A 144,179-nucleotide genomic window follows, 5' to 3' on the forward strand; every position below is an offset into this window, starting at 1 on the left:
TTCTATTTTACGTTATCTTCTCTCTTTCTATTTTTCCTACCTTCCCTCCTTACTCCCACCCTCCCCCCTCCCTCCTTTCTTTCTTTCTTTTTCTTTCTTTCTTTTTCTTTCCTTCTTCCCTCCCTCCCTCCCTCACTTCTTTCTTTCTTTTTCTTTCTTTCTTTTTCTTTCCTTCTTCCCTCCCTCCCTCCCTCACTTCTTTCTTTCTTTCTCTTTCCTTCCTCCCTCCCTCCGTTCTTTCTTTCTTTCTTTCTTTCTTTCTTTCATTCTTTCTTTCTACTTTTTCTCCCTTTTATTCTGAGCCAAATGGATGAAAGGGTCTTGGTGCTGCAGCCAGGAGTCAGTGCTGTGCCTCTGAGGTAGGAGAGCCAACTTCAGGACACTGGTCCACAAGAGACCTCCCAGCTCCACATAATATCAAACGGCGAAAATCTCCCAGAGATCTCCATCTCAACACCAGCACCCAGCTTCACTCAACGACCAGCAAGCTACAGTGCTGGACACCCTATGCCAAGCAACTAGCACGACAGGAACACAACCCCACCCATTAGCAGAGAGGCTGCCTGAAAACATAATAAGGCCACAGATACCCCAAAACACACCACCAGACATGGACCTGCCCACCAGAAAGACAAGATCCAGCCTCATCCACCAGAACACAGGCGCTAGTCCCCTCCACCAGGAAGCCTACACAATCCACTGAAACAACCTTAGCCACTGGGGACAGACACCAAAAACAACGGGAACTACGAACCTGCAGCCTGCAAAAAGGTGACCCCAAACACAGTAAGATAAGCAAAATGAGAAGACAGAAAAACACACAGCAGGTGAAGGAGCAAGATAAAAACCCACCAGACCTAACAAATGAAGAGGAAATAGGCAGTCTACCGGAAAAAGAATTCAGAATATTGATAGTAAAGATGATCCAAAATCTTGGAAATAGAATAGACAAAATGCAAGAAACAGTTAACAAGGACCTAGAAGAACTAGAGATGAGTCAAGCAACGATTAAAAACACAATAAATGGGGCTTCCCTGGTGGCGCAGTGGTTATGAATCCGCCTGTCAATGCAGGGGACATGGGTTCGAGCCCTGGTCCGGGAAGATCCCACATGCAGCGGAGCAGCTAAGCCCGTGAGCCACAACTACTGAGCCCGCATGCCTAGAGCCCGTGCTCTGCAACAAGAGAAGCCACCACAACGAGAAGCCCGCACACCGCAACGAAGAGTAGCCCCTGCTCGCCACAACTAGAGAAAAGCCTGCTCACAGCAACAAAGACCCAACTCAGCCAAAAATAAATAAAAATAAAATAATAAAATAAATTTAAAAAAAAAACACAATAAATGAAATGAAAAATACTCTAGATGGGATCAATAGCAGAATAACTGAGGCAGAAGAATGGATAAGTGATGTGGAAGATAAAATAGTGGAAATAACTGCTGCAGAGCAGAATAAAGAAAAAAGAATGAAAAGAACTGAGGACAGTCTCAGAGACCTGTGGGACAACATTAAAGGCACCAACATTCGAATTATAGGGGTTCCAGAAAAAGAAGAGAAAAAGAAAGGGACTGAGAAAATATTTCAAGAGATTATAGTTGAAAACTTCCCTAATATGGGAAAGGAACTAGTTAGTCAAGTCCAGGAGGCACAGAGAGTCCCATAGAGGATAAATCCAAGGAGAAATACGCCAAGACACATATTAATCAAACTGCCAAAAATTAAACACAACGGAAACATATTAAAAGCAGCAAGGGAAAAACAACAAATAACACACAAGGGAATCCCCATCAGGTTAACAGCTGATCGCAACAGAAACTCTACAAGCCAGAAGGGAGTGGCAGGACATATTTAAAGTGATGAAGGAGAAAAACCTGCAACCAAGATTACTCAACCCAGCAAGGATCTCATTCAGATTTGATGGAGAAATTAAAACCTTTACAGAGAAGCAAAAGCTGAGAGAGTTCAGCACCACCAAACCAGCTTTACAACAAATACTAAAGGAACTTCTCTAGGCAAGAAACACAACAGAAGGAAAATACCTACAATGACGAACCCAAAACAACTAAGGAAATGGGAATAGGAACATACATATCGATAATTACCTTAAATGTAAATGGACTAAATGCTCCCACCAAAAGACACAGACTGGCTGAATGGATACAAAAACAAGACCCATATATATGCCGTCTACAAGAGACCCACTTCAGACCTAGAGACACATACAGATTGAAAGTAAGGGGATGGAAAAAGGTATTCCATGCAAGTGGAAATCAAAAGAAAGCTGGAGTAGCAATTCTTATATCAGACAAAATTGACTTTAAAATAAAGACTATTAGAAGAGACAAAGAAGGACACTACAGAATGATCAAGGGATCGATCCAAGAAGAAGATATAACAATTGTAAATATTTATGCACCCAACACAGGAGCACCTCAATACATAAGGCAAATACTAACAGCCATAAAAGGGGAAATCGACAGTAACACACTAATAATAGGGGACTTCAACACCCCACTTTCACCAATGGACAGATCATCCAAAATGAAAATGAATAAGAAAACACAAGCTTTAAATGATACATTAAACAAGATGGACTTAATTGATATTTATAGGACATTCCATCCAAAACCAACAGAATACACATTTTTCTCAAGTGCTCATGGAACATCCTCCAGGATAGATCATATCTTGGGTCACAAATCAAGCCTTGGTAAATTTAAGAAAATTGAAATTGTATCAAGTGTCTTTTCCGACCACAATGCTATGAGACTAGACATTAATTACAGGAAAAGATGTGTAAAAAATACAAACACATGGAGGCTAAACAATACACTACTCAATAACAAAGTGATCACTGAAGAAATCAAAGAGGAAATTAAAAAATACCTAGAAACAAATGACAATGGAGACACGACGACCCAAAACCTATGGGGCACAGCAAAAGCAGTTCTAAGGGGGAAGTTTATAGCAATACAATCCCACCTTAAGAAACAGGAAACATCTCGAGTAAACAACCTGACCCTGCACCTAAAGCAATTAGAGAAAGAAGAACAAAAACCCCCCAAAGTTAGCAGAAGGAAAGAAATCATAAAGATCAGATCAGAAATAAATGAAAAAGAAATGAAGGAAACGATAGCAAAGATCAATAAAACTAAAAGCTGGTTCTTTGAGAAGATAAACAAAATTGACAAACCATTAGCCAGACTCATCAAGAAAAACAGGGAGAAGACTCAAATCAATAGAATTAGAAATGAAACAGGAGAAGTAATAACTGACACTGCAGAAATACAAAAGATCATGAGAGATTACTACAAGCAACTCTATGCCAATAAAATGGACAACCTGGAAGAAATGGACAAATTCTTAGAAATGCACAACCTGCCAAGACTGAATCAGGAAGAAATAGAAAATATGAATAGACCAATCACAAGCACTGAAATTGAAACTGTGATTAAAAATCTTCCAACAAACAAAAGCCCAGGACCAGATGGCTTCACAGGCGAATTCTATCAAACATTTAGAGAAGACCTAACACCTATCCTTCTCAAACTCTTCCAAAATATAGCAGAGGGAGGAACACTCCCAAACTCATTCTACGAGGCCACCATCACCTTGATACCAAAACCAGACAAGGATGTCACAAAGAAAGGAAACTACAGGCCAATATCACTGATGAACATAGATGCAAAAATCCTCAACAACATACTAGCAAACAGAATCCAACAGCACATTAAAAGGATCATACACCATGATCAAGTGGGGTTTATTCCAGGAATGCAAGGATTCTTCAATATATGCAAATCAATCAACGTGATACACCATATTAACACATTGAAGGAGAAAAACCATATGATCATCTCAACAGATGCAGAGAAAGCTTTCGACAAAATTCAACACCCATTTATGATAAAAACCCTGCAGAAAGTAGGCATAGAGGGAACTTTCCTCAACATAATAAAGGCCATATATGACAAACCCACAGCCAACATCGTCCTCAATGGTGAAAAACTGAAACCATTTCCACTAAGATCAGGAACAAGACAAGGCTGCCCACTCTCACCACTCTTATTCAACTTAGTTTTGCAAGTTTTAGCCACAGCAATCAGAGAAGAAAAGGAAATAAAAGGAATCCAAATCGGAAAAGAAGAGGTAAAGCTGTCACTGTTTGCAGATGACACGATACTATACACAGAGAATCCTAAAGATGCTACCAGAAAACTACTAGAGCTAATCAATGAATTTGGTAAAGTAGCAGGATACAAAATTAATGCACAGAAATCTCTGGCATTCCTGTACACTAATGATGAAAAATCTGAAAGTGAAATCAAGAAAACACTCCCAGTTACCATTGCAACAAAAAGAATAAAATATCTAGGAATAAACCTACCTAAGGAGACAAAAGACCTGTATGCAGAAAATTATAAGACACTGATGAAAGAAATTAAAGATGATACAAATAGATGGAGAGATATACCATGCTCCTGGATTGGAAGAATCAATATTGTGAAAAGGACTCTACTACCCAAAGCAATCTACAGATTCAATGCAATCCCTATCAAACTACCACTGGCATTTTTCACAGAACTAGAACAAAAAATTTCAAAATTTGTTTGGAAAAACAAAAGACCCCGAATAGCCAAAGCAATCTTGAGAACGAAAAACAGAGCTGGAGGAATCAGGCTCCCTGACTTCAGATTATACTACAAAGCTACAGTAATCAAGACAGTGTGGTACTGGCACAAAAACAGAAAGATAGATCAATGGAACAGGATAGAAAGCCCAGAGATAAACCCACGCACATATGGTCACCTTATCTTTGATAAAGGAGGCAGGAATGTACAGTGGAGAAAGGACAGCCTCTTCAATAAGTGGTGCTGGGAAAACTGGACAGGGACATGTAAAAGTATGAGATTAGATCACTCCCTAACACCATACAGAAAAATAAGCTCAAAATGGATTAAAGACCTCAATGTAAGGCCAGAAACTATCAAACTCTTAGAGGAAAACATAGGCAGAACACTCTATGACATAAATCACAGCAAGATCCTTTTGGACCCACCTCCTAGAGAAATGGAAATAAAAACAAAGATAAACAAATGGGACCTAATGAAACTTCAAAGCTTTTGCACAGCAAAGGAAACCATAAAGAAGACCAAAAGACAACCCTCAGAATGGGAGAAAATATTTGCAAATGAAGCAACTGACAAAGGATTAATCTCCAAAATTTATAAGCAGCTCATGCAGCTCAATAGCAAAAAATCAAACAACCCAATCCAAAAATGGGCAGAAGACCTCAATAGACATTTCTCCAAAGAAGATATACAGATTGCCAACAAACACATGAAAGAATGCTCAACATCATTAATCATTAGAGAAATGCAAATCAAAACTACGAGATATCATCTCACACCAGTCAGAATGGCCATCATCAAAAAATCTAGAAACAATAAATGCTGGAGGGGGTGTGGAGAAAAGGGAATACTCTTGCACTGCTGGTGGCAATGTGAATTGGTACAGCCTCTATGGAGAACAGTATGGAGGTTCCTTAAAAAACTACAAATAGAACTACCATATGACCCAGCAATCCCACTACTAGGCATATACCCTGAGAAAAACATAATTCAAAAAGAGACATGTACCAAAATGTTCATTGCAGCTCTATTCACAATAGCCCGGAGATGGAAACAACCTAAGTGTCCATCATCGGATGAATGGATAAAGAAGAAGTGGCACATATATACAATGGAATATTACTCAGCCATAAAAAGAAACGAAACTGAGCTATTTGTAATGAGGTGGATAGACCTAGAGTCTGTCATACAGAGTGAAGTAAGTCAGAAAGAGAAAGACAAATACTGTATGCTAACACATATATATGGAATTTAAGAAAAAAAAATGTCATGAAGAACCTAGGGGTAAAACAGGAATAAAGACACAGACCTACTTGAGAATGGACTTGAGGATATGGGGAGGGGGAAGGGTAAGCTGTGACAAAGCGAGAGAGAGGCATGGACATATATACACTACCAAACGTAAGGTAGATAGATAGTGGGAAGCAGCCGCATAGCACAGGGAGATCAGTTCGGTGCTTTGTGACCGCCTGGAGGGGTGGGATAGGGAGGGTGGGAGGGAGGGAGACGCAAGAGGGAAGGGATATGGGAACAGATGTTTATGTATGACTGATTCACTTTGTTATAAAGCAGAAACTAATAAAAAAATTTAAAAAATAAAAAAAGATATAATGGTCTCTCCTTGCTTTAATATTGTACAGGTACAATTTTTCATAATTGTTATCAATGTACCCATATTATTTTAAGGTTTTATTTTCAATACTTAACATCACAGAATCTAGATTTTTTTCATGTCCGTACCTCATTTACATATTTTTTTAAAGTAATGTGATATTCAGTTTGTTAACATATCAGATTATCTAAACAAATCACAGTTTGATCATTCACACTGTCTTCACTGAAAGAGGAAAGTGTTTTTTTCTTAGGGATCTGTGTAAGTAATATTTATTCCTTGGAAAATGTTTTCCATGATTCAATTAATGGGTTAAACAGTAAATGAGAAAAGTCCTAATGGGAATATTATAGTTATCTCCCAATATTTTGCTCATACATTCATTCACAGAGCAAGATGGAGCAGAAAGATGGAAGGATCTTGAATCCTTGGCAGCATCTTATTGCTGCCATACTTGCTCTGAACTGCCTATCACATAAATCCCTACTTACATAACCACAGTAGTCAAGTTTCTGCTTCTTGCAACTAAAAGCAATCCTAACTGATAAACCACTGAAACATTTCTTTACGTCTGCACCTCCCTGCCTCCTTTGCTCCTATCTCTCTGGGAGAAGTATCCCTCCTGCTTTCTGAACTAGCCCTCCACGTGAATTCTTGATCCCATCCCCTCCCCTGACTCCTCTTAGACCCTGTTCATAATGTCCTTTCTTATTTGCATCCTCTATCTCTCCCCCGCATTCTGGCTCTTTATATCTACTAATGAACCTGTTAGGAGCTCCCTTTCCTCTACCCAGCTCACCCCTAGGTTACCTCTCTCTTCTTCTCCTTCCCTTCACCACCAAACTTCTTGACAGACTTGTCTACACCTACTCACTCCTCAATCTCTTTCAAGCTGACTTTCACCCCCCAGCTGTGGAACCAGCAGTAAGTTCACCCACCAGCAACTTCCTAGTTAGCACACATCACACAGCCTTTTCTCTGTCTCCATCCTCCTCCAGCTTTCTGCCTATGACACTTCTGACCATGTTTTCCTCCTTCTTTTAAACTTTTTTTTAAAGTACAAATATATTAAATAAGTTTTAGAGAAAATTAGTTCAGCTGATTGATAAGATGAACATAGAACTATACCATCTATTTTCTTTCCTTCCTTAGATGCCACTAAAATATAATAAGGATTTTTTTTCAAACACAGCCACCCTACTCCCCCCGCAAAAAGGAATCATCCAAAGGATAAAGGGAATGAGAGAAGAAATAATTGGTGGCAGCCATGAGACTGCTCAGGCCTCCATCTACTGGAGTGTAATTGACTAAGGGCCCCCTGCTGCTGTGCTCTGAAACTCACCTTTAATCCATGGCTGAGTTTGGGCCCAAGACATGCTTCCCAGGGGGCTTCCCTGGTGGCGCAGTGGTTGAGAGTCCGCCTGCCGATGCAGGGGACACGGGTTCGTGCCCTGGTCCGGGAAGATCCCACATGCCATGCAGCGGCTGGGCCCATGAGCCATGGCCGCTGAGCCTGCGCTTCCGGAGCCTGTGCTCCGCAACGGAAGAGGCCACAACAGTGAGAGGCCCACGTACCACAAAAAAAAAAAAAAAGACATGCTTCCCTGAGATTGCTCCCTACCAGTGACTGAGCATGGCAAGGAACTAAGGCAAGCCCATTCCCAGGAGACTCAAGACTCTTCCAACAGCCAACTTTGGCTCAAGGACTCCTACCAGCCTTGCTGAACAGCCTTACACTGCACTGTGGTCTGGGATGCTCCACCCAGCCTTCTTCCCTCCTCTCCTTCATTCTCATCTCAGTCTCATGCTCTCTCAGCCTTTTCTGGCTCCCTCCCCATATTTTCTCACAAAGGCGGTTCTCTAATAAAATCTTTGCACATTTAATATTATCTTGAAATCTGCCTCTTGGAGGACCCAGACTAATGCATAACTGCAGGTGAAAGATTTCAACAAATATTTGGAAGAAAACAAGCAGACAGAGGAGCAGTAGCTACTGTAAGCCGTGTGACCCAAAACTCAGTGGAACGGAAAGCTGATAGGCATTGGGCCAATTCCACCAGCAGATCCAGAAAGACTCAGGACTCGGAGTTGCAGCTTATTGCAGAAGGTGAAGGGGGTAAAATGTGGGGCTAAAAACAGCTCTATCCAGGGGCTTCCCTGGTGGCGCAGTGGTTGAGAATCTGCCTGCTAATGCAGGGGACACAAGTTCGAGCCCTGGTCTAGGAGGATCCCACATGCCGTGGAGCAACTAGGCCCGTGAGCCACAACTACTGAGCCTGCGCGTCTGGAGCCTGTGCTCTGCAACAAGAGAGGCCGTGATAGTGAGAGGCCCGCGCGCCGCAATGAAGAGTGGCCCCCACTTGCCACAACTAGAGAAAGCCCCCGCACAGAAACAAAGACACAACACAGCAAAAATAAATAATAAATTTAAAAAAAATTTTAAACCCCAGCTCTATCCATTGAACATCTGTATCCAGAGAAATTAGGCCAGCATCTCCTCTCCTGGACCCTGCCCACTCTCTACAAACTAAGCCGTGCCCAAACTCCTGACCCACAGCAACTGTGCCATACATAACAAATATGTGTCGTTTTAGGCTGCTTAGTTTGTGGTAATTTGTTACACAATAGACGATTAAATCACACAGCAAAAATAAATAAAATAAAATACACGGCAGTTATTTAGAAAGGAAGAAAATGCCAGGGCTGTGGATGGGGGAGGAATATGAGAAAGTATTGTATGTTTCCGTATTAGCTGTTTAAAGCCATTTGGATAGTTTTAGCAAGAACATTACTTTGATGTAATTTTTGTAAAGTAAAAACTTAAACACATTAAAGGACTGTTGAAATGGGTGTTAGTACCTGAGGTGGTCTGACACTGGGACAGCCAGTCACAGCAGGGTCTGAAGGGAAGATGAAAGTCAGGAGTGGAGGAAGCCAGATGGTAATATAAAGTGAGAAGGGTCAGACGTGGCATCCTAAGCTTGATAAAGAGGCAAGAGTTGGAAGGAAGAGTTGGAAACCAAACCAATAATGAAGCTAGCGAGAGGGGAAGGGTAGGATGTTTGCAGAGCTATCTTGGCCATGTGAGAAACATATAACACCAACTGGTATCTGTGTTTTGGTTTGTGGATTACCAGGTATACAGTACATGATGTATTGAGCTGACTTGGAGGTGTAGGATTAGGACAGAAAATAACTCTCTGTTGCTTTTCTCCTCAAAGGAACATGTTTACCTTATTGGATTTACAGTGTAAATATTACTTTGTATTCTGACTTTTTTAACACATTCAACTTTCCTATGTCTCTCAAATTATTTTAAGTTACTGCATACTACATTGATGAAATGAATCACAATTCTTTTAAATCACTGTAATATTGCTGAATATTCAGTTTATTTCAAATGTTTCATGTGGAATTGACCATAATGAGCATCTTCATTCTCATGGCATTTTTAGTCTGTTCGATTATTTTCTTTGGAAAACCCTCAGTTCTAGGGTCACTGGATCGAGGAGCATACACTTATGCCTAGATCTAGATGGGAATTACCATATTGCTTTCCAAAAGGCTTAAACCATTTTCAGCACATGAGTGTATTTGTTTTACAGTTATTTCTCTACCATTTGGTGTTTCCTTTAACTGACCTTTCTCTTGGCTAGTTAGTAGAAGTAAAGTCATACACAGGATTTTCTTTAATTTTTGTATCTTTAAATTCAAGGAAGAAGAAAATTTCCTTTGTGTTTGTCTATCATTTGTCTCGTTTCCTGCATGGATAGTCTATTTTCTGCTGCACAGCCGGCTCTGATAGCTCCTTTTTTTTTTTTTTTCCCCGGTACGCGGGCCTCTCACTGTTGTGGCCTCTCCAGGTGCGGAGCACAGGCTCCGGACGTGCAGGCTCAGCGGCCATGGCTCACAGGCCCAGCCGCTCCGCAGCATGTGGGATCTTCCCGGACCAGGACACGAACCCGTGTCCCCTGCATCGGCAGGCGGACTCTCAACCACTGCACCACCAGGGAAGCCCCTGATAGCTCCTTTGATTCCTCCTCCTTCCTGGTAGGTATCCTGCCATGCCGTCCTGAGCCCACGGCTTTTCTCTTCCAGCAATCTCTCCCAGGGTTTCATTAATCACTCCGGAGCAGCATTTCTCAGAGGGTAGAATGGGGTCCCTTCTCCAAAAAAAGTCACTTGAGATACTTTTAAAACGCACATTTCCTATCCTGATGCCAAATGTACAGAAGCAGAATCTCCCTGAATCTGCCTCTTAAGCAACTTCCCAGAAGTGATTCTAAGAATTTGACACCCACTGATGTAGGATAACCAAATTTGTCTCTCCCATTTCACTGTTTCCCTTGCTCTGCACCAGTGAGGTTCAGCCACCTCCTGGGTCTCTCCAGCCTGATGTCACCTCAAACTCCACACATCCTAATAGCACTCCTCATCTTCCAGCTTGTGATGAAAACAGGACCACCATTCTTCCAGTCCATGGGCCCCACGTGCACCGTTCAGTACTGACGGCTATTTCCAAACTATCTTTGAAGGAGATTCGCCTTTTGATAAAGGCCTTGCAGACCCTAGGGTAATGACTGGCCTTTCTGTTTGTCTGCATGCCACATCATGTCCGGAAAGCATAACTCAATGCGACAGATATGATCAGCGGCAGGCAGACAGATGGTACGGCTCTCCGTGCATCTCTAACAGAGCCGCACCCCAGCAAGTAGCTCCCTCAGCAGGCCTGACAGCCCGTCACCATGCCCGCCCAGCACAGGATGAGAGCAGTAGGGTGAGGGGAGAGGGCCGCTGCCTCCATGCAAAGCAGCCAGGAGGAAAACAGCGGTTTTCTTCACTCTCCAGGCCCTGATCTCTGTGTTTTAAATGCATCTGAAGGCAGAACACAGACCGTGGTCCTGACACAGCTCTCACGGGAGGAAGCTTTCTGCGAGCTCTTCCCTCTGTGCTGGCAAAGTGGCGTCTACCTCCTAAACTCGACATACACATGGACTTCAAAAAGTATTCTAAAAATTAATAATTCAGGTGAAGATACAATCAAATCAATGTGCTCTCACCCTGTGCTGTATTTTCATTTTTAAAAGGGACCTGGGAAAGCAATGCTTAACCTAAAATAACATATGGATAACATTGGGATTTCTAGATCTTGAGTATCTAAAAATACGCAGAGGATGGAGGGAGAAGAGGGATCCAGGCAACCTTGCCTTTCACCACCAAAGCCACACATTAGTGGGCTATATCCATGCTAAGGTCAGCTCTGGCTTCTAGTTCAGTGAAAGAGTTCTTTGCCATAAAAGTCAAGTGCCTGAACATTTGTGAATAACTCAGTTTTCTCAACCTGTTTTCCCAAATCCGTATTCTCAAAACATGTCCCAAAGCCACAGGGCCATATGCTATGGCCCTCTTGGCGATTCAGAATGCATGTTAAAAGTTCTGAGAAATCGTCTAGTAAAGAACCTTATTTAACATTTTTAACCCAATTTTTCCCACATTTCTTGAACTTTGACACATTTTCCCTAAATATTGCCAATGAGCATGGCAGGCAACCAGTATCCTGTGGTACACACTTTGGTTAATGCTATATCTGCTTTTAAAAAATCAAATCCTGCAAGAGGGAGGAGATATAGGGATATATGTATATGTATAGCTGATTCACTTTGTTATAAAGCAGAAACTAACACACCATTGTAAAGCAATTATACTCCAATAAAGATGTTTAAAAAAAAATCAAATCCTGTTTCCTTGTGGATTTATTTCACCATTTCAGAAAGTTTTCTCTCTTTCCTTGTATTGGCTCTAGCTAATATTTTAGCTTGAGATTTTATTTCTAAACCAAGGTCTCACTTTGCTAGGAGGCCTTGCCTCAAATGCAAAGAATGTTTTGTGAATTCTTTAGCAAAATGCAGCTTCTCTAGAAAGAATAATATGGTTCTATGTCACTACCTCTTTGTTCACTCATTTATCATTCATTCATTTGTTCATTCACTCACTCCACTCCTTTATTCCGAGAAACACTGTGATAAACGCTGCCAGTGCAAAGGGGAAAAATTCACTGTGTTTGTGATGAGTCCTATGACAGATATAAGAATAGAAAAGTCCTGTTTCTTTCCCAGCTGAGAAGGGGTGAAGGAAGTAGACAGAATAAAGGTCACAGCAAGGCTGATAGTGGAGATTAGGAATTGTGGTTGCAAATGAGTGAGACTCAATTTCAATTTGCTTTTAAGCAAAAGAGGTAATGTATTGGCTCATTACACTGGCAAGTCCAAGGGAGGTGCTGGCCTCTGGTCTGTCTCCCCATGCGTCTCTCATCTCTGTTTTTCTCTCAGTAGCTTTAGTCACTGCCAGAACAGACAGGCTTTTTCCAGGAGACAAGGAGGACAGCAGCCCCCAATTCATTCACAGCCTTCCGGCAACATAACCAGCTCTCTCTGTCAGCGCTGCAGAAGGAATCTCATGCCCCAGACCAGCCTTCACCCTCCATTTCCAGACCCACTCCTAGGACCAGGGCCCAGATGCCCATCAGCTTGTAGCATTGAGTTCCTCTCAAGGCCCACAGGAACCCCAGGGCCACATTGGAGGTGGCACACAGCTGACCACATCTCTGTTTCCACACCATGGATGAAATTTCCAAGCAAGCAACAGAGAAGTTGCATGAAATATCAGAATGTAACTTTCAGGGATCATCTTTTTTTATTTTCTTTGTTTTGTTTTTTGTTCCAAGTGGCAAAAGTGGACAACTGACAGGCATAACTCTAATTTTTTTTTCTTTTCTTACACATTTTTTTCTTCCTCTGCACTTACATTCACATTTCTTCTGAGGAAAAGGTAAAACCACTGCTTTTAAGAGGAAGATGTATCAGTTATGGTACTAATAGGGTGTGTGTTCAGAATCACAGAATCTTGCCTATTGTACTTGAGGGTATTTTTTTATTACTTTGTTGACTTCTTCCAACTCCAGTGTCTTAGTGTGACATCAAGTGCTGTTGAGTTTTGATCTAGTAAGACATGAAGAAAAATAGAACCCATGATCTTGTAAAATTGCTCACTCCCACCAAAAAAAAGAAAAAACTTAAAATAAGTAAACTGATTGCTACTTAAAAGGAAAAGCTTCAGCATTACAACCAATTGAGCAATTTTGTACATATACTCACACACACACACAATGCTATTTGTATGCATGTGCTTGTATACACCAGGTTTCTTTGACAGTGCATCACAACCTTAGGCTTCACTCAGAGTCCTTCGTAAAGATTCTTGAACTTTGTCTTTCCAAGGAAAAATTAATTCTAGAATTTCCATTTTAGTGTTTTGCCAACTGTGCTCTGGCAACCCCATGCATCAAAATTCCATGGGGTGCTTGTTAAAATGCAGACTCCTGGACCCCACTCCATACCAATTAATTCAGAATCTCTTTAGAGAGAGTGTCCCAGGAATCTTTGTTTTTAAAGCTTCCCAAATGATACTTCTGTACCCTACAATATGAGAAGCTCTGTTCTAGAATTCTGGAGAGCTTTACTAGGATTTCTGAGTTGTGGTGTCAGATATTTTTATATCTCTAAGGTAGACTAAACTTCTTATGAATTCCGTGAACTTTAGTTTGTCAGCAAAATATAATTAGCAATCCTTGTGGGTCATGCTCTTTTGCAGTTCTGTGACAAAAGCAACTATGAGCATATTTATATGACTCAGAAGTCCTTCAGATTTAAAAATATTCACTCTAAATAGGTCACATATTAATGAGTAGGATAGGTAAATTCCATTGTAACAAACTTTTGTGATTATAGCAAACAATTCCATGTGATTTTGTTATAATAGGTACATTGCAAGAACTGACGTGATGATTAAGATCCAACTGAAATTAATCATAGATAGAAAATTTTTATGAAAACTCATTACAGTTGTGAGATTTCTTCCAAATAAACAACTTCACCTCTTCATAAACAGGATTTGATTTCCAATCCAAGACAAGCAATAAGAAATCCATGTACACAATCCAACTCCTTCTACTTCCAATACAATAAGTGCTGGCCACAAAGTCCTTGCATTTTAGAGCTAGAAGAGCCTTAGGGATTGTGGACTCCAACCCCTCCTCCTACAGATGAGGAAACTGAAGACCAAGTCACACTATTCATGATGGTCAAGATATCCTGACTGCCCAAAACTTCTCCTACTGGAGTGTAAGTAGCCCCCAAGGATATCCAAGCACAGAATCAAATGGTTTTTCAGGGATGAGTGAGAACAATGGTTCATTTTATATAACAGAAATGCTATGAAGTAAAAAGAAAAAGCCACATAAAACATAAGACTTGGAATAAATGCCACTCGGCCACCTTGAGTTATTCATTCCTTCCCTCCTGCACTTCATGCTACATGGTGGAAACGTTTGAAAAGCCAGTGCTATCCCAACTCCCTTACCAAAATCTGACAAATTAAAAGGGGAAAGAAAATGTGACCTCAAAGTAGTCATGAGTAATTACTTGATACTTATCCAGATAGATCCATAGTGGTTGAGAATTAATCAAGCAAGTCTGTTAAGCTCCTCTCAGATGATTTACCAAGCATCTATATATAGATCTGTGCTTGAGTTTCATTTATTCATCTTGTTATTCAACAGTTATATACTGAGCACCTATTAGGAGCTAGAAACATGTCCTAGCAATACTAAGACGAATAGTCAGGGGGAAGCAAAACTAAAGCAATAATTACAGAGTGTTATATTACAGGCCATAAAACCAAGTGCTATGGGCACAATTACTCAGCTAGGTTGGGTCCAGGAAGGCATTACAGTGGAAATGACTTTGGGCTGAGTTTTGAAGGACAAACAGGAGTTTACCTAATGGAATATGGGAAAGGAAGAGAAAATCATTCCAGGTGAGTGAATAGCATATACAGTGGTATGAAAGGGTGAGGAGATCAGGTAAACAGTAGGAGAGGGATCCAGAGAAGAAAGACAATATTATAGACAAAAGCTTTGTTTTTTGTTTAATGCCATCTAGCACAATGTGGCCAAAGCCAAATGATTCTTTTTTTTTTTTTAACTAAAAGAAAAAAAAATCTGGGCTTCCCTGGTGGCGCAATGGTTGAGAGTCCACCTGCCGATGCAGGGGACACGGGTTCGTGCCCCGGCCTGGGAAGATCCCACATGCCGCGGAGCGGCTGGGCCCATGAGCCATGGCCGCTGAGCCTGCACGTCTGGAGCCTGTGCTCCGCAACGGGAGAGGCCACAACAATGAGAGGCCTGCGTGTCGAAAAAAAAAAAAAAAAAAATCTACCTTCCTCAGGCAAGAGACTCACAAGACACTACAGACTGGTAACTTAGCTGGTCTGACCTTGAGAGTTAGCTTCAAAACAGAAAGAAGGAACTCTGTTCTTTTATTTCCTGTCTGTAGAGTCTTAGACACCTTCCCAGCTCTCAAAGTCCACCTCTTTCCAGAATCCAAACAGAGTCCTTGGAAGGAGGAAAGGAAAAGTGTTTTAATGATGAAATTAAATAGGGGAAATTTTGCATCCCCATGGTTAAGCATAAAATTTGTCTCCTTTTCAAGTCCCTGGTATGCAAATCATACATTAATTTTTTTCATAGGTAAGACAAAGTGAGTGAGAGACATGAGTTCAAACAGGTTTCCACTAGTGACTTAAGAGCTCTGTGATTTCGCAGAAGTCACGTAACCTCTCAGGACATCATTTTTCTCGTTGCAAACACCCTTCTAGTTTATGGTGAAACTTAGACATGATGTGAGGGAGAGAACCTGTCACAGGGTCTAGCCTATCCTGGGCCTCCCATTGCAGCAGCCGCTGTACATTATTATAGCAGTTTCATTCATTCAACACATCTTTATTGAGGACTTACCGTGTAGAAGCCAGAAATATAAAAATAAATCTGAACTGGACTTTGCTTTCTAGGACCTCACAGTCTATACTGAAGGTAGAGAACACGTTCAAATCACTACTGTTAGGAGGAAAGTGGTTACTACCAAGAGAAAAATTACCGGGGATGTTGGGAAGACAGAGATTACCCATAGGCTGAAGGAGTTGCTGGGAGAGAATGGGAAAGGATTTGGGGGCTGAGAATGAGAGAGGAGGAGGAGCGTCTGAGCTGGGCACTTTCACCCCTTCTGAAGCGGCCAGGGCTGGTATCGAGTATCATCAGTCCGTCCCTCTCACAGATGAAATAAGAGAGATTCGGGAAAGGAACACAACTCGCTCAACTTCACACTCATAGTTACAGCAGAGCCAGGACGAGAATTCAGAACTCCCCACCTCTTCCCGTATCCAAAGCATTCACCACTTCCACACGCTACCTCCTGTAACTAGGGCCATTTGGAGATGCAGAGGCCAGGCTGGGGAACGCAGCAGAGAGGAGGTGATGGGGTCCCTCAGGCCACTGTCCTGGGTCGAGGCAGAGCGGAGACTCAGCAGCGGGGGCGCCGTCGGGGATGGGGGGGCGGGGGACGGGGGGCAGGGGCGGGCCGGCGCGGGAGGAGCCGGGGGGCAGGCCAGTGGGCGGGGACAAGGGCGCGGGCCGCACTCCCTGGCTGTCCGGGGCACAGGCCCAGCCGCAGGAGCCCGCGCTCAGGCTCCCGGCCATGGGGCGGCGGTCCCCCGCGCTGCGGCCGCTGCTGCTGCTCCTGCTGCTGCCGCCGCCGCCGCCGCTGCCCCGGGCGCTGCGCGGGGAGCCCTGCCCCGAGCCCTGCAGCTGCCCGCCCGACGGCGCCCTGCGCTGCCCCGGCCCGCGGGCCGGCCTCAGCCGACTGTGAGTACGCGGCGCCCCTGCCCCGGCACCCTCGCTCGCTCCGGCCGCCTTGCCTCCCTGCTCTTTGGTCCCCTGGATGCTAGGAGAAAGACGCTTCGCCCTGCCGAACTGCACCACCTCTCAGGGTGATAAGCCCAAGCTTGGCGTCTTTGCCACGCCCCGCCACACCTGGGGTCGGGGTCCCGCGCACCCTCCAGCCGCAGATGGCCCCAGGCCCGCTCTTTCACCCTGGTTGGGGCCACGGCCAGGGTCGTGGAACTGCCCAGAAGCCACACGGGATGGCCTCGCTCCCTGCAGCTGCTGGAAGCGGACGGGGTGTCATGCTCCTCAGTCAGCAGCTATCTCTGCCCGGAGAAGTCTTGCGTGTCCTTTGAGCCTTGGGCCAGCCAGGATGGTGAAGGTTACTGTGCGCTCTGGTACCCTATGTTCCTCTAGGAATGGGGTGCTCGGGCCCAGTGTCCAGGCGTGACCTGGTCACTCAATGGGGACTGCTGGCCGGCGCACCCCCCAACCAGTGCTCACCTACACCTTAGTGAGCATACAAGTCATCGCTCCACCCCAGCCCCAGATGTACTTGCATTTCAGCCTGCTTGTCTGATCAGATGTACTTGCACTTCAATCTGGTTGCCAAATCGATGTGAGGCCTTGAGTTCCAGCTCTGGCACACCACCCCCCCTTAGGGAGCTGTATACATTGGCAGGCAGGTGGAGGAAGCTGGCTGCTGTAGTGATGGGGTGAAGAGGAGAGGGGGGCCTTCGATACTAGCGTATCAGAGTGTCACCAGACACTTTTTTGGAAAAAGTTACCACATATTATATGGTTCTATTTATATGAAATAAAGGTACCACATATTATATGGTTCTATTTATATGAAATGTCCAGATAGACAGAAAGGAGATTAGTAGCCATCAGGTTGGAGTGAAGGCCCAGTGACTGCTAATGGCTGTTGCTTTCTGTGGTGATGAAAATTGTCTAAAATTAGATGGTGGTAATGGTTGCACAACTCCATGAACATACTAAAAACCATCGCAATGTACAATTAAAATGGGTGAATTTTATGGTATATAAATTACATCTTGATAAAGTTGTTAAAAGAGAAAAGGAAAGAAAAAAAAGAAGACTATAAAAGTATCCAAAAGGCACCAGGCTGGCAGAGGTGTTGGTTATGTTCTAACAGTTAGAGGTGATGGAATTCCATGCTGGGGGAGGAAAGAGATCCCCCCGCCCCATGTCCTTGGGCTCCCAGCAGTCTGTCAGGAGCTTGCTTCATGGAGGGAATTCCTCCACCCTCCTGAAGGGCTGAGATTCTCCTCTGGGAGAGTTAGTGGTCTTTGGGGAATATTTGTGGCTGAGAGATACAGTTTAAAGGTTGAGGGGCTTATATTAATTGGTTTGCATTAATTATCTTGTCAGCTCAATTCCCTGAAGGTGAGGACCATGCTAATAGAATTTGTTTCGATCAATAAGTAAATCCATAGAAGCTGCCTTCCAAGTCCCAGCCCTTGTCCCTCCCTGACAAGCCTCCCATCTTGCTCTTATGGATGATTGTGCCACTAACACTGTGCCTTTCTCACTCACCTGGTACTTATCATACAGATTATAAGAACCTGAGATCCAAAGAGTTGGAAAAATCTGCCCAAGGTCCCACAGCTATTGAGTCGCAAAGACAGGACTTCACCTGCTATCTTTCTATATTTGCTAGTTTTTGTAAGAAAATTACCCCTTCCTTAAAAAAAAGAAAAAAAGAAAAAAAAATTCTCAGCTTCTCCAAATTGGCACTGAGTTAGAAAACCTCCTGGTTTCTACCAGGAGACAGGCATGGGTGAGGCAGGCATGGGTGAGGCAGGCACGGGTGAGGCAGGCATGGGTGAGGCAAGTCCCAGCTGCTTTCAGGTTCAGCTTTTCACTGAGGTCTCTCAACAGTTCCTGCTGCCACACCCACACTGGCCTCAGGAGAGTAGTACCTCTTCCCTGGAGTAGGCTGAAGTGAAAAGACTAAAACTAAACAAATTCTCTCACTGCCCCACAGCACAGTTTAAAGAAGCCTCGAACACCTCAGAAAGATTTTATAGGGTTGACTAGGTTTGGGGATGGAAGTGGGAAACAGGTACAATATAAGTACTGCTGGCATGCTGAGGCTGGCTAGTCCCGCTCCCTAAAAGGAGCCAGTTGTCCAGGCTCTGAAGACTCCTGTGGGATTCTAGAGAATCCTAGACTCCCTCCCTTCACATGCATTTTCTTGGCATGCACACCAGCAGCATCTCCTCCTAGACATTTAAACCCCTCAGGTCAGCACGCACTCTGACCCGCACAAAGTCAGGCTTCCCAAGGATCAGATAATTGAGAGATGACCTCATCCTTCAAGGGAGAGCCCTATGGAGGTGGAGCCTATAAAAGCCAAAAGGGGATACGTTTTTTCAGCATGATAAGGTGACTTCAACATCCATATGACAAGAGGATGCATAGAATGAATAGGAGGGTAGTTTCTTTAAGGCCATGTTCCTCATACCAGCAGCATAAGTGCCACCTGGGAAATGTCAGAAATGCATACTCTCAGGCCCCAGTTTCTGCATCAGAAACTCTGAAGGTGTAGTCCAGCAATCTGTATTTTAACAAGCTCCCCAGGTGATTCTGATGCATGTTACAGTTTGAGAATCAAGGTATTCCTCCATGGAGGATATAATCTTCTGGAAAGCAGGAAGCATGTTTTAAACTTCTTTGTGCCATACACTTCTCTTCTCCATCCCCTCCAACGCCCCTGACACACACACACACACACACACACACACACACACACACACATAGATAGTACCTATTTATTGCAAAAGGCAGCTGTGATCAGATTAAAACTTCAAAGTCTGAGATATGGAAAAATAAACAAGATTAAGAAAAAATGTTTTGTTTTGTTTGTTTTGTTTTGTCTTCAAAAAGGACTAGAGGAAGGAATCCATGGAGAAGGACAGACTGAAGACACAGGGATGATGGTATAAGATGCCCACGGGAGTGGGAGGAAGGCATCAGTGTCAGATCAGAGGGGAAGGGTTAATCTTAAAAGAGAGGGATACTTCTGAGCTCTGGCAGAGGAAGACAGATGGATGAAGGTCTAACTTAACACTGAGGCAAAGGAAAGAAAAAGTGAATGGGTTCTGCTTAAATCCTCTTTTCCTGACGATGAATGAATGAAGTGGTAAACAGTAATTACAAGATAGAAAATGCCATGAATAACAAGTTATTGGGAGTTCATAAAAAGAAGAGAGCTGAAATTATGAGATAAGGGATAAGAGGGATGTGGTCTTGCACTGTTATCCACAGGGTCTGATTCTGCAGAGAGAAGGGTAGCTTTCTCAATTCTGGGGGTTGGAGGAGGTGAGTACCACAGAGCACCTTAAAATTCATCACTGGCCCCTCAGTAGATGCTAGTTCATGTTTTAATCATTTCAGGCCTTGGTAGTCCTGCCTTGTAAGATTTCCATCTAAAGTCCACTATTTGGTTAAAAAAAAAGAAAAAAGGAAAATGGATCATAATTGCTTATCATTGATAAGCCACTGCTTGCAAATTTTGAAAATGGCATTGTTCAATTGTTCAGATCTTTCCAGCCCAATAATATTTTATTAAAAACTTAGGTATTTAAAATCTAAAATGTGATACAACAAAAGAAAAAAAAAGCCTCCCATGTATTCACTCATTTTAATTGGAGGAAAAAAAAGTAAAAGAAAAGAATTAATTTTTAAAATGTCCTTTTCCTTTTGTTATTAGTTCCAGACAAGTCGAAGGAGGGAGAGAGAAAAAAGAATCTCACCTTGCCCATGGTTATATAAAGATCTTTGTCTCTATGACAACAGAAAGGTTGATCTGCTTGATATGGAAACAGCTTCTGAAAAATCTGTTAGTAAGAAAATGCTAATAATAATAATAGCAATTTATTTTTTGCATGCTGTGCCTACTAAACAGAGATTAAACTTTTAGACTTTATTATAAGACACAATCCAGAGACTTTGGAAGGATAAAATGTGCTGTATCCGTCAGTCCAGTGTCACAGGAAGATGTTAATTTTCTGACATCTTTCCTGAATGTCTTTCTCCTTCTCCTACCTTGAGTATAAATCAGGATCCAGAATGGTGTTCTATGCTGTAGAAGGATGTACCAATGGAGGGCATGGTCCCTGTCCTTGAGGAGCCCACAATCTAGGTGGAAACACACCCACACCCAAGAAACGTGTAGGTAGGAAGAGAGAGGCAATGAGGCTCTAAGGAATTCAGGGAATAGATCAGTCACTATGGACTGAAATCTCCAAGCAAAGGTGTCATGGACCAAGGGTTATGAGGCTAAACCTTGAAGGAGAGAAGGGAAGGAGAGTCCAGGTGGAAGAAAAACACAGGTGAGAGTAGGCTAGACATTTCCCTACTGAGAAGCAAAGAATAAGGTTGAATGGATCCTTCCCTTTTTATACCTCTTCCTGGTTTTTTGGGGAAATTTTTTGGTAAGGGAAGATATAAAGTCATCAGAAATATTTGATTAAATTACCCAGAGAGTTGTACAAAAAGAAAAAAAATTCCTAATATGTAGGAACTAATAAACTAATCTTAACTAATAAACTAATCTTAACTAATAAACTTTCAAAGTCATTCTTGGACAGTTGATTACAAAGGCATTAAGTAAAAATCATGATTTGGAGTCACTTCCAACAAGCTTTCCCCAATGTCCCCTCTCTCCCACACACACATACTTGCTTTGATATCTTGTACTTACATCTACTTTTGCATACACCCCACATAACATAACTATTTACTCCATGTGTACCTCCTCTGCAACAGCAGGGTTTCTCAGCCTCAACACAATTGTCATTTGGGGCCAGATAATCATTTGCTGTTGGGGGCTGTTTCATATACTGTAGGATGTTTAGCAGCATCCCTGGCCTCCACCCACTATATGCCAGTAGCACTGCCCTCCCAAATGATGACAACCAAAAATGTCTTTAGACATTTGCCAAATGCCCCTGGCGTGCGTCTGTGTTGGGGCAAGGGGTGGGGGAGTCCCCACCTCACCCCACCATGGTTTTTAATCATTGTGCCAAAGTGAGAAGCACTTGAAGAGGTCTTATTCAACTCAGGATTCCCAAAATTTCACAGGTAGTATGATTAAAGTGTCTATTGAACTACATGATGATCAAACTGAGTAGAGAGCTGAATAGGAACAATGAACCAATGCAAAAAGGAAGTATGTATGTTAGTTAGCATGTACCACACCTAAATGTCACTTAAAAATCTCCATCCTAGAAAATGGGGAGGAGATGAGGTGCTATGAGTAGCAGAGGGAGTCAGCATCCAGGTCCCAGATTTGCAGACCTCCCAATCTCTCCTTTGAAAGGGCCATCCAGAGAAGCAAGACTAGAAGCTTACCTACATTAGTAAAGCCCAACAATTCCACAGATTGTTCTACTGTTTGTGGTTAATTTATTTTAACTTACTTATTAGAGAAAAATCATTCCTCAGCCCAGGGTCCATTAAAACAAAACAAAACATCCACCAAGGCAGCCTGAATTGAGATCTATTGGTTCCCGTCCAGGACACCAGGTAAGAGTCCACAGGATAGAGGGAAGCCTACCAAACTCTTACAAGTAGGACAGCTTGGCCCTACCTACAGCTTCCCTGCAGCTGAACCAGACAAAACAAAAACAAAAAAAAACCTTGGAATTCTGAAAGCTCATGTCCCACCTTCCTACCCTACTCCCACAAAAACAAACCAAAAATAACCAACAACAACAAAAAACAAACAAACAAAAAAAACAAAGACCCAAGGTAGAGGTTGATCTTGAACCTCAGTTCTGACTCAGCTCTCCCAGCTATTACCTTCAAGACAATTCTTAAACCTAGCTATGCCTATAAACAGACTCCCTGGGGGAAGCTTTGCAAGGGCCAGATTTTATTAGTTTAAAAATCATCCTTTTGGGGAAAGTGAATGATGACCCCTAGCAGAACACTAAAAAGCAAGCAACAGAGTTCCCAAAATCTCAGTGGAAGTGTAGAGCCACAAATCTTCACACACGGATCCCTTTGACATTGGACCCAGCTCTCCCTTTGGAGAGCAATAATTCCTTGGATTTTTTCTACATTATTCTATTTTTTATTATTTCAAAAGCAGTATGTCAGGGACTTCCCTGGTGGTGCAATGGTTAAGAATCCACCTGCCAGTGCAGGGGACACGGGTTCGAGCCCTGGTCCGGGAAGATCCCATATGCCACGGAGCAGCTAAGCCCATGCACCACAACTACTGAGCCTGTGCTCTAGAGGCCACGAGCCACAACTTCTGGGCCCATGCACCACAACTGCTGAAGCCTGCATGTCTACAGCCTGTGCTCCGCAACAAGAGAGGCCACCACAATGAGAAACACATACACCGCAATGAAGAGTAGCCCCTGCTCGCCGCAACTAGAGAAAGTCCACACGCAGCAATGAAGACCCAATACAGCAAAAAAAAAAAAAAAAAAAAAAGGCAGTATGTCAAGATTAATTCAGGGCTCCGGTTCTGCTCCTTTACCCACCTCTATCTTCTTCCCAAGATCCTCAATGTGGCTTCTTTTCATATCTTGAAATGAGGCAGAAAAGTTTTCTTTCCAAAATACAATCTCCCAGGTTGGCTGCACCAGACGGTGTCTTGGCCTTGTGTAATTTTGATCTTACACATGGAATTTTAAAGCCAGTTGAGTCATGGTGGTGGAGAGAGGCCCTGCTGCTCACTCCCAGACCCAAGAGGGCTGGCTCCACGGGAGCATATGTGTTCTGTTCTGGCAGCTCCCCTTGGTGTGTGAAAAATCACATTTAATGCAGATTTTAGCAAATTTTGCACCAGCTCTTTTTTTAAGAAGGCAATTAAAATAATCCCACCCACCAGTCAGGTGGGCTTCCTAACTCAGTGGGCAGCTTCTAGCAGCTTCTCCACATGGTCCTCATTTACTCTCAGCTTCTGCCTCCCAGGGAGATGCCACCCCGTCCCAGCCAGCAAACCACTCACAGCTGCTCTCTGTGTGGCCCTGAACCACAGCTCTTTAATGCCACCTGAGCCAAATTCAGAAAAGTCCAATTTACAAGTAAAACTCAACTTTCAGAATGAAGGCTTTATCCTTTGCTGCTGTTAAATTTGTCCTTGATGCTGATAAAATGAGGTGACTCCTAGGTTCATAATTCTACCTCACAAGCATCAGCGGACAGCATTTCTGAGCCCACAGGGGTGGAGATGCCCTGGTACGACAGGGCAGGGTCCAACACAGTCCCCAGATTATCTGAATTGATCAACAGGACAAAGACCAGCAGACGTGAGTTCTAGCACCAGGTCCCTCTTTCCCTAATTTGCACTGTGGGCTCAGTACAGTGTTAAAACCTCTGTGCTGTCTGTAAAAGGGGCGTGATGATTCTTGCCCCTGAGTGGGGCTGACTGTGGTGAAGATAAACAAGACAGCAGGGCCAAAAATACTCGGAAATAAAGGTTTCCCATAACTACAAAGTATTATTGTAACAATCTGATGATGCAGAGAAGACCTGAAAAACCCGCAGCCCATATATGAGGTTGAACAGTAACTATCCATCATCCAAGGGGGAAGCCTGATGGAATAGTTTTGTTCCTGTGGGGTGTTAATTAGAGAAAATGACCCACTAGGTCTTCTCAACCTGGAAGGTGAATAAGTTAGAATCCCGAAATAGCAGAGCTCATTACTGCCTGGAGTCTGATATGCTAGTTTTTTCAGCCCAGGCTGAGCTGCCTCTCAAACATGCCACCTAATACCTGATTATACCCTGTTTTCTATCATTCAATTGGGTCAGTCCTATCTGTCCAGCTAGAGCATCCAAGCCTATTCTGGGTCCTTTCCCCATTCCCCATCCCTAAACCTCCGGCTGGACACACAGAAAACCTTCAGGTCAGACTTGTTGACCACTCAGGGACTACATACTGAAATGTACAGGACAATGTGCAGGATCCATAGACACCACCCGTGCCCTCCAAGAGTTTACAGTCTTCCAGCCATAGGAGAGAGAGGACTAGTTCTCAGATGACTGCAGGGAAATGCAGAAGGTGATAAAAGCCAGATGATGGCTATAAACAAAGGCTGGTGAGAGTTTAGAGGAGGGAGCTATCCCTTCTAGCCAGAGTAACAAAGATACCTTGGTGGAGGTATTATTTGAGCTGTAGTTCTTTAAGCCTCACTCTCTACAGGGGCAACTGGGCTAACACGGTTATCCCATAAGCTCTATCCTGGCCTTTGACACCAGCTTAGAGAGGCCACCAGGGAAGCACTATTCAAAGCCTTCTGCTCTCTCACTGACCACCAGGCACGTGCCCTGTCTGTGTTAAGGATCATCAACGGAAGAGTGGATGACTTCCCCCTGGAAACCTTGGGTGGGTCTCTGATTAAGGCTTTTCTCATTTGCAAGCACCAGAAATCATCTCTGACAAATTTAATCATAAGAGATTAACTTAACGGAAGAATAAAGAGGTAGAAGGGTGTGAGCAAGATCCAGAGAGAATATGGCGTTTTAGCAGCAAGAGGTCGGGGAACTTTTCTGTAGATTCCACCTTTCCAAGGAATCAGCTCCAAAGATTCCTCCTATCTACGACAAGTTTAAATACCTGAGAGAGAGAATCTGATGGCTCCACACCCTACTCCTGAGACAGAAGCCCAGTCAATGAGATGCTTCCACCCTATTGCAACCAGCAGTGAGATGCTTCCAGAGAAGGGGCATTTTTGAACCAGGCACCCACACAAATCAGTGTCTACCAGAGCTAAGGAGTTAGTGAAAAGTGAAGGTACACATGCCAGTAATTTCAGGCAATTCAGACCCATTCCATCAAATTAATTAAAAGTATGTAGTAGGGCTTCCCTGCTGGCACAGTGATTGAGAGTCCGCCTGCCTATGCAGGGAACACGGGTTCGTGCCCCGGTCCGGGAAGATCCCGCATGCCGCGGAGCGTCTGGGCCCGTGAGCCATGGCCGCTGAGCCTGCGCGTCCGGAGCCTGTGCTCCGCAACCGGAGAGGCCACAACAGTGAGAGGCCCGCGTACTGAAAAAAAAAAAAAAAAAAAGTATGTAGTATATCAGTTGCAACCAGCTTTTACAGGCTCACCAAAAAATGTGTCTGCAAACAGAAGCTTGTAATGAAAGAGTTTCCTGGAGCATATCTGCAATATCACTGCCCTGACAACATAGTATTCTCTACTTCTAAAAAATATTTTTGAGAAATCATTACACAAAATGCAGACCTTCCCTGGGGAGAATTCAACACATAGTTTTATTTACCAGAGTTATTTTTGTCATGTTATATTATTGCTAGAAGAATTCTAGTTTCGGGGTACAGATTGGGTTAGTTTGCTTTGTGTCTTTAGAAAACTTTAAATGGGTTTTGAGTAAGTGCTAAGACGTGTTTACCATTCTCCTCTGAGGCTTTATATTTTTAATTTAGTTGTTGCACAAATGACTTGGAAAATCCATCATCCAGGGAATCTTCTTGAAAAATCTTGGTTTACATTATATCAATAATTCGTAAACTCCCCAAGCTTCTTGGAGAAGAGTCATGCAAATTGCACTTTCCAATGGGAGAGTTCCAACTGACTGAACTTTTTTTTTTTTTTTTTTTTTTGTGGTACGCGGGCCTCTCACTGTTGTGGCCTCTCCCGTTGCGGAGCACAGGATCCGGACGCACAGGCTCAGCGGCCATGGCTCACGGGCCCAGCCGCTCCGCGGCATGTGGGATCTTCCCAGACCGGGACACGAACCCGTGTCCCCTGCATCGGCAGGCGGACTCTCAACCACTGCGCCACCAGGGAAGCCCTGACTGAACTTTTTAAAATCAATGAGCAAATGAGAATTCTGCAGAGTGGCTCCCTAGAGTTGAAATATTTAATGGAAGGTTGTTCTTTATCGCTTCCTTATCATTTCTTTAAAAGGCTATCAGACAAGGTCTATAAGAGATACTTGAGCCCAACAGAAAGGTACCAAGGGGGAATGTCTACCCTCTCTCTCAGTTGTCCTGTGTATAATCAGCAGACAATAAAGAGCTTGAGACAAGCCACAGGCATTTTGTAGACGTAAGGGTGTGACAAATAGAAGAGTCCAAAGTGCTGAATCCACCCCATCCCCAGCAAGGAAGCAGAGCTGTCATCAGGCATAGCTGGGGTAGCTTGACTCCTTCATAGTAAGCAGCTGTGAATTTAAAGTACTAATTGAGCTCTAACCTTGTACTAGATGCTGTATGAATATTACATAAACATTTTCTTATTTAATCTAAAAAATTTCTGCAGTAGTCAGTATCATCATCACTTCATACATGTGAAATGAACCCAGGTAACCTGGCTCCAGAGTCTCTACTCTTCACTAGCCCACGATGCTGCTTCCAGAGAGAAAGCACATGCAATTGGTGATGAAGACACATTCCATAAATTATATAGCACCTGAGACAGACCTTTAACCAAGGGTAGAATAGAATCTGACCGGCAGAGAAGGGTGGATGTGCCAGATGGTAGAAACAGTGTGAATGAAGGCAGGAAAATGTGAGGTAAATTCAGGAGATACAGTGATTTGTCTAGGGAGGCACTGTCCAGGAGAAATATAATGTTAGTCACAAGTTTAATTTTAATTTTTAATAGCCACATTTTAAAAGGTTTTAAAAGGTGAAATTAAGTTTAATAAAATATTTTAAGTAATCCAAATGTACAAACTATTATCATTTTGTTGGAAGACAGAAATATTGAATAACATCCTCCAAACTTGAGACCGAAAAACAAAGCAGGCAACTCCATGAAGTGCAATTATGAAGCTTATTGAGGGTAACTTACATACAGGTGGGATCAGGCTGACGCGACATTCCACATTCGAAGTTGTACTCCATACCACAGGGTATGGAAAAGGGGATAGGGGGCTTTAAAGGGGCCAGAGCTAAAAATAAAACCTGACTGCTAGAGAGAAGCACACCCACACTGGATGGAAACCAGGAGTTTTTCCTTCCTCTGGGGGTCTCATGACCATTAACCATCTGCATCAGCAAAAGGCATTCTTCCAGTTTTCATTTCAGATGAAGACAAGGGTAAAAGTTGATAGGGAACTCATCTGGTTTGGGTGCATTCCCCATGAGTAGGCTAAAGCTCAGTCATGCAGAAAGGGGAGGGAGTAGGACTGTGGGCCTAAGAGAGAGCTGAAAAAAATAGTCAGTGTGGTTTAGCCACACCCATCTCAACACGTAATCAATATAATAATTGTTAATGAGATCATTTACATTATTTTTTCTTGCCAAGTCTTTGACATCTGGAATGTATTTTAAACTTACAGTGCATTTCAATTTGGACTGGACATACTCCAAGTGCTCAGTGGCCATATGTGGCTAGTGGCTGCCTTTTTTGGACAGTGCAAGTTTAGTGTATTGGTTATAGGAGGGGAAGAGTGGGTGATAGGACTGTCAAATAAAGTTCAAGCCTTTATTTCAGGGGCCTTGAATGCAAAGCTGAGACATTTGTAGATAAGTAGACTGGCCAAGGGGTGGCACAGAAGAATCTGCCTGTAAGAGTGACATGGTGGGAGTTATCAGGAAGACTAATCTAGACTGGGCAGAGGAGACCCGGGATGGAGTACAGGGAAACCAGTTTGGGGACTATAGAGCAGTCGAGGTGAAGAAAAGAATGACCAAGGAGAGTGGCAGTGGAAAAGGAATAAAGGGGCTAGAAGCAAGAGACAGTCTGAAGGCAGAATCTACCATAGTCTGGGAGTTCAATGGTGGAACAGAGGAAACATTCATACAAGGCACCTGATAAATTCTCAAAAAATAGTGCAGGAAAAAGAAGAAAAAAACTGGGTAGTCATTAGTGCTGAGGAGGACAGGAGAGGAAGAAAAACACTCTGGTAGGCTCTGAAGCTTCATGGAAGAACAGGAATTTGAGCTGCACCTTTGAAGTTAAAGACCGTGAGCACATGCCCTAAGAAGCTGGTGGCTCTATCAGAAGGTGAGGTTTTCGCAGAAGAACCAGAGGATTGCATAGTGGGGTGTATCAACAAACCCCCAAAGGAACAGTACTGATGTGATTTGACTAATGTAGGACACAGCACTGGACCAGGAATGAAGTGACCTATGTTCAAGTCCAGATCTGCTGCTGAATTGCCATGTGGTTTCAGGGAAGTCATTTTACTTTTCCTCACTTAAGATTCTTCATCGAAAGTGAGGGGTTGGACCAAACCACTTGCAAGCAGCCTTTTTAGTCTGATTGCCTGAGTCTAATACAGTAAATGCTTAAAGGAGTGTTCTAAAATTTTCTGATGTAAAACTTAACATCTTGGATGTCCATCTATACTGACTTCATATTTCAGTTAACATTGACGTCTGAGCTCCCTCTAGGTAAATGCTGAAGACAAGAGGCCAATAAATGAAGACATACCCAATAATGAAGTTACCAAATAGATCAATGCATTTGAAAGCACAAAGATTTAAAATCATTTGTAAAGGGGAAAGCCATTTGTATTTCACTCCAAGATGAAAGCAAGTTTATTATAATTACTGAGTGACTTTGAAAAGAACACAGGAATTCTTAAGCCCCTGTTCAATGTAGAACAAGGTCTCATGTAATAAATACAAAAACATTAACATTCTTTTGAACTTAAATAAGGTAATGTTTCCCTCCCCCCATTTCTATGAGTTCATTAGGCAAAAAATCTTTGACCATCCCTGGTTTCTGTCTTTTTGTCTCCCCCTGATTTTGTAGTGTTTTAAAATTCAGGGTGTGTAGCTCTAGCAATAAACTAATCATCTGTGAAAGATGGATGGATGTTTGTAGCTTTCTTAAATCGATAATATAGATGGCTTTTCTAAACCATTAGAGGGAAGTGAAAAAAATAATTCATTTCTGCCATTCTGGGCAGAAGAGGTAAAGGCTCCTGCAAGGCGAGCAAAGACCCCACCCAGGCTTTGAGGACTCCAGATTAGTGCTCGGAGTTCTTCCCTGGCTGTTGTCTTCCTCTGCCCCTGCTCAGCCTGTGGGCTTCAGAAGGTGGTCCTGCCCTGGAAATCCAAGCTCTTAAGAACCAAAGTGAGGTGGGGGAACCTACAGTTGTAATTGGCTTTAGGCAACACCCATGTTTAAAAGTGTCAATTGAACCATATTTTCCATTTACCTAAGGAGTTTGCTATTTAAGGAACCTTTCATCAATCCTCCTGTAGAGCAAAGAACTCTTTGATAATGCAAATATCTCCCAGTGGATAGGTTTTTAAAAGCAAGGATTTCTAAATCTTGGGTTCCCTTGAAGGGGGACAAAGAAACTCCTGACCCTGAAACTCTCCAGCTAACATTATTTTGAGGGTTCATGAACAAGCCAGTGAACTGGACAAACTGGCTTTGTCCAAGGTCATCTGTGTTATTAAACTTAGAAGAAAAAAAATAAGAGAGGCCCAAGCCCCACCCTTGAGTACTCAAGAGACCTGATAATGGGGCATCATCTTCTTCAAGGAGATTAGGTTTATCTGAACGCTATTTGTTTATCTGTTGCTGGGCTCTGACGGAAGGTGAGCTGGTGCCTTGACAGCTGGGGCTGGCTAGGAAGGGGACTGAGTCAGGGCCCAGGAGAAAGAGTCGATGGGAAAGAGCTCTGAAAGTGGGATGGCCCTCCTGAGCAGTCCCACCATGAGGCAAAACAAAAGGGCTGGGCCTTTATTCTATGCATTGACCAGTCACTGGATGCGGGCTGCAGAGGAGAGAAGACCTGATATTGGGTGAGGTGGCAATCTTAGGCTGAAGGTAATTCCAGGAGAGCAACTCCGCTGAGCGCTTCAGTTGCCCACTCTCCCAATAGCTGGCGGAATGAGTACCTCAGTCCTAAATGGTGATTTTGGCAGCCCACCAGCATCCACTGGAGGAACTAACCCAGCTGCACTGGGTAGCCCCAGCACAGGGTCCCCATCCGTTCCAGGGGGCCCAGTTTGAAAGTCAAAACCAAGTAGTGAGAGATATTACATTGATCCTAACCAGATAGCAACTAGGAACTGTTCTGGGTCAGCAGTGTCTTCTAAGAGGGGAGAATACAGGGATCAGCATCTGGTGATTGACAAGAAGAGAAGGCAAAGGCTCCACTCCTGGATGGGCTCTGGGGAGACCAAGCAGGCTACAGGATAAGCAATCAAGGCCAAAACAAGTACCAATATGGGGCGGGGGCCGTGTAATTCAAGGTACTGCAGGCACACTCCTGCCCTCCAAATAGCGTTGGGTTTAGTGTAGACAAGGCAGAAAGACACAGGACTTCACCAGGGTCATGACCAATCACAAGATCCCAGAACTAGGGTGAGTCCTTACTTCCAATCCTAAGGAGCAGAGACTGCTTCTACGTCAACTTTAACACATAACTGGAAGGTGTGGGAGACTTGCATGTGGGATTCATGAGTCGATGGACTTTCCAGAACTGATGAAACTAAGGCAGCCTTTGTCATCCAATCTAAGTATTTGCTTCAACATCTCTGGTAAAGGCTCTTGAGCAAGGTAGAATTTGGCCATAATTCAGGTATCACCTGTGTTATATCATCAATTAATTTAAAATTCAAAGTTTAAAACTATAAAAAGGACTATGAACTATAATAAATATAAGTAACTGCATGATTCCACACCATATACTTCCACAGCCGTCTCACTCACTATTCAAGAGGCAGAGAGAACTCGCCACTCTGCAAGTTCAACTTCACATTTGCCCAGTAACCTTGGTTCTCTACCACCCATCTGAGATGCATAGTTTGGGAGTGTCGATCTCTTACGTTTCTTTGCTCCGTTCATAGCTTTCATTCCCTTTGTTGACACTGGACAACAGAGCTGCTGGACTGTCCTTGCTTTTGGCCCCTTTTTCCTCAGTTCTCCTTGGCTTCTGCTCTTTATCAAATGATATTAACTAGACCTTTCCATAATAGTTCCTGAAGTTCACAAATTCTTAGAATACATGTAGACCTAACTTTCAAAAAAAAAAAAAAGAAAGGAAGAAGGAAAGAGGAAGGGAAGAGAAGGAGGGGGGAACTCAATACATCAAAATGAAAATTTTATCTTCTCCATTTGTCTCTCAGGTACAGAGGGTTAAGTTAACCATACTTTTTCCTTCAAATAACATAATCAGTGGGTCATTCAAAGTCCCCTCATTTTAGTTATTCATTTTATACCCTCCTCCCACTTTCTCTCAACTCACCATAGGCAACCATGCTGATGTATGTTTATATGTTTTCTAATGGCTAATGCTTGGTGTGTCTGTATTTTAATTCTGCAAGTAGTGTCGTGTATACATATCATTAATTTCTTAGTTGTTTCTCTTAACACCATGATTCTAAGATCCACACATGCTGCTCTGTGCCCCTTTACACTCTTGCTCCTAACTGGCAACCCATTCATAGGTGTACATTTAAGCCCCCCTCCCTCAGCAGTGGACACTCAGGTTGCCTTCAATACCCCTTGATGCCACAAGGCTGTGAAGAAAATCCTTGTGCAAGTTTCCATGAGTATCAGTGTGCAGATTTCTCTGGGATATATATAGGAGTAGAACTGCAGGGTTATTGAGACAATTGTTCACATTGCTAAGAGCTTCTGGCTTCATGGAAAGAATCACAGAAGCATCCATCAGAGGAGGGATCACCTTCAAAGGGAGTACATTCAAATGGTTATTAACAAATCATGGGCCACATGAACATTTAAATACAGGAGACAGCGACTTGAATGCTTAGTAACTGCTGCCCACTGTGATGAATCAGAAAGGAATACACAATATCTCTAAAATAAAAATATAAGTCTGTGGGGAAAACAGTTTGGGATTCACAGAAGCACGTTCTCCACATCACTTCATGAGAACACTTCTGTTGTGAAAAGCTTGGTGCACCTGTCTCACCCCACCTCGCTCCCCATTCTCTGACCCCCAGGCCTCTTTCTTGTCCCAGCCACACTCATAAAGCTACCTCCTGTTCGCTCAGTGCCTCTTTTATGGTAGGAACTCTATTTTCACTCTCATCACTGCTGCCTTTCCTGCTCTGAAGCATCAACAACAACTCTACAAAATTTCTTCTTGCACCAGGGCTGATCTGTAGTCACCAGGAACAGCCAGTGCATGATCTACAGCTTCTCTCCCTTCTGTCCAACCTTTGCTCCTCATCCCTCATCCCCACATCGATCAAAAACTCAGGCACCCTCCCTGGTCAAATCTGAGCCACACTGTTCTCCGGGGAGCCACACAGTGTTCCTTTTTTGGAGGAGGAGGGTGCCTGCTGAGAGGCTCCAGCTTCTGGGCTCCATTTACATGAATAAACAGCTCTGAAAGGTTCAGTTGAAGCTTTTATGTAAACACTCTCCAAAATATGTTCTGCACTGCATTATCCCCAGCAATAAAGATTCTGGAATCAGAATTTGGCTGCCAGTTTTATTGATGTTGCATGGGGTACAGTAGAATACAGCTTTCTCTTCTGGAAATTTATTGACTTGGCAGTGCAGACAGCAATAAAACTGTGTTTTTAATCAGTAAGCCAAGCAGACATGATTGCAGAAGAAATATAAGAAGGAAACATGCCATCATAAGAAGATTTCTCCCCCTACAGTCCCTGTTCTTCTCGGATGCCCTGTTAAATAAGTTTGGGTATTGAAGGATGTACTTGGTGGGACTGTCTTCAGGAATAAAATCAGAGGAGCAAGTTTGGATTACTTGTTCTAGGTTGTAGCATCTCTAAGAGACAGTTGAGTGAAAGCATTTTTCTGCAATGAAATTTCTTTGCATTAGCCCTAGAGAGGAACTGCTGGTAAGCTGCTTTGCAGGAGGAATAGCAAGAGTGTGACATGCCTCTTCTCAAGAGAAACAAGGTTCCAATTCATGTCCCTTCACCTTGCTCACTGAGAGAGAGTGAGTGACCTGGTATATATCCGAAGGAAACGAAAGCAGTATCTCTAAGAAACATCTCCATCCCATGTTCATTGCAGCATTACTCATAATAGCCAAGATAAGGAAACAACCTAAAGTCACTTGACAGATGAATGGATGGAGAAAATTTGGTATATATATATATATATATATACACACACACACATGACAGAATATTTTTCAGACATAAAAAGAAGAAAATTTGCCATTTGCAATAACCTGGATGAAAGTGGAGGGCATTATGCTAAGTGAAATAAGCCAGAGAAAGACAAATACTATATGGTATCATTTCTCTGTGGAACCTCGAAAAAAAGCCAATTTCACAGAAATAGAGAATAGAATGGTGGTTGCCAGTGGCTGGGGGTAAGGGAAAATGGGGAGATACAGGTCAAAGGGTGCAAACCTTCACTTATAAGAAGAATAGGTTCTGAGGATCTAATGTACAGCATGGTGGCATAGTTAAGAATATGTCATTGTATATTTGAAAGTTGCTGAGTAGATCTTGAGCATCCTTACCACAAAAAAAAAGTTAACTACTTGAGGTGACAGATGTGTCAATTATCTTGATATTGACAATCATTCCACAATGTAGGTATACACCTAATCATCACATTGTACACTTTAAATATATACAATTATATTTGTCAATTATCCCTCAATAAAGTTGGGAAAAAAATTTAAAAGGAGACAGAGTGGGTTAGGAATCATATACTTCAGGCCAGTATTGCACAGTAAAGAACATTTGGAGACTCTCTGCTTGGTCATGTTACCTTGTCCAGACTACTTAATGTCTTGTGATCAAGTTTCTTCTGCTATCGAAGGGAAATACCCGCCTCACACCATTGTTGAGTGGATAAAATAAGGTTACAGGTGGGAGTGCATAGTTCACACAGCATGTTACAAGCACGTTACAAGTCTCTTCTGGGACTGTAAGACATCTCACTGATTTGAATATGCTCATCACGGTGGAGGTGCAGCAGCTAAGCCAGTCTTTGCTACATAGACACACGAAAAACAAGGCAGCATCTCCCACTTCTATTCTCCATATTCTTGATATTCACGTCCCTCCTGAAATGTCCTGGTCCACTCCCCTCTTCTCTTCCAGTCCTTGAGCCAAATCCTTGAATCACTGTACATGCTTGATAAATACCGGTTGAACATTCATCTACGCCTTGCAGATGCTTTCTCCTGAGTTATCTTGACCCCAGTTTCCTTTATCATCCTATTCTGGTTTTGCTCTTGCTGAGAAGTCACTCTTTGCTCAACTTTTATGTAACGCATAACTTTTATCTCAGTTCAAGAACGCTCAGATTGTTCTTCTGGATATAAGTAAGTGCCTGAAGGAATCTCTATAGATACTCCGCACAAACGGCATGAGGTGCCCGTTCGATTTAACCATAGGAGCAAAGTGGTCTGGTTGGGATAATATTAAAATAGGCTGCCTGGGGAAAGTGGTAAAGATCAAAATAGGAACATGTTCTTAGTGAATCTTCCCTTCTCTTGCCTGCCTGGTTTTCAATTGTATTTTCCCCATCTATTTCTCCACTCTACCCAAGATAGCTTCTTTTCCATCCTCCCGACAAGCCTATAAGTCCACTCTAAAACTGTGTGTGAACCATTTACTTGGTGCCAAGCCCTCTCCTTCATACACGTTATCTTGATTAATCATCATAACAACCCTGTGAAATAGAAATTATTATTTCAATTTTATAGATGAAGAAATTGAAACAGAGGACTTAAATAATATGCTCAGGGTCCTACAGCCAGGTAGTAGGAGAGTGGGGACTTGAACCTGGGTGGGTCTGATCCCAAAGTTCACTATCTTAAAAACAAAATTACACACTTTTGATAAACACCAAGAATGAGTCATGGCACCTCTCTTTATTGATATGTTAGAACTTTCAACCTGAATCTAGCCATTTGGAACTCTGTAGTCACACACACACATTTTATGCATGAATTTAAAAGGCACCCAATCTTAAATCTTAAGCTCTTGGCTCTCCTTTTTTCTTTTCTAGATCACTCACCTATCTCCCTATCAAAGTAATCCCATCTCAAGCTTTCAGAGGACTTAATGAAGTCATAAAAATGTAAGTAAGATACTGCATATCAAAAGACATTTATAATTGGAATAAATTTTTCCCTCAGAGAACACATAGTTGAAAGGGGATAATTTTTCTAGGAGAGAAATTGTGTTTAGGAAACCCTACTATTTTTATCTTTAAAGTACAAATAATGCCCAGGGACCTTTGAAGAAAAGGTATGATTTTCAAGAGTTATTAAAATCCAGATAACTAACCTTGCTTCAGTGAACTGAATGTCTTTTGATAAGTGATGATAAATTACTCAAGTAGAAAAGAAGATAGATTTCAGTCATAAAAACTCTCCCCCTGCTACAGCAGCTATTCCCTCATGTCACATTTTTAGATAACACCTACATAGAAGAAAGTGTGTTGAAAGTTTATTGTGCATCAGAAGATTATCTTTGTATCTAAAATATAAGTGTATCACAAAAACACAGTATCTATAGCCATACTGATAAAAGGCATTTATCAAAATTGTAAAGCAGCCTGATAATTCAATGTGATCACATATTTGTGTTACATGTGAATTTCAATCCTATATCCCTGTGTCAGCTTCTAGGACACAAGATCCCATATATGGAAAGAGAACTTTCAAAGGAGTCCAGTATTCCAGCATCCTCCTTAATGTCAGTCTGAGTCAAAGGACCTCAGAGGCCATTTAGTTCCCAGGGAGCATTTTAACAATCCTCTAGGCTTTGGAAGCAGATTTGCATCTCTAAAGAAGATGCTGCATCATCAGTCCTAGTTCCTTGGGGAACCTCTGATTGCTCTTTAGGGTATAAGCAAGGAATGAGGGTATTAAAAATAATTCATTAAGAATTAGTGCATATTATAGGAAATAACACTGCAGGTTACATAAAGGTCAGTTTGCTTGAGGCTAACCTTTACTCTTCTGCTCTCAAGTTTAAATGTTGAGTTTTGATAGCTTTTAATATATTAAGACCTCCTAGTGAGAAAAGCAGCCACAGTTAAATAAGTGAACCATTAGGTAGGAATAAGATGAATCAGCCTAGGAACTATCCATCACTGTGTTGTTCATAAAAGACCTTAACTGCCTTAGGCTCAGCCTTCCTGTGGGCTAAAGCTCTCATCGAGTCTGAAGCCTTCAGTGAATGTAAACATTAGATTGTGCGACTTCTTTCTCAGCTGGCTGCAAATGGTAGCTTATGCTGGGATTTTAGGGTAACACTGACGTTACCTACATGCTTGGCGGTGGTAAATATATGGCAAAGTTTGTTCCTTTACTTTTGTGTCTTTTTTTTTTAAAAAAAAATCAGTTCATTCACTTATCTATTCATTCATTTATACCCTATGTGCCAGGCTACATGAAGCCACCAGGGATTTAGAAGTGAATAGGACATACTCCTTGTCCTCAATTTGCTAATGAAGTGAAGGAAATGGTCAAATAAACAGACGGTTACAACACAAGAAGGACACTTCGTGTAGGAGTTGACCACTTTGCAATTGCATCAGAACAGGATTTGGGGAAAGGGGTAAAGAGTTAAGAAACAATGAATCCTGGGCTTCCCTGGTGGCGCAGTGGTTGAGAGTCCGCCTGCCGATGCAGGGGACACGGGTTCGTGCCCCGGTCCAGGAAGATCCCACGTGCCGCGGAGCGGCTGGGCCCGTGAGCCACGGCCGCTGAGCCTGCGCGTCCGGAGCCTGTGCTCCGCAACGGGAGAGGCCACAGCAGTGAGAGGCCCACATACCACAAAAACAAAAACAAAAACAAAAACAAACAAACAAAAAAAGAAACAATGAATCCTAACCCAAATTAAAACCTCACTAGAGTGATGGAGTTGAGAACCCAGACATTCTGATCCTGGCCCTGAATCTTCCCATGAGCATTATTTGCCTCTCCTCTCAGAGCTTTAATTCCAAAAGCTGTAAAACAAGGGAAGCTGACTGGATTTTCCCAAAGGACGTGTCCACTTCTAACAATCTGTGACTCTGAGTCATAGATAAATAAGAAAAAGAACCTGTCACACCAACAGGGAATACTGAAACTTGCATTTCAGCTGCATCTGGGTTGCAGATGCCAATTAGTGTTCCTAAAGGTGGGGGGTGGGGGGTGGGAGGGCGGGGGGATGCATGTGTTAGCACTTTATGATGTGAGGACAACTTAAGGCTTCCCTGTTCTTTTTTATTATTTTTATTTTTTATTATTATTTTTTTTTGCGTTACATGGGCCTCTCACTGTTGTGGCCTCTCCCGTTGCGGAGCACAGGCTCCGGACGCACAGGCTCAACAGCCATGGCTCACGGGCCCAGCTGCTCCGCGGCATGTGGGATCTTCCCAGACCGGGGCACGAACCCGTGTCCCCTGCATCGGCAGGCGGACTCTCACTGGAGCCCCCAGTTGTTGGGTTGTACACACAGCTTAGTATTATGCAGACACAGTCATTTCTTTCATGTTTCTTCTTCGTTTTTTTTTTTTCTCTCTCCCCTAGTGAAATCTCTCAGAGTGATTCCCTGGAAAAGATAGAAGCTAATGCCTTTGACAACCTCCTCAATTTGTCTGAAATGTAAGCATCAGCTAACAGATAGTTTATTGCTGTACACTATTACCCTCGCTTGCTGGAGCCCACTCAGTATTTGTATTCAAGCATCCACTGCTAGGAATCCAAGAGGAAAAGACCACAGCAATTACTAGGTCTGGGCAGGCACTAATTTCTCTCACTGCAGCGGCCTGAAGGTTGCCATGGTGACAACTGCTTCTCCCTGGGAGCTGTATAAACTCTGAAACATCACAACACAAAGGTGGAAATTAAAATTGACATTGTGGAGTCCTGCCAAGTAGCTCTTACATTATGGAAGGGAGGGTATGGAGTTCTTGGGGTGGTGGGAAAATTTGGAAAGGAGCTTAGAGATCATGAATTAGTTCCCTGGGGACTGTTTGGGCATATTCGTTTGTTTAGTAAATGGTTCTTGGAAACCTACCATGTAAAAGTGTTTGGCATGTGTATGTTGGATTTGTTGTTATTATTGTGATGTTTTTGAACTGAGTCTTAAAAACAATCCTTTCCAAATTATCGTTTTCCTCCAATTTACAAAAAAGAGGGGATGGGAGAAGACTGGCTCTATTCAGTTTTCAGATGATAAACCTGTGGCCCAAAGAGGTTAACTGACTTGCCTGATGTCACACAGCAAGTTAGTGCCAGAGTTGGGACTAGAAATCAGGTCTTGTGACTCCTAAACCAGACTTCTTACTTCTGCCTTATTTGGCCCAAACCTGACCTTCTACAAACTGCATCTGCAGAAGAGTTTCAAAAGTTAAGGAAGTGAGAAAGATGTTAGCAACAAACATATTTTGAGCACTTGTGCTTGGCCTTTATTTCCTCTAGGTTGTGTCATTTAATTCTCACAGCTGCCCTGCAAAGTGGGGTAATTATCTCTTTTGTTCATGGGAAGGAATGGGGGCTCAGGATGGTCAGTAACTTGACCAATGTGGTACCTTAGACAATGGCAGGGCTGGAATTCAACCCCAGCCTATCTTCAAAGCTTGTGTATTCTCCACTATACCACAAGGCCTCCCTATGAATGGTCCAAATAGCAAGTATCTAAAGAGACTCATTAATTAATAAGTATGTGGGTACACATGTCCAACCAAAGGTCAAATGCTACTGGAATACAGAGGAGGTAAAGTATAAATCTCCCCCAGGAAATGATGGTGTAACCAGAGAGGTAAGACTAACTCACCAAACAGTTATGGGGAAATCCGAAATAATGGGTGTTTAAGTGCAAAAGGTATAGTCTGGACTTCGCTGTGAGGTAGAATTTCAAGAGGGGAGTGGGGAGGGGGGAAGGTCATTTCCATTACAGGTGACAGTCCGTCCTATCCCAGACCTGGAAACCTGAAATTCTGCAGTTTTAACAGACTTCCCAAGCAATGTTGAAGCAGAGCAGCTTGAGATAAATAAAGCTGTTTGTGATGCACAGCGACATTTATTAATAGATAAAGTATCAATTTATAAATACAGAAAGAAAAACAAAGTGCTCTAAGGGAAAGTTTATGGACTTTTCCCAAAGAAGGCCCTAAGACTAGGATGTTAGCTCCCCACAAGCCCTCTTTGTCTTGTTCACAGCTGTATCTCCAGCACTTAGAACAATGCCTGGCACATGTAAGTGCTCAATAAATGTTTGTTGACTGAATGCATGTATGGATGAGTGGTCAGACCCCAAAAGAGTCTTCAGAAATAAAAGTGCTTTCCATCCTACCCACATAATGTCTTATGTGGCCCATGATTGCTTGACTCAGTTGTTGTAAAAATAATTACAACAAAACGTCACTCACCTCTTAAGAATCAAAGGGACAGAAAGGACAGAAATAGGCACCGATAGTGGGTAACTTTAGAAGGTAGAATGCACACTAGACTCAGAGTCAGAAAAACTGACTTCACCTCCAAGTGCTGCTACTTCTCAGCTCTGTGACTAGAGACAAATCATTCAACTTCCTGATTTCATCAACTAGAATAGTCATTGTTAACACTGGTGGAGGCCTTACTGCGATCGCGACACACACATTTACTGCTCAGAAACCACACTATGAGGAAACCAAGCTTTAAGTGATGTATCCAAGGCCATACAGTTAGTAAAACCAGCATGTAAAACCAAGCTGACTCCAGAGTCCGTCCACCTAACCAATACACTAGATTTTCTCTACAGAACAAGAGTAATTATCATTTCCTTAGGTGGTTGCTGCATGGGTTAAAAAAAGCCAAATGCATGTACTACCTTTTATTGAATCCAAAGTAGACAGAACCCAGTAAATGTGGCTGCTTCCCAAAGTCACTGGGGAACTAGGGAGAAGAGCAATAACGCCACTGTGGTATTATGGCTGTACGTTTATATTTTGCAAAGCCCTGCCTTGTACATTATCTCTACCTATTATGTTACTCACTACCTGCCAACCTGTGAGGTAGGAAGAGTGCTATTATTATTCTAATTTTACAGAAGGGAGCATTAGCTCCGGGAAGTTAGGAGGCTTGGCATCATCACACAACCAATTATCTATAGAATGGACAAAAAAAAAAAACCCAATCCAAGGCCCCGGCCTCTGCCCTGGGCTTTTACAAAGACTGAGTGCCCATCTGGATAACTGGTCAGTGTGACTGCCAGCACACTACAAAGACGACCAGTTTGCCTACAAGGACAAGTAGCCAATTTGTTCATTTCTCCTGGGAATGGAATCTCCCATCACCCCCGTGTGCTGGCTCCATGGTGGGGCACGACCTAGCTGGCCAGGAGCCCTGGATGTTGGTGCTTCCTCAGGGGGTGCAAGGGAGAATGGAACAGACTGCCAGCTATGATGCTTACACCTATCTCAGCAAGAGGTTGAAAGCAGAGCTTCCTGGCAATAGCCAACTAGCTCTCACCATTCCGTTTCTATCCCCAGGGTCCCTGGAGCTCCCCTCAAGCACAGGAAAGTCACTTGATTTTGTTGATGCCACTTTCAGCCAGCATCCTCTGGTGACCATGACCTTGTGCATTCCAAACGAAACACATCTATTAAACTGCTGCCTGTTTTTCCATTTCTCTTTACAGACTGATCCAGAACACTAAAAATCTGGTGTACATTGAGCCTGGAGCATTTACAAATCTCCCCCGGTTAAAATACCTGTGAGGAATTTTCCTTTTTAAGCAACTGGGGAGGGGAACATGGGCATCTGATGAAAACCTAAACAATTAAAAGGTTGGAGAGAATTTTTAAACCACATACTTAGCATTATCTGCATGTCTGTCTTCAGCCCTCTGATTAAAATTTAATCAGCATTTCTTATCAGCTACCATGCTGGGTGCTTTCAAATACACGTAAGTGGTTCCCAACATTTTCTCCGTCCCAAACATCCAAGAAGAATATCACCCCTTTGCAATGATTTTCAAAGTGACGGTGGGCGTGGAACAGGGAGGTCAGGACACTTTAAAAAGGGTAAATCGGAATCTCTAAGGTGAGGTGGTGAGGCAGAGAGAGCATAGGTGAAAGTGGAAGAGGCAATTCTGATTTGATCCCCATCCCTGGTTGAAAATTATTGATCTCCTTTCTCTCATGTGTTCATTCATTCGTTAAGTGAAAAGTTTTAAAGCATTACTTTGAGGTAGGTACTGTGCCATATAAGAGAAATCATTATTTTCTATTTCCCATTAAAACTTATTAAGTCCACTAGTTAGAACTATAAGTTAAGTACCACTGTAGCCCAGCAGATTCATTACCTTGCCAGCAAAACCAGAATTCCTGAAACTTGATACAAACCTATAAATTAATCACCATGGATCTTCTCATATATCAAGTAATCACTTATTCACACAGAAAAAAATGAACATTTAACCCTCTAACACAGATGTCCATTCTCTCTTCTTCCTGATGAATTAAATTTCATAAAATCTCTAGAGGATGCAAAGTCCAAAACCCCTACCAGCTGAAAAAAAAAAAAAAGAGGAGGAGGGGCAGACACCTCTCTAGTGTTCCACAACATCCAAGCAGTCCTGTCCTGGGGGATGGGCACGAGTGTAGCTCCTTCGGCAGCTCTAACACTGGATGATGATTCCTAACCCAAGTGTTCGGCTTTTCCAGACCTCCAAGGGGTCTATGGGACCCATAAGTATCCGCAGCATCAACTACTTTGGAAAAACATAAGAAAATCCCAGAACCAAATTTGACCACTGCAGCCCCTTGTTATCGAAGAATCATTGTCTTTATTAAATAGCATTTCACCCCTAAAAAGCAATATTCCCCCAACCCCGGTACACACTGCAGTTCAAGCCCACACTGCCTTCACCAGCCACAGACAGGGCAAGGATTCTGTGTGATCTGGGGTAACAGGTAAGGAAGAGAACCAGAGTGATCCAAAAGAGAAAGATGGCTTCCTTTCATTGTCACCAGAGTGCCGGGCAGTTCACTTCAGTTGTCCAGTGTCCATGACTGGTGAATTTAAAACGCGACTGGGGGGAGATCCAGATGCCTGGACTCCAGTCCCATTCTGTGTAATAAAATATCCTTCAATTTAACCTATCACTGAAGCCTCTCTCCTCTTTGAAGGCTTAATAAAAGGTGGGAGGAAAAGAAGAGGAGTCCTGAGTAGCTCCAATAACCCAAAGAATGTTTAATGATCTCAGTGAGATACAAGGAAGAACTCCATGAATCGCAAGGTAGCTAAATAAAGGGAGATTTTTAATAATGAAGAAATGGATTTCTCACATGGAGATTAATCCTCCTGAAGTGTTTGAGTTAAAACCTGTTCTAAAGTAGTGAGATGCTTTCTGGAACCATCAAGAGCACGGAATAAACTAGTTAGCAAAAGGAAATGGAATGCAATACAGTACGAAAATGCAATTGATGCAATAGTAAAAAGACAGGCTGGAAATCTTTACAGACGTAAATGAAAAAGACTTAGAAGTTTAGTCCCATCCCCTAGATCTCTAAATAGGAGTCATTAGAGTAACTACGCCCACAGTGTTCGGGGCTGTTAAATTCTGATGATCTTCAGCAGCTAGAAGCGTTACTGATAAAGCCAAACTCCATATGTTTAAATTTAATGTGAAAACAGTATTACAAAGTGCCTTCCTACCGTTTTTATCTTTATTCCTTAATAACAATCACTCTTACTCACTCTGCCCACATTCCCACCCTGCCCCAAACCACAGGAGCATCTGTAACACAGGCATCCGAAAGCTTCCAGATGTTACGAAGATCTTCTCCTCTGAATTTAATTTCATTCTGTAAGTACCAGGCTGATTGCTATGCATAACAGTTTCCTATTTGCATCCGAAATTTGGAAAGTAAATATTTCTCATTTCATTCCTCAGGGAAATTTGTGATAACTTACACATAACCACCGTACCAGGAAACGCTTTTCAAGGGATGAATAACGAATCCATAACACTGTGAGTAAACTCGCAGATTCACGCTCTGCCATACAGTTCCTGCCATCCCCACTTCTAGCTTGAGGTGGGCTCTTTCTCATCTTTTACCATGTTCCTAACTCTCTGGTGACATTCTTTTTGACCTAAAGTGCCAAGGGTGAGAGGAGTTGTGTGGGGTGGCAGCTAGGTCACATGTTCACATGACAATCAACCAACCCGTTAAGTTCAAAATTAATCAAATGGGCCCTGAGGATTTACAGTGACCAAATTTCCAACTGATGAAATTGTTCACTGCATCAGTGGACTGCTTTGAAGCTAAGAAGAGACAGCCTGGAGGGGAGTCGCTGCCCTGGTTAAAAGAGAGCACAGAAATTTCAAGTTTCAACTGAGAAGAGTTTGAAAGGATATTCTCCAAGTAGGTAGAGTAGTTGATCAATAGACCCTGCTCGCTCTCTCTCTCTCTCTCTCTCTCTCTCATTTTTCACCCTCCCCTTAGAACCTGCTCACTTTGCTTCTGAAGGGACACCATCGATGCCCATTCCCTAAATCCTTGAATACCTGAAAATAGTGTCTTTTTATCTGGCAGTCACTTATCAGGTTATCAGGCTCACAGGCCTATCCCTTTCATGCTCTTTCCTAAGGCCTTGCTACTAAAGGTATGGTCCATGGACAAGCATCTACAGCATCTTCTGAGAGCTGGTTAGAAATGCAGACTCTCAGGCCCATCCCAGACCTACTGACTCAGAATCTGCATTTTCATAAGATTCCAAGTGATTCACATGCACGTTAAAGTTCAAGGGGCATCATACTAAGATAACCCAACTCATTCTCTTCACTGTACACCTGCCTGGCTTCCTTCCCCTGGGATCCCTGCCATCTTTACATGGGGCACCTTCCTTTGCCCCACCATTCAGAGGCAGTATCCTGGGTACCACACCTCATTTATGTCCAAAGCCCAGTGACAAGTGTTCAACCCTGCTCCCCACATCCACATCCTCTCACTCATTCTGCTTTGGTTACAGTCCATGGCAGGATCTGTGATGAGGCCATAAATGAGCTTAAATGTCCTTAAAGAAAGAGAGAGCGTGCATTGGGTGACCCTGAGATGAGGAGGTAGTTGCGAAACAAGAGAAGTGACCATCTCAGAGGACTCTCTTCTATACAGTGGATTCTAGAAATTGGTATCAACGGTACACTGCATTTGAATAGTACTTTTACTTTGTGTAGGTGTAGTTCAACACACGCAAGTGTCATGTTACAAAGCTGTGGCCAATACAGCATTGACTCAGAGTGTTGCAATCAAAAGAATACAGAGCAGCAACCAAAAATCGTTTCAAAATAACTCAAATTCTTAACTTAAAACTCTTGAACACCAGAAACGAGACTAGACCCTAGAAAAACTTCTCTACAGTCTTTCTACTCCTCCATTTCCCTCATGTACTGTAGCTCTTCCAGCTGTTTAGAAAGTGTTTCTGACTCACCATTGTATACGGATCTGGAACTACTCATTCATCATATCCCCTGTCAGAAACAGGGCATTTACAGAGCAAACACTGAGTGGGGAGGTACCTCACGCTTTAGGATTTGGGGTCTTTCCACGTCTTTATTGAGGACACAAAAGACAAATAAGATCCATGTCTTTGAGAAGCTCATAATCTCAATGGGGGAACACATGAAAGAAGGAAAGAATAATACAAGCCACTAGACATTCACTGTGAGTGTCTGGTACACAGAAATGAGAAGTATTGGAGAAGTCCTCTTGGGCTGGAGAATCAGAGAGGCTGCAGACTTGTGTTAGACCTTGTAGAATCAGTAACATTTGTATGAGTAAAAGTGATAAAAGCAGCTAATATTTATATAGCACTGACACTGTTTTAAAGTACTTTTTTAAACTCATTTTAGTCTCGCAGCCACCCTATGAGGTAGGAACTATCAGCCCCACTTTTAGATGAGGAAACCAAGGCACTGAGAATTTAACTAATTTGGCCAAGGTCAAGCTTTAGACTCAGACAGTCTTGGCTCCAGAGTCATGGCCTTACCCATTTTGTGATACCACATACCAAGAAAAGGGGAATGAATATTCCAAGTGGACATGAGCAAAAGCATGGCTGTGGGAAGGAGGAAAATGGGATGAGGCATACTTATTGGGAGTAAACATCCTGCTTAAGAAATGGAAAATACATTTAGATGAATGGCAGGGGTGGAGGAGTCACTGGATTGCAAAGGGTTTTAAATGCAGTGATAAGGGGCTAAAGGCTTAGAAATAACCCTGAAAAAAGTATTAAGAAGAAACCGCTCAGTAGAGTAGACTTTAATTCAAAGATCACAAATATCCAATACTCCCTTTGATTTTCACCTAAATCTAAAAATAAGCAGGAACCAATAGGTACTCCTCCCAGATACATGCACAGCAATGGGGGTGGAGTGGAATAAGAATGAAAGAGCAGAAGATGTGGAAGAAGACCAATAAGAAAATGAATGTTGAGATAACCCATAGGGGTCTATAACTCACAAGATGGGGCCACCCCACCGAAGCCAAGGGACAACTAAAGATTTCTTCTCACACATCACATTTCAGCACTGGTACACAAGAGCTGCACAGTGGTTTTATTAGGGGCCATTAACTTATTTCCATTATGAGTTTAAGAAGAACAGTGCCTACCAGCAGGGCATAACTGCCCCACCTCTGAAGTTAATGAGGACTGCAGCTCCATCCCTCCCAGAGAGCGTGCATTGGGAGCGCGCATTGGCATTGTGCTTCCACCCCCTCCTCACTCTCGGCCCTTCATCTGGAAGGAAGTGATTAGTCATTTGCTTGGCACTTGTTCTCAGCTGAATGGGCCCTTCCGTAAGTGAAGGACCATGTGCAAGCACCCCGTTGGAAAAGGGTATTACGTTCAAAGAGGAAAGCCTTATTTCCTCAGCTATAAAGTTCAACTCTCTAATTAGAAAATAATGAAAGCAAGCCTTCTCTTTTCATTATTAGTAGTATTTGAGATTTTGGTTTTCATGGAACTTTTCCTGTCCTCCCCCCACCCAGATCTTTACCAAGTGTGAGCTCATTTAATGAAAACAAAACACTTCACTTGATGCTCAAGAAGCTCAGTGGGGCTAATGCTAAAGTTATGCATTATGCTTTTATGTCCCTTCATAGCCAATTTGGCTTTTCATTAAATCGCCTCAGGAGGCTACCTTGAAATGTTCCCCCCTGAATGAGCAGGGTTTGGCTGCACCACCTTTCAAATATTCTAGATGACTTATCACACCAGTCTCAAAAAGGAGTCAACCTTGATTCATGTCTGAACTCTACACAGAGAAGGAAAGATCACAGCAATTAATTCTCTAAGACCCTTCGGAGAAGGGTGACCTGGCAAAGGATGACAAGACTCCAAGCTACACCTGTGACAAGCTGCAGTGGAGGGACTATTGGGCACTAAAGTAGAAAGCCTGGCTTCCAGTCCTGGCTCTGAGTCTAACCAGCCTTAGTCAAGTCACACCACGGCAACATGCCTCTGACTCTGTCTCTCCAGTGGGATTATTAATACCTCCTTGTGCAAATTCGATTACATTGTGTCAACTACACTGTACCACCACTTAAAAGCTCATATTCAGCAAGCCAGTTATTTCAGACCATCATGAAAACATCGTGTGTCATCATCTCTTTTTAAACATTTTTTATTTTGGAAATTTTAACTGACAAATGGAATCCATTCGTCTTTCCACTGACAAGTGGAAAAAACTGCACTATGAGTAGCCCTGTACACCTTACCTAGTTTCACGTACTATTAACAGCTTACCACACCCACTCCATCTCTAGATAGCTAAGTTTATACAACACATTTCCCTCTTGCCAAACCATCCAAAAGAAGTCTATAGGCATCATGACACTTCCTACCTAAATTCTTCAGCATGTATCTCCTTAAACAGAAACGTTCTACATTACAACACCGTTACACCTAAGAAAATCAGCATGGATTTAATGACATCATCCAACCTACAGTCTATATTCAAATGCAAATGTCTTTTATAGATTTTTTTAAAGTCAGAATTCAAAGTTCATACATTGCATTTTTACTGTTATGCCCCTTTGTCCTCCCAACCTTACCTCCCATTCCCCCCCCTCCTGAGAACTGCCCCCCTGCCTTCCTCTGTTCTATATGACACTAATTCCTTTGAGGGCCCAGGCCAGTTGTCAGGACTCATCTGACTGCATTGTCCTGATTAGATTCCGGTCAACATTTCTGCAAGAATACTGCAAAGGGGAGGTTATACGTCTCCCACTGCATCAAACCAGGAGGCCCATTGTGTCATGTTGTGCCACTCCTTGGCCATCTGGTTAAGGTGGTGATTGCCAGACCTCTTCACTGTAAGGGCACATTTTTCCCTTTGTCATAAATAAGTAAACCATTGTGGGATACTCTGAGTTCATGTGACTATCGAGTTGGCCAACAACCTTTCACCCAGTGGTTTCAGCATCTGTTCATTATTCAGTTATTATATAGAGAGCTACAAAATGATAGATTTAAAGTTATCACTCCTCTACATTTATCAGCCAGCCCTCTTCTGTATAAAAGGTTTCCTTCTTTTTCCTTTTCCTCTCTTTCCCTCTTTCTCTCTCTCTTTTTTTTTAACATCTTTATTGGAGTATAATTGCTTTACAATGGTGTGTTAGTTTCTGCTTTATAACAAAGTGAATCAGCTATACATATACATATATCCCCATATCTATTCCCTCTTGCTTCTCCCTCCCACCCTTCCTATCCCACCCCTCTAGGTGGTCACAAAGCACTGAGCTGATCTCCCTGTGTTATGTGGCTGCTTCCCACTAGCTATCTATTTAATATTTGGTAGTATATATAAGCCCATGCCACTCTCTCACTTCGTCCCAGCTTACCCTTCCCCCTCCCCGTGTCCTCAAATCCATTCTCTACATCTGTGTCTTTATTCCTGTCTTGCCCCTAGGTTCTTCATAACTTTTTTTTTTTTTAGCCTCCATATATATATGTGTTAGCATATGGTATTTGTTTTTCTCTTTCTGGCTTACTTCACTCTGTATGACAGACTCTAGGTCCATCCACCTCACTGCAAATAAATCAACTTCTTTTCTTTTTATGGCTGAGTAATATTCCATTGTATATATGTGCCACATCTTCTTTATCCATTCATCTGTCTATGGACACTTAGGTTGCTTCCATGTCTTGGCTATTGTAAATACTGATGCAATGAACATTGTGGTACATGACTCTTTTTGAATTATGGTTTTCTCAGGGTATATGCCCAGTAGTGGGATTGCTGGGTCATATGGTAGTTCTATTTTTAGTTTTTTAAGGAACCTCCATACTGTTCTCCATAGTGACTTGCTCTCTTTTTAAGCATCACTATGAAACATGGATTTTTCTAAAATTTTATTCAATATATTATACTGCATTGCTGTCATCATTATTTTAGATACCTGTCACCTTTTTATTGTTGCATGTTGTAAGTTGACATGAACTTGGCTGTGGTGGAGGGAAACATAAAAACTCAGTACTGCTGAAAAGCAAGAGGCATGCTCATATCAGAGAGAGGAATCCCTTACTATAGAGACTGTGAGCTCCACAGAAATGGGGAAATTCTGATAACATCCAAAAGTAGGGTCATGGCAGCATATAGTAGTGACCAGAGACAGTTATCCATACAATGACTGCCAGGGTATCCACTAAAGAAGTGTCTTCATACATGAGGAATCATTCAGATATAAAAGGACTTCAGCAAGTACTGCATGAAGAAAGTGGTGATGGATAGGATAGGATCCCTCTTCTTTAGGATGGTGTTTATATAGTCATTTGATAAAAATTTGCTTATAGATATACTACCACAAGGCATATTTTCTAAAATAGTATGCTTTCCCCTTCAGTAACAAATATTCCTAATTCTGCAAGGTCTGACTCAAGTCTCAGCTCCACCATGCAGCCTCTCTGACTTCCCCAACCCAAGAGGACTTCTCATTTCTGTGTACCACACATGCTCACAAGGAATGTCTACTGGCTTGTATTATTCTTTCATTACTTCATGTTTTCACCCATTGAGATTATAAGCCTCTCAAGGACATGGATCTTATATGTCTTCTGTGTCCTCAGTAAAGACATGGGAAGACCCCAGATCCTAAGGTGTGAGGTACCTCCCCATTCAATGGGGTCACTTTTTGAGACCCCAAGGATCTGTAAACCTATATTAGGCTTTCTTCTTTGAAATCATCCAAAAACTAAGTGGCTACATGATCAAGTGGGAACTATGGCAGAATGTCTAAGACTGCTAATATAACCCCAGAAATGCCTTTAAAGCCCCAGGAATATTTGGAGTTTGCTATAAGGCAGTATTCAGAATTAGAGTGTCATCTGTGATTAAGTTCTAAAGCCCAAATCTTATTTTGAATAAAAAGGTGCCATTCTCTCTGTTTGAGTCAAAATTTCTGACATTTGAATAGAGAATGTAGACAATGCTTTAAAGTAAGGTGCAGCTATTATAATAGAGGAGAGAGAAAAATTCATTTCTATGCCCGTGACAGCATCCTCAAAGCAAAGGAAGCCGCCTCATTTAATTCTGACACCACGATGTTTTAGAAAAAAGCTATGTGAAGTGACTCTCCAGATGTTTTAAAGGGCATTTAAAGCATTGTGCAGCCCTGATAGCATGAGGTTTCCCACTCACATCTGTAATTTCTCCAAAGTAAGGAAGCCACTCTTTCAATCAAAACAAGGCAGCACATTCTATTGTCTGCAAACGTTAAGAACAGAGCCGAAGAGCAGTAGCTGAAAAGGAAATGGTGAGCCATTTTCTTTGGAAAGTTGAAAGAAGCAGAACCCAGGCTATAAAAAAAAATTTTTTTAAGACATAAAAAATGTCCAAATACAAAAATGTCAATGGTGCCAGCATAGACCAAAGGTAGCTGAGGGCCCCCGGAGAATGAGTACATTCGGGGCAGCCCAGGCCACTGAACTGACCTGCTCTACCCAGGAGAAGAAAGGCCCCTACCTCAATAGAGGAGAATGACAGTTCAATTAAACAGGTCACTGCATTTCATGACATGCTGTCCAGAGCATGGAAAGGGAGATCTTTCTCTCTGTTCTGGCCAGACAGCTGGAAGCCACTGTTAAGTATAAGAAGAAGAAGAATCATAGGAGCAACACATTAAGCATTTACTTTGTTCCAGAACCTATTTCTAAGTACTCAATGTATGTTTACTGTTTTAATCCTTACAACAGCCTTTTGAGGTCAAGACTATTATTATCATCTCTGTTTTCAGATTACCAAATTGAGACACAGATAGGTTAAGTAAATTGCCCAAAGTAACTCAGTTCATAGGTAGTAGAGCTGGGATCCAAGCCCAGGTAGTTGGGTTCAGGGCTTGCAGACTTAACTGCGAGGCTGCACTTAGAGCAATGGCATTGTAAGCCCCACCAAAAGAGCCAAGTATAAAAAAAAAAAAAGCTAAGTATAAAATCCTAATATGTATCAAAAGTAGGATCATGGTATCACATACCAGTGATGAGGAATGGGCATCCAGACAAGTGCTGGCAGCTTTGCTTTGCTAAAAGCACGGTAGGGGCTACTTTTTCTACACATGTAGTTCCACAACTAAGAAGGTAGAGAAAGCAGTAAGGGGACCAATTCTGTCCAGCAGACCATCTGATTTGCACTATGGAAATAATGAGAGCTGCACCATCCTATGTTATACCCTAGGGCAAGGTCCCAAAGTGGCATGCCCAAAGCTTAGTGGGAGAGCTTGTTATAAAAGTGCATTTTCCTGGATACCACGGCCAGGTTCTGATTCTGTAGGTCTGCAGTGCACCTGGTCAGTAGGTCTGCATCTGCATTTGTGGCCAGCAGCTCCAGATGATTCCTATTCAGTGGATGGAGGAGAATGATTTGACAAACACTGGCCTAGACTCTAAGAAATCCAGTTTCAAAGAAGTCCAGAGAAAAGACAGGTATGATTTCTTCATCTAAAAGAGATTACTGTAAAGGAATTCAATCCCCAAAATGACAAGAGACTGCCAAAGAACAATATTCTAAGTGTAAAATAAAAAGAGAATTCTAGTGGGATTGTGTGAAAGTTGTGTGTAATTCCACAAGGCAACAGAGATAAACCAAATACCAATCCCCTCGGATTCTACAATATAAATGGGGACAGAAAACTATTGAAAAATGGCATCCAATAATCCATTACAGAATATAGTTAAGAGCTCATGTGTGAAGCTGTAAACTCAGAAGAATTCCAGAAGGAAGCCCATGAGAGCAGGGGAAGCCAGACAAGGCTCTTCCTCCCGTGGAAGGGCAAGGCCACTGCTCCACCCAGCCTGTTGACTGAACTCATGTTAGGTAGCAAGCATTATGAGAGATCTGGGGGTTTAACAAAATGAATTAAATAGGCTCCCCTGCTCTCTTTGAACTCCATTATTTTGTAATCTCTATATTTTCTGAATTTCAGTGTTCAAGTATCAGGCTTCAACACTGAGTCCCAACTATACTTATTTATATGCTGGTTTGTCTCAGGTGTGTTGATGGAAAGAGACGCCCCCCAAACACACACACACACAAACACACACTATATACATACATATTACACACATCCACACTACACACATACACATACAATGAAATTAAATCCCACGCTTGTTTTATTTAACAAAGGCTAGAGAAACCCTGTGGACAGCAGCCACCTGGAGGAGTAGGTGGAGACTGTGTCTAAACTGTTTCTCATGTCACCCTCAATCTGTCCCTGACATGGGCGTGCAGCTGCCAGCAACCCTGTAAAGGGAAGCTAGCACCTGGCCAGATGCGGCGGCTTAATTTTATATCACACCACAGCCCTTTCTCACTTGAGTCTCACAGCATTGTTCATAAAGAACTTACACAAATATTTCTATTTGAGACTGTGGCTTTCAAACTTGCTTGACCATGATTTACAGTGAGAAATTCATCTTATATATAACCATTTGTTCATCCAATTCATTTAACATATATTTACTTTAATCCTCCCAGGCGCCAGGCACTGTTCTACATGCAGGGGATTCTGCAATGAACAGAACAGTTTGAATCCTTGCTCTCATAAAGGTTACATTCTGCTGGGGAGGCAGACAGTAATATAATCGTGGGTCAGATGCTAATAAAGCAAATCAGAGAAGGGAGACAGAGAATGCTGGAACGCTGGGGGGACAGTTTAAATAGGGTGGCCAGGAAAGCCCACACCGAGAACATGACATCAAACATACCTCTACAGGAGGAGGAAGAGGGGCCGTGTGGCTATCTCAGAGAAGAAGAGTCAAATCACCCAGCAAAACTGCTGTGCTGGAAGTAGCCCCAGGCACAGTGTGTTCTGGTCTCATTTCCACCTACTGTGAACTTTAGACAAATCACTTTCTTCTCTGAGCTTCTTTCCTTCTCTGTCAAATGAAGGGTTGCCGCTCGCTCCTCTCCAAGCTCTTTTCTGCCTCTAACGTTTCCCAGCATCTGTGTTCTAAGGAGTCTCCTATGTCTTGTTCTGGGCAGATTTATATGTATATATGCATACATATACTTATATGTACATAACATTCAAAAATGGTGGAACAAAACTTCAGAAAGAGTACTACCCCGATTACATGCAACATACTCTAACATTTTCCATTTTGTTCCATTCTGTTCTATTTCATTTTTTTTAAGACTGATTGTACCCAACTAAATTGATTTCACTATCCACTAATGAGTCTTAAAGAACTGTTTACAGACATTGAAATCTTGGTTGTGGAACAAAATGTGGCATCAGCAAAACCACAGACTCATCCAAGAAAAAGAAACACTCAGTACTGGAGCCTTCTCCTGCCCTCAGCTTTCGGCGACCCAGAAAGCCCATATGCCCAGATAGGCCTGTAGAACCAGACTCGAGACTTGAGTGTTAGGCAGCTCTAGCCTCACATTCCAGTTCTGCCACTGTTTTCTCTGACCGTAAGCAAGCTACACAACAACATGAAGGCTTAGGTTTCTGACCAGAGCAATGGAAGTGACGATGAGGATTATATCATAAATATGTAGAATGGTTGATCAATATCTGGCACTTAATAAACACTTAACAAATTGGTGGTGGTGCTGGCGGTAGAGGTGGAAGCCAACTAGAGCGAGAAAACAGTTTCATCTCAGCAGGCCCCGAGGATCTAAAATGTTAGAGAAACAGAGCTAGATATTGTAAATGCCAGTTATTATCTTAGTAATAAATGTCACAGAAGGAAGAATGTGTGATTCCAAACTGTGTTTCTTTCGCTCCTAAAACCTCTCTCCTCCCTCCTTAGAAAACTATATGGAAATGGATTTGAAGAAATACAAAGTCATGCATTCAATGGGACAACGCTGATTTCCCTGTAAGTATGTGCTTATTTCCCCAGCTCATGAATAACAATGAGATATTACTCTGGCTACCAGATCACATTCAATCTTCAGCAACTAACTCAGGACAAAAATAAACTTTCAAGTGGCTGGTCCTCAGTGTGGCACGCATGTTACTAGGCAACTGGCTGGCTGGAAACCACAGAGCACCCTGATATCGAAGATGGATGCAGCCTGCATACATTGAAGTTGACAGTTTGCTGAAATATTCAACACCCTACTTTAGGCTCCCCCACCTCACAGCCTCCCTCTCTAGTCCCCTCGCTCGGGTCAATGGTGTGTTAGAGGCAGTGTGATTTCAGTGAAGAAATTCTTCCTCCCGGCCCCACTGCAGAGAAATCGGATAATGCCATTTACCAGCCGATTCAGCCACAACAGGCCCACACAGAAGCTCATCTCCTTACTGCTGCGGGCTGGGGGGCGGGGGGATACAGGGGGGAGTAAGGAGCTCATGTTCCACAAGGTGAGGGAGCCCTGTGTTTTCACCACATCCTACCCCAGTCCCCAGTGTTAACAGCCTTCAACTTTAGAGAAGCATCTCTACTGCTCCCTTCACTGTTCTCAACCTGTCTTTCTTTCTATGGCTCCTTTTCTAAAAAAGGGGCTCATTCACAAAGCTCGCAGGGCCAGGGCAGAGGCTGCTTGAACCATGACAGCTACCGGGTAAGGTGACAATCACCATACACCTGTGTACAGTAAAACCTAATAGCACATGAAAGGCTCAACTAAAGCCAGAGTTAAGGAAAACAAACAAATGAAAAGGCTTTTAATAATAAACAAGCCATATGTATAAACCATGGTCTACACCAGTGCTTCTCAAACTTTAACACACATAGGAACCACATGGAGACTGCTAAAACACAGGTTCCTGAGCCCCACCCCCAGACATTTTAATTCAGTGGGTCTAGGGTAGGGCCCGAGAATTTGAAATTTTAACAAACTCCCAGGAGATGCTGATGCTGCCAGTCTGAAGTAGCATAAGTCTACACAATATAGTATTTATTTTAACTACAAATATTAACCAAAGACCCTATTATATGGATACCATGTTATATAGCTTGGTGGAGAAGAGAATGGATCTAACAGTCAGTAACTGGGACTCAAACTCCAATCCCATTATTTATCACCTTGACCTTGAGCAAGTTACTCAACCAATCTAAACCATGGTGTTTTCATCCATAAAATGGAGCTGCTAATAGGCTTCTTTTGAGGATACCACCACCAAAATGAAAAGGTCTGTTTTGCATCCTCAGTACTTAGCACAGTGCCTGGCATAGAGTACGTGCTCATTTATTATTTGTTACATTATATAGTTAATTATGAATGAATGATAATTCAATAAGATTGTATTTTTATGCAGTTAGCACAGGTCTGGCATATACTAAGTGCTCCAGGAATGGTAGCTTTTTAAACAGTTGTCCTTCCTACCATGGAGTGGATTTTCCCTCATTTTCTTGTTGACTTGAATTCAACGCAGGGTTCACTCTGGCCAATCGAATCTGTTTCTGCCAAATTAAATTCAGAGGCTTATCCTCTCCTGGCACAGTACTCTCAGATGCCTCATTCTGTTATTCACTCAACAAGTGTTTGCCAAGCATCAGCTGTGTTTGAAGGAACATGCTATACTTTGAGGGGAAATGAAGATGAAGAAGCCCTGGTGTTTGCCCTGCAGGAGCTTACAGCCTAGGAAGAAACATCTCCAAATGGTATATAAACTGTACACTAAGTAGTTACTAAAACAGAAGGCAAAATATGGTGCCTGGCCTGAGAGAGGTAAAGTCCTCTGAGATTTCAAAGGCAGAAGAGAAGGAAATTAGAGAAAGCCTCATGAGAGACGTAGATTTTGAGCTGAGCCTAACTTGGACAGGCAAAGATGGAAGGAAAATGCGCTCCGGTCAGAGGACAAGAAGAACAGCCCAGAGGAGGATGCATGGGATGTGCTCAAAGACCAGAAAACAGTACCTTTTAGAAAGTCCTAGATGTGGGTTAGAGACAAAGCAGGAAGGGCCTTAGATGCTAGAGTAAACAATTTGGACTCTCTTCTGTAGAAAATAAGCCGTTGAAAGTCCTGGGATAGGAAGTGTGAGAGGGGTGCTTAAAGAAGGTTGGCTCATGGGTTAGCAGGGAGGCCAGAGGGCTGGAAGGGGCAGGCCAGGGCTAGGGACACAGAAGTCAGAATTACCTGAGGAGAGGGGACGGGTGAAGTCCTTTGTGGCTGAGGTCACCTGCACAAGGAGGAAAAATAAGAGGACTGAATACAAAGTTGGGGGGAAACAAGAGATAAGGAAAAGAAGCCAGAGCAAAAGCAGAGGTGAGAGGCTAATCAGCAGAGTACATCTTTGGGAGGTCAGGGAAAGCAGAGCGTAAGGTGGGAGGTCCTTGGTCAGCAGTGTCTCAACTGCTTTAGAGACGCCAGAATGGGTGTGGACTTAGAAAAGTCCCAAAGTCCCATTAGTATGTATTCCCCATACCACACTGTCGCCAGAAAGAGGAAGCCGAGAACACAAATCAGTTTGCCAAGAACACAAGTCAATTCCATTCATTTATTCATTCAACACACACTTATTAAGCATCACCAATATATTAGGCACTATGTTAAGTGCTGTGTCTACAATGGAACAGTGGAAACAGTCCCTGCCCTAATGAAGTTTCTGTACTAGCAGAAGAGACAGGAAAAAGGCAAGTAAATAAATGAAATTATTGCAGGTAGTGATACATACTGTGAAGGAAATAACCTATCCCTGAGAGCTGAGAGAGTACCAGGGGCAGACTGACTCTAGGTTAGGTGCTCAGGGACAGCCTCACCAAGGGTATGATATTTAGGCTGAGCCTAAAGGATGACAAGGAGTCCACACTAGCAATCATCAGACGAAGCGCATTACAGAAGGAGGGAGCAGCATGTGCAAAGGTCCTGAGGTGGGCAAGAAAAGAAGTTGATAAACTCCAAGAATTGAGAGGAGGCCAATGCGACTTAAGGGTCATCAGCAAAGGGAACACTGGATGAGATTAAGCTGGAGATGGAGCAGGAGCAAGTCATCAGGACTGAGGGGCCATGAGAAGGAGTCTGAATTCTCTTCCAAGAGCAAGCAGACTCATCGAAGGGTTGAGCAGGGCAGAGGGAGTAGTTTTCAAAACCGTCAAGCAAAAGTTTCCAACTATGGGCGTGTCCAGCCCCATTTCTGACACCTTCCTCATATAAAGGCCTGTCCAAAGTTGTTCAGAACAATGACACCATAGCCCTACAAAGTTCTCAAATACGTTACTTACTAAGACAGACAGGGTGGAGACGAGCAGCTTCAGAAGGTTACCCTCAGACACCTCCAGGGATCCGAGAGCCCAGCCCTACCACTCCCAGAGCACCCCCATCAGGGAAGCCTTGGCTGGAGCTGGGGAGTTCTCCCACTGTACTTCAAAAGGCCATCCTTCCTAACCTTCTCACACCTAGAAGGCCATGCCACTCGGGAGAGTTCCCAAAAGCGACCCCCAGGAAACTGTGGTAGATAACTTTTGGATTTATTTTTGACCAGCTTACATAATACAGAGTTATCATTATACAAAAAGATCTTGAGTTTTAATAAAACATGAGAAATGCTGTCCTAAAATTTGAACAATTAATTTGACCTGGCTGACATGATGATTATTTGCTCACAGAGCCCGGTTTCAATGATTTATGACCATAACTGAACATAATTAAAACAAATCAAATCAGGAAGAAGAGCCATGGAGGTTTGGGAAGGATTTTTCTTTTGATTTAGATTTTAAACAGCAATTGACTCTGACAACCTCATCACTTTGAAAGTGGAAATACACCCAGGGGATGGGACAATGTGAGACTGACGGGTGCACTGTGATGAAAGGGCCGAGGCTTTCCGAGGAAAACGCTTAGTGGAAGCATGTGGAAGACAGCCACCGAGGGAGTGAGATGCAGGGGCTTTTATGGTTTTTAAATGGCAGGGGTGATGTGGAGACTTGCAGAAAGACGAGGAAGAAGATGTAAAGCTATGAGATGAACCAGGTAATTACTGAGGATCCTGCAAGGGAGGGGGCAGTGGGTGTTGGTGTATTTGTTTTGCCACTGTAACAGTGGTGCAGAAGAATCATGTCCTATGCTCAAAATCATCACACCAGCAATGGATGTACACTGTGCCCACTGTCCAGCGTTTTCCAGAATGCTCTTTGAGACGCCACCCTTCTCTTGTAGGAAGAAAGCAATCAAAAGTAAGCTGACAAGTCTGAGCCCAGGGACTCCTCTCCCGGCTTCCTTGTCCACCCAGAGAGGGGCCTGTCCTTGGAGACACCAGCGTCAGGGCCCAGACGGGAGCTGCTCAGCGGGGCTAGGCTCAGCTGGTCCTGAGCAGTTCACCCTGAGCGGTCTTGAGCTTAGGGAACAGAAGCCCTCAGGTAGTTACTCCCATTGCAGCTTTTGGCTTCCTGAAGAGCGGTGGCCTTCAACCCTTTTGTTTCTACAATACACACACCTGGCAACGATCAGGCACAGGGCACAGACCCGCGGGGCACCCGGGGTAGGGGGAATTTTCTATACAGGCTGTCCTTCCTCCGCTTTCTAACCCACTGAGCAATGCACAGCTGAAAGAAAAAGAGTTAACATGATGAAAGGGGGTAGCTTTGAATGGACCCTACTTCTCTTTTAAGTAAACAATTTGCAAACCTCAGTATATTACTATGAACAAACCTTGAGCCCTCCAAGGTCATGACGGCCTGATGCAGAGTGGGCTGCACTTCCACCCTTCGGCCTTGAACACTGGAGCAGTATTTTCTTCCCTGCCCAGCTGCCTGGTAGTAAATGTGCACAACTCCAGGACAGAAGTAGGGAGTACTTTAAGTTGCAGGACAAAGGGTTCCACTGAGCGAGGGGGAAATCGCAGAGGAAAGGCGGAGCCAAGCACACCAGCGATTTCACAGTTTCTCCCCGGACAAGAACGTCTTTTTCTCATTTTACCTACAGCCCCGCCTTGTCCCCTCGACCCCTGAGCACCATGCCCACAGGCTGCTCTCACTGCGCATGCGCACAGCTATGACTGTTCACACATGAGCTGCAAACTCCACTGAGGACACTGTCCTTCCCCACAGGGAGCTAAAGGAAAACGTGCACCTGGAGAAGATACACAATGGCGCCTTCCGGGGGGCCACCGGGCCTAGCATCTTGTGAGTACAGCGCTGCTGCCCTCCCTCCCCGCCCGCTGCAGCCCAGCAGGCCTGCTCAGGGTGTCCAGCCACATGGTTCCCAGCCTGCTTTGTGGGGAACCAGTCTCTGCACTGCGCGTGCAAGGGTTACCGCAACAAAGCACCACCAGCTGGGGGGTTGAAACAATAGAAATGTCTTGTCTTGCAGTTCTAGAGGCTAGAAGTCTGAAATGAGGGTATCGGCAAGGCTGGCTCCTCCTGAGGGCTGCGAGGGCAGGACCTGTTCCAGGCCTCTCTCCTTGTTCCTGTAGTTCCTTCTGGTGGTGGCAGCATAAGTCCAGTCTTCACAGGGTGCTCTGTGTGTCTGTCTGTCTGTCTGTCTCCAAATTTCCACCTTTTTGCAAGGATACCAGTCATACTGGATTAGGGTCCATCCTAATGATCTCATTTGAACTTGATCACCTCTGTAAAGACCCTATTTCCAATTAAGGTCATATTCTGCAGTACTGGGGGTTAGGACTTCAACATATGAATTTGGTGGAGACATGGTTCAATCAACATCAAATACGGAGGGCCTCCTAATGTGCTGGCAGGGGGGCGTGGTGATCCCTGGCATCCCCTCGTGGGAATTAAGGCTGTGTGAGCTTCTATGCGTCAGGCTCCCTGAGGATGCACGGAGCAGAGGCAAGTGCCCTCAGTTAGTGGGAGCTGAGCATAAGGACACATGGGAAAATTAAGAGGAGCAGGAAATTGAACCTTTAGTCTCCTGACAATGCCTTAGGAAGCCGGAAACATCCTGTAGGAAACAAATGCAGCTGCGGTCAGGCTTCAGGGAGCGACGCAACAGGGCTCCAGAAACTCTGCAGCAATAACAGCAGTGGCCTCGTCACCTTCGCCACAGAGATGCCGGCCCTTTAGTCCCTACCCTGGCACGCTATCACTAATGCCTTCAACAAGCGTGGGTTGGACACGTCCTGTGTACCAGGCACCAAGCTGCAGGGACAGTGGCGAGCTCTGGGCCCTGCTCATAAAGAGATTACAGCCATGGAGGGGAAAGAACAATAAACAGGCAAAGTGATAAACAGGCACGTGACTTTAAAATGAGGACAGTCCTAGAAAGACAGTGAGCAGCGTAACCCAGTTCATTTGTTTGTTTATTCATTCATTCATTGATTTATCCAATAACTGTAAGTCCATACTATGTGCCAGGCACCGGATTAGACAACAGGGAAACAGCAGAGAATAAGAAAAGGCAAATGTCTCTGCCTTCATAGAGTGGGGAAGACAGACAAGGATCAAATGAGTAAAGAAAATATGGAGTATTCCAGATGGCTGTGGAGGAGAAAAATTCAGGTGGCTGGGCAAAAGGAGCTCTAGAGAGGGAGCTAGCATTTTAAGGAGGATGGTCAGGTAAGACGGTCCTGAACAAGTGACATTTAAGCAAATACCTGAAAGAAGTGAGGGAGCAAGTTGTGTGGGTATCGGTAGGAAGAGCACTCCAGGTGCAGGGAACTAGGCAGGAGGCCAGTGTGGCAGAGTAAGCCAAGAGGAGGGGCCTAGAACAGAAGGACCGAGAGGTGGCGAAAGCCAGGTTATGAGGCTTGTGGCTTTTATAAGGACTTTGCCTGTTCTCTGAGTGAGGTGAGGGGGCTTTAGGGTTTTGATCAGGGGGAGGAATGAACTGACCCAGGTATTCTTTATACCCTAGCTCCTGCCAGTATCCAGTCATGATTCTATCTACTTTCTATAGCCCACCATTATAAACCCCCAACTCTACTCAGCCCCCGCCACTCTCATCTCCTGAGCATCTACTTCCTACCTCCTATCAACTCCCGACTCTGTCTGCTGCCTACTTCTGCCTCTATCAACTCCTGACTTCATCTAGCTCCGAGCTCTTGCCACCATCAACTCCTGTCACTACCCATTCTGACTCTGTCTACTTATTTCCTGCAGCTGTCAACCCCTGATTCTCTCTACATCCTAATTCCCACCAGTAAAACTCCTGACCTTCTCCACTTCCTGACTTCTGCCATCATCAATCCTAATTCTTCTCTCTTCTCCACGCAACGTCATGATTTCTCCTTACTCATGGCTTCCACCCCCTCGTGCTTCCTGCCCACTGTTTTTTCTGCTCTCAGCTTCTGCCATCCTACCCTAGGGGTCCCTGTCTGTTGTGTCTCATATTCAAAGTACACCAGACTCAGAATCTTACACATTGCTTGAATACTCTCCAGCCTAGCACACCCTAGAGGCAGAGTTCTTACAGCAAACTGGTCACCTACTTGGGCACTGAAAAGCTAAGGAGAGTTGCCTTTGGTCAGGCACAAGAATGAGTGAGTATGATCATAAGACACCCTGCATGACAGTTTTTGCTTGAAAACCTGCTTGGTCTGCCTGCTTAGAAATGACTGTGAGCCCAGTAGGCATCCACACTGACTTTTCCAGAACAGTGGGACCAGACCTAGGTCTCTCACTCTCCAAATAACTATTCTCATTATACCCTCAGGGTTTAAGTGATATCTAGAAGTGGGCCTTCCTTCCACACCCCCAAAATATTCCTCCCATGAGTCTCTCACTGAAACTGAAAATCAATCATCAGGGATTCACTCCTCTGTAATGAGACCTTGCCATTTCTAGAATCTTAATTTAAAATATTTTACCCCCACCAAAAAAAAAAAAAAATCACCAGGCCTGCAAAGAATCATGTGGTCAATCCCTAATACATCTAAAATAATAACTCTGTAAAGCAGAATGAGAACACTGGTTACCTAAATCAATAAGGACACAAAAGCAATGAGTCTGCAGCCCCCGAGGCAAATTCTGCCACCTTGATTATTCCACCAAGGGCCTACACTAGTCATCATGCCACGTTGTCAAGTTAATCTGTCCATCAATCCCCTACTGAGTCCCTCCCATGAGATGGGCACTAAGTATTGGGTCAGTTTGCTGCAGGGGGCTACGCTCCTGGAAAACTTTCATGGGGTATCAGCAGCAGCCACTTAGAAGATGGGCAGAATTTTTAAATTCCCACTGACTCTTCCTCCTCACATTTAATTCGTTTGGAGTTTTCTTGGGCATTGCCTCAAGTCTAGAAAAGCTGAGGCATTCGGGACCTTGTGTGAAAAACCTGAGCTTTCCACACAGTTTTGCTTGCATGGCCGAGCATTTGCTTGCTTTGGACTGATGAATCCAGCTTGCCTTTAGAGAAGTTAGAGGGTGGCTAATGACACACAGTGGCTCTGAATAGCGTAACTAGCCTGTGCCTCATGAAAACCTACCCTGCAGAGCTTGATCAATCAAAGACCGAGGCATCTGAAGCCCTAAATATTTCCCCCTGGAGTTGAGCACAAAAGCTGATGTCACTGCACGTGCCTGTTCTCTCTTAAAGCAAGTAGTTATTTCACTTCTGCTAAGTGGAGAGAGGTAGAGGGAGGGAGAGAGAGGGAGAAAGGAAGCAGAGGGGGGAGAGAGAATGCTAATGAATGTGTGACAGGTACAAGGAGTCATGCTCAGCCTTGGAAAGAATAATGGGGTACACATCAGAAGAAAGACCACATAGCTTTTTTGAATTCAGATCTTAATGAGACTAACTGAAATGGAGAATTAGGGAGAAAGAGAGATGGAGAAAAGATTCCTCAGAACCTAGAAGGATACTATTGTTGAGAGGAAGTTTCATTCTATGAATCATACATGTTAAGTAAATAAATAAACAAACCTTTCTCCCTTTTACTTTTCAGGGATATTTCTTCCACTAAACTGCAGGCCCTGCCTAGCTATGGGCTGGAGTCCATTCAGACACTAATTGCCACATCATCCTATTCTCTGAAAAAACTGCCATCAAGAGAAAAATTTACCAATCTCCTGGATGCCACATTGACTTACCCCAGCCACTGCTGTGCTTTTAGAAACTTGCCAACAAAAGAGTGAGTAAAAAACAAAAGGTAAAGCCTGCCAAGCTGTGGCAGAAACTCAGATTTGAAAATAGTCAACTGGTCGATGGCTCCCCGCCCCTTCACTCCCTGCCTTCTAGACCAGCTCCATAGTCACGGGGTCACTTTCAGATAGACCAGAAGAAAATGAACTGTCCTATTTCCTCCTGAAAACTGACTCTAAATAGTCGATTCACCCTGCAGCTAGAAGACCTTCATAGCTTATTCTTAGCTAGTTCAAAACTATAGCCTTAAATCAGACGATAACTGCAGTTTCAAAATGGAGTACAAAACTGGTATCTCAAAGATCAACTAGCCCTAATCCTTATCAGAGAGCATCATTCTAAAGAAGTGGAGGAAGTAGGCTCAGTAGGGTGAATTTTACCTAATGTCTTAGTCCTTAGTTAAAAAAAAGAAAAGAAAACACTATAGAAGGTTTCCAGTGTTTGGTTTTTTTTTTTTTTCAAGCTATTTCTCTCCCAACAGAAGACTATCTTCTATTACAGAACAGATTCTTAGCCCCCTAAGGATTAGCTTAGTGTGGGGACAGAAAAGGCACAAGCTCCTGGCTGGTTTGCAATCAGTGGGGGACTTCTTACTGATTCAACTAATTCACTTCAATCCAGAATGGAATGGCAGGGTGTGAAGGATTTCATTCTTTCCTTAAAGCACAGTTCTCCAGACTTTTTTTCTTTCTCACTGAAATGCATACTAAGAAATACTTTTTTTACATTGCAACCCAGTAAACACGACACATGTAACTGAAATAAAACAAAGCACTATTTAACTGTCTTACATGTGATACACTGATATTCTCTTGTCTATTTATTTCATGTTTTTTGCTTTTAATGCTAGTCTTGATTTACTTATTGTTTTCATGACCCACACTAATGGGTCACAACTCACAGTTGGAAAAACGTCACCCTAAAAGGATATTATACAGCCTAAGCAGATATTCTCAATCAATTAATTAGATGAGGCACTAAGAGAGTGACACTAGAATGCCACTGTCTTAGAATCAACCTATTTATAATTAATCAACCAGCATGTGTTATCATCACACACCTACTTTGTGCCTTGCACAGGTAGGTGCAGTTCTACCTGAAGCTTTTGAGGTAACCAAGAAGACAGACCACTCACTGTACTCAGAGAGCTATGCACTATTAACTGAACTTCAAAGAATATTAACTGGGCACTCACCGTGTTCCAAACGCTATGCAAAAGTCTGAAGATACAAAGATGAGTAAGAGCTCATCCCAACCATCAGCGTCACAGGCAGCTGTTTGTGGACAACACACATGACAGCCAATATTTAGGTCCAATAAAGCAAATGTTATGATAGAGCTGAGAACAGAACAGAGTACTCTGGGAGAACAGAGGGAGAATTTCTAAATGGCAGCAGGGCTTATGGAAGGCTTCCTGAGGAAGTGACTTCTGCTGAGCCTTGAAGAACAGATAGGAGTTAGCTAGACACGTGTGGGGAAAAGCATACCAAGAAGATGGAATAGCTTGTGTGAAGGCACAAAGGCAAGAGACATGGGATGAAAGTCATTCAGAAAAACGAAAACAAGAAGACTTATGGTTACATGGAGGAGGATGAGTGAGGAGAGGAGACCAGGGAGAAGTGGGCTATGATGGGCTCTGAGTACCAGGCCAAGTTGTTTAGAGGATGGGGAACCACTGAAGAATTCAAAACAGAATTACTCAGATTTGCTTTTGTAAAGTAACACTCTGGCAGCAAGGTGGAGGATGGTCTGGAAGGGAGCAAAGCTGGTGAGAGAACAACTAAAACAGAGGATACAGATGCTGGTTTATCATAAAGCTGATTCTGGACACCTCCACTTTTGTGGCAAAGAGGTCACATCACTTCTGAAATTACTGACACGTTAAAACTTTAGTTCAGGGGTTTTTTATTTCAGTAGATGAAAGAGACTACAACCTCCGGGCTTAAAAAAAAAAAAAAAAAAAACAGCATTACGCAATTGTGGGCCAGTATCAAAGTGAGATGGGAATGCAACCTTACACAGAGGTTGTCCTGATTGGAATTACAAGCTTCAACTGACTCCCTCTCTATCTCTAAAGCTAGAAACCTTGGATGTTAGTGAGGACGGAGAGCCTGAAGCTGGGTCAGTGGACTGTTTGTGCAAACTCTGGGTCACCCCTCTGCCCTGCAGCTGCTGTGTGGATAACGCACACAGCTGCCTAGGCAGATGGCCCCCAAACTCTCCTTGGTATCTATGATTAAAATTTCAAAAAAGATACAGTAGACAGAACCCAGTGCTATTATCTGAAGGCCAAGAACAACCACATTTCCTGTTAACTGTAGACTGGTTCACACAGAGTGTCTCTAAGTATCAGATACAGAGCCAACATCAAACACACACACAGTCTCTCTCTCTCACTCCCTCTCTCTATCTCTCATGCAAAATAACAAGCTGATTAATTTTTGAAAGTGAGTCCAGAAGCTCAGATAGTTCTTATATATTCTCCACCTTCCTGCTTTTACACAAAGTCATTCCTACAAGGAACTGTCTTGTTAATACTGGAGAAGAATAATACATAGAAATATGCATTCTGGATTGCCTCATTTCTCCTTCCTCCTCAGGAAAAGGTTGAGGTTTGCACAGCCTGCTCTCCTTTCCGCTATTTCTTCACCCACTTTTCCTTTGTGCCTCCCTTTGGTTTCATCTTAGGAATAATATAAGTACAGCCTTCTTTTAATTTCTTGACATTTGCCCCTTTCCATAGGCGAAATTTCTTAGAGGGAAACATGAAGGAAGAGGGAGCAACCACATTTTATTTCTGCACATAATCCAAAAGAGCAGAAAATTCACATCATAATGTCACGTCCAGAATCTTCAAATCTTTACAAAAGAGATCCCCAGTTATAATTCAAAGCCATGAATTCTGAATGGTTATTTGTTCATCGAGGCTGGTGTGGTGAGGAGAGCGGTGAGGAGCAAACCTTAATACACCACGAAGATAGCTTTTAATGAGCATTGAAAAATCCATGATTCAATGTGATACATTTAAGTTTTTTTCATCTCTAGAGCCCACACAAAAGACTTAGCATTCAGAAGCATTTTATCTAAGCTGGAAGCACGCTAATGATAATTCAGAACCTTTACTCTCTCCCAGGAAGCGTTTCAGATAGGACAATGGTGCAGAACATGAGGCTGGTGTAACAGGTAGAGAATTTGGATGAACAAAGCATAAATAGACACGATCAGGTGTAGTTTAAAAACCAAAAGCTCAACTGTGGTTGTTTGTTTTTACCTCTTTCAGGCAGAATTTTTCATTTTCCATTTTTAAAAACTTTTCCAAACAATGTGAAAGCACAGCAAGGAGACCAAATAATGAAACACTGTAAGTATTGGCATGCAAAGAAATTCGGGAAGCCATGTCTCATTCTGCGTGCATCTTATTATTATCAGTGCCAACGATTTCTTTTTTATATATAACATCTTTTTTGGAGTATAATTGCTTTACAATGGTGTGTTAGTTTCTGCTGTATAACAAAGTGAATCAGCTATGCGTATACATATATCTCCATAACCTCTCCCTCTTGCATCTCCCTCCCACCCTCCCTATCCCACCCCTCTAGGTGGTCACAAAGCACCGAGCTGATCTCCCTGTGCTATGTGGCTGCTTCCCACTAGCTATCTATTATACATTTGGTAGTGTATATATGTCCCTGACACTCTCTCACTTCGACCCAGCTTACCCTTCCCCCTCCCCGTGTCCTCAAGTCCATTCTCTACCTCTGTGTCTGTATTCCTGTCCTGCCCTTATGTTCTTCAGAACCTTTTTTTTTTTAGATTCCATATATATATGTGTTACCATATGGTATTTGTTTTTCTCTTTCCAACTTACTTCACTCTGTATGACAGTCTCTAGGTCCATCCACCTCACTAGAAATAACTCAATATCGTTTCCTTTTATGGCTGAGTAATATTCCATTGTACATAAGTGCCACATCTTCTTTATCCATTCATCTGTCGATGGACACTTAGGGTGCTTCCATGTCCTGGCTATTGTAAATAGAGCTGCAATGAACATTGTGGTACATGACTCTTATTGAATTATGGTTTTCTCAGGGTATATGCCTAGTAGTGGGATTGCAGAGTCATATGACAGTCCTATTTTTAGTTTGTTAAGGAACCTCCATAACGTTCTGCATAGTGGCTGTATCAATTTACATTCCCACCAACAGTGCAAGAGGGTTCCCTTTTCTCCACACCCTCTTCAGCATTTATTGTTTGTAGATTTTTTGATGATGGCCATGCTGACTGGTGTGAGGTGATATACCTCACTGTAGTTTTGATTTGCATTTCTGTAATGATTAGTGATGTTGAGCATCCTTTCATGTGTTTGTTGGCAATCTGTATATCTTCTTGGGAGAAATGCCTATTTAGGTCTCCTGCTTATTTTTGGATTGGGTAGTTTTTTTTTTTTTTGATATTGAGCTGCATGAGCTGCTTGTATATCTTGGAGATTAATCCTTTGTCAGTTGCTTCGTTTGCAAATATTTTCTCCCATTCTGAGGGTTGTTTTTTCATCTTGCTTATGGTTTCCTTTGCTGTGCAAAAGCTTTGAAGTTTCATTAGGTCCCATTTGTTCATTTTTGTTTTTATTTCCATTTCTCTAGCAGGTGGGTCAAAAAGGATCTTGCTGTGATTTATGGCATAGAGTGCTGTGCCTATGTTTTCCTCTAAGAGTTTTATAATGTCTGGCTGTACATTTAGGTCTTTAATCCATTTTGAGTTTATTTTTGTGTATGGTGTTAGGAAGTGTTCTCATTTCATTCTTTTACATGTAGCTGTCCAGTTTCCCCAGCACCACTTATTGAAGAGGCTGTCTTTTCTCCATTTTACATTCTTGCCTCCTTTATCAAAGATAAGGTGACCATATGCATGTGGGTTTATCTCTGGGCTTTCTATCCTGTTCCACTGATCTATATTTCTGTTTTTGTACCAGCACCATACTGTCTTGATTACTGTAGCTTTGTAGTATAGTCTGAAGTCAGGGAGCCTGATTCCTCCAGCTCCATTTCTCTTTCTCATGATTGCTTTGGCTATTCGGGGTCTTTTGTGTTTCCATACAAATTGTAAAATTTTTTGTTCTAGTTCTGTGAAAAATGCCATTCGTAGTTTGATAGGGATTGCGTTGAATCTGCAGATTGCTTTGGGTAGTATAGTCATTTTCACAATGTTGATTCTTCCAATCCAAGAATGTGGTATATCTTTCCATCTGTTTGTATCATCTTTAATTTCTTTCAACAGTGTTTTCTAGTTTTCTGCATACAGGTCTTTTGTATCCCTAGGTAGGTTTATTCCTAGGTCTTTTATTCCTTTTGTTGCAATGGTAATTGGCAGTGTTTCCTTAATTTCCCTTTCACATTTTTCATCATTAGTGTATAGGAATGCAAGAGATTTCTGTGCATTAATTTTGTATCCTGCTACATTACCAAATTCATTGATTAGCTCTAGTAGTTTTCTGGTAGCATCTTCAGGATTCTCTATGTATAGTATCATGTCATCTGCAATGACAGTTTTACTTCTTCTTTTCCTAACTGGAAAAGTTTTACTTCTTCTTTGCCTATTTGGACAGTTTTACCTCTTATTTTCCTATTTGGATTCCTTTTATTTCATTTTCTTCTCCGATTGTTGTGGCTAAAACTTCCAAAACTATGTTGATACTAGTGGTGAGACTGGGCAACCGTATCGTGTTCCTGATCTTAGTGGAAATAGTTTCAGTTTTTCACCATTGAGAACGATGTTGGCTGTGGGTTTGTCATATATGGCCTTTATTATATTGAGATAAGTTCCCTCTATGCCTACTTTCTGGAGAGTTTTTATCATAAATGGGTGTTGAATTTTGTCAAAAACTTTTTCTGTGTCTATTGAGATGATCATATGGTTTTGCTCCTTCAGTTTGATCATATGCTTTTTCTCCTTCAATTTGTTAATATGGTTTATCACATTGATTGATTTGCATATATTAAAGAATTCCTGCATTCCTGGGATAAACCCCACTTGATCATGGTGTATGATGCTTTTAATGTGCTGTTGGATTCTGTGTGCTAGTATTTTGTTGAGAATTTTTGCATCTATGTTCATCAGTGATATTGGCCTGTAGTTTTCTTTATTTATGACATCTTTGTCTGGTTTTGGTATCAGGGTGATGGTGGCCTAGTACAATGAGTTTGGGAGTGTTCCTCCCTCTGCTGCATTTTGGAAGAGTTTGAGAAGGATAGGTGTTAGCTCTTCTTTAAATGTTTGATATAATTTTCCTGTGAAGCTATCTGGTCCTGGGCTTTTGTTTGTTTGAAAATTATTAATCACAGTATCAATTCTGCTGCTTGTGACTGGTCTGTTTATATTTTCTATTTCTTCTTGGTTCATTCTCGGAAGGTTGTGCTTTCCTAAGAATTTGTCCATTTCTTCCAGGCTGTCCATTTTATTGGCATAGAGTTGCTTGTAGTAATCTCTCATGATCCTTTGTATTTCTGCAGTGTCAGTTGCTACTTCTCCTTTTTCACTTCTAATTCTATTGATCTGAGTCTTCTCCCTTTTTTTCTTGATGAGTCTGGCTAATGGTTTATCAATTTTGTTTATCTTCTCAAGGAACCAGATTTTACTTTTATTGATCTTTGCTATCATTTCCTTCATTTCTTTTTATTTCTGATCTGATCTTTATGATTTCTTTCCTTCTGCTAACTTTGGGGGTGTTTTTGTTCTTCTTTCTCTAATTGCTTTAGGTGTAAAGTTAGGTTGTTTATTTGAGATGTTTCTTCTTTCTTGAGGTAGGATTGTATTGCTATAAACTTCCCTCTTAGAATTGCTTTTGCTGCATCCCATAGACTTTGGGTCATCATGTTTTCATTGTCATTTGTTTCTAGGTATTTTTTTATTTCCTCTTTGATTTCTTCAGTGATCTCTTGGTTATTTAGTAGCATATTGTTTAGCCTCCATGTGTTTGTATTTTTTACAGATTTTTTTCCTGTAATTGATATCTAGTCTCCTAGCATTGTGGTCGGGAAAGATACTTGATATGATTTCAATTTCCTTAAATTTACCAAGGCTTGCTTTGTGACCCAAGATATGATCTATTCTGGAGACTGTTCCATGAGCACTTGAGAAGGTACTCTTTTCTGTTGTTTTTGGATAGAATGTCCTATAAATATCAATGAAGTCCATCTTGTTTAATGTATCATTTAAAGCTTGTGTTTCCTTATTTATTTTCATTTGGATGATCTGTCCATTGGTGAAAGTGGCGTGTTAAAGTCCCCTACTATGATGGTGTTACTGTCGATTTCCGCTTTTATGACTGTTAGCATTTGCCTTATGTATTGAGGTGCTCCTATGTTGGGTGCACAAATATTTACAATTGTTATATCTTCTTTTGGATTGATCCCTTAATTATGATGTAGTGTCCTTCTTTGTCTCTTGTAGTAGTCTTTGTTTTAAAGTCTACTTTGTCTGATAGGAGAATTGCTACTCCAGCTTTCTTTTGATTTCCATTTGCATGGAATATCTTTTTCCATCCCCTCACTTTCAGTCTGTATGTGTCCCTAGGTCTGAAGTGGGTCTCTTGTAGACAGTGTAAATACAGGTCTTGTTTTTGTATCCATTCAGCCAGTCCATGTCGTTTGGTTGGAACATTTAATCCATTTACATTTAAGGTAGTTATCAATATGTATGTTCCTATGACCATTTTCTTAATTGTTTTGGGTTTGTTATTGTAGTTCTTTTCCTTCTCTTGTGTTTCCTGCCTAGAGAAGTTTCTTTAGCATTTGCTGTAAAGCTGGCTTGGTGGTGCTGAATTCTCTTAGCTTTTGCTTGTCTGTAAAGGTTTTAATTTCTCTGTCGAATCTGAATGAGATCCTTGCTGGGTAATCTTGGTTGTAGGTTTTTCCCTTTCATCACTTTAAATATGTCCTGCCACACCCTTCTGGCTTGCAGTGTTTCTGCTGAAAGATCAGCTGTTAACCTTATGGGGATTCCCTTGTATATTATTTGTTGGTTTTCCCTTGCTTTTTTTTTTTTTTTTCAGTACGTGGGCCTCTCACTGTTGTGGCCTCTCCCGTTGCAGAGCACAGGCTCCGGACGTGCAGGCCCAGCAGCCATGGCTCACGGGCCCAGCCGCTCCGCAGCATGTGGGATCCTCCCGGACCGGGGCACGAACCCATGTCCCCTGCATCGGCAGGCAGACTCTCAACCACTGCGCCACCAGGGAAGCCCCCTCCCTTGCTGCTTTTAATATTGTTTCTTTGTATTTAAATTTTGATAGTTTGATTAATATGTGTCTTGGTGTGTTTCTCCTTGGATTTATCCTGCCTGTTACTCTCTGTGCTTCCTGGACTTGATTGACTGTTTCCTTTCCCATATTAGGGAAGTTTTCAACTATAATCCCTTCAAATATTTTCTCTGTCCCTTTCTTTTTCTCTTCTTCTTCTGGGACCCCTATAATACAAATGTTGGTGCATATAATGTTGTCCCAGAGGTCTCTGAGACTGTCCTCAATTCTTTTGTTTCTTTTTTCTTTATTCTGCGCTGTGGTAGTTATTTCCACTATTTTATCTTCCCGGTCACTTATCCGTTTTTCTGCCTCAGTTATTCTGCTATTGATTCCTTCTAGAGAATTTTTAATTTCATTTATTGTATTGTTCACCATTGTTTGTTTGTCTTTAGTTCTTCTAGGTCCTTCTTAAACGTTTCTTGTATTTTCTCCATTCTATTTCCAAAATTTTTCCATCTTTACTATCATTACTTTGAATTCTTTTTCAGGTGGACTGCCTATTTCCTCTTCGTTTGATCTGGTGGGTTTTTACCTTGCTTCTTCATCTGCTGTATATTTCTCTGTCTTCCTATTTTGCTTAACTTACTGTGTTTGGGGTCTCCTTTTCGCAGGCTGCAGGTTTGCAGTTCCCGTTCTTTTTGGTGTCTGCCCCCAGTGGGTTAGTTTGGTTCTGTAGGTTGTGTAGGCTTCCTGGTGGAGGAGACTGGTGCCTGTGTTCTGGTGGATGAGGCTGGATCTTGTCTTTCTGGTGGGCAAGACAGTGTCCGGTGGTGTGTTTTGGGGTGTCTGTGAACTTAGCATGCTTTTAGGCAGCTTCTCTGCTAATGGGTGGTGTTGTGTCCCTGTCTTGCTAGTTGTTTGGCATAGGATGTCCAGCACTGGAGCTTGCTGGTCGTTGAGTGGAGCTGGGTCTTAGCATTGAGACAGAGATCTCTGGGCGTGCTCTCATCGACTGATATTACGTGGGGCTGGGAGGTCTCTGGTGGACCAATGTCCTGAACTCGGCTCTCCCACCTCAGAGGCTCAGGCCTGACACCCAGCCGGAGCCCCAAGACCCTGTCAGCCACACGGCTCAGATAAAAGGGAGGAAAAAGAAAGAAAGAAAGAAAAAGAAAAAATAAATAAAGTTATTAAAATAAAAAATATTATTAAATTAAAAAAAAGAAAAGAAAGAAGTGAGCAACCAAACCAGTAAACAAATCCACCAATGATAACAAGCACTAAAAACTATACTTAAAAAATAGGACAGATGGAACACTAGGACAAATGGTAAAAGCAAACCTATACAGACAAAATCACACAAAGAAGCATACATATAAACACTCAGAAAAAGAGAAAAAGGAGGGAAAAAATATATATATATATACATATACATATAAAAAAATAAAGAGAGCAACCAAATCCATAAACAAATCTATCAATGATAATAAGCTCTAAATACCAGACTGAGATAAACATAAAACCAGAAACAAATTAGATGCAGAAAGCAAACCCCAAGTCTTCAGTTGCTCCCAATGTCCACCGCCTCAATTTTGGGATGATTCGTTGTCTATTCAGGTATTCCAGAGATGCAGGGTACATCAGGTTGATTATGGAGATTTAATCCGAAGCTCCTGAGGCTGCCCAGAGAAATTTCCCTTTCTCTTCTTTGTTCGCACAGCTCCTGGGGTTCAGCTTTGGATTTTGCCCTGCCTCTGCATGTAGGTCACCCTCTGGTGTCTGTTCTTCACCCAGACAGGAGGGGGTTAAAGGAGCGGCTGATTAGGGGGCTCTGGCTCACTCAGGCCAGTGGGAGGGAGGGGTATGGAATGCGGGGTGAGCCTGTGGTGGCAGAGGCCGAGGTGATGTTGCAACAGCCTGAGGTGCACCGTGTGTTCTCCCGGGGAAGTTGTCCCTGGATCACGGGACCCTGGCAGTGGTGGGCTGCACAGGCTACCAGAAGCGGTGGTGTGGATAGTGACCCGTGTTTGCACACAGGCTTCTTGGTGGCTGCAGAGGCAGCCTTAGCGTCTCATGCCCGTCTCTGGTGTCCATGCTGATAGCTGCGGCTCACGCCTGTCTCTGGAGCTCCTTTAGGCGGTACTCTGAATCCACTCTCCTTGCACACTCCAAAATAATGGTCTCTTGCCTCTTAGGCAGTTCCAGGCTTTTTCCTGGACTCCCTCCCGACTAGCTGTGGCACGCTAGTCCCCTTCAGGCTGTGTTCACACAGCCAACCCCAGTCCTCTCCCTGGGATCTGACCTCAGAAGCCCGAGCCTCAGCTCCCAGCCCACACCCGCCCCAGCGGGTGAGCAGACAAGCCTCTCAGGCTGGTGAGTGCTGGTCGGCACCGATCTTCTGTGTGGGAATCTCTCTGCTTTGCCCTCTGTACCCCTGTTGCTATGCATTCCTCCGTGGCTCTGAAGCTTCCCCCCTCCACCACCACCCCTCTCTGCCTGCGAAGGGGCTTCCTAGTGTGTGGAAACCTTTCCTCCTTCACGGCTCCCTCCCAGATGTGCAGGTCCCATCCCTATTCTTTGTCTCTGTTTTTTCTTTTTTCTTTCTCCCTACCCAGGTACGTGGGGAGTTTCTTGCCTTTTGGGAAGCCTGAGGTCTTCTGCCAGCATTCAGTAGGTGTTCTGTAGGAGTTGTTCCACACGTAGATGTATTTCTGATGTATTTGTGGGGAGGAAGGTGATCTCCATGTCTTACTCCTCCGCCATCTTGAAGGTCTCCCCCCAAGGATTTTCTTTTGATAAAAATCTTGGTTGGGGGGCATGTTTGCAAAGCATTTTTTTATAGTTTTAAAATGGGGATTCTTTTGTGTGTGTTTTTGCAAGTGGCACCCAGTTGATGAATTATCTCTTTCAACTGGTTAAAAATAAATACTTTTAAAAAACATACCTACAGGGCTTCCCTGGTGGCGCAGTGGTTGAGAGTCTGCCTGCCGATGCAGGGGATATGGGTTCGTGCCCCGGTCCGGGAAGATCCCACATGCTGCGGAGCAGCTAGGCCCGTGAGCCATGGACACTGAGCCTGCGCGTCCAGAGCCTGTGCTCCACAACGGGAGAGGCCACAACAGTGAGAGGCCCGTGTACCGCACAAAAAACAAAAAAAACATACCTACATATTCATTCTACAGTTACATTAAATTCTCTTCAGGAATTAAAATTTTATTTGCAGGTATTTTGATGTCACTAACAGCTTGTTTAATGATAGCCTCATTTGTAAGGATTTTCACTAGTCATGCGGTCAGCATTCCACAAAGATTAACTGATTGCAGGCACAGCTTCTACAAGTAGCCACTTCCCTTCAAGGAGACTTTGGCCACCTTGACCATTATGCTCTGGAGCTTAAAATTATTCAGACTTAACGCTATCACTGACATACACTAGACAGGAGCTCCATTTCTATTCTGATTTTTTTTAAACATTTTTCAGCTGCTTTGGCACTTCATATACCTTAAAATGTAAAAGAGCATGCCTCAAAAGATAATCCCAGTGTCCCTATGCCACATTTACTGTGATTTAGAAGTTTTATTATTTCCCTTCCACTCCCATCCCCTCCCCTATGTCCTTCAGGCTACAAAACCAGATGCCCTTCTAAGATACCTTGCCAATCTCCATTCCCTCCTCTACATCTTTTTTTTTTTCTTTTCTCTTTTTTCCTATCAATCTGTAAGATATATAGAATCAGCAGGGTAATATGATAGAAGGATCCTGGGCTTTGGAGCTCCTCAGAGTTGGATATGAATTTTTTTTAAGGTTTTTTTTTTTTTTTTGATGTGGACCATTTTTAAAGTCTTTATTGAATTTGTTACAATATTGCTTCCGTTTTATGTTTTGGTTTTTGGCCACGAGGCATGTGGGATCTTAGCTCCTCGACCAGGGATCAACCCCACACCCCCTGCATTGGAAAGCAAAGTCTTAACCATTGGGCCACCAGGGAAGTCCCATGGATATGAATTCTTGGCATTAATGTTCCTATAACACTAGGTATCCCTGGGCAGTACTTATCTTTTTTGAGACTTTTTTCTTTAACTGTAAGGGGCAGCAGAAATATCATTTGGCTTTCAGAACCAAGAGAGTGAAGGGAGTTTTTACAGATTGTGACAGCATTGAGGGTACCTTATATTATAGCCTGTATTCTTCTTTTCTTTTTTCCTTCATTTAGGTCTGACACCAACTATCCTCCACCGTTCCTTTTCCTCACCATTCCCACTCTTCTCTCTCAATACTCTATCATCACCTTCCACATAACTCTTCTGCAACCATATGGCTTTTTTTTTCTCATTAATGGGAAACCACTTCTGGGTAGAGTCAATGGTACCATCAAGGGGTGTTATGGGGGAAGGGGAGACTTACTTCAGTCTCAGTAACCATCAGCCCCTACCACCGCACACCTTTCAAAATGAGCATCGAATCTTGAGTCTACGCTAACACTGTTTTTTAAAACAACTCCTCTTATCTTCAGCATCCCCAAAACTACCTGAAATTAACACATAATCTAAGTAAAAAGAGTGTGTTCCCTGTGAAAGCATCTTGCGTGATAAGTCCCCTTCCTTCCCTTCCCACCAGATTGCTATTCCCAAGTCCCTGGAGTTTAGAAATTCTAGAGCCAGCCACTAAGTCTTATCTGCTCTCCCCAAGATATTATGGTGCCCTTACTGCTATGGTTGGCCCCACTGTCCTCCTAAAATCCCTGTCTTTTCTCCTGCCTGTTGATTGTAACTGGAGCAATGGTGCTACTGCTTCTCCTTCCTCTGACTCAATATTGCTAAGCCCACCCAAGTCCATTCACACTCCCTGCACAGCCTTCAGTACTAAAGACAGCTCCATGCTGGGTTTTGTCAACAGTCATGTTCCTGCCCTGAGGAGCCATCCCAGGACACATGTAAGTAGCAGCAGGTACGTTTTTGGTCTGAAGACAAATCACCAAGGAGAAGAACTGCTAGACATGTGCCCAGTAGGGCAAAAAAAGAAAGAGCAAGGGACCAGGGGAATGGGAAAGGGAACTTTTTTTTTTTAATCTATTTTTGGCTGTGTTGGGTCTTCGTTGCTACACACAGGTTTTCTCTAGTTGCAGCGAGCGGGGGCTACTCTTCATTGCAGTGTGCGGGCTTCTCATTGTGGTGGCTTCTCTTGTCACGGAGCACGGGCTCTAGGCGCGCAGGCGTCAGTAGTTGTGGCATGCGGGCTCAGTAGTTGTGGCTCACAGGCTCTAGAGTGCAGGCTCGGTAGTTGTGGCCCACAGGCTTAGTTGCTCTGAAGCATGTGGGATCTTCCCAGACCGGGGCTCAAACCCGTGTCCCCTGCATTGGCAGGCGGATTCTTAACCACTGCGCCACCAGGGAAATCCAAGGGAACATGTTTGACCTCTCAGTGATATAAGTTTATTCAGAAATCATGGCAGAATTTTTAGTGGCTTTGAACTAGTGCTTCCAATAGCAGCTGAAGTAGTTTTAATAAGGGGAAAGTAGTAAGGGAAACTAAAGCGGCAATAGTTGGAAAGTTTTCATCTGATTAAATAGAGGCTATTATTTTGTAGTAATCATCCAGGGAACTTGCTTAAAATGCAGATTCCCGGGCTCTGTCCCTAGAGAGTTAGATTCAGGGTCTGAAGTAAAGCCAGGAATCTTCACTGTAACAAAGACTCTGGTGATTGTGATGCAAGTGGTCCAAGGACCACACCTTGAAAAATACTGAGAGATGGTGAAGTAGAGAAGAAAGGCCCCTGGACTACGCATATGAAGACCTAGCATTGCCACTAGTCCCTAGTGCTGAGGGACCTGAGGCAAGTCACGTACCTCCTTTAATCTTGCTCTCCTTACCAATAAAATGAAGGGTTCAATGAGCTGGTCTTTAAGGACCTTGCCAATGGTAAGAAAAAACCTATTTTCTCTCATCATCCTTATAACCACCGTATCTCTTTAAAGATTTAAAAATTAGGTAATTATACTGATGTGCATGAGGACAAACAAATGTGCTACTTACATTTAATAACAAAACAAGTGAGGTTCCTATGCAGTCTCCTGTGTGTGGCCGCAGTACTTCTCCAGTCCCAGTGTGGTTTCTGTGGTACGCTAGCACGTTTCTGGAGTCCCCGGTCGTAGATTTCTTTTCCATTTTTTTTTTTTAAATCTGTGTTTCTTCCCTTGGGTAATTGTATTACTCAAATATATCATTTTATCCACTCACTGTATTAGGTACACACTTCTTTCTACAGAAAATGAGAAGCTAAGTTTTAAGACTAGAGAAAAATGCTCTTTTAATGTGTGAGAAACTCTAAGGTGAAATACACATTTGTAATGGCCCTGACAGAAAAATTATGCCCCTTTCTCCACCTCCCAAGATTGTATTAGCTGACTGTGGGCAAAGAGAAAATTTGTTAAGCCTACATGCATCATACTGTATCATTCATTGTCTCTGTATCCTCTCAATTCCTTTCTAAGCCAGCATCACCCTGGCTTATTCATTCCACAAACATTTATCGAATGGATACTCTGAGCTAAAACTATGTGAGGCGCTGAGATTTTAGACATAAATAAGACCTAATCCCCTGACTTCAAGGCTATTAAAGAATAGCCTCACAGACTATGAAAGAAGACATGCATCATCATATAATGGCAATCTAGTCTGAGAACTACAATAGTACTTAAGTGCAGCCATGGCTGAGAGAAGGGATGATAAACTCCTTAGAGGTGCAGAATCAGGAAAGGCTTCATAGAGATGCTTATCTTTAAAGATCAGGAGGAATTCTCCAGAGAAATGAGAAAAGAAAGGGAAGAAGAAACAGCACATTCAAATACAAAGGGATGAAACAGTAGAACTTATTCTGAGAGCCACATGTCATTTCATGTGACCAAAGGGCTGGTTGCACAGGGGATTTGCAAGAGATAATTATGAGAATCTCTAACAGTCACTGAGCACTTAATAGGTGTCAGGCATTATCCTGAACAATCTACATGTGTTAATACATTTAATCCTTAGCACAACCCTAATGAGGGAGGTATGATTATTATCCCTATTTGGCAAATGAAGAATCTGAGGTACAGAGATGTTAAAATAACTCTCCCAGGTTTACACAGCCAGTAAAAGCTGGAACCCAGGCAGTCTTGCTTTAGAGCCCATGTCCTGCACCGTGCAGCACGACTGCTTCTTAGAGATGAGACTGGAGAAGGAGACAGAACGAAGATCAAGGAGAGACTTAGAGGTCATCACAAGGAGTCTGGAGTTTATCCCCTAGCCAATGAGAAACTAGGAAATGTTTGAATTAATATATTTGTGCATAAGAAAGGCCATACAGAAGGAATATACAGATGGACTAGAAGAGGGCTAAAACTAGAGGAAGGATGCCAGGAAGAAAACTAATGTAATTGTCCCTTAAGAGAAAATGAAAATCTGAACTCAAGCAGTAGCAGTGTGGTTGGGAGTAAGGGAGTGGTGGAGGTGGGACGATTTCTTCTCTAGGGACAGAGCCCCTCTTCAATCCACTCTCTGAATTTGACTCATACTGTAAGAAATATCTATTTAAAACTATTTCTTCCTATTGTTCATGACTCTATTCTTCCTCTGCTCCTAAATTTCTATCGAGTAAGCTATCTTTGGTTTCTATTTCTCAGCTGAGCTATCTGATTAGCCAGGGACTCAAGTGCAAGCTGATGATCTTTAACAATGTGAGCCTTCCAATCCCATTCGCGTTCTACTACAGACAGACAGCTTGATAACAGTTTGGTTGACAACTAAAGGAGATAAATAGTTAAGGAAATGTCAAGAAAGGGTTCTTTTACATTGAGCAAGCAAGATTATGTCTCTAAATCTGTTTTCCAAAGAAAATCATCCTTTGTAAACAGCTTCATTAAGTCTTTGCATCGTGTAAAATCTACATATTAAAAAAAAAAAAGCCTAAATGGCTTTTCATTCCCTTCTTAAGGAAATCCTCCATCAATTCAGAGTTCTCAGATAAATAAATCTAAGACTAAGGCTGTTGTGACTTTGTTTCCTTTTTGTTTGTTTTCCTTAAAAAAAACACTACGGATGATTTCTGAATATTTTCAATACCCAGAATCATAAAAATTCTAAGTTTACATTGAGCCAAACTATTCTTCTTACAGTTATTCTGCCATCTTTGCTGAGAGTGAACTGAGTAGCTGGGATTATGACTATGGTTTCTGCTTACCCAAGACACTCCAATGTGCTCCTGAACCAGATGCTTTTAATCCCTGTGAAGATATTATGGGCTATGACTTCCTTAGAGTACTGATTTGGCTGATTAATATTTTCGCCATCACGGGAAATGTGACTGTCCTCTTTGTTCTCCTGACCAGTCGTTATAAACTGACAGTGCCCCGCTTTCTCATGTGCAACCTCTCCTTTGCAGACTTCTGCATGGGGCTCTACCTGCTACTCATTGCCTCAGTTGATGCCCAAACCAAAGGCCAGTATTATAACCATGCCATAGATTGGCAGACAGGGAGTGGATGTAGCGCTGCTGGCTTCTTCACTGTATTTGCAAGTGAACTTTCTGTCTACACCCTCACGGTCATCACACTAGAAAGATGGCACACCATCACCTATGCTATTCAGCTGGACCAAAAGCTGCGATTAAAACATGCCATTCCGATTATGCTTGGAGGATGGCTCTTTTCTACTCTAATCGCCATGTTGCCTCTTGTGGGTGTCAGCAATTACATGAAGGTCAGCATTTGCCTCCCCATGGATGTGGAAACCACTCTCTCACAGGTCTACATATTAACCATCCTGATGCTCAATGTGGTGGCCTTCATCATCATTTGTGCTTGCTACATTAAAATTTATTTTGCAGTTCAAAATCCAGAGCTGATGGCTACTAACAAAGATACAAAGATTGCTAAGAAAATGGCAGTCCTCATCTTCACCGATTTCACCTGCATGGCACCAATCTCTTTCTTTGCCATCTCAGCTGCCTTCAAAGTGCCCCTTATTACAGTAACCAACTCTAAGGTTTTACTGGTTCTTTTTTATCCTGTCAATTCGTGTGCCAATCCGTTTCTGTATGCAATTTTCACAAAGGCATTCCGAAGGGATTTCTTTCTGTTGCTGAGCAAATTTGGCTGCTGTAAATATCGAGCTGAACTTTATAGGAGGAAGGATTTTTCAGCTTATACCTCCAACTGCAAAAATGGCTTCAATGGATCAAATAAGCCTTCCCGGTCTACCTTGAAGGTGACCACGTTCCAATGTCAATATTCAGCTGTCCTGGACAAGACTTGCTGTAAGGAGTGTTAACTGTTATATCAGTAACCACATTACTGAATTATACTTAAATATGTAAAAAAATTATCTGTACCAGTAATTTTAACAAAGAGCTGATTTCAGGAAATTATGTGTTAGACACATTAGGCAAAAAAAGACCTCTTCCTAGCTCAAAGTGTGGTCTATGACCATTGCCAGTCTAAAAACTATGTGTCACTGGCACATGATAATGATACAGAAGTTGAGAGTGTTCAGAAACTTTTACAGCAATTTTGGCAGAGTAATTTTATGTCTGTTGAATCTAATATTTTAAAAATGAGGTGGTATTTTTGCATGTCTTTAATTTTTTCTCATTTTGTCCTTGCAATAATTTTTATTGCATTTTATAAAAACGTTAGTCCATAACATTTGAAGTTTAAAATAACTTGTCCTTTTCATCAGATAGCTTGAGAAATACACTCTAGAGATGCACTGTTCAATCTGGTACCCACCAGACACATGTAGCTAAATTAAAATGAAATTAAAAATGTAGTTTCTCAGTTGCACTAGCCACATGTCAAATGCTCAATAGCCACACATGATCAGTGGTTACCCTATCAGCACATACACAGAACAGTTTCATCATCACAGAAAGTTCTATTGGATAGTGCTGTCCTAAAGACGTTTATCCATCCCATCTAGGTTCTACTATTTAAAGTAAAGTAAGCATCTAAAGGCACATTTTAGCCTGTTGGTTTGGTGTTTAGTCTCTATAAAGAGAAATGAAGCATTAAACAGTATACTGTAAACTCCCTGTAGGTAGGAACCCTGTCTCAATTTTGTTTCCCTGTCTCCTAGCTCAGGACCTCAGCAATAGTATCCAACAAATGTGCTGAATTACACTGAAGTTATGAAATCAATAAAGAAAAATTTTTTTTTCTTTTTCTTTCTAGGGTCCTATCTTTTATGGAAGTAAAAGAAAATATTTAAATATTTTAAAATGCTTAACTTTCATCATTTCTATCTTTGAGGGTATAGAAAAATACATCCAATATTTGCTAGAGGTATTTTTATTTATCAGAATTGACTCTTACAGGGCAATGAAATTATGGTTTTAATTGCAGTGTTTTTTGTAAGTTCCTTTGACACTTTAAAGTAAGTTACTGAAAGTTTATTATATGCCAAACACGTTGATAAGTATTTTATATAATTTAACCCATTTAATCTTCATAAAACTCTATGATGAAGATATTATTCACATTTTATAATAGAGGAACACCTATTACAATTTTCCCAAGTTCTCAAAACTAATAAAAGACTCAACTAATGGGATTCAAACTCAAAGTTCTGATTCAGGACCCTGGCCCCTTAACCACTGTGTTCCACTGCCTCCCATACTGGTAAATCATAGTCATCCAAAGGTTTAATATGTGCTCAAAGTTCTTTCACTTTCCCCCAACATTTTCAAACATATGAAAAGTTGAAATAATTGTGTGTGCACACCCATACACTTACATTCAACATTTTACTATATTGGTTTCATAACATACATATATAATTATCTACCAGTATTTATCCATCCATCATTCCTGATGCATTTTAAGTTGCAGACCTCAGTAATTGTCAGCCCTTACACGCTTCAGCATGCTTATCATTAACCAAGGTTTAGTATTTGTCTACATTTTTAAGGTAAAATTTACATACGGTGAAATGGACAAATCCTAAGCATACCATTTAATGCATTTTGAGAAATGCAGACACTCAAAACCTCCACGAAGATATAGAACACTCACCCCAGAAAGTTTCCTCATGCCTCTCAATAACCCCTCACCCCTACCCTATAGGGGTAATAAAGGTTATGATTTTTTTCCCCATAGATTAATTCTTGTCTGCTCTAGAACTTCATATAAATAGAATCATACAGTTTATACTCTTTTGTGTAAGGCTCTTTGACTCAATACAATGTTTTTGCTATTCATCACTGCTGCTGCTTGGATTAGTAGTTCATTCCTTTTTCATGGATGAATAGTATCCCACTGTATGAATGTAACACTGTTTTCCATTTCCTTACCAATGGATATCTGGCCTATTTCCAGTTTTTAGCTCTTCTTTGGCATTTATGAAATAAACGTGTAGTCATGCTTTCAATCATTATGCCATTTTGCAAAATAATTCAAAATAGATTGTAAAAAAGTATAAACTTTATAAAATATCTCTTCTCTGTAATGTGTTTTTTATATTTCTGACTTTTCTACTCCCCAACTAGTTACTTGTCTTTACTCAGATGCAGTCCTCTCTCTTGTAAGCAAGCGTTCTAGCATTTTTCTCAATGATATGAGAGAATGCTAATTAGTCATGTTGCTGTATACACAAACAATAAACTTTTTGATTCACAATCACAGAACCAAAACAACTAAGCAAGGAAAACAGAACGTAAAACAAAAGAAAAAATAAAATATAACCTTGTGGAGAAACTTTAAATTATGAACTCTTAATTACTGTTTGAGCCTAAGGTACTTGTACCCATACTCTGAAAACAACTTTTACAGCCTTTTCCACAAATACTGATCTTTATTTTCTACATTATAATTTAAGTTTTAACATATAGAGTCATAGTGTACTGTCTTCCTCATTCTCACATCCTTTCATTCACTAATTATTCCTTTCAATTGTCTTCCACATCAGTTCTTTATTTTGCTTCCCTATCACCATGTGCACATCTCAGGCCATTTCCCCTTACCTCTGGAGTATTACTATACCTCCCTCATTTTTATTCACATCCAACCTTTCCCATGTCCACACTCTCATACCCACCACCGATTAATCATCCTAAAGTCCTATCTCATCTTATTACACACCTGCCAAAAATTCTGAGCAGCTCATCATTACCTATAAATTTTAGCTCCCAGCCTAACATTCAAAGAGCTCCAGAATCCACCCTCAAGTTTGCTCACTTTATCTCCTGTTTTTCTACATGAAACAAGTTGTTCCAATTACTTTTCCCTAGCTATGCATCTCCATGCTGGTGCCTGTGCCACTCTTACCATATGGCGCACCTTCTTCCCTACCTGTCCTCCTCCTGCATTCTTTAAGACCCCAGCTATAGGTTTATCTTATCAAATTCTTCTTAATCCACTCCCTCCCTAATCCACTAGTCAAGACACTGCCTTTACTTCAAATAAAGCAGGGCATAAATAATAAATATGTAACCCACAATGGTTTATCTCTTTAGACTTTTTTAGTACCTGTCATCTGTATCACGTATTTTTTGTTCTACACTGCTAGTATTATTAATACTTTACATGTGCATCTCTTATTTCACCTACCTTATAAATTCCTTTAGTGATATACTCATCTCCTACTTCTTCATTTCTCCCACTATATCCATCCTACTCTTGCACATGAGGTGATTAATATTTTTAGCTGATTCATTTTTATAACTGAAATATAAAACAATCCTTGTTAAGAAGCATTTTCCTTATGAGATGGTCTCATAGAAAGTGTGTATGTTCCTAATCTGTATAATCTCATACATAAATCATAAAAACATCAAATGCTCAAGAAATTTATATTTCTATCATGTTTTTTTTTTTTTACCACATTTGATGTTATCACTTGTAGGTTGCAAAATGACTAAAAAGAGTTAATTTGGAATAGCTCATCTAAACTTACAAAATATTTTTAAAAGCCATTTTGTCCAAATGTTATAACATTTGCTATAAAGGGCCTCAAAAATGTATTAAGCCCACGTGTAAATTAAGAATCTTTGTGTCACTAAGATTTCAATAAATGTGTTCACAATTGGAAAGAATCTTTTCTTCAAAATGTGCAATATTTTTATTAATATGAAGTCACTTCCTAAGAGTTATTACCATGAGCTACCTATTTATAATTTAGCTTTCTAGTTACAAATAGTAAAATTTCCACCTAGCTCAGAGTATATTTACATGAAAAACAGCACAGCATTAACCTACTTACAAGAGTCAAAAGAAATTCCCCCACTAAATTTCCCTGCTCACCACCCAATGAACCTTTGCTATTCATTCTAAAGTTATTAGTTTTGCTACACAACTTAAATGACTTGAACTGAGTGCCTCAGGCAGAACTGGAGTCTCATTGTCCTATGAAGTCTGAGCTGTAACAGATGATTTTTTACACATATTATAGCACACTGAATAAAACAGGTAAAGAAGGTAATCCAGGCAAGGTCAGTTGGTCAGTCCCTAAGAGACTGTGCAAACTCAAGATCTTCTTAGCCTACAGGGAGAGGTGGAAAGTATGTTAAAAAAGCACTGCAGGATGCACGCATGAGAAAAAGTTCGCGTTAGGAATCACTATACACGATACTTACATAAATTTCACTTAACACAACAAACTGTAACTTCTTTCACAGAGACATTCACCACCTATAATAGGGTGTAGGATGACATTTGCCAAGTTATTGTATTTATAAGAACATGTAACTTACTTTATGATATTTTGTTAAAATATGCAACAAGAAATGTTAAGCTTGGACATGATAAAGAGGTTCCTGAAAGTAAAAGTAATATCATATTAAAGCCAAGTCTCAGGTAAACTCCACCAACTTGCAGGACTTGAAGTACAATTTACTCTTAAAATGGATTAAGATTTGTCTCACTTTATCTTTGGCACATGGGCTAAAAATATTTTTACCTGTGAGTCATGACCCATCAGTAGTTAGTGAACTTAGTGGGCCAATACCATCAAAAAGTTTTCTGTAATGTAACAGAATAGAATCAAATATAGGAGGGACACACAAATGGGACAGTGACTTTTTTTCTCTGATAAAATGTACCACATAAATAAAGAGGGCAATATAGTAGTATTTGTGATATAATTTTTTTTAAATCACTGAAGCAAAGTGAGAATTTAAAATTCACAGTGGAGAAGAGGAAAGGAATTTTACAACTATTATTGCCTCTCCCAAACACTTAAACCAACACATTAAACCCCAATTTCCAAGTGAATGCACCTTGTTGACAAATTCAGCAGTTAATACAGGGTGACCGGGTGAGCCTGGGAAAAAAAAAAGCAGGAAGAAGAATAGAAAGTGTACCCCCTCCTCAATACTGGAGGGGGTACATTTCAGGAATGACACAAAGAATAAGTGCCCTCTTTTGCCTCCCATGTAGAAAAGATGAACATTTCATGGTAGGCAACATCCATGAAGGGAATCCATAGTTCCTGGAAGTTCTCAAGAGCCAGAAAAGGATTTGGAATAGCAGTGGTGGTGGTGGTGGACAATCACTCTGAGGATGAAGAAAGCATAGCTGGAGAATCTGGAGAGGAGACCAGCTCACTCACTAGTACTAACTGAATCCTCATGCAGTTGCCAACTTTAGGCCAAAGACAGTGTCCCACTCATATTGTCCATGACCCAGATAAGATTCATCCAGATTTTGAGAAGACCTAACAGTAGCTGAGTCCCTTGGGTAGAACAAAACAAGTGTTGGAATAAATTAAACCAAGTGGGGTTGCCTCTGAAAAAGAAATGGGGAATTCACCCTGTGACCAGCCAGATCCAGGTACCTAATCCTCAAGGAGCTTTCACAGACCACAACCCACTCAATCCCAGAACTGCTTTTTGTGAGAGAATTACTACCCTGGCGAACACCATTCAGGGCCAAAACAGGGATCCTAGACTTGGATACCATGTGTACTCCACCCACTAAAAGAAGCAGAATGATGGGGAAAACGTTCCTTTGAGGAATTTGAGTCTACTAAGGAAGAGAATATTACAGAATAGGTTACTGATATATTAATATGCTTTATTTTCATTGGTGTAGGAAAACGGTGCTATTTGCATTTTACATTTTGTTTTCTCTCCCTGGTTTTAAGAGTTATCCAGGTCTTCTCTCTTCAAATGAGATTGTCTCACCAAAGCAGAAGGTTCCTAAACAGAACATCTCTTCTTGACTTTTGTGTTAGAAAATCTAAACTCAATGAGGGAATTCCCTGTTAGGAAAAAAGGAGACAGTAGCTTTGAGGGGTAAAAACTCTGCAAAGCGGTCTTCCACGGTAAGAAAAATAGAAGAAAAAAAAATAGGGAAAGAGGGAAGAGGACAGAAGTATGAAGTAACAAGAATTAGAATGGGAACCTAACCCACTCCCTACAGTTCCCCAGGGAAATAGCAGGTACAAAGAAGAATGGCCTGGCCACATGATAAACCCAGAAAGGCTGATCCTTGGCTCTAGGGATCCTGGCCTCAGCAACGATTTTCATGTTGAGTATAGTATGGGTTCAACTGAGGCATCTGCCTCCGAGGAACCATCTGGGCTTGCACAATCAGCATACTGCTGGTGATAAACGTAGACTGAAGATCCAGAGAAGCCTTCTTAAATATCCTGCTACTTATAAGACTCTCCAGGATCCTTTTTTTTTTCAAATATGATTTTTTTTAAATTGGAGTATAGCTGCTTTACAATATTGTGTTAGTCTCCAGGGTCTTTTGTAACATGGTTTGGTGAGAGGTGGGAAGAACACCAGCCCCAATCTAATAATTGATACTGACTTCACCATGAAGGGGAAGTGGAGTCTGATTTAAATTTTACTTCAAAAGTAAAGAAATATGACATTTTTTCATGCTACATCACACCTGATACATCTATGCTTTGTAATGGTATAGACAATGGGGGTTAAAAAATAAAAACCTATTAAAACAGTTTGAAATGTAAAATGAAAGAAATGTAAACTGTATATTTGTATTTGCATCTGAATTATAATTTTATTAAATTCCATGCAGTGAACAACATGTGATATAGTCCCACTGATCTTAATGATGTACTGAGCTCATCAGTTTTACCACTCTGCATCACCAATGGCTTTTGCAAATACATAGTCTCTCCCTCCAAAACACATAACACCATCTTTCAAATAGAATTTCCATTTGTTCTTGCTTCGATGAATCTGGAGGGAGAAAAATAGCCTAAATTAATTAAATTTAGAAGTTAAAGGATCATTTACATTTCTTTGCATATCCCATGGGATTATTCTGACCCTAAATGGGAGTTCTTTATAAATAAGACCCTCCTCAAGATAGTTTATTCATTCATTCAACAAATATTTGTTGAGTTCCTATGTGTCAGGTATTGTTTTAGGCACTGGAGATCTATTAGCTTTTTAAAAAGGAAAATATAGATATAATTTTTTAGAACAGGAAAAAAACTCCTATCTTTGAAGAGGTTACATTTTAGTAAGGATGGGAGAAACAAACCTAATAAACACGTAAATTATACAGAATATTAAAAGGTGGTAAGTGTTATGAAAAATAGATCTGGAAAAGGAATATCACAAACACAGAGGTGGGGTTACAATTTTAAATCGAAGAGTCAGGGTGGGCCTGACTTGTGAAGTGACATTTGAGCAAAGACTTAGAAAGAAGATATTGACTAGAGAGCATTCCAGACAAAGGGAACAGAAATCCTGAGGAGGGGCATGCCTGGATTGCTCAAGAACAGCAAAAAGTTCACTATGTCTGCAAAGGAATAGACAAGAGAGGATGTAGTTAATATTATCCGGAATGAAAAAATAGTGGTGTTTCATTTCGAAGAAGAAAGTCACAATAGTGCACTGAGCAAGGTCTGAAAATACAACTTACAGTTTATCAGATTCTATTAGCTATTCTTTGGATTCAGTAAGTCAGCCTGATACAAAATTAAAACCAGAAAATCCTGCTACCTTAAGAGGTAAGAAATCATACAATCATTGTTACTTCTGGGTGAACCACAAGTGACTATTTTAAAAATTTAGAAATATATGATCTGAAACCAAGGGTAAAAATTAAACCTAGTTGTTGATTGCAATTAGTTAAATCAAGGAAGAAAAGCCTGTGACTAGTATTTGGATACATTTTGTGAAGCATAAGAAAATACAAAGGATAAACCCTCTATTTGTGTGTGGGGGAAATGGCCCGGCAACGGAAAATTTCTTTTCTGAGTTTGACTTCCAAATTTTCACTTGCACTTATCTTAAGTCTCAGGGAACACAACAGTGACAACAGAATCCTTAACAAAGATGATAAAATCTGGCCAGAATTAGGAAAAGAACAACAGTAGAAGCAGCAGCAACAACTCTTCCCAGTAGCTTTATCTAGTGACTACATTATTCTAGAAATGCAACAATGGTTCAAAATTAGGAATTTACTAGTATAAAAACTATATTACTAGACCTAAGGAGACAAATAATATAATCTTCAATGATGTTGAAAAAGCTTTTGATAAAACTCATGCATTATAGATTTTTTTTTAACTAAAATAAGAAAGACTATGTCCTACAAACATACACACACACACACACCCCTACCTCAACCCAAAAGCCGTGACTTAGTGCTTAGTGCGGAAACCCTAAAAGTACTCCCACTCAAGTCAGGACATAGACAAGAATACCCACTCTTAACCAACTTTTCACTCTAGAGGTACTAGCCAATACAATTAGACAAGAAGAAAGAACTAGAGAGATAAAAATTGGAAGAGATGAAATAAATTTGCAGATGCAATGACTGGATGTCTGAAAACCTAAGATAATCAATTTAAAATGACTAAATAAGAATTCAGTATTGATACAAAATTAATAAACAGAAATTCATTGCCTTCAAATACTGATATATAAGCAACAGTTAGAAGATATAAAAGAAGAGCCCGTTTACCACAGCAACAAAAGAGATAACATAATAAGGAAAAAATTTTTTAAATACTTGATCTACTGACACCATTCAATATATCCTCTTTGAAATATTTTCCTTACTTGGCTTCTAGAACATTCCTGGCTTTCCACATGACTCTTTGGCCATTCCTTTGATTCCTCCTTCTCTCTCTTACCTCTCAATTTTAGAGTGTACCAGGACTCTTCTTTCTGTTTATATTCACTCTCTTGGTGATCTTATCTAATCTCATGGCTTTAAACATCATCTATATGCTAATGACTCTCCAAAATTATATCTCTAGCTCACACCTCTCCCTTAAACTCCAGATTCTCATTCAACTGCTTCAGCACCTCTTCATAAATATCCAATAAACATCTCAAGCAAGTTTAAAACAAGGACACTAATATACTCTCCCCCAAACCTCACAGTCTTCCCCATCTCAGTGATGAATGGCCACTCATTCTTTTCATTCAGGCCGGAAATCTTGGACACAATCCTTACACCTCCTACTCACACCTCATATCCAGATCCATCAGTAAATGTTAGTTCTACCTACAAAGCATATTCCAACCATTTCTACCACCTCCACTACTATTACTCTTGTCTAAGCCACTATCCTCTCTCACCTGGATTAATATGTCTCATGACTAGTTTCCCTATTTTCACCCTTGTCTCCCTGTTAGTCTACTCTAAACATGGTAGCCAGTCTACTTTTACTATGGCCCTACTAAAAACATAAACCAGATATCATTTCTATGCTCAAAACTCTCCAATGACTTCTCATCCAAAAAATAAAGTCCTTAAAATGGACTATAAGATCCCACTTTTCCCCTCACTTACTGCTCTGCTCTCCTCATTGTTCCCTGAACACACAGGTATTCTTCTACCTCAGGACTTATGTATTATTTACTGTTCCCTCTGTCTGAAATGATTACATTCAAATATCCTCATGGTTCATTCTCTTACCTCCTTTTTTAAAAAAGATTTTTTAAATTTATTTATTTGGTTGCACCAGGTCTTAGTTGTGGCAGGCGGGCTCATTAGTTGCAGCTTGGCAGCTCCTTAGTTGTGGCACATGAACTCTTAGTTGCAGCATGCACGTGGGATCTAGTTCCCTGACCAGGGATCAAACCCAGGCCCCCTGCACTGGGAGCATGGAGTCTTAACCACTGCACCACCAAGAAAGTCCCCTCTCTTACCTCCTTTTGATCTTTACCCAATCACGTTCTCAGTAAGGCCTCCCCTGGACAACACATCCAAAACTGCAACCTACTCCTCCTTAACATCACTAAAATACTAAATTCTATTAATTCAATGTTAATTAATTACAAGCTATTTCCCACAATGCAGTACCAGAAAGAATACTATATCCATAAGAGTCTAGAAAATTATTTGTGACTCTATGTAATGCATATATAATCTAGTGTCTATACAGTGCAATACACTGTTTATAGAACACAATACACTGTTTATAAGAATCTAAAAGAACTTTCAAACCAAGACCAGTCCCTTTTCTATTACCTATTCCTTCTTATGCTTATGTTTACCAGCATCTAAATTGCCATTTTCTATCTACACAAAATGTTATAGGAGAGAAAATTATTTTATTTTTAGAGAAAAGAATTCATTTTTTTACAGCAATTCTAAGTATCATCCTCCATCTCCCCTGAGTATATTGAAATTGTTACTGAAAACAAGTCAAAGATATAAATATGCATTAATCATCAGGGAAATGCGAATCAAAACCACGAGATACCACTTCACACCCACTAGGATGGCTAGAATCAAAAAGTCAGATAACAAGTGTTAGTGAGAATGTAAAGCAATCTAAACCACCATACACTGCTGATGGGAATGAAAAATGGTACAGCCACCTTGGAAAACCGTCTGGTAGTGCCTCAAATTATGACCATATGACCCAGGAATTCCACTCCTAGGTATTTACCAAGAGAAATGAAAATATATATTCACAAAAAACTTGTACATGAATATTTATAGCAGAATTCTTCATAATAGCCAAAAGGTGGAAACAACTCAAATATCATTCAACAGATGAATGGATAAACAAAATGTGGTATATCCATTCAACGGACTAGTATTCATCAATAAAAAGGAATGAAGAACTGTTACAAGCTATAATATGGATGAATCTTGAAACACTGTGTGAAATAAATGAAACCAGTCATAAAAGACCGCATATTATATGATTCCTTTCATATGAAACTCCAGAATATGGAAATCTACAATGATGGAAAGTACATTAGTAGTTCCTTACTACTGGGGATGGGAGAAAGGGGGCAATATGGGAGTAAGAACTAAAGGGTATGGGCTTTCTTTCTGAGGTGATAAAAATTTTCTAAAATTGACTGTGTTAATGGTTACACATATCCATAAATATACTAAAACCACTGAGTTGTACACTTTAAATAGGTGAAGTGTATAGTATGTGAATTATATCTCAAAGCTGCTAAAAAATGTGAATATGAATAAGTTAAGAACGCAAAGCTGACCATTCTACTACATAATCACAGTTACAGTGTTTGAAAACAAATTTAAGCTGTATTATATTTTAGTTGCTAAAGTTCAATTGCTACTAACCTAATTTTTAGGCTTGAAACCTGATAGACACCTTTAACTCTCCCTTGTCATTCTTCTCATGAACAACTAATCACCAAGTACCAAAGAAACTTTTTAAATTTTATTGAAGTATAGTTGATTTACAATGTGTTCATTTCTTCTGTACAGCAAAGTGACTCAGTTATACACACACACACACACACACACACACACATATATATTCTTTTTCATATTCTTTTCCATTATGGTTTGTCACAGGATATTGAATATGGTTCCCTGTGCTATACAATAGGATCTTGTTGTATAATATTATTATAATATATATATTACATTATATGCATAACCGCAAACTCCCAATCCTTCCCTCCCCTACTCCCCCTCCCCCTTGTCAACCACAAGTCTGTTCTCTGTAACTGTGAGTCTATTTTCATTTCATAGACATATTGATTTGTGTCATATTTTAGATTCCACATATAAGTGATATCATATGGTATTTCTTTCTCTTTCTGACTTACTTCACTTAGTATGATAATCTCTAGGTCCATCCATGTTGCTGCAAATGGCATTATTTCATTCTTTTTTATGGCCTAGTAATATTCCACTGTATATATATATACCACATCTTCTTTATCCATTCATCTGTTGATGGACATTTAGGTTGTTTCCATGACTGGGCAATGGTAAATAGTGCTGCTATGAACATAGGGGGGTGCATTTATCTTTTTGAATTATGGTTTTGTTTGGGTATATGCCCAGTAGTGGGATTGCTGGATCATATGGCAACTTTATTTGTAGTTTTTTGAGGAACTTCCATACTGTTTTCCATAGTGGCTGCACCCAATTTACATTCCCACCAACAGTGTAGGAGCGTTCCCTTTTCTCCGCACCTTCGCCAGCATTTGTTATTTGTAGACTTTTTAATGATGGCTATTCTGATCGGTGTGAGGTGGTACCTCACTGTAGTTTTGATTTGCATTTCTCTAATAATTAGCAACGTTGAGCATCTTTTCACATGTCTATTGGCCATCTGCATATCTTCTTTGGAGAAGTGTCTATTTAGGTCTTCTGCCCGCTTTTGGATTGGCTTGTTTTTTTGTTGTTGCATTGTATGAACTGTTTGTATATTTTGGAAATTAAGCCCTCATCAGTCACATCATTTGCAAATATCTTCTCCCAGTCTGTAGGTTGTCTTTTCATTTATTTTTTTTTACTTAATTTTATTTTTTTTAATTGAAGTATAGTTGACTTACAATGTTGTGCCAGTCTCTGCTGTACAGCAAAGTGACTCAGTTATACACATATAGACATTCTTTTTCTTTCATTCTTTTCCATTATGGTTTATCACAGGATATTGAATATAGCTCCCTGTGCTATACAGTAGGACCTTTTTGTTTACCTTTTCATTTTATTTATGGTTTCCTTTGCTGTGTGCAAAAGCTTGTAAGTTTGATTAGGTCCCACCTGTTTATTTTTGCTTTTATTTCTATTGCCTTGGGAGACTGACCTAAGAAAACATTGGTAAAATTTATGTCAGAGAATGTTTTGCCTATGTTCTCTTCTAGGAGTTTTATGGTGTCTTGTCTTGTATTTAGGCCTTTGAGCCATTCTGAGTTTATTTTTGTGTATGGTGTGAGGGTGTGTTCTAACTTCACTGACTTACATGTGGCTCTCCAACTTTCCCAATGCCACCTGCTGAAGAGACTGTCTTTTCCTCAGTGTATATTCTACCAAACATACAAAGAAGAACTTATACCAATCCTTCTCAAACTCTTCCAAAAGATTAAAGAGGAAGGAACTCTCCCAAAAACATTTCATGAAGCCACCACCACCCTGATACCAAAACCAGACAAAGACAACTACCAAAAAAGAAAATTACAGGCCAATATCTTTGATGAATATAGATGCAAAAATTCTCAACAAAATATTAGCAAACTGAATCCAACAACACATAAAAAAGGTCATATACCATGACCAAGCTGGATTCATGCCAGGGTCACAAGAATGGTTCAACATTCACAAATCAATCAATGTGATACACCCCATCAACAAAAAAAAGGACAAAAACCACATGATCACCTCAATAGATGCAGAAAAAGCATCTGGTAAAATTCAACACCCATTCATGATAAAAACCCTTAGGAAAGTGGTATAGAGGGAACATATCTCAACATAATAAAAGCAATTTATGACAAACCCACAGCCAATATAATATTCAAAGGTGAAAAGCTAAAAGCCTTCCCACTAAGATCTGGAACAAGACAAGAATGCCCACTCTCACCACTTCTCTACAACATAGTATTGAAGTCCAATGATTCTTCCACCATAATCTCTAAACTCTTCCATGTTCTATGCTGCCATCCTTAGTCTGGGCTCTGTTACTTTATGTACTATCCCTGTTCTTCTTACTATTTGCCTCTTCCAAATTAGCAAACAATGCCAGTTTTTAAACCCAATTACAATTTTCTCAATATCATCCTCATAAGGTTAATGCCCATCAAATCAAGTTTGAACTTCCCCTACCAGGATTCTGGATTTTCCAATCTGCTCCCACCTCTGTCCACCACCCAGCCTCATTTCCTAACACATTCAAAAGGAAAACACCTCATTCAAGGCAGAGCTGTCTCTTCACTGTACCTTATAAATTCTACATGCATTCATTTCTCTGCCTTTTATCAGGCTACTCTACTCTGAATGCCTACTCTCCACACTTATCTATATCCTACAAATCATTCAAGACCTATTTCAAAGCCCCACATCACCCATGAAGGATTTGTGGAGAACTCCAACTACAAATGATTCCTTGCATTTCCTAGCCCCTTTTAGGACTTACTGTCTGTGCCACTTATCAGAGCATTTGATTTACATGCCACTCATCTTAGCATTTGATTTATATGCCATGTATTTTAGTATTTGATTTACCTGTCATGTATTTTAGCTTTTGATTTACCTACTATCTTACTGTATGCCATTCTATTATTCCATACAGAAACACCTTGCTTCAATAAGACTGTCACCTCCATAAGACAAGGCCTATCACTTTTTTGGTATCACCAAGACCACACAGCACAGTGTTAGACCCAAAATACCCTCCCAAATTCATAGAATTAATTAGCTATTTTGAGATTAATTTAACTGAACAGTAACTGATCATCATATTTCCCATTATTTTGCTTATTTTCTACTATAAATGCAATTAATAAACCCAAAGTCTAAAAGGTGAATACAGTACCTTTTCATACTGACAGACAATTACATTATCTGTGTCAAACAGGTCCGGCACATCCTGCTCACTAACATCATCCTCAGAATTTAAAGGGTCCTAAAGATGAAAGATACTCACATTAATGAATTTCATGATGCTTTGAATTTTTTAAAGACAGAGGGACATATTCTCTCCCTCCAAGGACACAGAATAGTACTGTATTTAAAAGTCAAACAGCCTGAGTTTGAATCCCAACTTAGCTACTCAATAACCACAAGACTGACCTTTGGCAAGTTACTAAAATTCCTTGTATCTCAGTTTTCTCATTTGCAAAATGAGGACAGTAATAAGACCCATAAAACCCATAAGGCAGCGGTAATGTTAAATAACAAAAGGCAGTAAGATTTAGTATGGTACCTGGCACATATGTACGGCACCATAAAGGATAGTTAATACCACTTACATGCTTCTTAATTATCACATTCCACAAAGATTTCACGGCATTTATTAGGATTAGAGCAGATATGATATGCTTCTACCCTGGCTGCCTTCTTTACCTCCACTCCCATCCCTTAAACCTCTCACTACCCCTAGTTAAGACCAACAAATATAGTAGCTGATTCCATAATACTTAATACTGAGTTAAATTACAGTTTAAGACTAAAAGTTTAAATACTAGATACAAATAAGTCTCATTTTAAAGACAAAAGACAGGATTAACCTTAACTGTTATTCCTCTTGGTTCCAAAGTATATTAAAGTACAAATGCTATAAATTTTTAAAAGTTTCAGCTCAAAAATAATCCTTACCTCTTCCACAAGGTCTGCCTGAGGGTCTTCATTATCACTACTGTTGGCTGTTGAATCTTCATTTGATATACTGCTGGCTTCTTCAAGTACCTTCAGGTCTCCTGCATCAGTAATCCCTAGAAATTTGTTCTCATCTACATCTCTTGTACTTCCTATTTCATCACTGGAAGATGTATCTCCAGTTCCATCTATTTGAATTATCTCATCAATATCATCATCAGTTACCTGAAGGCTTAAATCCATCTGAGAATTAGAATCCTAAAAAGAGAAATAAATGCAATAAAGATTTTTCCTGTCAAACAAGGTGTATAAAACATTGGATCACACAAAATATAAAATTACTTAAACAGTTCACAAGTGGCCTCTGAAAACATATTTCTTCCCTGTCAGATGATATTCCCTAAGTTTGAATTTTAGAACACCCTTAGCAATTCTATATAAGATGGGAATAACTTTTAAATTGTAAATAAAGTAAACCCACTTATGGTCATACATAGACAGCAAATCAGTTGACTGTTTTCAGATAATATTTACCAGTTTTTATACATACGATCTTAAATTTATATACCTCTTAGGTTTTAACTATTTTATTTTAAACAATAATTCAATGAAGTAGAAGGGACAAGTGACATCATGCTCAATGGATAAATAAAAAATATAAAGGACTGTACTAACTAGAATAAGCCAAATACAAAAGGACAAATATAAATCAAAACTGTCAGAACTAAAAAGATTAACAGACAAATCCACAAACATAGTTGGAGAATTCAACATTCTTCTTCTTACTAATTAATAAAAAAAAAGCAGACTGAAATTCAGTAAGAATGTAGAAGAACTGAACAACACAATGAACCAACATAACCTAATTGGCATTTATAGAATACTCCACCCCCAAATAGCCAAATGCACATTCTTTTCAAGAGCACACAGAATGTTCACCAAGATGGACCATATTCTGGATCATAAAACAAATCTTGGCAAATTTAACACATACAAAGTATGTTCTCTTAGCACAAAGGAATTAAACCAGAAATCAGTAACAGAAAAATCTGGAAAATCCTCAAATATTTACAAATTAAACAACATATTTTTAAATATGCATGGGTCAAAGAAGAAATCACAAGGGAAATTAAAACATAATTTTAATTGAATGCAAACAAAAACATTACATTTCAAAACCTGAGATGTAGCTAAAACAGTGCCTAGAGGGAATTTATAGCATTACATGACTATATAAGAAAAGAAGCAAGTCTCAATCAATGGCCTAAAATTCCACCTTAAGAAACTAAAAAAGAGAAGACCAAATTAAGCTCATAGTAAATAAGGAAATAATAAAGATAAAAAGAAAAATACATGAAACTGAGAACAGAAAAAGTCAATTAGACCTAAAGTCCATTCCTTGAAAAGATGAATAAAAATGAAAAAACATAGCCAGACTGACAAAAAGAGAAAGGAAACAAGTAAATGATATTACTAATTAAGGATAGGGTGTCACCATAGATCCCCAAAACATTAAAAGGATAAGGAAACTGTTTTAGATCATTTGGGCTGCTATAACAAAATACCATAAACTAGGTAGCTTATTAACAATGGAAATTTATTTTTCACAATTCTGGAGGCTGAGAAGCCCAAGAGCAAGGCACCAGCAGATTTGATATCTGGTAGAGCCCACTTTCTGGTTCACAGATGATGGCTTCTCACTGTGTCCTCATATGGCAGAGGGGCTAGGGAGCCCTGTGGGGTCTCTTATAAGGTAACTAATCCCATTAATTGAAGACTCCATCCTTATGACCTAATCGCCTCCCAAAGGCCCCACCTCCTAATTACCATCACCTTTTGGGGGTTAGGATTTCAACATATTAATTTGGGGGTTATATAAACATTCAGACTGATGTAAGGCAATTTACAAAAATTGTATGGCTGTATAGTAGCAATAAACAATTGGAAACTGAAATTTAATAACAGCACTATTTAAAGCAGCAAGAGAAAAGCAACTCATCACATACAAGGGATCCTCTGTAAGATAACAAGCAGATTTCTCACCAGAAACTTTGAAAACAAAAAGGCAGTGGTATGACATATATTTAAAGTGCTGAGGGGCGTCCCTGGTGGTCCAGTGGTTAAGATTCCATGCTTCCAATGCAGGGGGCATGGGTTCGATCCCTGGTCAGGGAACTAGGATCTCACATGCCGTGTGGTGTGGCCAAAAGAAAAAATAATAAAGTGCTGAAAGAAAAGACTGAACTAGGAATTCTATATCTGGGAAACTGTCCTGCAAATAAGGCATTTCCAGATAAAAGCTGAAGGAGTTTATTACTACTAGGTCTACCCTACAATAAATACTAAAGGGAGTCCTTTAAGTCGGCATGAAAGGAAGCTAGACAGTAATCTGAAGCCACACAAAAATATAAAGTTCTCTGGTAAAGAGAAATACAATGACAAATATAAAAACCAGTATTATCATAATTTTGGTTTGTTAACTCTACTTTTTATTCCTCTATGAGATTTAAGAGATAAGAGCATTAAAAAACTATAATTATAAATCTATATCAAGAAGTACATAATATATAAAGACATAATTTGGGACATCAGTAATATAAAGTGGGGGAGGGTAGAGCTGAAAAGAAGCAGAGTTTTTATATGAAATTAAAGGTGAGTTGGTATCAGTTCAAAATAGATTGTTACAACTTTAAGATGCTATAAGTAATCTCCATGATAACCACAAAGAAAATACCTATAGAGAACACACAAAAGGAAATGAGAAAACAATCAAAATGTGTCATTACAAAAAAACTACACACAAAAGAATGTAATAAGGGAGGAAATAAGGTGTAATAAGGAAGGAAATAAGGGAGAAAAAAGCTAAAAGACACACAGAAAACAAAATAGCAAGAGTAACCTCTCCCCTATTAGTAATTACTTTCAATGCAAATGGATTAAACTCCCCAACCAAAAGAGACAGGTTGGCAAAATGGATAAACAGTATCCAGTTACATGCTGTCTACCAGAGACTCACCTTAGGTCTAAGGACACACAAGGTTGAAAGTAAAATGATGGAAAAAGATATTCCATGCAAATAGTAACCACAAGAGTTGGGGAAACTATGCTAATAACAGACAAAATAGACTTTAATTCAAACACTGTTACAAGAAACAATAAAATATTACATAATGATAAAAGAATTAATTCACCAAGAAGATATAACAATTACAAACATATATGCACCAAACATCAGAGCTCCTAAATATATGCAACAAAAAGGGAGAAACAGCTCTGCAGTAATAGTAAGAAACTTTAATACTCCACTTTCAATAATGAATAGAACCACCAGACACAATATCAATAAGGAAATAAAGAACTTGAGCATGACAGACTAACTGTACCTAACAAACATATACAAAACATGCAAAATAGCAGGATACACGTTTTTCTCAAGTACTCACAGAACGTTCTCCAGGAGAGGCCATAAATTAGGCCACAAAACAAATCTTAGTATTTAAAAGGACTGAAATCATACAAAGTATCTTTTCTGATCACAATGGAATGGGTCAAAGAAGAAATTTAAAAAACCAAAAATCTTTTGTCAAAAGGTAAAAAAATATCTGGAGACAAATGAAAAGGAAAACACAGCATGCCAAAACATATGGGATTCTGCAAAAGAAGTGCTAAGAGAGAAATTTATAGCTGTAAATGCTCATATTAAAAAAGGAGAAAGATCTCAAATTAACAACCTTAAGGAACTAGAAGAACAACAAATACAGCCAAAGCTAGTAGAAGGAAGGAAATAATAGCAATTAGGGCAGAGATAAAATAAAGAATAGAAAAACAACAGAGAAACTAAACAAAACCAAGAATTGATTCTTCAAAAAGATCAATAAAATTTATAAACCTTTGGCTAGATTGATGAAGAAAAGAAGAGAGAAGACTCAAATAACTAAAATCAGAAATAAAGAAACTTTACTAGTGATTTTACAGGAATAAAAAGAATTATAAGACGAACTGTATGCCAACAAATTGGATAACCTAGATGAAATGAACTAATTCCTAAAAACACAAAACCTACCAAGACTGAGCCATGAAGAAAGAGAAAATATTAACAGACTTATAACCAGTAATGAGATTCAATTAGTCATCAAAAACCTCTCAACAAAGAAATGCCCAGGACCAGATGGCTTCACTAAAGAATTCTACCAAACATTCAAAGAAGAATTAACACCAATCCTCAAAAATCCTCAACAAGGAAATTCTCTGGCAGTCCAGTGGCTAGGACTTTGCACTCTCACTGCAAGGGCCCAGGTTCAGTTCCTGGTCAGGGAACTAAGATCCCACAAGCCACACAACACGGCCAAAAAAAAAAAAAAAAATCCTCAACAAAATACTAACAGAATTCAACAGCACATTAAAAGGATCATACACCATGACCAAATGAGATTTATTCCTGAAATGCAAAAGTGGGTCAACATATGAATAATCAACGTAATACAACACATTAACATACTGAAGAGGGGTAAAAAATGACACAATCACTTAAACTAATGCAAAAAAAGCATTTGACAAAATTCAACACCCTTTCATGATTTAAAAATAAAAATAAAAACAAACACTCAAACTAGGAATAGAAAGAAATTGCCTCAACATAATAAAATTGACCTATAAGAAACTCTCAGCTAACAGCATATTCAATGGTGAAAACTGAAAGCTTTTCCTCTAAAATCAGGAACAAGGCATGGATGCCCACTCTTGTCACTTCTACTCAACATAGTACTAGATGTCCTAGCTAGGGCAATTAAGCAAGATAAAGAAATAAAAGGCATCGAATTAAAAAGGAAGAAGTAAAACTGGCTCTGTTTGCAGATGACATAATGTTCTATGTACAAAACCCCCAAAATTCCACACACACACAAAAATGTTAGAACTAATGAATTCAGCAAAATGTACAAAATACAAAACAACATTCAAAAATCAGTTGCATTTCTATACACTAACAATTAACAACCTGAAAACAAAGTTAAGAAAGCAATTCCAGGCCTCCCTGGTGGCACAGTGGTTGAGAGTCCGCCTGCCTATGCAGGGGACACGGGTTTGTGCCCTGGTCTGGGAGGATCCCACATGCTGCAGAGCAGCTAGGCCTGTGAGCCATGGTCGCTGAGCCTGCGCATCCGGAACCTGTGCTCCGCAACGGGAGAGGCCACAACAGTGAGAGGCCCACGTACCGCAAAAAAAAAAAAAAAAAAAAGAAAAGAAAGCAATTCCATTTACAAAACCACCAAATAGAATACTTAGGAGTAAACATAACCAAGAAGGAAAAAGACTTGTTCACTAAAAACTACAAAACATTGCCAAAAGAAGTTAAAAATGATACAAATAAATGGGAAGACATTCCATGTTTATGGATTAGAAGAGTTAATATTATTAAAATGTTGATACTACCCAAAGACAACTAAGATTCAGTGCAATCCCTTTCAAAATCCAAATGACATTTTTGGTGCGAATGGAATAGTAAAGCATCTTGAAATTCATATGGAATCCAAAGGGACCCTGAATAACCAAAACAATCTTGAAAAAGAAAATACAAGTTGGAGGTCCCATTCATCCTGATTTCAAGGCTTGCTACAAAACTACAGTAGTCAAAACAGCGTATTTGCATAAAGACAGACAAAAGACCAATGGAACAGAGAGACCAGAAATAAACTCTCACATATATGGTCTAATGATCTTCTACAAAAGTGACAAGACCAGTCAACAGGGAAAAGACAATCTTTTCAACAAATGCTAAGAAAACTAGATATCCACATGCAAAAGAACGAAGTTGGTCCCCTACCTTACACCATATACAAAAATTAACTCAAAATGGATTAAAAAGTTAAATGTAAGAGCTAAAACTACAAAACTCTTAGGAAAAAAATCATAGAGGAGAATCTTCATGACACTGAATTTGGGAATAATTTCTTAGATATGATACCAAAAGCATAGGCAAAAAAAAAAAGATAAAATGGACTTCATCAAAATTAAAACCTTTGTGCATCAAAGGACACTATCAACAAAGTGAAAAGGTAACCCACAAAATGGGAGAAAATATTTGCATATCATATATCTGATGAGTTAATATCCAGAATATATTTTTAAATGCCTACACTCAACAACAAAACGAAAAACTTGATTTAAAAATGTGCAAAGAACTTAGACATTTCTCCAAAGAAAATATACAAATGGCAATAAGCACATGAAAAGATGTTCAGTATCACTAATCATTAGGGAAATGCAAATCCAAACCACAATAAGATACCACCTCATACCCATTAGTGTGGCTATTATCAAAGGAAAAAAAAACAGAAAATAAGTGTTGGTGAGAATGTGGAGAAATTGTGCACTGCTGGTGGGAATGTAAAATGGTGCAGCTGCTATGGAACACTACAGTAGTTCCTTAAAAAAATTATAAACAGAATTGTCATATGACCCAGCACCATATCTGGCTATATAATTGAAAGCAGGGGCTCAAGGAGACATTTGTATACCCAAGTTTATAGTAGCATTAGACACAACTGTCAAAAGGTATAAGCAATCCAAGTGTTCACGGATGGATGAATGAATTAACAAAATATGGTATATATACACAATGGAATGTTATTTAAGCATAAAAAGGAAAAAATTCTAATATATGCTACAACATGGATGAACATGAGACATTATGCTAAGTGAAAAGGGACACAAAAGGACAAATACTATTTGACCTCTTGCTTTGAGATACCTATAGTCAAATTCATAGAGACAGAAAGTAGAATGGTGGCTGCCAGGGGCTGGGGGAAGATACAAATGGGGAGTTATTGTTCAATGGGTATAGAATTTCAATTTCGGAAAATAAAAAGTGTTCCAGAGATGGATGGTGAGGACAGTTGCACAAGAATGTGACTGCACCTAATGCCACTGAACTGTACAGTAAAAAATGGTTAAAAGGTAAATTTTTACAATAGACAAAATCAATGGTGCTAGTAAACTGTCAAGTATGTGGTAAAACTGATACAGAGTGCTGGTGGCAGGAAAAATTGCACAACCTCTTGAAACTATTGTGGCAATGTACTTGAAGAACCACGGAAATTTTTAGCTTTTTTCCTCAATAATCTTATCTTTGAAAATAACATTTTTAAAATTAATGCAAATGAAGCTTAAAATATAAATAACGTTGTGCTTTATGGTGTGTATTATTATTTATGACAGCACCCAAAACCATGAAACACTTAGATAAAAACAGAATATGTGCAATATATGTATGTTGAGAACTATAAAATTTTAATAAAAGTCAAAGACCTAAATAAAAAAATGTATCAATAAATTGGAACACTCATTGTGAAGATGTCAATTCTCCCCTTGTTGATCTATAGATACAACAAAACCCATATCAGAATCCCAGCAGCTTTTTTTGTAAAAAATGACAAGCTCATTCTAACATTTATATGGAAAAGCAAAGAATGAGAATAACCAAAATAACTTTGAAAAAGAATAAAGTTAAGAAACTCATACTCTCTGATGTCCAGACTTACTACAAAGCTGACATAATCAAGACAGTGTGGTGCTAGTGAAAAGTAGACATATGAATTAATGAAACAGAGTGGAAGTCCAGAAATAAACCAATACACATATGATAACTGATTTTCATTAAAGGTGAACGTGCTTTAAACACTCAATGTGATTTAGGCAACTCAATGGAGACAGGGTAGTCTTTTTAACAAATAATGCTGAAACAACTGAACATCCATATACAAAAAAAAAAAAAAAACCCTAAACCCTAACCTTGCACTATACACAAAAATTAACTCAAAAACGGATCACAGTCCTAAATGTAAAATCCATAAAGTTTTTAGAAGCATTCGATGATCTTCACAACCTTTGGTTAGATAAGACACATTAGCAGAAATCAAAAGAAAAAAAGAATAAATTAGACTTCATCAAAATCACAAACTTCTCCTCTCCTAAAGAGAGCGTTAAATAGCAAGGACATGAAGCAACTACAACTCTTACCCATTGGTAGCAGAAATTTGCATTCCACCATACATTGCTGGTGGGAATACAGCCACTTTGGAAATGAGTTTGGCAGTTTCTTATAAGCATACAGGTATCATATGACCTAGAAATCCCACTCCTAGGTATTTACTCAAAAGTAAAGAAAACCTACCTAGAAATCCCACTCCTAGGTATTTACTCAAAAGTAAAGAAAACCTAAGTCCACACCAAAAAGGAAGGAAGGGAGGGAGGGAGAGAGAAAGGAAGGGAGGAGACCCACAAACCCACACATGAATGTTTTTAGGGGATTCATTCACAAATGCCCAAACTGGAAACATCCAAATGTCCAAATGGTGAATGGATAAACAAATTGTGGCACAATGGAATATACTAATATATGCAAAAACATGAATGAATTGCGAATATATCATATTAAAGTTACATATTGCATGATTCCATTTGTTTGACATTCTGAAAAAGGCAAGCCTATACCAAAAGAAAACACATCAGTGAGTGCCAGGGACCAGATGTGGAGGGAGGGTATTGGCTACACAGGGGCCTAAGGGACCTCTTTGGGGTGATGGAAATGTTCTGTATCTCAACTGTGATACTGGTTATATAACTCCAAGTGTTTTGTCAAAATTCATATGTACATCTAAACACTGTATACCTAGATAAAGGTGAACTTTATTGTATGTAGATACTACCCCAATAAATCTGACTGTGTGAAAAGCAAATTATGGTAAGGCTAGTCCTGGGCCTAAATCACATGTTGGAATTGGCTTTTCATGTTATAGCAACAAGTACTGAAAACCTTAAACCACAAGATCTTTTGTTACAAAATGAATCAGCGCTCCCATGGCACTTTACCAGATTAGTATAAGCTTATTAAGGAATATTAAAGATTCCAGGACTCTTGTAATTGAATTCACGTAGCATCATCTTATTTTACCTATATCAATGAGGTCCTCTTTATTCTGGGAAAGGAGTAAGATTACAAATCCAAATTCAATATCAATAACTGCAAAAGAGTTTCGTCATTCTCAACTTCTTTCTTCAGAAGCACGTCCACCAAGCATAAGAAAGTTCATATGATTATCTGACTCCAATCTCCTTTTCCAAGGTGGTAGTTTGACCAAAATAGCAGGCAGTTTTGCAGCAACATCCATAATTGATACTGCAGGCCCATGAATAGAAAGATTTAAGCCTTTCGTATGGCAAACATCCACTACATAGATCAATGAACTCCTCCAAGTCAAATTGTTATTAGAAGGTTACCACCGTCTCTCAAAAATAGTTTATGTCTCCCCAAGGATCAATCAAGGGTTTCAAGTACTGTCCTTTGAAAAGCCATAAAAAATTTGCATAAAGAAGAATATAACATTTTCCCCACACTTTCTGACAAATGTCTTGGAAAAGATAATGATTGGAAATTAAATTGGAAATCATTAAATCAATTTAAATCATTAAATTGGAAAATTTAATAATTCAATTAAATTCTAATGCATTTGAGTATCACGGCAGCCAACAAAACTTCTTTTAGAATTATTGGCTGGGTCTCAACACTAAGGTATGCCATGTGCTGAAACAGACATTGAAATGCTCTCTCCACTGAAGCAGCAAAAGCATGTGTTGCCAAGCATCTCAGGGGCTCCATCAGTACAGAGAGTACCAAATTCTGATAATCTATAAAAACTTCATTATTACAAAGATGTCAGTTTCCAGTTTCAAAAAAAGGTCTCACAACATAGGAATTTTTTACTGTGCCAATGTGCAAATATGATTAAACTCAGATGTCGGCTGCCCTGTGAAGTACTAGTATTTTTATCCTGCTGAATGTTAAAGAAAAGTCACTGCTGATTCTTCTATGAGTTCTGGCTGAACGTGAAGAAATGTCAACAGTTCTAGTGCAGATGACGTCATCCGACAGAAGCACTGCTTTAGTTTTCTTTCTCTGCTCTAAACAAACCAGCTCAATGATTTCCAAGATTCTCAGCTTCACCAAGGTCTTTTCAATTGCATACAGCTTCTGTGGCTGGGCAGTACAATGAGCAAATGTATAGGACACTTCAAGATAAAGCTTTATTTGCCAAATACAGCTTCCAACCTTTTCGACTTAAGCTTTCCCCTAATGAAAGGACCATATTTTTCTAATGGTTGGTAAGGACTGACAGAACCTCATATGCATATGTGGGAATAAAGATAAAACAGGAGAAGCCTAAGCTATAACATACTTTCTCTTCACATTTTCAAACTAAACTATGTGAAATTCAGTTGCCTATAATCATAATGGAAGGGTACATCTTTAATTCTTAACAGAAATTTAATCCAGCTATCTCCCACAACATAATGGCAATAATGATTATATATTACCTAACCATGTACAGTAGCATCCCATGTCACTCTACTCTTATTTTGGATGAAATATACCTCAACATATTTTGACAAATACAAAAAAAAGTATCTTGTTAAATTGGCTTTTTTCCTCTAAAGAAATAAAAATGTCACGTATCTTGTTAAATTGGCTTTTTTCCTCTAAAGAAATAAAAATGTCACATACCTGGCTTAAAAATCTGATTTAGGGCTTCCCTGGTGGTGCAGTGGTTGAGAGTCCGCCTGCTGATGCAGGGGACACGGGTTCGTGCCCCGGTCCGGGAAGATCCCACATGCCGTGGAGTGGCTGGGCCTGTGAGCCATGGCCACTGAGCCTGCGCATCCGGAGCCTGTGCTCCACAACGGGAGAAGCCACAACAGTGAGAGGCCCGCGTACAGCAAAAAAATAAATAAATAAATAAAAAATAAAAAAAATAAAAATCTGATTTAGAGATATTCATTTAGAAGTAGCATATAGTGACTCAAAAAAATATGTGCTCAATTAACTGAATCATGAATTCAAATAACTATTGGTATGATATTTTATCTTTTAGAGGAGTATCAGAATGGATTGGAAGAAAAATAAAAGCTCTTAAAGTTATATATTCTCTAATCCCCACACTCCATCCATTTTTCATTCATAAATTGATATTGAGCTAGATCAGTGGTTCTTCATCTTAACTATGTATTACAATCACGTCAGAAAACTCCAACAATAGTAAGGGGACCCCACTCCAGACCAATTAGATCCATATTCCTTGGGGCAGACTTGAACATTTTTTTAATGCCCCAATAATTCTAATATTTAGCCAGAGTTGAGAACTATTGAGCCAAGTAAACTAGTCATAGATCCTCTTCTTTTAAAGCTTATATTCTAGTACACATGAATATGTGTGTGTGTGTGTGTGTGTGTATTCTTAGGTGTTGAGTATACAAAGATTAATAAAATGTACCTCTCAATGCACACAGGACATTTTAATGCATCTCTTAACTACATTATGATAGATACATACATAAGGTGCTATGATAACACAGAAGAGATACATCCAACCTAATAATGAAAGGGGAGAGGGCAGATAGAAAGGTATTAAGTAAGATTTCTGGAGGAAGTAATAAATGGGCAAGCAGGAATTAACTCTGCTGTTTCCTGCCTTTCTCTGCTTTTGTTATCCCATCTGCTTTGTGCCTGGCTTTTCTGCTGCCATCCTTTCTTCTGGTTAACACAGATCATTGCTCACAGTTTGTTGTTACCAGTGAACTAGTAGGCATGAAATAAAGAATAAGTAAGAAACTCTGGCCGAAAAAGAACATGGAGGTCCTCGTATGCCACATTAAGAATGTTGACCTAAAAAAAACAGACTGCCAGATATTTCTCAGGCAAAGATAGGTTTATTCAGGATCAGCAGAAATTTGGGGTGTGCAACCATGGCGAGCCACATGCAAGTCCCCTCAAAGGAAGAAAGCTTATATAGAGAAGAAAAGGAGGTTGGGAGGGCTACAGTAAACAGAGTCCACAGCTCTTCACTGGCTAAGTTGTTGTCAGGATAGAAGCAGGGTCTTCTAGTTGGGCTCTGCTATTGTCACAGGGCGTGAGAGCGCCCCCCTCAGGTCTCCCAACTCTATTTAATTGAGATTTCTGTTTATTAATATTTTTTTTACAAGGAGCTTAAATTTTATCCTGTAGCTGATGGGCAGTCAGTGACATGTTAAACAGGCTGCATGCTGAGTAAATCTATGGTAGCCATGAGGAGCAGAGGTCATAGCTAATACTCACTGAGCTCTTACCATATGCTAGGCAGTATGCTGCTGAGCACTTCACACTGATTATCTCACATAATCCTCCCACCACAATTCCATGGTTGCTACTATTATCTTTATTTTACAAATGAGGAAATAGTAGCTTGCCCAAGTCACGTAGTTATTAAGGGATAGAGAAGGAATTCAAAACATTTCTGACCCCTGAAGCCTTTAACCTCTAGGATGGATGGATTGGAAGGAGTGGAGTAAGAACGAGCAGAGACTACAGGCTAATAAATTAGTTAGAAACTACATTATCCCAATTGAGAGACAATTAGGGCAATGGCAGTAGGGATGGAGAAGAGGGAAAAGATTCCAGAAATATTTGGTTTTAAAAGTTGTCAAAAATTACATGATTCAGCCTTTAAAAGGAATGAAATTCCCATATATGCTACATGTATGACCCTTGAAAATGTGCTAAGCAAAATAAGCCAGTCACAAAAGTACAAATATTGTATGACACCACTCATGTGGTACCTAGTAGTAGTCAAATTCATAGAAACAGAAAGTAGAAGTTACCAGGAGCTGAATGGAGGGGTAATGGGGAGTTATTGTTTAATGGGTACAGAATTTCAGTTTGGGATGATTAGAAAGTTCTAGAGATGCTTGCACAATAATGTGAACATGCTTAATGCCACTGAACTGTACACCTAAAAATGGTTAAAATGGTAAATTTTATGTTATACCGAGGACCCTTGAACAACATGGGTTTTCGAAATGCGCAGGTCCACTTATACATGGATTGTTTTCAATAAATACATACTACAAGGTCTGTGACTGGTTGAATCCGTGGATGCGGAATCACGGATACAGAGGGTTAACTATAAAGTTAGATAGAGATGTTTGATGGCACAGAGCTCAGTGTCCCTAACCCTTGCACTGCTCAAGGGTCCACTGTATATACTTTACAAAATTTTTTTTTTTTTACAATTTTTAAAATAATTTTTAAAGGACTTCCCTGGCAGTCCAGTGGTTAAGACTCTGCACTCCCAGTGTAGGGGGCACAGGTTCGATCCCTGGTTAGGGAACTGGGATCCCACATGCCACATGGCGTGGCCTAAAATAAATAAATAAAAATAATTCTAAAAACCACATGATATAAGGAGGATGAGGGGGAGAGGGGGCCAAAAAGTCATTGTAGTCCTTAGCTTGGGAGACCAGGTGGGCAGTGGTACTATGCAGTATTTCTGATGAGGAAACAACAACTTATTATAACATTCAGGGAGAGCTGTCTAGAAAGGAAACAGACATGAGAATGAAGCCCAAGGGAATAACTGGGCTGAAAATGCAGTCATCAACAAGCAGGTCATAGTTAAAAACCATGATAATGCATGAGATTGCCCAGGGAAAACATGAAGTGAAGAGAAATGGGCTGAGAATAGAACCTTAGGAAACAGCAAGGGCAGATAAAGAGGAGCTCGCTCACAAAGGAGGTAAGAGGAAGCAGTCAGAAAGGTAAATAATTAAAAGAGAAGGTAGCAGAAATGATAATATTTGGGAGAGAGGGCAATGAAGATGGTGGGGAGAGCCGGCAAGAAATAAAAAGGAGCTGGAGAAGATACACCACCATACCCATTTCTCTCTTTCTACTCCTACTTTTTGGAGTTCCAATGAAGACCTGAGTTTCTAATTTTCTATAGCATTATAAGATTAGCAAACAAAATTCCTACACTGAGGAAAAACTTAACATAGTAATATGCACTTTAAAATAGGAACACATCAAAACTTGTCAGGAATATATTTTATGAAACAGTAATAATGCTAAACCTACATAAAAACTTAAGATCTCTGGCAGTCTACACAGGAAAAGTGAATAAGTAGGGCTAATTGTAACTTGCTTTAAGCAATAAGAATTTCTGAAAAGCTATTTATAAAGAGCTATTTATAAAATTTTCTGAAAATCAAATCAGCATAAACTTTACCAGATTACTATTTTAAGATAACCTACAGTAAGTTTTTTTAAATATTATAAATTAAATTCTTTTGAATGTTGGGATGTTTGTGTTTTAAATATAGATTTTAAAACCAAGCAAAAGGGCTTCCCTGGTGGCACAGTGGTTGAGAGTCCACCTGCTGATGCAGGGAACACGGGTTCGTGCCCCGGTCGGGGAAGATCCCACATGCTGTGGAGCGGCTAGGCCCGTGAGCCATGGCTGCTGAGCCTGCACGACCGGAGCCTGTGCTCCACAATGGGAGAGGCCACAACAGTGAGAGGCCCGCGTACCGCAAAAAAAAAAAAAAAACAAAAAAACCCGAAAACCAAGCAACAAGTTATATGAAAAGTTATCCAATATATCACATCCCCATAAAGCATAATAGCACTAATCTAAAGCTTATTATGGTGACAGAAGCTATTAAAAACTCTATATACATCTCTGATAATTCTAAAAATTATGAGCTTGGTTCAGACTTATGACTGAATTTCAGAGAGCAACATTACCTAGCTTGCTTGTAAGTGGTAAATCTAGAATTGGAACCTACTGTGGCTTTAAAGCTTAAACTCTTAACCACTACCCCCTAAACAATCCTTAATCTCCCTTAACTAATCTAATTCCCCATATCAGAACAAAGTACAATGTGACATCTAATAAGTAACAGTAGAATAAGTCCTTGAATCATCACACCAGAAATCTTCAAAGTTCATATAGAGTCCAGGAGAAAAACGCCTCTAAAAGTTATATTACAAGTGATAAAAACAAATGCTTATTTTACAGTTATTTTCCCTCAAAACCAAATGTTTCATAATTATGAGTTTATCCTCCATTTCTTAATTTTATACACTATGTGAAAAATATAATGAAAAAACACTCAAAAAACATTTTAATCTTAATACATTATACCAAACTAAACCAAAAACAGACTTGCTAAAAGATTTTGAACAGGCTTCATCAAACATCTGAAATATTCTAAAACAAGTCAAATGGTTTCTGATAGACATATTATTTGTTCATTATCCTTCACTGTACCCTATACCTTCCCCTTCTATCTAGAAAAATGTTAAGGTGACACTTAACTACTACATTGCTACCGATTTGTACAGTGGTTCTAAAGGACCACTAAACCAATGGCTAGAGACACAAACCTTTATTTGTCATATGTCACTAAATTGTATAAATGGAGTTAGCTGTAAGACATAATTTTACATTTGTAAAAAGATAATGCAAGATTTTAAAATTTTACCACGTGAAATTCTCCATGAATCTTTCTGCCATCACTAAGAATTCCTTGGAAATTAATAATGTAAACCTATTTTTAATATGGAAGGCTAATTAGGAGCTAATTTTTAGTGGTTTGAATTCCAAAAGAAATTAAGTTAACTAGTATTTTAGCAAACAGAGAAACAAAGTATCTACTAGCAAGATAATTCCTCATGTAGAGAAAACTTTAATATGGGAGTTTAGGAAAATTAGGTAGAGCAAGAAAAAAAATACTTTGAACCTCTTTTGTATATTAAGTATGACAATGAATTACCTCAAAACACTCATTTAATTACTAGGATGCATTTCTGAATCTTAAATTTTATCTGCAGACAAAAAACAATTCTCACCATGTAAGGGAGAGGTAAATGGATTACCTTAAAACAAATGCATTTTCTATAAAGAAATATTCTGATTCATTAATCGAAACTAAAAGTTTAGAAATGCTGAGCATGGATACTTTTAAAAACTGATAGTTATACTAAAAATAATAAAGAAACAATCTTCTAAAGGAAAAAACAAAACATGCTTTTGAGTAACCTTCCAGTTTAAAAAAAAACACTCAGGACATCTAATCACTAGCTACTGTTTATCTCCTAATTCCATTAAAATTGAACATAGAACTACCTTCTCTGAGACAGGTAGGATGCTGGGCTCCTCTGTATTTCTTGGCTGCTTTACAGAATCACATCCACACATCCTATTTTTAAGAACACGAAGCTGAACATCAGGCATGCGCTGGTGCTGAGCCCCCTGAGGGCCTGTGGACAGGGGCCCACCATGCAGATTTTGAGTCACGCTAGCTGAAACATTGAGCACTGACTCCACATTAGAATCCATTTGAGAGACCTGTGGAGGAAATACAACACCTGAAAGGCTGATATACTGAGAGTTTTCTGGCTGACTCAATAAAGCTTCAGACATGATTTTATGCTCATTTCCAGGATGTATTAGAGTATCACCAGTAGCATATTCTAAATGTTTCCTATCCACTGTCCCAGAACGAAGAACCACAGGTTGTTGGAGCACATTTTCCATTCTCTGTGATTTTTTAGTAGTTGCTTGAAGACAGCATGGGTTTAATTGTGGAATACTGGTCTGTATTACTGAAGGCTGCCCAAGTTGCTGAAATACTTGCTGAAATGGATGCTGAAGAATACTTGCTCTTCCAGAAGTCTGTGTCACCATAATTGGTACATTAACTTTATAAAGGTGACCTTAAAAAGAAGAAAACTGTAAGTATAACAGAATCCTAATTTCCTTTAAATTTCCTAAAAAAAAATCTCATGCACAGGAGGCTGGGAGGAAATACATCAATATGTTAACAGTGGTTACCTCTAGGAGTTTTTCTTTTATTTTTCAGATTTTTTGTGTTTCCTATAATAAATATGCATTACTCTTATTTTTAAAAATTAAATATATCCTGCTTTAACTCTAGCCTTTTCCCACTATTGCTTATATGGCACATTTTGAGACACATATAGGCCACCAATATTTATTCCATGAACCTCTCCCATTGTTTAATAAATTACAGTGTTAACAACCCAAATTGGGATTTTAAGAAACCTAATCATGGAGAATGTATTTCATATAGTTAAGATGTAAGATACCATATAACAACTATAAGACAAGGATATCCAAAAAGGGTTTAATAAGTTCAAAAGTTATCAAATTTCCCCCCCCCTTTCCTTTAAAATAATACTAACAAGAAGAAAGAAGAAATTTATTTTTTGAGCATTGAGTCAGGTGCTTGCTTAAACTCTGTAACAACCCAAAAAATAGGTATGATTCTCTTTCAAATCAAGAAACAGTTCTTTGAAAAGCAGAGGTTAATCTCCAAATTTTTCAAATATTCTTATACAATCTCCAATAAGAAAAGAGGCAAAGGTTGATAAATCTAATCTTTAGTTTTTCTTGATTAAAGCTAGCTGGGACACATGTGTGTCAAAATTCAGGTAACTGACTTGAATTAGAGAAAACCTATATAAAGCATCTTACACAATGTTGGGATGAGAATTGGAAGTGAAATATAGGACAAGCTTAGTACCTGCCTTAGTAGACAGCCTTAGTGTATTTCGTGGTAGATTGCTTCCATAACAATAAAAACTACCATTTATTACTACTTTTAAATAAGTTTTATTAAAGGTTCCTATAACTTCAATAACTTGTGGTATACAGTTTATTTAAAATCATGAAAGTTAATACCCAGAAGTTAGTACCAAAGCTAAAAACAAAATATTTTTAAACTATACTCTTACCAGATGCCGTCTGTAATGTCACACCTGCTGGTACATAAACAGGATAACCAGGAAAAGTAAAGTTTACACTGGAGGTTGAGGTGCCCTAGATACGAAAATTTCATATTAGAAAGTTAGAAAAAGGCTTTACTTGAACCTTTTTTTCCTGATCTTACGGAGGATAAAAAAAATCTGATTAAGGTCAACAGGACAATAGTAGCACTTAACATTAGGGCTGAGTTCTCTGAATAAAACAACTTTTTAATATTTGATTTAGATCATCTCATTAAAAATGAAAGGAATTCTGTTCTATGGCTATTAGCAATGAAGTCAGTAAGGCTTCATAAATAACATGAACATTGACTCATAAAACTTGCCCACAACACAGCTTTGCGTGGGCCACTGATACCCAGATATCAAATATAAGAACCACAGTTGTTTATAGGAGTCCTCTAGTCTGTAAGTAGATGACTAATGTTATTTTAAAGCAGATAACACAATAGTGTGTAATTTTTATTTTGGAATAATTAAACCTTAGGGTTTTACATTTTTAATACTAAATGAAAAAACAAAAAAAGTTTTTGCCTACTAGACCTGCAAAAATTTAAAAGATTGATTAATAATAGCCAATGTTGGTAAGGATATGATAAAAATCAGTTCTCTCAGACCACTGCTTATGAGTGTATATGGTACAATCCTTTCAGAGCCCAATTTTGTAACATATACCAAAATTGAAAACATGCATAATCTTTGACCCAGAAATTCTACTTGTAGGAATTTATCCTGATTACCTGATTATCACACAAATACAAAGACATATCTACAAGTGTAATCACTGGAATGCTATATTAGAAAAACACTAGCAAGAATTTAAATGTCCATAAACAAAAGACTGGTTAATTAAACTTGATACATCCACTAAGGCTAATCAATATTTAACTAGCATTGAAAACAGTCCATCTATATTACTAAGTTTAAAAAAAAAATTACAGAAACAGTACAGAGAATGATTCTGCTTTTACCCTGAAAATTAATGTAACTTTCTTTAATGAAAGAAGTCTAAATGGATATACATCATACAGTTAAAACAGTTTATCTTTGGGTTATAAGCCTACAGGGCTCTATCACTTTTTACTTTATAAATTTGTTTGGTTTTACTCTTTAGAAGTATATTATTTCTTTAATGAGGAGAAAAGGTATTTCCAAGAATTTCAAAGGCAGAGATATTTCTTCATTGGTTTCATATCAAAACCAGCACCATTCTTCCCAAAAATCCTGATAAGGGCTATGCTTTTTGTTTGTTCTTAATGAAGAAATAGAAATAAATGGCCTACTAAAATCCTGTACCCTAGAAAGGAAGCTCATGGGCTGAAAGAAAATGAAAAACTTTATATAATAAAGTTATATAATCATGTTTTATCTTCAAAGAAAGGTAACAGAGAAAAAGTTCTATTTTGCCCCACCTGAAAACTACTCAATTTTCTATATATAAGTTTTAATTTTATCTTCTGCCCCCAAATCCTGGGGGGGGGAATCTAACCTCTATTATACAATGGTAAAAAAATAACCAAAATATTCCACTTAAATAAAAGGAAGAATTATGATGTGCCTCAACCCTAGGGGGAAAAAAATCAGAAAAACAATCGTATCAAAATCATCTATTTAGGATCCACCAAGTATATGACATTGTACAGTGTATTAAAACTCCATACAATGTAAGTTAAGAAATTTCCTAACCTTGTAGGTCCAGTCTTGGCAGATGCTAACTGCTCTGGAAGATAGGAAAAGTTGGTAAGAAAATATTAATTCTGGAACTCCTGATTTTTTGCAACACCTATGTTATAGAAGCTATTTCTATCTCCTCATCCCTTACCACATCTTTTCTCATTCAACTGGAGGATTACAAATTACATCTCTGCCCAGCCTTCTGGCACCATTCACTAAAACTGGGGCATCTCTGTTAAAATATATCTTAGATATTGGTTCAAGATGGCAGAGTAGAAGGACATGCTCTCAGTCCCTCTTGCAAGAACACCAGAAACACAACTGCTGAACAATCATCGACAGGAAGACACTGGAACTCACCAAAAAAGATACCCCACATCCAAAGACAAAGGAGAAGCCACAATGAGACAGTAGGAGGGGCGCAATCACGATAAAATCAAATCCCATAACTGCTGGGTGGGTGACTCACAAACTGGAGAACACTTAGAACACGGAAGTCCACCCACTGGAGTGAAGGTTCTGAGCCCCACGTCAGGCTTCCCAACCTGGGGGTCCAGCAACGGGAGGAGGAATTCCTAGAGAATCACACTTTGAAGTCTAGTGGGAATTGATCGCAGGACTTCAACAAGACTGGGGGAAACAGAGACCCCACTCTTGGAGGGCACACACAAAGTAGTGTGTGTGTTGGGAGCCAGGGGAAGGAGCAGTCACCCCATAGGACACTGAACCAGACCTACCTGTTAGTGTTGGAGGGTCTCCTGCACACACAGGTGGTGGCTGTGGCTCACCATGGGGACAAGGACACTGGCAGCAGAAGTTTTGGGAAGTATTCCTTGGCGTGAACCCTCCCAGAGTCCGCCATTAGCCCCATCAAAGAGCCCGGGAAGTCTCCAGTGTTGGGTTGCCTCAGGCCAAACAACCAAGAGGGAGGGAACACAGCCCCACCCATCAGGAGACAAGCGGACTAAAGTTTTACTGAGCTCTGCACACCAGAGCAACACCAAGCTCTACCCACCACCAGTCCCTCCCATCAGGAAGCCTGCACAAGCCTCTTAGATAGCCTCATCCATCAGAGGGCAGACAACTGAAGCAAGAAGAACTGTAATCCTACAGCCTATAGAACAAAAACCACATTCACAGAAAGATAGACAAGACAAAAAGGCAGAGGGCTATGTACCAGATGAAGGAACAAGATAAAACCCCAGAAAAACAACTAAAGGAAGTGGAGACAGGCAACCCTCCAGAAAAAGAATTCAGAATAATGATAGTAAAGATGATCAAGGACCTCGGAAAAAGAATGGAGGCAAAGATCGAAAAGATGCAAGAAATCTAACAAAGATCTAGAAGAATTAAAGAATAAACAAACAAACAGAGATGAAAAACACAATAACTGAAATGAAAAATACACTAGAAGGAATCAATAGCAGAAAAACTGAGGCAGAAGAACGGGTAAGTGACCTGGAAGATTGAATGGTGGAATTCACTGCCTCAGAACAGAATAAAGAAAAAAGAATGAAAACAAATGAAGACAGCCTAAGAGACCTCTGGGACAACATTAAACACAACAACATTCGCATTACAGGGGTCCCAGAAGGAGAAGAGAGAGAGAAAGGACCCGAGAAAATATTTGAAGAGATTATAGTCGAAAACTTCCCTAACATGGGAAAGGAAATAGCCACCCAGGTCCAGTAAATGCAGAGAGTCCCATACAGGATAAATGCAAGGAGAAACACGCCAAGACACACAGTAATCAAATTGGCAAAAATTAAAGACAAATAAAAATTATTGAAAGCAGCAAGGGAAAAACAACAAATAACATACAAGTGAACTCCCATAAGGTTAACAGCTGATTTCTCAGCAGAAACTCTACAAGCCAGAAGGGAGTGGCATGATATACTTAAAGTGATGAAAGGGAAAACCTACAACCAAGATTACTCTCCCTGGCAAGAGTCTCATTCAGATTCGATGGAGAAATCAAAAGCTTTACAGACAAGAAAAGCTAAGAGAATTCAACACCACCAAACCAGCTCTAAAACAAATGCTAAAGGAAATTTTCTAAGTGGGAAACACAAAAGAAGTAAAAGACCTACAAAAGCAAATGCAAAACAATTAAGAAAATGGTCATAGGAACATACATATCGATAATTAAACGTGAATGGATTAAATACTCCACCCAAAAGACACAGGCTTGCTGAATGGATATAAAACCGAGACCCATATATATGCTGTCTACAAGAGACCCACTTCAGACCTAGGGACACATACAAACTGAAAGTGAGGGGATGGAAAAATATTCCACACAAATGGAAATAAAAAGAAAGCTGGAGTGGCTACACTCACAGCAGATAAAATAGACTTTAAAATAAAGAATGTTACAAGAGACAAGGAAGGATGCTACATAATGATCAAGGGATCAATCCAAAAAGAAGATATAACAATTGTAAATATATATACACCCAACATAGGAGCACCTCAATACATAAAGCAACTGCTAACAGCTATAAAAGAGGAAATCGACAGTAACACAATAATAGTGGGGGACTTCAACATTTCAGTTACACCAATGGACAGATCATCCAAACACAAAATTCATAAGGAAACACAAGCTTTAAATGACACAATAGACCTGATAGATTTAATTGATATTTATAGTACATTCCATCCAAAAACAGCAGATTACACTTTCGTCTCAAGTGCGGAAGGAACATTCTCCAGGATAGATCACATCTTGGGTCACAAATCAAGCCTCAGTAAATTTAAGAAAATTGAAATCATATCATGTATCTTTTCTGACCACAATGCTATGAGATTAGAAATCAATTACAAGGAAAACAAACATAAAAACACAAACACATGGAGGCTACACAATACATTACTAAATAACCAAGAGATCACTGAAGAAATCAAAGAGGAAATTAAAAAATAACTAGAGACAAATGATAATGAAAACACGACGATCTAAAACCTATGGGATGCAGCAAAAGCAGTTCTAAGAGGGAAGTTTATGCTATACAAGCCTACCTCAAGAAAAAGAAAAATCTCAAATAAACAATCTAACCTTACAGCTAAAGGAACTAGAGAAAGCAGAACAAACAAAACCCAAAGTTAGCAAAAGGAAAGAAATCATCAAGAGCAGAACAGAAATAAATGAAATAGAAACAAAGAAAACAATAGCAAAGCAATAAAACGAAAAACTGTTTCTTTGAGAAGATAAACAAAATTGATAAACCATTAGCCAGACTCGATCAAGAAAAAGAGAGAGAGGACTCATATCACTAAAATTAGAAATGAACAAGGAGAAGATACAACAGACACTGCAGAAATACAAAGCATCCTAAGAGACTACTACAAGCAACTCTATGCCAATAAAATGAACAACCTGGAAAAAATGGACAAATTCTTAGAAAAGTATAACCTTCAAAGACTGAACCAGGAAGAAATAGAAAATATGAACAGACCAATCACAAGTAATGAAGTTGAAACTGTGAGTAAAAATCTTCCAAAAAACAAAAGTCCAGAATCAGATGGTTTCACAGGTGAATTCTATCAAACATTTAGAGGAGAGCTAACATCCATTCTTCTCAAACTCTTCCAAAAAATTGCAGAGGAAGGAACACTCCCAAACTCATTCTACGAGGCCACCATCACCCTGATACCAAAACCAGACAAAGATACTACAATAAAAGAAAACTACAGACCAATATCACTGATGAATATAGATGCAAAAATCCTCAACAAAATACTAGCCAACAGAATCCAACAACACTTTAAAAGGATCATACACCATGATCAAGTGGAATTTATACCAGGGAAGCAAGGATACTTCAATATATGCAAATCAATCAATGCAATACACCATATTAACAAATTAAAGAATAAAAACCATATGATCATCTCAATAGATGCACAAAAAGCTTTTGACAAAATTCAACACCCATTTATGATAAAAACCATCCAGAAAGTAGGCATAGAGGGAACCTACCTGAACATAATAAAGGCCATATATGAAAAACCCACAGCCAACATTGTTCTCAATGGTGAAAAAGTGAAACCATTTCCTCTAAGATCAGGAACAAGACAAGGCTATCCACTCTCACCACTATTATTCAACATAGTTTTGGAATTTTTAGCCACAGCAATCAGAGAAGAAAAAGAAATAAAAGGAATCCAAATCAGAAAAGAAGAAGTAAAGCTGTCACTGTTTGCAGATGACATGATAGTAAACATAAAGAATCCTAAAGATGCTACCAGAAAACGACCAGAGATAATCAATGAATTTGGTAAAGTAGCAGGATACAAAATTAATGCACAGAAATCTCTTGCATTCCTATATACTAATGATGAAAAATCGGAAAGAGAAATTAAGGGAACACTCCCATTTACAATAGCAACAAAAAGAATAAAATACCTACCAATAAATCTACCTAAGGAGACAAAAGACCTGTATGCAGAATACTATAAGACAGTTATGAAAGAAATTAAAGATGAAACAAACAGATGGAGAGATATACCATGTTCTTGGATTGGAAGAATCAACATTGTGAAAATGACTATACTACCCAAAGCAATCTACAGATCAATGAAATCCCTATCAAATTACCAATGGCATTTTTTTACAGAAATAGAACAAAAAATCTTAAAATTTGTATGGAGACACGAAAGACCCTGAATAGCCAAAGCAGTCTTGAGGGAAAAAAACGGAGCTGGAGAAATCAGACTCCCTGACTTCAGACTATACTACAAAGCTACAGTAATCAAGACAATATGGTACTGGCCCAAAAACAGAAATACAGATCAAGGGAACAGGACAGAAAGCCCAGAGATAAACCCACACACCTATGGTCAACTAATCTATGACAAAGGAGGCAAGGATATACAATGGAGAAAAAACAGTCTCTTCAATAAGTGGTGCTGGGAAAACTGGACAGCTACATGTAAAAGAATGAAATTAGAACACTCCCTAACACCATACACAAACATAAACTCAAAATGGATTCGAGACCTAAATGTAAGACCAGACACTATAAAACTCTTAGAGTAGAACATAGGAAGAACACTCTTTGACAAAAATCAAAGCAAGATCTTTTTTGATCCACCTCCTAGAGTAAAGGAAATAAAAACAAAAATAAACAAATGGGACCTAATGAAACTTAAAAGGTTTTTCAAAGCAAACTACAAACAAGACAAAAAGACAACACTCAGAATGGGAAAAAATATTTGCAAATGAATCAATGGACAAAGGATTAATCTCCAAAATATATAAACAGCCCATGAAGCTCAATATTAAAAAAACAAACAACCCAATCAAAAAATGGGCAGAAGACCTAAACAGACATTTCTCCAAAGAGGACATACAGATGGCCACAAAGCACATGAAAAGCTGCTTAACATCACTAATTATTAGAGAAATGCAAATCAAAACTACACCTCACACCAGTTAGAATGGGCATCATCAGAAAACCTACAAACGGGCTTCCCTGGTGGCACAGTGGTTGAGAGTCTGCCTGCCAATGCAGGGGACACGGGTTCGTGCCCCGGTCCGGGAGGATCCCGCGTGCCACGGAGTGGCTGGGTCCGTGAGCCATGGCCACTGAGCCTGTGCGTCCGAAGCCTGTGCTCCACAATGGGAGAGGCCACAGCAGTGAGAGGCCCGTGTACCGCAAAAAATTAAATAAATAAAAAGAAAACCTACAAACAACAAATGCTGGAGAGGGTGTGGAGAAAAGGGAACCCTCTTGCTCCGTTGGTGGGAATGTAAATTGATACAGCCACTATGGAGAACAGTATGGAGGTTCCTTAAAAAATAAAAATAGTATTACCATATGACCCAACAATCCCACTACTGGGCATATGCCCAGAGAAAACCATAATTCAAAAAGACACATGCACCCCAATATTCATTGCAGTACTATTTACAATAGCCAGGTCATGGAAGCAACCTAAATGTCCATCGACAGACGAGTGGATAAAGAAGATGTGGTACATATATACAATGGAATATTACTCAGCCATAAAAAGGAACGAAATTGGGTCATTTATAGAGACGTTGATGAATCTAGAGACTGTGAGACAGTGTGAAGTAAGTCAGAAAGAGAAAAACAAATATCGTATATTAACGCATATATGTGTAACCTAGAAAAATGGTACAGATAAACTGGTTTGCAGGGCAGAAATTGCCACACAGATGTAGAGAACAAACATATGAACACCAAGGGGAAAAGCAGTGGGGGGTGGGGTGTGTGTGATGAATTGGGAGATTGGGATTGACATGTATACACTGATGTGCATAAAATGGATGACTAATAAGAACGTGCTGTATAAAAAAATAAATAAAATTAAATTTAAAAAAAAGAATAGATTTTAAAATGCACATAATATCACAAAGTTGGTAGGAACAGAAATGATGTAACATAATTAATGCCATACCATACTGAAAATGCTATTTAATACTATATACTCTCTGATTATATTTTGTCCTTATTCAGTCTTTGCATTGTAGAATGACAAACTGTTTTAAAGTTGAAAAGAAAAAAATTTTAAATATATATATATATATCTTAAATAAGATACATACCAGTTCTGCTGTGGTAAAAGTGGGAAGAGTTTTACCAGCAGGAATAAGTAATGATGCTGTATAGAAAACAAAACAAACATTATACATTTGTTAGAATTTACCAACTGAATAAAATTGCTAAGTATACCTTATTTTTTAAACATGTTTTCCATCACTAACATATTCAACCATGATGAATTCTAAACTTTCTGACTCCACATGAGGTAAAAGTATTTAATTACATCTTTCCCCAACAATTTTAGATAAAGTATAGGTTTGTTGTAAGTCTTTACGTAGAGGTTACAGATTATAATATAGATTTCCAAAAGTAAATCTCATTGTAATCAAGTATACTGTATTATAGAAATCCATAACAAAATACCTAAAAGGTTGTCTTTAGGAAGCCAATGTAGCACTAAACCTCCATTACAACTTTTTATACAGGAGAAAAAGTAGTATTTGTTAAAGTGGCATGCTTCCAACCAACTATACTTTGAGCAAAAAAATGTAACACAACATAAACCATTCTAAATCATATAGGTTCAAAAGACATTTCAATTCATTCATTTCATGAAAAGTTATTTATACTACTTTGACAAAGTAAGCAAGCACAGCTACACAGTTTTAGGAATAAATGAATAAGAACATGCCTCCTGAAGTCTTTGCAGGACTTCAGTAAACTGCAGAGAAAAACCTAAGAGAATAAATTCTTAGGAGAACACCAATTCAACCTGCATTAAACCTACAATTTCATTTATCTTTCCTTTATTATCACCAATTTTCTATGCTAACTATCCCTTCATTTATCATACATCTAAAAGATTGACCTGAGAGGAACCGAGATGGCAGAGTAGAAGGACGTGCTCTCACTCCCTCTTGCGAGAACACCAGAATCACAACTAGCTACTAGACAATCATCGACAAGAAGAGACTGGAACTCACCAAAAAAGATACCCCACATCCACAGACTAAGGAGAAGCCACCATGAGACAGTAGGAGGGGCGCAATCACAATAAAATCAAATCCCATAACTGCTGGGTGGGTGACTCACAGACTGCAGAACGCTTATAGCACAGAAGTCCACCCACTGGAGTGAAGGTTCTGAGCCCCACATCAGGCTTACCAACCTGGGGGTCTGGCAACGGGAGGTGGATTCCTAGAGAATCAGACTTTGAAGCCTAGTGGGAATTGATTGCAGGACTTGGACAGGACCAGGGGAAACAGAGACCCCAATCTAGCAGGGCACACACAAAGCAGTGTGCGCATTGCGACCCAGAGGAAGGAGCAGTGACCCCAGGGGATACTGAACCAGACCTACCTGCTAATGTTGGAGGGTCTCCTGCAGAGGAGGGGGGTGGCTGTGGCTCACCGAGGGGACAAGGACACTGGTAGCAGAAGTTCTGGGAAGTACTCCTTGGCGTGAGCCCTCCAAGAGTCTGTCATTAGCCCCACCAAAGAGCCCAGGTAGGCCCCAGTGTTGGGTTGCCTCAGGCCAAACAGCCAACAGGGAGGGAACGCAGCCCCACCCATCAGCAGTCAAACATATGAAAGTTTTACTGAGCTCTGCCCACCAGAGCAACAGTCAGCTCTACCCCACCACCAGTCCCTCCCATCAGGAAACTTACAAAAGCCTCTTAGACAGCCTCATCCATCAGAGGGCAGACAACTGAAGCAAGAAGAACTGTAATCCTACAGCCTATAGAACAAAAACCACATTCACAGAAAGATAGACAAGACAAAAAGGCAGAGGGCTATGTACCAGATGAAGGAACAAGATAAAACCCCAGAAAAACAACTAAAGGAAGTAGAGACAGGCAACCCTCCAGAAAAAGAATTCAGAATAATGATAGTGAAGATGATCCAGGACCTCACAAAAAGAATGGAGGCAAAGATTCAGAAGATGCAAGAAATGTTTAACAAAGACCTAGAAGAATTAAAGAACAAACACACAGAGATGAACAATACAATAACTGAAATGAAAGCTACACTAGAAGGAATCAATAGCAGAATAACTGAGGCAGAAGAACGGGTAAGTGACCTGGAAGACAGAATGGTGGAATTCACTGCCTCGGAACAGAATAAAGAAAAAAGAATAAAAACAAATGAAGACAGCCTAAGAGACCTCTGGGACAACATTAAACACAACAACATTTGCATTACAGGGGTCCCAGAAGGAAAAGAGAGAGAGAAAGGACCAGAGAAAATATGTGAAGAGATTACAGTTGAAAACTTCCCTAACATGGGAAAGGAAATAGCCACCCAGGTCCAGTAAATGCAGAGAGTCCCATACAGGATAAATGCAAGGAGAAACACGCCAAGACACACAGTAATCAAATTGGCAAAAATTAAAGACAAATAAAAATTACTGAAAGCAGCAAGGGAAAAACAACAAAAAAACATACAAGTGAATTCCCATAAGGTTAACAGCTGATTTCTCAGCAGAAACTCTACAAGCCAGAAGGGAGTGGCATGATATACTTAAAGTGATGAAAGAGAAGAACCTACAGACAAGATTACTCTGCCTGGCAAGGATCTCATTCAGATTCGATGGAGAAATCAAAAGCTTTACAGACAAGCAAAAGCTAAGAGAATTCAACACCACCAAACCAGCTCTACAACAAATGCTAAAGGAACTTCTCTAAGTGGGAAACACAAGAGAAGAAAAGGACCTACAAAAACAAACCCAAAACAATTAAGAAAATGGTCATAGGAACATACATATCAATAATTACCTTAAACGTGAATGGATTAAATGCTCCAACCAAAAGACACAGGCTTGCTGAATGGATACAAAAAGAGACCCATATATATGCTGTCTACAAGAGACCCACTTCAGACCTAGGGACACATACAAACTGAAAGTGAGGGGATGGAAAAAGATATTCCGTGCAAATGGAAATCAAAAGAAAGCTGGAGTAGCTATACTCATATCAGATAAAATAGACTTTAAAACAAAGAATGTTACAAGAGACAAGGAAGGACATTACATAATGATCAAGGGATCAATCCAAAAAGAAGATATGACAATTATAAATATATATGCACCCGACATAGAAGCACCTCAACACATAAGGCCACTGCTAACAGCTATAAAAGAGAAAATCGACAGTAACACAATAATAGTGGGGGACTTTAACACCTCACTTACACCAATGGACAGATCATCCAAACACAAAATTAATAAGGAAACACAAGCTTTAAATGACACAATAGACCAGATAGATTTAATTGATATTTATAGTACATTCCATCCAAAAACAGCAGATTACACTTTCGTCTCAAGTGCAGACAGAACATTCTCCAGGATAGATCACATCTTGGGTCACAAATCAAGCCTCAGTAAATTTAAGAAAATTGAAATCATATCACGTATCTTTTCTGACCACACTATTAGATTAGAAATCAATTACAGGGAAAGAAAACATAAAAACACAAACACATGGAGCCTAAACAATATGCTACTAAATAACCAAGAGATCACTGAAGAAATCAAAGAGGAAATAAAAAAATACCTAGAGACAAATGACAATGAAAACACGACAATCCAAAACCTATGGGATGCAGCAAAAGCAGTTCTAAGAGGGAAGTTTATAGAAATACAAGGGTACCTCAAGAAACAAGAAAAATCTCAAACAATCTAACGTTAAACCTAAGGGAACTAGAGAAAGCAGAACAAACAAAACCCAAAGTTAGCAGAAGGAAAGAAATCATCAATATCAGAGCAGAAATAAATAAAATAGAAACAAAGAAAGCAAGAGCAAAGATCAATAAAACTAAAAGCTGGTTCATTGAGAAGATAAACAAAAATGATAAACCATTAGCCAGACTCATCAAGAAAAAGAGGGAGAGGTCTCAAATCACTAAAATTAGAAATGAACAAGGAGGGCTTCCCTGGTGGCGCAGTGGTTGAGAATCTACCTGCTAATGCAGGGGACACAGGTTCGAGCCCTGGTCTGGGAGGATCCCACATGCCGCGGAGCGACTAGGCCCGTGAGCCACAACTACTGAGCCTGCGCGTCTGGAGCCTGTGCTCCGCAACAAGAGAGGCCGTGATAGTGAGAGGCACGCGCACCGTGATGAAGGGTGGCCCCCACTTGCCACAACTAGAGAAAGCCCTCGCACAGAAACGAAGACCCAACACAGTCCTAAATTAATTAATTAATTAATTTAAAAAAAAAAAGAAATGAACAAGGAGAAGTTACAACAGAAACCACAGAAATACAAAGCATCCTAAGAGACTACTACAAGCAACTCTATGCAAATAAAATGGACAACCTGGAAGAAATGAACAAATTCTTACAAAGGTATAACCTTCCAAGACTGAACCAGGAAGAAATAGAAAATATGAACAGACCAATCACAAGTAATGAAGTTGAAACTGTGAGTAAAAATCTTCCAAAAAACAAAAGTCCAGAACCAGATGGTTTCACAGGTGAATTCTATCAAACATTTAGAGAAGAGCTAACATCCATCCTTCTCAAACTCTTCCAAAAAATTGCAGAGGGAGGAACACTCCCAAACTCATTCTATGAAGCTACCATCACGCTGATACCAAAACCAGACAAAGATACTACAAAAAAAAGAAAATTACAGGCCAATATCACTGATGAATATAGATGCAAAAATCCTCAACAAAATATTAGCCAACAGACTCCAACAACACATTAAAAGGATCATACACCATGATCAAGTAGGATTTATCCCAGGGAGGCAAGGATTCTTCAATATAGGCAAATCAATGAATGTGATACACCATATTAACAAATTGAAGAAGAAAAACCACATGATCATCTCAATAGATGCAGAAAACGCTTTTGACAAAATTCAACACCCATTTAAGATAAACACTCTCCAGAAAGTGGACATAATAAAGGCCATAAAAGACAAATGCACAGCAAACCTCATTCCCAATGGTGAAAAACTGAAAGCATTTCCTCTAAGATCAGGAACAAGAGAAGGATGTCCACTCTCACCACTATTATTCAACATAGTTTTGGAAGTCCTAGCCACGGCAATCAGAGAAGAAAAAGAAATAAAAGGAATACAAATTGGAAAAGAAGAAGTTAAACTGTCACTGTTTGCAGATGACATGATACTATACATAGAGAATCCTAAAAATGCCACCAGAAAACTAGTAGAGATAATCAATGAATTTGGTAAAGTAGCAGGATACAAAATTAATGCACAGAAATCTCTTGCATTCCTATACACTAATGATGAAAAATCTGAAAGAGAAATTAAGGGAACACTCCCATTTACCACTGCAACAAAAAGAATAAAATACCTACCAATAAATCTACCTAGGGAAACAAACGACCTGTATGCAGAAAACTATAAGACACTGAAGAAAGAAAGTAAAGATACCAACAGATGGAGAGATATACCATGCTCTTGGATTGGAAGAGTCAATATTGTGAAAATGACTATACTACCCAAAGCAATCTACAGATTCAATGCAATCTCTATCAAATTACCAATGGCATTTTTTCCATAATTAAAACAAATAATCTTAAATTTTGTATGGAGACACAAAAGACCCCGAATAGCAAAAGCAGTCTTGAGGGAAAAAAACGGAGCAGGAGGAATCAGACTCCCTGACTTCAGACTACACTACAAAGCTACAGTAATCCAGACAATATGGTACTGGCATAAAAACACAAAGATCAATGGAACAAGATAGAAAGCTCAGAGATAAACCCATGCACCTATGGTCAACTAATCTATGACAAAGGAGGCAAGGATATACAATGGAGAACAGACAGTCTCTTCAGTAAGTGGTGCTGGGAAAACTGGACAGCTACATGTAAAAGAATGAAATTAGAACACTCCCTAACACCATACACAAAAATAAACTAAAAATGGATTCGAGACCTAAATGTAAGACCGGACACTATAAATCTCTTAGAGGAAAACTTAGGAAGAACACTCTTTGACATAAATCTCAGCAAGATATTTTTTAATCCACCTCCTAGAGCAATGGAAATAAAAACAAAAATAAACAAATGGGACCTAATGAAACTTCAAAGCTTTTGCACAGCAAAGGAAACCATAAACAAGATGAAAAGACAACCCTCAGAATGGGAGAAAATATTTGCAAACTAATCCACAGACAAAGGATTAATCTGCAAAATATATAAACAGCTCATGCAGCTCAATATTAAAGAAACAAACAACCCAATCCAAAAATGGGCAGAAGACCTAAATCGACATTTCTCCAAAGAAGACACACAGATGGCCAAGAAGAACATGAAAAGCTGCTCAACATCACTAATGATTAGAGAAATGCAAATCAAAACTACAATGAGGTATCACCTCACACCAGTTAGAATGGGCATCATCAGAAAACCTACAAACAACAAATGCTGGAGAGGGTATGGAGAAAAGGGAACACTCTTGCACTGTTGGTGGGAATGTAAACTGATACAGCCACTATGGAGAACAGTATGGAGGTTCCTTAAAAAACTAAAAATAGAATTACCATATGATCCCGCAATTCCACTACTGGGCATATACCCAGAGAAAACTATAATTCAAAAAGACACATGCACCCCAATGTTCACTGCAGCACTATTTACAATTGCCAGGTTATGGAAGCAACCTAAATGCCCATTGACAAGACGCATGGATAAAGAAGTTGTGGTACATATAACAATGGAATATTACTCAGCCATAAAAAGGAACAAAATTGGGTCATTTGTTGAGACGTGGATGGATCTAGAGACTGTCATACAGACTGAAGTAAGTCAGAAAGAGAAAAACAAATATCATATATGAACGCATGTACGTGGAACCTAGAAAAATGGTACAGATGAACCAGTGTGCAGGGCACAAGTTGAGACACAGATATAGAGAACAAACATATGGACACCAAGGGGGGAAAGCCGCAGGGGGGTGGGGATGGTGATGTGCTGAATTGGGCGATTGGGATTGACATGTATACACTGATGTTTATAAAACTGATGACTAATAAGAACCTGCTGTATAAGAAAATAAATAAAATAAAATTCAGACATTCAAAAAAATAAAAGGTTGGCCAAATGGTTGTAAATGTAATCATTTAAAAATAAGTCTTAATACTACTCAGCCATAAAAAGAACAAAATAATGTCATTTGCAGCAACATGGATGAACCTAGAGATTGTCATACTGAGTGAAGTAAGTCAGACAGAGAAAGACAAACATCATATGATATCACTTATATGTGGAATCCCAGAAAAATGGTACAAATGAACTTATTGATAAAACAGAAAGAGAGTCACAGATGTACAAAATAAACTTATGGTTACCAGGTGGGGAAAGGGGGAGGGATAAATTGGGAGATTGGGATTGATATATACACACTACTATATATAAAATAGGTAACTAATAGGGACCTACTGCATAGCACAGGGAACTCTTCTCAGTACCCTGTAATGACCTATATGGGAAAAGATTCTAAAAAAGAGTGGATAGATGTATATGTATAACTGATTCACTTTGCTGTACAGCTAAAACTAACACAGTATTTTAAATCAACTATACTCCAATAAAAATTTTTTTTAAAATAAGTCTAAAGAACAAAGAGTTACTAGAAGGATCTCAGTTGACCAATGTAACCTTAAACCTTACCTCAAGGTTCATTTTATCTACTTGAACCTGACTGTTAGAAGACCATTTTGCCTTTTCTTAATAAAAACAAAAACATTTTAGCATGTTTATGCAGCACGTATATACCGAATGTAATGTTTTTTAATGGTATTTTTTCACATACTGTATTAAGGAAAACTGTCCTAAAGATCCATTTCTGACACTAGAATGGCTCCATCATATACAACAAACAGCTCAGAAGAGCAAAATTTTTTTAACTACTGATTCTTCTCACATTAAGACAACAGAAGTGAAGCTACAAAGATTGACGGTTAATGAAGTACAAAATTATTTTTATCCTCTGTCATCTATAGCTTTGCTTCTTAACCAGCATTCTTTTTGGAAAGGCTAAATTAGAACTGGAGTGGCAGGAACACAATGGTATTAGTCTTAATTAGCTGAAGTGAGAAAAGCTTAGGCTGGTACAGCATAAGCCATAGCCTGAGAGGAAACAAAAATCTGTTAACATACTGTCTGAAGCAATTAAATGAATTTCTTGAGGAAAAATAGCAACAATTCTCCCCTGTTAAATACTCTGCAATAAATCCCAAAGGATAATTCTCTCTACTCATACAAATCAAACAGAGCTAAAAGAGAGTTTTAAGAGTTTCTTTAGAGCCATCAAAAAATTGAACAAAATTTTAAAGATTCATGTAGCTTCTACTTAATTTTGATACTAAATTCACAAGTTATATTCATCATTCATATACATTCACTAATTATGTACACCATTATATGTGCCTGAAACATACTTTTTAAAATACTCAAGATAGTGTCAATAACCAATTAAGTTTTAATTGAATACATGTTTTTACTTAAAGTGTCAGAATTTTGGTCTTCATGTATATATTCTAGAAATAGTAAATTTCATAAACAATAAGCTTTAGAATAAAGGAAAAATTTAATCTGACAAATATAATTTAAGGAGTTTTGCAAAAAAATAATATAGCACAACAACATTCACATTTATAACTGTACTTTTCCCTACACACCAAAAAGTCTTTGACACATTAAGGCAGTTAATCATTTAACAATATTTGGTCCCACTTTGAACCATACCAAATTTTAATATCCAAGTCACATTATTCAAAAGGTGCAAAAACTGGTAAATTTCTTTTTTGTGACTACTCTTTAGTATATGGCTGTCTCCTGATGACCAAACTGAATATTCTAACTCAAATCACCTCAAGAAACAACAACATTGCTGAAATTTTTAACAGATCCAAATTCAAAAACAACAGGACATACAGTTTGTACCTGAAGTTTAGGAGTTTTAATGCTCAAAGATGAAAGCTAACAAACCTCTCAATGTTCCTGGTTCTGCCCTGTCTTCCTCCCACAATGATTGATGGTTTCATCAAAAAGACTATGTGACATGAAAACCAAATAGCAGATGATTTGAATTGCCCTAGAAATAAGGCAATTATAGACACAGTGACTACATGTCCCAGTGTGCTCAGGACAGTCCTAGTTTACTCCTGTTATTCTGAGGTTATTATTATTACTATTTATTTATTTATGACTGCATTGGGTCTTCGTTGTTGCGCGCGGGCTTCCTCTACTTGCGGCAAGTGGGGGCTACTCTTCGTTGCAGTGTGCGGGCTTCTCACTGCAGTGGCTTCTCTTGCTGCGGAGCTCGGGCTCTAGGCACATGGGCTTCGGTAGTTGTGGCATGTGGGCTCTAGAGTGCAGGCTCAGTAGTTGTGGTGCATGGGCTTAGTTGCTCCACTGCACGTGGGATCTTCCCAGACCAGGGATCAAACCCATGTCCCATGCATTGGCAGACAGATTCTTAACCACTGTACCACCAGGGAAATCCTGAGGTTATTATTAACACAGTCCCATTTCTCTCTCAAAAGTGGATTATAGGGTTTCCCTGGTGGCGCAGTGGTTGGGAGTCCACCTGCTGATGCAGGGGACGCGGGTCCGTGCCTCGGTCTGGGAGGATACCACATGCCGCGGGGCGGCTGGGCCCGTGGGCCATGGCCACTGGGCCTGCGCGTCCGGAGCCTGTGCTCTGCAGCGGGAGGGGCCACAGCGGTAAGAAGCCTGCGTACCGCAAAAAAAAAAGAAAAAAGAAAAGAAAAAAGTGGATTATAAGCAAAAGACCCAGAACAGCCAATATGATATTCAAGGAAAAATGATGACTACTAACATTACCCAACTTCAAGACTTACTGTAAAGCTACAGTAACCAAGACAGTGTAGACAAATAGATGGCAAAAAAATATACAAATAGATCAGTGGAACAGAACAGACAGCCCAGAAATAGATCCCCATAAATATAATCAATTGATCTTTGACAAAGGAGCATAAACAATACAATGGAGCAAAGATAGCCTCTTCAACAAATAGTGCTGGAACAACTGAACATCAAATGCAAAAAAAATGAACCTAGATACAGACCTTACATGCTTCACAAAAGTTAATTCAAAATGGATCACAGAGCTAAATGTAAAATGCAAAACTATAAAACTCCTGGAAAATAACATATGAGAAAATCTACATGACTTGAGTATAGCAATGACTTTTTTGATACAACACTGAAGGAACAATCCATGAAAGACATAACTGATAAGCTGAACTTCATTAAAATTAAAAACTGCTTTGCGAAAGACAATGTCAGGAGAATGAGGAGACAAGCCACAGTTTGGGAGAAAATATTTGCAAAAAACATACCTAATAAGGGACTGTTATCCAAAATAAAAAAAGAGACAGAGGACCTTCAGGTGGTGGAGTAGTAAGACATGGAGATCACTTTCCTCCCCACAAATACATCAAAAATACATCTACAGTCTACGGCCATACCATCCTGAATGCACCTGATCTCGTTTGATCTCAGAAAAATACATCTACATGTGGAACAACTTCTACAGAATACCTACTGAATGCCGGCAGAAGACCTCAGACTTCCCAAAAGAGCCATGTGGCTCACAGGGTCTTGGTGCCAGGGGTCAGGCTTGAGTCTCTGAAGTGAGAGAGCCAAGTTCAGGACACTGGACCACCAGAGACATCCCAGCCCCACATAATATCAATTGGCAAGAGCTCTCCCAGAGACCTCTGTCCCAATGCTTACACCCAGCTCCACTCAACGACCAGCAAGCTCCAGTACTAGACATCCCATGCCAAACAAATAGGAACACAACCCCACCCATTAGAATAGAGGCTGCCTAAAATCATATTGAGTTCACAGACATCCCCAAAACACACACCAGACGTGGTCTTGACCAACAGAAAGACAAGATCCAGCTTCACCCACCAGAACACAGGCACCAGTCGCCTCCACCAAGAAGCCGACACAACCCACTGAACCAACCTTACCCACTGGGGGAAGACACCAAAAACAATGGGAATTGGGCTTCCCTGGTGGCGCAGTGGTTGAGAGTCTGCCTGCCGATGCAGGGGACACGGGTTTGTGCCCCGGTCCAGGAGGATCCCACATGCCGCGGAGCGGCTGGGCCCGTGAGCCATGGCCGCTGGGCCTACGCGTCTGGAGCCTGTGCTCCGCGGCGGGAGGGGCCACAGCAGTGAGAGGCCTGCAAATTGCAAAAAAAAAAAAAAAAACAATGGGAACTATGAACCTGCAGCCTGGAGACCCCAAATACACTAAGTTAAGCAAAACGGGAAGACAGAGAAATATACAGCAGATGAAGAAGCAAGGTAAAAACCCACCAGACCAAACAAATGAAGAGGAAATAGGCAGTCTATCTGAAAAAGAATTCAGAGTAATGATAGTAAAGACGATCCAAAATCTTGGAAATAGAATGGAGAAAATATAAGAAACATTGAACAAGGAAATAGAAGAACTAAAGAGCAAACAAACAATGATGAACAATACAAAAAATGAAATTAAAATTCTCTAGAAGGAATCAATAGCAGAATAACTGAGGCAGAAGAATGGACAAGTGACCTGGAAGATAAAATAGTGGAAATAATTACCTCAGAGTAGAATAAAGAAAAAGGAATGAAAAGAATTAAGGACAGTCTCAGAGACCCCTGGGACAACATTAAACACACCAACATTTAAATTACAGGGGTCCCAGAAGGAGAAGAGAAAAAGAAAGGGACTGAGAAAATATTTCAAGAGAATACAGTTGAAAACTTCCCTAATATGGGAAAGGAAATAGTCAATCAAGTTCACGAAGCACAGAGTCCCAAGCAGGATAAATCCAAGGAGAAACACACCAAGACACATATTAATCAAACTATCAAAAGTTAAATACAAAGAAAAATATTAAAAGCAGCAAGGGAAGAGCAACAAATAACATACAAGGGAATCCCCATAAGGTTAACAGCTGATCTTTCAGCAGAAACTCTGCAAGCCAGAAGGGAGTGGCAGGACATATTTAAGTGATGAAAGGGAAAAACCTAAAACCAAGGATCTCATTCAGGTTCGATGGAGAAATTACAACCTTTAGAGACAAGCAAAAGCTAAGAGAATTTAGCACCACCAAGCCACCTTTACAACAAATGCTAAAGGAACTTCTCTAGGCAGGAGACACAAGAAGAGGAAAACACTTAAAATAACAAACCCAAAACAATTAAGAAAATGGTAATAGGAACATACATATCGATAGATACCTTAAATGTAAATGGATTAAATGCTCCAACCAAAAGATACAGACCGGCTGAATGGATACAAAAACAAGACTGGTATATATGCTGTCTACAAGAGACCCACTTCAGAGCTAGGGACACATACAGACTGAAAGTGAGGGGATGGAAAAAGATATTCCATGCAAATGAAAATCAGAAGAAAGCTAGAGAAGCATACTCAGATAAAATAGACTTTAAAATAAAGAATGTTACAAGAGACAAGGAAGGACACTACATAATGATCAAGGGATCAATCCAAGAAGAAGATATAACAATTATAAATATATATGCATCAAACATAGGAGCACCTCAATACATAAGGTAACTGCTAACAGCTCTAAAAGAGGAAATGGACAGTAACACAATAATAGAGGGGGACTTTAACACCTCACTTACATCAATGGACAGATCATCCAAAATGAAAATAAATAAGGAAACAGAAGCTTTAAATGACATATTAAACAAGATGGGCTTAATTGATAATTATAGGACATTCCATCCAAAAACAACAGAACACACTTTCTTCTCAAGTGCTCATGGAACATTCTCCAGGATAGATCATAACTTGGGTCACAAATCAAGCCTTGGTAAATTTAAGAAAACTGAAATCATATCAAGTATCTTTTCCAACCACAACACTATGAGACTACATATCAATTACAGGGAAAAATCTGTAAAATGTACAAACACATGGAGGCTAAACAATACACTACTAAATAACCAAGAGATCACTGAAAAATCAAAGAGGAAATCAAAAACTGTCTAGAAACAAATGACAATGAAAACACGAGGGGGCCTCCCTGGTGGCGCAGTGGTTGAGAGTCCGCCTGCCGATGCAGGGGACACGGGTTCGTGCCCCGGTCTGGGGGGATCCCATGTGCCGCGGAGCGGCTGGGCCCGTGAGCCATGGCCGCTGGGCCTGCGCGTCCGGAGCCTGTGCTCCGCAACGGGAGAGGCCACAGGAGTGAGAGGCCCGCATACCGCAAAAAGAAAAAAGAAAAAAAAAAAAAAAAAAAACACGAGGGCCCAAAGCCTATGGGATGCTGCAAATCCAGTTCTAAGACGGAAGTTTATAGCAATATATTCTTACCTCAAGAAACAAGAAAAATATCCAATAAACAACCTAACCTTACACCTAAAGCAACTAGAGAAAGAGGAACCAAAAAAAACCCCCAAAGTTAGCAGAAGGAAAGATACCATAAAGATCAGATCAGATAATAAATGAAAAAGAAATGAAGGAAACAATAGCAAAGATCAATAAAACTAAAAGCTGGTTCTCTGAGAAGATAAACAAAATTGATAAACCATTAGCCAGACTCATCAAGAAAAAGAGGGAGAAGCCTCAAATCAATAAAATCAGAAATGAACAAGGAGAAGTTAAACAGACACTGCAGAAATATAAAGGATCATGAGAGGTTACCACAAGCAACTCTATGCCAATAAAATGGACAACCTGGAAGAAATGGACAAATTCTCAGAAAAGCAAAACCTTCCAAGACAGAACCAGGAAGAAACAGAAAATATAAACAGACCAATCACAAGCACTGAAATTGAAACTGTGATTAAAAATCTTCCAACAAACAAAAGCCCAGGACCAAATGGCTTCACAGGTGAATGCTATCAAACATTTAGAGAGGGGCTAACACGTATCCTTCTCAAACTCTTCCAAAATATAGGAGAGGGAGGAATACTCCCAAACTCATTCTACAAGGCCACCATCACCCTGACACCAAAACCAGACAAAGCTGTCACAAAGAAAACTACAGGTCAGTAACACTGATGAACACAGATGCAAAAACCCTCAACAAAATACTAGCAAACAGTATCCAACAGCACTTTAAATGGATCATACACCATGATTAAGTGGGGTTTATCCCAGGAATGCAAAGATTCTTCAATATACACAAATCAATCAATGTGATACACCATATTAACAAATTGAAGGAGAAAACCCATATGATCACCTCAACAGATGGAGAAAAAGCTTTTTACAAAATTCAACACCGATTTATGATAAAACCTCTCCAGAAAGTAGGCATAGAGGGAACTTACCTCAACATAATAAAGGCCATATATGACAAACCCGCAGCCAACATCGTTCTCAATGGTGAAAAACTGAAACCATTTCCACTAAAATAAGGAACAAGACAAGGTTGTCCACTCTCACCACTCTTATTCAACATAATTTTGGAAGTTTTAGCCACAGCAATCAGAGGAGAAAAGGAAATAAAAGGAATCCAAATAGAAAAGAAGTTAAACTGTCACTGTTTGCAGATGACATGATACTATACATAGAGAATCCTGAAGATGCTATGAGAAAACTATTAGAGCTAATCAATGAATTTGGTAAAGCAGCAGGATACAAAATTAATGCACAGAAATCTCTTGCATTCCTATACACTAATGATGAAAAATCAGAAAGGGAAATTAAGGAAACACTCCGATTTACCATTGCAACAAAAAAGTAAAATACCTAGGAATAAACCTACCTAAGAAGACAAGAGACCTGTATGCAGAAAACTATAAGACACTGATGAAAGAAATTAAAGATGACACAAGCAGATGGAGACATATACCACGCTCCTAAATTGGAAGAATCAACATTGTGAAAAGGGCTATACTACTCAAAGCAATCTGCAGATTCAATGCAATCCCTATCAAATTATGAATGGCATTTTTCACAGAACTAGAACAAAAAAATTTACAATTTGTATGGAAACACAAAAGACCCCGAATAGCCAAAGCAATCATGAGAAAGAGAAATGGAGCTGAAGGAATCAGGCTCCCTGACTTCAGACTATATTACAAAGCTACAGTAATCAAGACAGTATGGTGCTGGTACAAAAACAGAAATATAGATCAATGGAACAGGATAGAAAGCCCAGAGATAAACCCACATACATATGGCCACCTTATCTTTGATAAAGGAGGCAAGAATGTAAAATGGAGAAAAGACAGCCTCTTCAGTAAGTGGTGCTGGGAAAACTGGACAGCTACATGTAAAAGAATGAAATTAGAACACTTCCTAACACCATACACAAAAATAAACTCAAAATGGATTAAAGACCTAAATGTACAGCCAGACACTATAAAACTCTTAAAGAAAAACATAGGCAGAACACCCTATGACATAAATCACAGCAAGATCCTTTTTGACCTACCTGCTAGAGAAATGGAAATCAAAACAAAAATAAACAATGGGACCTAATGAAACTTCAAAGCTTTTGCACAGCAAAGGAAACCATAAACAAGATGAAAAGACAACCCTCAGAATGGGAGAAAATATTTGCAAACAAAGCAACTGACAAAGGATTAATCTCCAAAATATACAAGCAGCTCATGCAGCTCAATATCAAAATCAACCCAATCCAAAAATGGGCAGAAGACCTAAATAGACATTTCTCCAACAAAGACATACAGATTGCCAACAAACACATGAAAGGATGCTCAACATCACTAATCATTAGAGAAATGCAAATCAAAACTACAATGAGGTATCACCTCACACTAGTCCGAATAGCCATCACCAAAAAATCTACAAACAAGAAATGCTGGAGAAGGTGTGGAGAAAAGGGGACCCTCTTGCACTGTTGGTGGGAATGTAAATTGATATAGCCACTATGGAGAACAGTATGGAGGTTTCTTAAAACCTAAAAATAGAACTACCATATGAGCCTGCAATCCCACTACTGGGCATATACCCTGAGAAAACCATAATTCAAAAAGAGTCACGTACCACAATGTTCACTGCAGCACTATATCCAGCACATGGAAGCAACCTACGTGTCCATCGACAGATGAATGGACAAAGAAGATGTGGCACATATATACAGTGGAATATTATTCAGCCATCAAAAGAAATGAAATAGTTATTTGTAGTGAGGTGGATGGACATAGAGTCTGTCATACAGAGTGAAGTAAGTCAGAAAGAGAAGAACAAGTACCATATGCTAACACATATATATGGAATCTAAAAAACAATGGCTCTGAAGAACCTAGGGGCAGGACAGGAATAAAGACGCAGATGCAGAGAATGGACTTGAGGACACGGGGAGGGGGAATGGTAAGCTGGGACGAAGTGAGAGAGTGGCATGGACATATATACACTATTTACCAAACGTAAAATAGATAGCTAGCGGGAAGCAGCCGCATAGCACAGGGGGATCAGCTCGGTGCTTTGTGTCCACCTAGAGGGGTGGGATAGGGAGGGTGCGAGGGAGACTCAAGAGGGAGGGTATATGGGGATATATGTGTACGTATAGCTGATTCACTTTGTTCCACAGCAGAGACTAACACACCATTGTAAAGCAATTATACTCCAATAAAGATGTTAAAAAAATAGTAAAAAAAAAAAAAAGATAAATAAAAGGCAAATTTACTAAAAAAAAAAAAAAATACACAAAGAACTCTCAAAACTTAACAATAAGAAAGCAAACAAACCAATTAGAAATGGGCCAAAGACCTAAATAGACACTTCACCAAAGAAGATATATAAATGGCAAATAAGCATATGAAAAATATAAAAGATGCTCCATATCATATGTCATTGGGGAAATGTAAATTAAAACAACGAAATACCACTACACCCCTATTGGAATGGACAAAATTCAGAACACTGATAACAGCGATATGCTGGCAAGTATGCGGAGCAACAAACTCTCATTCATTGCTGGGGAATGTAAAATGGTTCGGCCGCTTTGGAAGATAGCTTGACAGTTTCTTACCAAGCTAAACATACTCTTACCATATGATCCAGCAATCACACTTCTTGGCATTTGCCCAAAGGAGTTGAAAACTTATTTCTTCACAAAAACCTGCACACAAATGTTAACGGCATTTTTATTTATAATTGCCAAAACCTGGCAGCAACCAAGATGTTATCCTTCAGTAGGTGAATGGGTATATAAACTGTGGTACCTCCGGACAATGGAATATTATTCAGTGTTGAAAAAAAAGGAGCTATCAAGCCATGAAAAGACATGGAAGAACCTTAAAATCATATTACTGAACTTCCCTGGTGGCGCAATGGTTAAGAATCCGTCTGCCAATGCAGGGGACACGAGCTCAAGCCCTGGTCCGGGAGGTTCCCACACGGCGCATAGCAACTGGGCCCGTGCGCCACAACTACTGAGTCTGCGCTCTGGAGCCCACAAGCCACAACTGCTGAGCCCACATGCCACAACTGCTGAAGCCTGTGTGCCTAGAGCCTGTGCTCTGAAGCGGGAGAAGCCACCGCAATGAGAAGCCTGTGCACCGCAACGAAGAGCAGCCCCCACTCACCGCAACTAGAGAAAACCCGGGTGCAGCAACGAAGACCCAATGCAGCCAAATATAAAAAATAATAATAATTTTTTTTAAATCATATTACTAACTGAAAGAAGCCAATCTGAGAAGGCTGTATACTGTAGTGTTACAACTACATGACATTCTAGAAAAGGCAAAACTATGGAGACAGTAAAAAGATCAGTGGTTGCCAGAGACTGGTGTGAGGGGAACGGATGCAGAGGAGCACAGAAGATATCTTGGGCAATGGAAATACTCTGTATGAAACTACTACAGTGGATTCAAGTCATTATAAACTTGCCCAGCCCCACAGAATGTACAACCCCAAAAGTGACAATGTAAACTATGGACTTTGGGTGTTTACGATGTGTCAATGCAGGTTCATCAACTGTAACAAATGTACCACTCTGGTGGGGTATGTTGATAACTGGAGAGGCTATGCCTGCGTGGGAGCAAGGAGTATATGGGAAATCTCTGTACCCTCTCTCAAATTTGCTGTGAACCTAAAGATGCTCTAAAAAATTAAGTATTTTTTAAAAGTGGATTATAAATTATATATAATAGAATATAAGAATAGAACAGCAGTTCTCAGAGTTTAGTGTACAAACCCCTGGGGCTCCCTAAGATACTTTCAGGGTGTTCATAAGGTCAACACTGTTTTTATAATATCAAAACAATATATGCCTTTTTACTTTCTCACTAAATATTTTTTTTTTTTTTTTTTTTTTTTTGCTGTACGCGGGCCTCTCACTGCTGTGGCCTCTCCCGTTGCGGAGCACAGGCTCCGGACACACAGGCTCCGCGGCCATGGCTCGCGGGCCCAGCCGCTGCGCGGCATGTGGGATCTTCCGGGATAGGGGCACGAACCCGTGTCCCCTGCATCGGCAGGCGGACTCTCAACCACTGCGCCACCAGGGAAGCCCCCTCACTAAATATTTTAAGGCGGGGGGTGGTGCTGACATCTGCACTGATAGCACAAAGCCGTGATAAATAAAACTGAAGGCACCTTCACATGAATTAAGCCTGTAAGCACCAAACCTTACTAGTGCTCACTGTATTTATTCTCCATTGCTATTTACTCACAGTTTAAAAATAAACAAATAAAACCAGCAACAACAGAACTGTTTCACTTAAGAAATTCCTTAATGTAACCATAAAGAATTATTTTTACTAAATTTCAAGCCTCAAGTATACTTGCTTTTAATATTCTGTGTGAGGAAACAGGAAGAACATATAAAGCATCTCTGTAGCATACAGAAGTACAAGGAAGTATGAGGAAATCCAATGGTGCTATTGTTTAAGTTGGGAGCTGACCTAGCTAATTTCTTTTTTCAAGAAACACTATTTTACCTGAAAGAAAAACTGACAGAAACTATGGTTCATCAGACTTGGGTATTTGGCAATTTTTTGAAAATGAACTAAGTGTGCCTATCACCTCAAGAAAAACAAACTGACAGTATTGGTTTGGCAATGATTAAAATTCAAGCTTGCAAGCAAAAATTAGAATTTTGAAAACTATATCCACTACAGTAAGCTTCATCGCTTTCCAATACTTAAACACTTTTCTGTGAGATATGTGGAGATATTAATATGATTTTTTATCCTGTACAATGAACAGTGTGTCAAATGTATAACTCAGTGAACCAATACCTTCCACGTCACCCATGTATGTTACACAATTACACAGGGGTTAGACAGTCATTCAAAATGCAAGATATACCAGTGAACTTTAACATCACAAAAAGTCCATAGATATGGCTTCAGATTCCACTTTGCAGCTAATCTCTCAGAAACTACCACGTGTTGAGTTTTAGCATAGTACCAAATTACCTGAAAAAGCTATTAAAACACTCTTCCTTTTCCAATTATCTATCTGTGGAAGATTTTCTTCTGCCAAAACTACATATCACAACAGATTAAATTTAGAAATAGATATGAGAATCCAGCTATCTTGTATTGAGCCAGACACTAACAAGAATTGCAGAAAAGTAAAACAATACCAGTCTTCTCACTAAATATTTTTTTGTTCTAGAAAAGAGTTATTTTTAACAAATACATATTAACATACAATCATTTTTTAAATTAATAAATCAACATTTAAAACATTTCTCAGCTTTAATTTCTAATATGGTAAATAGACACTAACAGCCCACATAAAAGGAAGCACTTTGAGGTTCTCAACTTTTAAGTGTAAAGGGGTCTTGAGACCAAAAAAAAAAAAGTTGACAACTGAAGATATAGCAAATGAGTAAACAAATGGATAATAGAGTCAAAGAAAATACAACAGGGCAAACAAATTTTAACAGTGGAAAAGACAAAGGCAAAGGACTTATTCCATTGTAGATTTAATGTGAACTTGTTATCAAGAGATAAAAAGGTTGTAGAGTATGTTTAGGCTATCTTAATCAGGCTTTTAGAAGCATACAACGAGATGATATAATTAAAAAGTACTTCAATTTTATGAGGCTGTTTACTTCAAGAATCTTATTGCAGAGTACCCAGAAATGAAGAGGGATAGGAAAAAGGCCTATAATGCAGTTTTACAGGATACATGTGCTTCCTCTTCACTTCATCATGAATGATGTAGAAAAGAAGAAGAAAAATTGTCTTGTTTAAATGTAATTATTCCTATTAGTCTAACCTCTAAGACAGAATTAGAAAGAAAGAAGTGCTGAGTGAAAGTCAGCTAGATATATTAGTTGCAAGACTATTTTGTGATTTAAATCACTGGTAATATTACCATCTTGAGGCAAAATCAAGTATTACAATTTTGAATGACAAAGAACCTGAGAAGTGTTCCAGCTAGTCTTTTCTTAAGAACCATGCTTTTCATAAAAGACAATCAAGTATTTTACTACTCCACATTCACCACCCTCCAAGCCACTCCTAAAGAAAAAATCTTTAAAGTTCTTTAATGAAGAAAAAAATTAAAAGAATGTTATTTAAATAGAGAAATAAAAGGGATGCCCTAATAAAACAGTAAAGTTAAAAATGAAAGCATAGCCAAAAACCGAACAATTGATGTAATTCAATGTGTCAACTTAATAATTAAAACAGCCATGGCTAACTCTTAAAGAGCAATGTTACACATTTTAAGCACAGCATTAGATAAAAGTTGTGTTTGGTCACCTCAACACTCATTGTTAATTTCATTTTTATACGTTATAATTGCTGCCACACTTAAATTCTCTCATTTTGTAACAGAGGAGGTACTAGCCTCCTTACTATCGATATTTTCCCCTCACCTTGACCCACAAGATTTTCATGTGAATTTTCCCAAGTATGCCATGAACAATCTAGTTTTTACTGACAATCTAATCCAAAATCTACCCTTACCTCTTGCAGACATTCATCTATTGAATTTCAGCTAAATCCAATAAAACCTACTTGTGTGTGTCTGTCTGTGTCTGCGCACGACTGTATCTGGGTGTGTCTCCCTGAGTCTGGATATGTCTGTTGGTGGGTGCCTCTGTGTCTGTCAGTGCATCCCTATGTGCCTGTGTCTCTGTGCATCAACATGTAGATGTATATACATACGCACATCAGGACAGCATAAGGATTGTAAGAATCAGAGGAGAAAAAAAGAAATAAAGGCTAGAAAGATATAATAGTATTGTTTTATCTTTTAGCAGTTAGTCTTTTCCAGTTTAAATGGATAGACATAATATGGACAAATATTTCCCTTAAAAGCAGAGGTCTAGATTTAAGTCCAAGATTAAAGACAATACGCATATGGTCCATCCCTAGCCATCATTTTACATCCAAAACTGTGAAGTAGCCTGAATAACCTCCATACTCCTGTTTATACTCCATTTTGCTTCCATTTCAATTCCAGATTTACAATACATACACATAGCAAGAGGAAGAGAAAGAATGCACAAGCTTGCAAGCACCCATCTTTCCCTCTGCTCCTTCACCAAGTGGCTGGATTACTCCTTTACTAGAGCCAATCAAATCCTCTGAGATAAACAAAGGGTATTTCCAATAGCCCACAAACTATATAATTTGTTCCCATGAAGTAAGGTTTTGTCACCTTTGTGGACTATAATAGTTTTAAAAATAGTTTAAATAACCTAATTTTTTTGTCAATAATTACATGGCAGTGATGACTTATCTTGTGTTCTTTTAATAGCAATGATTTTGAAGTCCAAGCCCTCTCCCCTAAGAACATTACCCTAATTCCAAACCACCACCAAATGAGAATTTGTTCTGCATATAGTACTAATTTACTAACTATATCCAACCTGTTGATGATTGCAATGTTTGATGCAAGCTGTGTGGCAACTGAAGGGTAAACAGAGGCGATTGGACACGATTTCTGAAGAAGTCTTCTGTTGCTTTAGACTGCAAAACCTTTGTTTCCCAGAGCTGCAGAGAAAAACAAAATGTTTGCTCTAAAAAAAAAAATTAGGATATTTACTCCTATATTTTTTACTTTTAAATTAAATGATCAGCTGAAGGCACAATAAATGGGTATTAAACTATAATTAAGGGGGTTGGATTTAATTTATCCATTTTTTAAGCTAAAAAAACAAGAGAGAAACTTCTGTCTACAAACCTGCTTCAAGTCTTTTAAGACTTGTTCCTCTATACCTTCTTCAGCAAACAGATCCTGCACTCCTTCAATTACATCTTCAATTACAGATCTGTAGAGTTTAGGCTATGTAAAAGCAATTGTTAAAGTTTTACATTCTCAAGTTTGAGTGTATCCAGCCTTAAAAAACATGCAGTATACACTTTC

At 40.0% G+C, this 144,179-nt stretch overlaps 2 protein-coding genes across 2 annotated transcripts in view; one reads left to right on the forward strand and one right to left on the reverse strand.

Moving 5' to 3' along the window:
* Positions 1–16,831: 16,831 nt before the first annotated feature.
* Positions 16,832–80,878, forward strand: LHCGR (luteinizing hormone/choriogonadotropin receptor; the record flags this gene model as incomplete). The annotated part of the gene is made up of 11 exons (XM_081254305.1): positions 16,832–16,998; positions 35,912–35,983; positions 38,427–38,501; positions 41,521–41,595; positions 43,618–43,692; positions 43,780–43,857; positions 54,144–54,212; positions 59,329–59,403; positions 63,120–63,305; positions 66,597–66,677; positions 79,706–80,878. 11 exons carry the CDS (start codon positions 16,832–16,834, stop codon positions 80,856–80,858), a joined length of 2,106 nt encoding a protein of 701 aa, XP_081110431.1. The 3' UTR covers positions 80,859–80,878.
* A 6,715-nt stretch (positions 80,879–87,593) lies between these two features.
* Positions 87,594–144,179, reverse strand: part of GTF2A1L (general transcription factor IIA subunit 1 like) — a 59,555-nt gene continuing 2,969 nt past the window's right edge. The window contains exons 2-9 of the mRNA XM_081254548.1: positions 143,997–144,098; positions 143,683–143,806; positions 121,957–122,012; positions 113,679–113,763; positions 112,048–112,637; positions 96,056–96,313; positions 95,274–95,363; positions 87,594–87,732 (exon numbers count right to left, since the gene is read on the reverse strand). Coding sequence (XP_081110674.1) covers positions 87,625–87,732; positions 95,274–95,363; positions 96,056–96,313; positions 112,048–112,637; positions 113,679–113,763; positions 121,957–122,012; positions 143,683–143,806; positions 143,997–144,098 — 1,413 coding nt within the window. The 3' untranslated portion in view covers positions 87,594–87,624. The remainder of the gene's footprint in view (positions 87,733–95,273; positions 95,364–96,055; positions 96,314–112,047; positions 112,638–113,678; positions 113,764–121,956; positions 122,013–143,682; positions 143,807–143,996; positions 144,099–144,179) is intronic.

Source organism: Mesoplodon bidens (genome assembly GCF_964165515.1).
Source record: "Mesoplodon bidens genome assembly, chromosome: 14".
Classification (NCBI taxonomy): Eukaryota; Metazoa; Chordata; class Mammalia; order Artiodactyla; family Ziphiidae; genus Mesoplodon; species Mesoplodon bidens.